General features: G+C 34.9%; 3 protein-coding genes across 6 annotated transcripts in view; 2 read left to right on the top strand and 1 right to left on the bottom strand.

Annotated features, from left to right (window-relative positions):
* The window catches only part of LOC137397043 (uncharacterized), a 237,801-nt gene extending 210,090 nt beyond the window's left edge, over positions 1-27,711 (bottom strand). For 2 of the 4 annotated variants that reach the window (XM_068083325.1, XM_068083323.1), the window contains exons 1-6: positions 27,528-27,711; positions 19,706-19,819; positions 17,896-18,087; positions 15,065-15,146; positions 14,785-14,891; positions 10,903-11,013 (exon numbers count right to left, since the gene is read on the bottom strand). In XM_068083325.1, the coding sequence (XP_067939426.1) occupies positions 10,903-11,013; positions 14,785-14,891; positions 15,065-15,146; positions 17,896-18,087; positions 19,706-19,819; positions 27,528-27,693 (772 nt within the window). In that variant the 5' untranslated portion in view covers positions 27,694-27,711. Of the gene's footprint in view, positions 1-10,902; positions 11,014-14,780; positions 14,892-15,064; positions 15,147-17,895; positions 18,088-19,705; positions 19,820-27,527 lie in introns of all 4 variants that reach the window. The other 2 variants (XM_068083324.1, XM_068083326.1) reach the window with 2 other exon arrangements.
* A 14,530-nt stretch (positions 27,712-42,241) lies between these two features.
* LOC137396244 (vam6/Vps39-like protein) lies at positions 42,242-92,554 on the top strand. Its single transcript, XM_068082428.1, has 20 exons — positions 42,242-42,392; positions 53,296-53,358; positions 54,155-54,372; positions 55,134-55,353; positions 57,460-57,598; positions 58,239-58,397; positions 59,848-59,968; positions 60,365-60,506; positions 64,738-64,880; positions 66,669-66,824; positions 67,598-67,739; positions 70,044-70,210; positions 70,730-70,837; positions 73,430-73,547; positions 74,171-74,299; positions 76,295-76,443; positions 76,924-77,082; positions 81,601-81,735; positions 88,341-88,432; positions 92,085-92,554. Exons 1-20 carry the CDS (start codon positions 42,320-42,322, stop codon positions 92,146-92,148), a joined length of 2,697 nt encoding a protein of 898 aa, XP_067938529.1. The 5' UTR covers positions 42,242-42,319; the 3' UTR covers positions 92,149-92,554.
* Positions 92,555-121,459: 28,905 nt separating this feature from the next.
* Positions 121,460-127,322, top strand: LOC137396620 (pancreatic secretory granule membrane major glycoprotein GP2-like). The gene is made up of 3 exons (XM_068082939.1): positions 121,460-121,736; positions 125,938-126,171; positions 127,105-127,322. The coding sequence occupies exons 1-3, from the start codon at positions 121,460-121,462 to the stop codon at positions 127,320-127,322; spliced, it is 729 nt and encodes a 242-aa protein (XP_067939040.1).
* The last annotated feature ends 16,857 nt before the right edge of the window (positions 127,323-144,179 follow it).

Raw genomic sequence — 144,179 nt, 5'->3', positions numbered from 1 at the left:
GTGTCTTACATGATATTATTAATTAGGAATCTGAATTATTTACAATTTTCTAAAGTTTTTGGTAGATTTGTTCCAATTTCAATTATATCCTAGTGGAAAAGCTCCTCAAATTTGGACAAATTCTTTAAATCAAGAATTATAAATAAATAATCGTGAATTAATTAATAATCAAGAAAATGCTAATTACTAAAATATTGAATTCGAATCTGGTTAATTTGCATTTTGTTAATATCATTTCTAGATTTCAATTTTATGAAACAACCCGATCTTTGTAAAACAGAATTCGGAGTTTGAGACATTATATACTTTCAGCAACCAGGAGGAAGACGCAAAGCGCATGCATAGGCAGCCAAAATGTTTAAAAGGACTAATTAAATAACTAACTAACCTACATGAACTTAAGTTTAATTATTTAAAAAACTAACAGACACACACAATGACAAAATTAGATTTTTTAATACACATGTGTAGATGATACAATACAGCATATAGAAATAAATATTTAACAAAGTTAAATAATTTATTTCAAACCTCTTTCCACAATTTTAATAACCGACATAGTAGGAATAAGGAATAAACAATCTATGGTGTCAGAGAGAGAGGGAAGAGGGGGAAGAGGGGGCAAGAGGAGGGAAGAGGGAGGGAAAAGAGGGCAAAGAGGGGGGAAGAGCAGGGAAGAGGGGAGAGAGGGAGAAAAGGGGAAGATTGGCTATTGCGTTCAAGTTGCAGTATTGCGTGTTTCTACTCTGTCGGTCTTTTTGCAACTATTAACAGACTTAATAGACGTCATAATCACACTTTCGATTGATATGAGCATTCAAACGGCAAACAAGTTTTATCCATTTTAATCTTGAAACATTGTAACAGTCAAATTACCTCAAACATCACAAACAATTGCTAATAATATAAAAATACCGACACTTTTAAATAAAATCAACTGAAATTACCTGTAAGTTTATCTTTAATGAGTAACATGTGGTCACAACTCCCTACAACCACTTTTAGCTAGAGCTAGAAATAACACTGTATAATACGTCATGTAAATGATCAACTTTTTGAGGTATTATTAAGTAAAGTTTCTTTCTGTGTCGCTATTTTTGCAGTTGTCAGTTATGCACGATCAGTTTTTGCCTATAGATGTAGCTAAAAGACTTCAGCTCACATTTCTAATTTAAGGCTGCCAGCATAAAACATGAAACTGAAATTCCGTTTTAAACAGAATGATAGTCATGTAAGCTAGCAAGGATCATAAGCTATCAAGGTTCATAAGCTAGCAAGGTTCATAAGCTAGCAAGGTTCATAAGCTAGCAAGGTTCATAAGCTAGCAAGGTTCATAAGCTAGCAAGGTTCATAAGCTAACAAGGTTCATAAGCTAGCAAGGTTCATAAGCTAACAAGGTTCATAAGCTAGCAAGGTTCATAAGCTAGCAAGGTTCATAAGCTAATAAAGTTCATAGGCTAGCATATTTCGTAAGCTAGCAAAGTCCATAAGCTAGAAAAAATTATTTTATATTATTCCAAAAGACACATTCAAATGATAGCTTCTTATGCGATGATTTTTTTGCGAACAGGTTTTAAAAGGTCTTTTTTTCACTACATTTCACAAAACTTTTATCGGTTATTGTTGCAAAAAAACTCAATTTGTTCGTTTATTTTTTGTGATGATCATTTTATTCAATATGATGATAGTTTCTAAAGGGCTTATTTTGTTTTACCTGGAAGCTAAATATGAATGGCTAAAACAGCATCTTTCATAGTTCTGTACAAACTATATATTCTCAAAACTCTGATGGTTTACTGAATAACTAAATTGTTTAAGTTTTACATATATAATTTTACTTATATTGGATATAGACATTTGGTACATTAATAACATTCACTGAAATGAATTCTGAGATCTTTAATGCTGAACAAACAAAGCCGAATGGTTATTTTTCTCATCCAATTCATATCTTATCTTTGTGTAGACAATTCGTTTAGATGTAGTTATCACTTCAGACGAGCCTGTATTTTGCATGATGCAATTTTTCTTCCCAACTTCCAGCCACAGCTTCAGATAGACAGATGGATGAACGCAGTCCTTATGAATGTAGAGATATATTCATTGTAGTCGTTTTACTATCCTGTTTCTATTTCAACTTATTAGGGAACAAAATATTTTTAACGTGTGTAATTTTCTTCTTCAATGAACGTTTGCATTCTAAATATAAAGTTTGACAGAATTTATTTAAAGTGTCGATTTACAAGCATAAACTGTTTTTTTTATAGTTTTAGCTCATAAGTTACCTAGAAGTATAGATGGTACATAACCTTCAATTTCAAGTATTTAAAATTGCTCTCTACAGTTACATTAACATGACGCGTTTCATTTGCTTAAACAAAAAAGTCAAGCCTGGTTCTATTGTGTGCTTCTTTCATTTTATTTTTCTTTTATGCTAAGGCTGGTGGATACAATTCATGATGATGCTTGCTTGAAAGTGTAGTTTCTTGCCCTTTTAATGACTTTGCATCAAGTTTATGCTGATCGCTAAAATGAAAACATGAAACCTTCTATATATAAACCAATAGTTTGTAATATCAAAAATGTTTAAATGAAGCAAATAGTGTTATAAACATAAAAACTTGTTGATTTAATAATAAAAGTTACTAAAAATAGTAGACACAAGATATTTGTTGATGATAAATCAGACTATCACAGTTGGGTGAGAGTTATCCTATTTTTAGAAACGGCCATACTGGGGCGGTGGGTAGTTTGGCATGCTCTGTGCCGGATGTGAGATGAGCATTTCTGAGTGGTATGACGGCAGTAGATTTTGGGGCTGCGTGGTTGATCTGTGTTGCTGACTGTAATAATTCCTTGTAACATTATTATCATTTTGGATATTGTTGCTTGTGCTTATATGGCTCATAACCTCAGGGTCCTCTACGTCAAGCAAGTCAAAAGGAGGTGCAGACGGAGTCGTGTCCACTTGGGAAACATTTGTATTCTCATCGCGGTGAGAGCTGTCAACGGTTTGATTATGTCTAGGTCGCTCGAGCCTCGGATATAAGGAGATATACCTGGGGGGTGTTGAGTCATTGTAGGGACTGCGAGGGACTAAGGTTCTACATGCAGTTCGCAAGGCTGCTCTGCGTGAAGCAGCAAGTGCACGATTCTCTCTAAAATATTTATGTGAAACATATGTTCAGAATGAACATGACTTTACATTGTAAATATCAACATAGTTACTGATAGACTTCAGCAGATTAAAAAAAGTCTGACTGAACAAATAAGATATAACTTGTAGAGTCTGTTCTGTTTCGGTATACTATAGCTAAACTCTATCAAAGAATATGTTTTGAAATTCTTCAATACGAAATACCAAAAAACTTTTTTTAAATTGAGTATTAAAGTTCAGTGTGACTGATTAATCATTTAAAAGTATTTCAAAAATACTCAAAACAAAATTCTGTTCTTTTATATTGTCAACTTATCTTACTTTGTCTTTATTTACTTACATTTTTTTATAGATAGTTACTTTATGTTACTGAATCAATAAAAAATATGTTTCGACTGTTTATATGAGTTGTTGTTATATAAAAAACAAAAACTTTAAAAAAATCTCTGATTTAATTTGGCAAATTTGATTTAATAAAATCAGAGTTCGCTGATTTTTACCTAATATGCCAAAAACTTCTAATTTATTTTTAACTTCATTGAAAAATATTACTTCCTTAATTCAAAAATATTTTAATGCTAATTTTCTTATAATAAAACTATGCTATAGAGATACTAACATAAGGCGTTGAGTTGTATGGTTGCATAGATGTTAACAACAGGCATTAAGTTATGTGGTTATATAGATGTTAACAACAAGTGTTAAGTTATGTGGTTATATAGATGTTAACAACAGGCGTTAATTTATGTGGTTATATAGATGTTAACAACAGGCGTTAAGTTATGTGATTACATAGATGTTAACAACAGGCGTTAAGTTATGTGGTTATATAGATGGTAACAACAGACATTTAGATTAATAAAACCAAGATGCTAGATTTTATCTCTTTTATTTGTTCCCATTTCAGCATATTTTGGGAATTTGGCGCCTTTGAATAAATATAAATAAAGAAATTTAGAAATAGGTATTAGTTGGCTCAAAACTGGAAAAAGAAAAATCTTGTTTTTTCTAAATCAAGTAATTGATATTTCTAAAAAACTAAAAAATTAATACAAAATGAAAGATTATTTTAATTTGTATAATCTTTTAACCTGATAATGAAACATATGAAAAGCTTAGCTACCTACATGGTAAGTTGTTCTCTGTTAATTATGTTGCTAATGATCTTTCATAGTGTTAATTATCAAAAAAGTTCACCAAAACTGTTTATGTTATTTAATAATAATTCAAAAACGACAAGTTAAAGTATAATGAAAACACTATAATAATTCACTATTGGTGATAAAGACAAACCTCGACAAATGAGCTTAATGCATTTTGGAAATGAGATCGTATGTCAATTTAGTTGCATCTCAAGGCACTATTATCCATATAAAATAACTGAACCGAAATTACTCAACTGCTATATTAAAAAAACACCTAAACAAGATATTACAGGGAAAATACGTGCATTAATTACCATAATTTAGTACCTACGCTAACAAAGTAACAAGTACCTATTTGATTAACTTTTAACACACACTTGAAGTTGATTTTTAAGTTTTTAGTAAACTTACTTTAATTTTGTCGGCCCATTTTTTATTATCTGTTTCTGGTTTCGTGCTTTTCTCCTCATACCATAACTTATAGTCGACCTTTTAAATTCCTCTTTAAAACTGATTCAAACAAAAAGACCAAGCGATGCTGCCTTCGAAAGTTGCATCTCATATGATTGGCCATATAGTGAGGATTGTGCACTAGCTCATATCTCAAAGATTACTTGTATGTCAAGAAATAAACTTGCTCGAAGTTTATCTAGTATATATACTAGATATATATTATATATACAAAATATATGCATGTATATTTACACAATGTAAATACATATATACAATGTGTATATAAAAATATATAAACATAGTGCATGTATACGTATATACTAAATGTATGTATATATATACACAATGTATATACATGTATAAAATGTATATAGGCCTCTACATGTATATACATACATGTATAAAATGTATATAGGCCCCTACATGTAAACACATATATATATTTCTCAAAGTATGTATGTGGATATGTTGGTATGTTGGTACGCATTCCGGCTATAGATCTTAAAACCTTAGCATAAAGATTCCATACCGAATAAGATTCGATATCAGAATCTGTCGTGCTCCAGTCGCACACTCTACCCACTAGACAACAGAAATTGAATTGCTAGCTTGCCAATATGAGTCATTATATGAGAGCAAAAACCTAACGGCTTTGGGTGCGACAGGGTCATAGCATAACGTCATGAGAAGCTGTTTGCTCGCATCATTAAAGGTACTGACTAATAGCGCGGAGGCTATTAGCGAGCAACTCTCACTACTTATCGTTGTTTATGAGACAGATTATTATGGATATATTATATATATATATTTATTTACATGTATATAATATATTATATATGTAAAACACATAATATAATATATATCATATTGATCACAGTGTTGATTATGTGTAACTCTGAGCCACTCATGCTCTTTTAACTAAGGAGTCTTACTATCATACCTTTGATGTGCTCTCTGTTTCTTGATCCATTTATTTAGTGCAACTGAGCAGGTTATTCCAATTAAAAGGACTACCAATCCAACAATCGAGAGAAATATCAAAGTAGCTTGTGCTATAAAGACGAGAAACAGTTTTAGCGGACACTTCATATTTCAAATTGATTTGCATTTATTGGTCCGTCAGCTTTCATTAGACGAGAACCTTTAGTTAAAAACAAACTGCAAGTTTTTATATAACTCTACTCTGAGCTAGTTTAAAAATAACCCAAGAATTAAACTTTTAAAAAGCTTCATTAAGATAAACAGTCAGTTTTGAGAAACTTATAAGATATACAAAATGTTCTTTCATGTTAGTTTTAAGTTTATTGAATCATACCATTAAGCAAAGGTTAATAATCAGAGAAGATTATTAATTAAACTAGTAAATCTCACTTCACAGTATGGAGCCATAACCATTACACCACAACAGCTCTGTGGTTTGCAAACTAGTATACTGCATGTAATTTGAGCTATATATAGTCTTGCTTCATTAAAATTAGAACACATCTTACTTGAGTCATCGATCTTCTTTTTTGAAGGCTTTGATCTTAACCCGCTGAATGCTACCTTTCTGATAATTGATCTTGACCCGCTGGTTGCTACCTTTCTGAAAAATGCTCTTGACTTGCTGGTTGATGCTTTTGTGATAGTTGTTGATCCCATGGTGGCAGAAACTGTTCTGGTTGCTAAAAATATATAATAATTTGTTGGAAGTAGATGTAATAGTTAAAAAAACTAATATTTTATTTTTACTGCTACTAAACTGATATTTGTCTCTATGTTAGTAATTGGTGTTACCAACACGGTTGAGTAATAACAGAAATTGATGACAATTAAATTCAATTATTAACTATTTGGTAGTTTACAATTGCCATAACAATTTAAACCAAGTAATTTTAGGTTTGTTAACATGCTTTAGTAATTGAATTGGCAAATAACTTCATGTTTAAGTGCAATTAAGCAATTAATTAATAAATTTATTAGTAATTTAATCAAATTACCAATAAAATTGAATTAAAAATTATTTTAACAAAAAATTAAATTTCAAAACAAAGCATTAAAATCTCTAATAAATCTGTTAATTATTACATGAAGTGTATAATAAAATTATGTTAGATAAGCTTTTCTGATCTTTATTTTACCAGGTACTTTAGATTTGCTGTAATATTCATGTATCTGAAAGGCAAACTCGTGGCACAGGTTTAATTGATAGTACAAGTTTGCTATAATTAACTATAATTTGCCATTAAATTATAGTTTAAGAAATATTACAAAATTCCCTTCTCCAGTCTGATTAATGTTATATCTTATGGTAACAGTAAATTCATTTCCAGGAAATCAAAATATTTCCTCAGCAAATAATTTTCAATTTTTATATCCGAGTAGGTTTTTTTAGATGTATTTTAAGTACAAGTGTATTTTCAACAATGTTTTGCTATATATAATGAACAAAATGAAAAGGGTTGGCACAGAAAAGGTGCTATAGTAAAAATCTATTTGTAAGAAATTTGAAGATAACACGAAAATGGTTAGCTATCGTGCAATTTTTATAGTAAACTAATGATTTTTACTAGAAGAAACTTTCCCATAGTTTTATTGTCAGACTACAAAAGAAATGCTTTGTTTTGTAGGCAAAAAACCAAATTTGAATTTTTATTTAACTTTAGAAAACTAAGTTATGTTTGTACTTAAAATAATACGGTTTAGATTAAATTACCAATTAAACCATTATTCACATAGTAATCTCAAGGAAAGAGATAAAAACAGAAATTCTAGTTAGACAGAAATTTTTAAACATATTATATAAAAAACCTTCAGAGAATAATGAGTGAAAACATTTTCCAATATAATTGTATTTTTAGCAATAACAAAAAAACTGACTGGCTCTATCAACTTTGTTCAAAGGTGATTATTTTTATTTTAAAAAGGCACCAATTTTCTTGTCAAAGAACATTTTTACTACCTTAAACAGTTACTGGGTCTTTCAAATTGTGAAATTGAAAAATTGTCATGCTATAAACCTGTATAAATCCCAAATCAAATGAGGCTGATTTTAATCAGCAAATAACAAATATTATAGCGTTTATCATAGTATTTCTTTATCTGAAAACTGAATTAAACAGTATTTAGCTGCTCAAAAAATTGTAGAAAGTGAATAATAATAACTATATTTTTTTTAATTTCAATCGTAACAAAATATATTTTTATACAGTCTAATTTTCTGAAGCTAGACTCACCAGGACAGCTGTTAACATTGAGTGGAACATCGTAAAACTGGGTGCTATTCCCCACTGCTTTGCAGAGCTCCCTGGCCCTCACACACTGAGCTATTATGTATTGAATGCAATATCCTGGCATCAATATTGTTGAGTTAGTGTTGAGGTAGTAATACTTTCCTGAAATGGTTAACAAATTCAAATAATTTTCTAATCATAATCATGCATTCTTGAAATCACTAACAAACTAGACTTTAACCAATGTTATAATGTATAAAACAGTACTCTGAATGTTTGTACATTCAAAAAGAAAAGAAAAAGCAAAACATACAGAAGGCAAAATTGACTAGGAAAAAACCTGAAAGGAACAAGCGTATAAGAAACTAAAGGGGAATGACTTACAGAAAAAACTCTATCATATTTATGCCTTTCTATAATTTTTTTGTAACCATTGAAGATGGAGTAATTGAAATGATGTTTCTCTTTAATGATATGCAAACTGCTCAGTCTTTTTCATGTTATCTGACATCTACTAAATTATTTGATAGTGGCACCTGGTGATGGCATCATACCAATGCCAGTATTATACTGTACTTCTAACTGTGCACAATGAGCGACCATCCGATGTAATAACTATGTGCACAATTAAACTTTGATATAGAAATATGGTAGAATGCTTGGCTACAAGTTATTTGCACCATCTGTACCACTCGATCACCTTTCCACATCTAAGAATAGCTATGCCCATAGTTGGTACACATGACAATCTTTCACGGTACACTTTACTGTAAGCTTTCTATAGACAATGGTAACTACATGTAGTTAAAAGCCATTCTATCTATATGTAACATTTTTAGCTACAAAAAGTAACTATGCTTGTTTAAGATGAGCTCATTTGTTCTCTAAACTTGTTTTTAAGTGGCAAAGCATGACAGGTTTCTTCTTTGCATCAACAGAAAGTTTTATTCAAGATTTCGAGATGAACATTTGTGGATATTTTTAGTGGTTTTTGTTCGATAATAATTTTTAGTAAATTAATGTGCTTCATATTTACAGCCTGTTTTCTGTGTTCAGTTATCCAAATATTCTACAATCATAGCAACTATTCCAGCACAATCCAGCCAATGCTCCAAAAAGTAGAATGCATGATGATTCAACTTTCTTTACTTTTATTTGCATCATAATATTTAAAAAAGAGCTTATTATAATAGCTCCTTTAAACTAGAAGATATAAATAAAGCAACTCAACAAATGTATAGGAGTTTAGAACAAAATTATAATAACAAGGAGTTCATAAATAATATAAAATTTATATAAAATAAAGAGTTTATGACAAAGTTTGTTTAGATGCAACTCAATTTTGCAGTCTCATATATTTTTGTGATCCCATACTTTGATCGGGAATATCCAAAGCATCACCTGCTCATTATTTGCTTCCTAATGAGTATTTGATATTTTGGTTGATTGGTTTGGAGATTGACAGATAAATTGATTCAGTTGTTAGTTTATTGATTATTTGATTCAGTGACTGGCTTACTATGTAACATATCGGTTAATCAATCTATCAAATAATTGGTTGATTTTTATTGAATAATTAAGCAATTAGGTTATTGGCTGATTTATTGCACAATTGGTTACTCATTAGGTGATCAATCAGTTTATGGAGAATTTTTTGTCTTTTCTTTATAGTATCTGGTGAAATTCCACGGTATGCAAGTTTGTATACATCGCTAACACTTGCCATAAGTATTATGTAGAGTAATCTCTCAAATGAACTGTATTTACTAAAGCCCTTTATCGTTTGACAGATTTAGATCTAAAATGTTCAATTAAGGAATCACTAGCTTTTTTATCAACTTGCCCTGAGAATTTGCAGTGCATTCAAATAAATGAAAACGTTTTTACAACTTAATGATTTGGACTAGTTGACTTAACAACTATCGACTGCATGTAGCCATCAGTGACCATTTACCCTAAATTAACACATTGGTGAATAGCAAAAGATTGATGCCAGCTGTTGCTACTGATTAGCTGTTTTTTTTTGTTCACATTATTACCTCTACTGAAGTTTTTACTGACATACATGTAGCTTTCTAACAGTTTACCATTTACCCTAAATGTTTTGAAAAACAACAGAATTATTACATCACTAAATTTAATTTAGTTGAAAACTCTTCATTGCAGTTGTTATTAATGAAAAAGTGGGTTTTGCTTCAACGAAATGTTGTTGTCTCTATATTAATATTTAGCCATTGCTGTTATAAAATCTGGTACCTAGCGAAAACAGAAATATCTTTAATTTCATTAACCATGTTGGTTTTTTCCATAGATGCTATGAAACTGGGAATAGAATGTGTTCCTTACCTCAACCGTAAACCTAGTTCTCAACCCTTTTAAAACAAGAAACGAGTCACAACAACAAAGCTACACATCAAAGGACATCGTATAAGCTTGTTATCTACTGTAAAATTCTATTTGCGTCAGTCATTTGCAGTTAAATGAAGCAAAAACAGTTTATAATGCCAAAAGTGGGCAAATCAAATATATTTTTATTCACATGACTTTCAGCAATCCATCAAACTTTTATAAATGTCACAATCTTTTGTTAACAAGATAAAGGAACTAAGGCTTTTGGTTCGCTTTTTCTAACCCTACATTTTGATTTATTATTTGTTCATAATTACTCCTTTTTGCTTTTTTTTGCTTGCTCTGTCAGCTTTGTTACCATGGCAACTATTTTAGACTACAATCTTGTTTCACCACTAAACTTTATCCAACTGTGTACAAAGTATACAGTAGAAAATATATATCAAAACTCACAAACATCACAGAATTGTTGTTCTTTTGAAAACTTGGTGAATTTAGACAAATTTTATAAATGTTAAAGCGTTAAATTTTGAACAAAAAAATTTTCATGTTAAAAGCTAAAAAGTTGAAACTGATGATATCTTACCCTCTCTATTCCAGGACATAACTTGCCAGTAAGTCAGAGATGATCTAGTTAGTTGCTGACACGTCGTGCTGAGCTGCCTAAAATTTATGTATATCATTGGGATGCTGCTGCCTAAAATAAAGAACAAAGACACATTTGGTTCAAAATTTTCGCTCATGAACTCGCATATACACAAGAAGGCAACATTTTTGTGCTTTTAAAAAAAGTAGCTAGAGTATTAAGAGAACAGGTAAACAGGCGTTAGCATATGTTAGCAGGCGTTAGCATATGTTAGCAGGCGTTAGCATATGTTAGCAGGCGTTAGCAAGTGTTAGCATTTGAGCATTTGTTAGCAGGTGTTCACAAATGTTAGCAAATGCTAGCTTGTCTAGCAAATGTTAGCAGGTGTTATCAGGTGCCAACAAGTTTTAGCAGGCGTTAAATATTGTTAACATCTGTTTTCAAATGCTATCAGATTTTTGCAAGTGTTAACAGGTATTAGCAGGTGTCAGTAGGTGCGAGTTGTTAAAAAGCATTTGTGGGTGTTAGCAAGTTTTAGGGGTTTGTAAATTGTATGTGTGCAAACATTGCAGTCTCACTCAGTTTCACTACCTTTACATTTCAAAATGCTTCGATGTTTTGGCCAGATAATATTTTAATATAATATTATATATATATAATATATATACATATAATATCTTCAGTATATATATATAAAATACATAATATGTTTGTTGTTTATAGCTTTTTGTTTGTGCTGTGTGTGCTATCAATTCAGTTTCAAGCCCACGGTTTAAAAAAATATTATGGTTAGACAATATTTCAGAAGTTATTGGCCAGTATTTTTTAAATTTTTTCTTGAAAAACAGCAGCATAAAACTTAAAATATTTTTTTTTTTTAAGTAGCCAATTCTATAACTGTAACCGAAATCAACTTACATAAGTTTTTTGTTTCTAATGTGTATTGTTATTGCATACTGGTTTGCTGTTAGGTTACTAACTGAACCAGGTTGTATCAGTCAGCCTAACCCTTCGTCTGATCACGCCTTGGTCTACACAAGGCTCTACTGTCAATAGTCAAACTTCTGCAGCACTTAAAATATAGATAACTTAAATGCAACTACCATTCAAACAAAACTGCTACGATCTAAACCAAAAAATCCTTTTATAATTAAAATTTGATGTAAAAGCAAATATTGCCAATTTAGTTTGTTGCTTTTAAAAGGCTACTACAATAACGGATATTCTTAAAAAGTGTTTAGTTCTATGGTTAGCCTAATAGCGGCTTTTTGCTTTTTTAATACTATCAAACTTGAAAAGCAAGTAAAGTTTTAGACGATAGTTTTAGTTAAAGAAGCAATTGAATTAAATATTTTAATCATGGACTACTACAACATTCCTTTCTTAACCGTCATTAATTTATTGGCTAAATACAATCCCAAAATCAGACCCAAAACGTTTCTTTTCTTTACTACTACTACTTTTCATTCCCAAAATCATACAAACACTTTTTATCACTTACTACTACTAATATTGAATTACTAGCACCCTGGCATTCTATTGTGTTGTGAGAGATTATCAGGTGTGCAGATAAAGCACAGAGAATAGCTATATGCACATGTATTCATGTGAAGCTGCTTGTAGTTGTTTGATTCACGGGTTAAGGTACAATCTCCCGTGCCAATTTTTTAAAAGTTTTGGCCAAATTCACGAAATATGCAAAAAACATGAAAATATTTAGCCAAAACTCATAGGTTGTCAAAGCCATGTGTGCATACCAAAATTGTTGACAAAGTGCTTTCAATTGGCCAAACAACCTATTAGCAAACACGATTTTAGGAGCTTGTAGTCTAAGACACATAGCGGCAAACAAGAAAAATAACTATGCAAGACAACATAATAAATACGAAGCAATTGATTATATTGCGCAAAATATGGCACCTTTTTTAATCATTTGCATCATATATGCGGTGTTAAATTGTTGAATTGAATTTCTCTTGCACCTACAATAAGTTGCACACATAATGGGTGATTAGCAGTAGGTGACCCTTGACCAACAACCAATTGAAAATTACAAAATTGCATGAGTGATATCATGGGTCCTTTTGTTATCATTTAGTTATCTGATTACGTAATTCATCATGAGTTAGTTCTTCACCATGTTTGCAAGTATGAATTGACATGGATCTTCACAACTGCTGAAAATGGATCCGATGTGGTCAATAAAAAGCCACTCATGATGCTAAAAGTTGTGATCATCGGTGTCAAAGTTCAACATAGTCAACAGGTCTACAAGTATAACAAGTCAATCCCATCATCGCTAGCAACAATTATAGTGTTGAGTGCTATCCTCCAAATGACATTATAGCAGTCAATCGCTGCGGTCAATTGAACAGCTAATTGTCGATTTGAGCAATAATATGCATTGTCCTTTATCATCATCGTATGACCAACAGAATTTTGATGGTAGAACTTTGATATTATGCGTTCTGCAGAGACGTTTATCAAATAAAGTGATAAACTTTAGTTTTTTCTTATTAATGCAGAGTGTGACAAGAACCTATTTTTGGGTGGAATTGTGCTGCCAATTTCCGATGCAAGTGGCTTAGAGGGTAAAAGTGTACACAAGAGTTGATCATAGATATAGAAGAACACCAAGTGTACCGAAAGCTTGAAGCTTACAAACATAAAATCACGTTGACAAGAAAAGAATATTTGTGATATAGACAGATATCAAGGAGAGTGATGGAAACGATTTATTGTTTCAAAATAATCAGTAATTAAAAGCCATAAATGTCATACCAACTCTAAGATGGAGTAAACTTTTATCTATGTATTATAGGCCTACATCTAAAAAGGTATTGCAAAGATTAGTTGAGTCAGCTTTAAAAATGCATCTTAAATTGGAGAAAAAATATTATGCGCCTTTTGTCTAGTTTATTTTGTAACTTACGTTCCCGTAAAAAGATGATATTTCAGAATAGAAAGAATGTGTCATTATCAGAAAATTTGTTGTTTACTAAAGAGATTTAAACCTGAAGCTTTAGTAGTTAGTTCTATAAACTTATAATAGAAAGTCATTCATTTTTTATCCTATGTGATTATAAGCAAAGAATTTACAAAACAGAGATTAGTTTATGATCCTATGTAGCTCTGAATAAAAATATACAAAAACAAAAAATCTTTAATGATTTGATGTTCTTCCAAGAAAAGGGCATACCAAGAAAAGAGATTATTTTGCAGCCCAATGTAATTCTTAATGAATGATAAACACTTTTAAGGATGAATCATCGTTTTTAATAGCTCGTTTGATTTAACACTGTTTATGCCAAGTTTAATTGAGCATGACTTATTATACGAAGTGTAGGATTTAAGGTTTGCGTCAGGCTTATGTAAAATTGACCAACTTCAACCTTATTGGGGGGCAATAACTTCTACTCTGTGAAGAACAGTTTACGAAATTAAACTCAGTTTGGAAAAGCTCAAGTGTTATATTTTATCGTAAAGTGTTATGTTTTATTGTTATGTTTAGTATTTTATAAAAGTGACTTGTTTTTTATTGTCCTGTATTGTTGCTTGGTAGACTAAGAAGAAGTATTTAACTGTCAATCACATAAAACATTAATTGCTCTTTGACGATTGTAAAAAATTAAAATGGAATCATTGTTAAAGTATTAGCTGTAGCTCTCTGCCACTTCTCTATCACGAGTGCAAAATGATAGTTGCTCTAAAACAAATGTATCACAGAGAGCTCTTAAAATATTTTGTTGATATTCAAAATCGAAACATTTTCTGCTGTTTTTGGTACTAAAGCTGTTTCCTGTACTTTCCTTTGTTGCATTCACTGGTTAAAAGTTCTGTTTAATAAATATTACTTTTCACTTTAATATAAATTACACATACCATTGGCTTTAGCTTCAGGAAATCGGTATTGTACTCGCAATCCTGTACATTCCCATCTATTCTGGTATGTGAATGAGATAGCCATTTCAGTGTCATCAGCTGTAGTACTTGCAAAAGAATGCACAAAATATTCATCAAACAAGTTTTGAAAGCATATTATATAATTAAAATCAACTAATTCAACTACCAGGAGAATAATACTGAAGAAAAAAGATAAAGCACATTATTGAACTTGTCCAAATGGAGAAGTGATTTTACACAGAATAATCTATCAACTCACGTGGTGGAAACGGTGGTAGAAGTGTCAGTAGTAGTGGTTTTAGCGGTTGTAGTGGTGATTGTAGCTGTAGAGGTTGTGGTACCTGCAGTGGAGGCACAGAGAGTAGATAATAAAAGCAGATCTGTAAGTTACAATGTTTGACAAAAGAGAAAGAACTAGTTTTGTCTGCGTTATATTTACCGCTTTAATTAAGCTTATGTGCCATGTGCTTTCGATGAGTAACTGACTAACAGAATTTTGCATAGTGGTGAGGTTGGCTGGTAACCACGCTGGAGGCAGGACCATTGTGTTTTGGAGAACAGTGATGGTTAGAGACCTGATGGTAGACTTTGGTGAGATACAGACATTTGACTTACGGTCACTCGCTACATTTTTTGTCTAGAAACCTGTTATTACATAAAATGTCAGATTTTTAAAAAAAGTTTGAGTATGTAATAAAAAAGAGTGGTTCCAAATAAAATTGTGTTTTTAGTTTTAGTAACTTTTAGAAAAAACTTTGCTTGGTTGGTCACATTAGCACTGCTCATCATTCTAAACAGATTCTAGTGATGTCTTTTTTTACGTTTAGTAGCTGAATCATTGTGCAAATTTTCAAAACAGTCTCTCTGACATGTTTTCTTCAGCTAATATATTACTGCCGATGTGCCTTGCTTTCTTCAGTTTGACCAGGGAGAAAAATCATCTAATGCAGAACCAAAATACCGCTTGAGACATTTACCATCATATTCTGGCTTTTAGCCTAACTCATTAAATCATTGTAACTTGGTTCAGACGGCCATTAGTAAAAAATTACAATTGCCAGATACCTGATAGTATTAATTCAATATTCTCTAGTAATAAACTTAGTCATGAAAGATTTGACACAGGTTTAGTGTGAGTCAAAATTGCTGTTCACCAAAGATCACATAACTAAAAAAAGCCTAGTTCCCTTTTACGCCGCAAGCACTGGACGCTGCACCGCAGGCTATCAGCAGTAAAATTTGAACCTACACGCTGAGTACCGCCGGTAGTTGCCGGCGATCAACACAAGAGTTTTGCGCTGTGTAAGTTTTGCAAAGAGCCGTTGGCAAAACTTTCCCAAAATGCACTGTACAAGTGAAGGTCAGCATTGCCATAGCGAGCGAACACTTGTTATGTGATTATTAGCGATGCAGCTTTATGTGAACAGAAGCTACATGTACCTAGCCTAGCATCACAAGTGTTTCGCTGCGCAAGATTACCCCTAGAGTCTCCCAATCGATATAGGAACTAAGTTTTAGAATAATATAACAGTCACCTAAACATGAAATACACACTGTGATGAAGTCACTCTTAAACTATCAGAAGGTCTTGCAACTGATATAGGATCAGGGCTTAAGCACACAGTGTGCAAGTCATGTAGACATACAATACGATATGCAGACAGTGATGTAATGATACAATTTAATTTAGAGAACAGACTTGATAATAGAAAACATTACACTTAGTAAAATATACTCTAACAAGTGTCAATATCAGGTAATGTGTAGGAATTTGTGTACATTGGAAGATAACCAAAAAAAACCTTAAACATGTTAATTATTTTAAACAAACAGCTAAATATATTAGTGTTATAACGTAAGTGCATACAAGTTACACGAAATTACTTTTCAGAATGGAAACATACGTTACAGCAGGAATAAATTAAGCGCATCCTTTAACTTTTTCATTCACAATACTGAATACCGAAGCGCTTCTAAAACAAGGAAGCAAGAAGTGTCACATGAGAGTCATTAGTTTGGCTATGTTCACATTGCGAGAGCTTAATGATTCAGAACATCTGCTATATCGAAGTCTTGGTTAGCACGTGTATCAATATGTTTTGGTAAGCGTTCTGGTAACTGTTTAGCAACCTCACATGATTTGGCACTCAGTGAGCCATTCAAGATGTTTGGTGACTGTACGTCCCTTAATGGATGGTTGGTTGAAGCATTAATTAATTTGAGATATCATCAGATTGATTGGCGTGGTCATGAATTAAGCATTTACAGTATTTACATCAACGACTATTGCTAGTGTGTACTTTCTACAAACTTCGACAAAACCGATTAACTGTTCATCAGTAACCACTCTTCATTGATGTTAGGGCTCAAGTCACTGTGAGGGCATTTGAACTCAGGTCAAGTTACAATGCTACCAAAACCTTTGAATAAATGTGTATATACGTGTGTATATAAATTTATTTGTATATATACATGTATATATGCATAAGAAAATAATAAGAAAATATGTCTGATAAGAAAATATGTCAGCTTTGTAATGATTAAAACCTTGAAGAAACTTTAGCAATCCTATACTAACCATTCACAGTTTTTGAGCATAAATGTTTTGGCGCAGAAGTTGCATGAAAAATTAACTAGTCACAGCACAACAGTTGATCCATTTACGATAAAATTTGGAAGGGTTAATAAAAACTGCACCTCGCATAATATTATTTAGTTGCAAGTGATGAGTTGACTTGGTTTAAAATAGGTTTGTGCGGTCCAAATACTTTCTTTCAAGCTAACTCTGTTCAGAACTTGGGTTCTAGAAAAGCAATGCAGTTTTTCATCTCTCTAGCTACTGTGAACTAACTGTGTTTACATATTGACCTATTTTAAGGTAATTAAAGTATGTCAGTTTTCAAATTCAGTGCTATTATCAGAGTTTAAAAAATCAGTTTTTCATGAATATTTATTCTGAGTTAGCAAGAAATTATAAAACTTTGAGGCTTTCTATTTCATGATGTTTCTATCATCAAGTCTAAATGTCTGCCGCATTTTAGTAAAAATTGGTTAGTAATAACCAAAGATTGATATGTCATACATACTTACTAGAATCAAAGCTTTCTCTACCAGCCAAAAGCTCTTGATCAGTGGCGTAGATGATAGTGTTTGGAACCTGGTATTTTCTATTTCCAAGATAGAAACTTCTACAACCACCTTCTGTGCATAAAGTTGTCTTATAGGCGATACATTGTCCTGGTGTCATTGTCCGTGTCTGAATATCAAGGTAATAGTATTTACCTACAAAGTTAATTGCATTAAATTAATTAAAATTGATAGACCAAATTCTAGAAAACTATATAATAACTAGCTTGTGAGCATAAAGCCAAAAAACTTATATTCATCGGGTCTCATGGTGTAGTTAAACAGGAAGTGATAGTAAAAAATAAGCTATACCAAAATTATGTCCTTAAAATATAATAACTTTCTTTAGAAAAGAAGCTTTTCAATTTGAAATTTCACATTTTTCCCTATCTCTGTAGTAAGCTAGAAACCTAGTAACTAGTACCATATATTTGTATTCATCTAGTAACATAGTTACTAGTAACATATCTCTGTAGTCATCTAGTAACATAGTAACTAGTTACATATCTCTGTATTCAGCTAGTAATATAGTTACTAGTATCATAGATCTGTAGTCAGCTACTAACATAGTAACTAGTAACATATCACTGTAGTCAACTATTAACATAGTGACTAGTAACATATCTCTGTAGTCATCTAGTAACATAATAACTTATAACATATCTCTGTAGTCAACTAGTAACATAGCAACTAGCAACATATCTCTGTAGTCAGCTACTAATATAGTAACTAGCAACATATATCTGTAGTCAGCTAGTAACATAGTAACTAGTAATCTGTCTCTGTAGTCCGCCAGTAATATGGTTACTAGTAACATATCGCTGTAGTCAGCTAGTAACATAGTAGCTGGTAACCTATTAGTAGCTATGGTAACAGGTAATGTAACAATAAAAATGTATGTTACTGATTAGTGTTTTATTAAATTAGTTTTCAATTGCATGTATATTATAATATTTAATTATTAGTACGAATGCATATTTTTATATAATGTGCTTATTATTGCTCTATATATTTACTTGAAGTTATTATCTTTGCATGTTGGCTATAAAACTAATCAAATAATATGCAGTGTATTCTTATGCAAGTATTAGCTTTAACATACAAGGGTTTCTACATATGAACTATATATTCCTGTACAATCTGATATATTGAAGTTTGAATGCACCATTTTGGAAGATCAAATTTGTGAAAACCTTCTATTGTTGTATTTAACCAGCAGCAGCAGAAATGAAAGGCGTATGTTGGTATGTTATAGCAAAATATTTAGGTGAAAGCAGAATTTGGTTGCTGGTTAACGGTTAGGGTTTGATATTTACAGATTGGTTGGGAAAACTATAAATTTTTCTTTTTTTTTACGAAGCTAAAACATTAGTATGTTAAGAACTTTCTAAAAAATATTTATTTGAAAAAATATAGATACCCAACAAACTGGTCCAAAAAACCCATATGCATGCAAATTAATGCAGTTTTGTCATTACGTAAGTCACTGTTAAAAGTGAGTTAGTGTTCCAATATCAGCTTCTAGAAAATTATGTAACGCAATGCCACAACTTTCCTTAGATGTTACAATCGCAGCCAATTACAGCTGTAGTTTGAAAGACACCAAAAAGCCATCAACCCCTTTTTATACTGGTTTTATAAACCAAAGGAATAGTACCAAGAAAAGGCATACTTTCGTATGTTGTAGCAAAACAGAGGGCTAAGCAAGGATTGACCACAAGCCAAAAATTACTTCAAGTTGTTACAAAGGTCAACAACATGCAGATAGACCTACCTTGACTACTCCACATCATGTTATGCCAGGGATCCTCTGGCAGTGTTCCTAGTGATTGGTTGCAGGTAGTATTAAACTGTGAAAACTTTATAATTGCTGTTGTCTGTCCATCTGCTAAAAAGTTACAAAATCTCTAGACTATACAAAGTTTATATACATAGTAGCCAGTGTTTGGCTTATTAGCTTTTTCAAAATTAAATCTATGTTAAATATGTTGATATGAAACATGTTAACCATCATCAGCATTTTAGTAATCCAACAGCAAGTTCTGTATAACATTGGTGTCAGCAAATAATTTTTAACTAACTACAGAAAAATAGATATCCCAATTCAAGCTGTTTTCACAAAAGAAAGCTTTATACACACTTACATATTGACTTTATGAAAGTATTTGCTATAAGTTGTATAAACTTCAAATCAATTACTGACAATATGTAACAGGTAGTAGCTAAGATTTGATGAAAACATTCAATGGATGTTTTGTTGTCCACTAACAGAAGATGGTTACTATCATCCAGTAATAGTTAATATATAACAATAAATAGTTAGCACATAACTATTATTAGCTAACATATAGCAGTTAAAAGTTAACATATAATTGTAAAAATCTAGCATATAACTGTTAATAGTTAACATATAACATTTAAGAGTTAACATATAAAAATAAATAGCTAAAAATATCACTTGCATTTTTTATACGTTTGAGGTAGTCTGACTGCGAGGATGTTTCAAAATTAAAATTGAAAAAAGACTGATTGTAGTGGAAATACTCAGATCACGCAAGCATGCAATTATTGCGTCTATAGTAACACTGCAACTTGAAAGCAACAGCTGATATGAACTAATGTGACTATGAACACAAGGACGATTAGGGGTGATAAAACAGCCAACCACAATTGCTTGATGGTTGATAGTTAAAGTCACACTAGGACGATAGGTGGTGGTATAAAAGGCAATCAGCCACAATTATTCCTGTGCCAAATATCACGAGTAAATAATCACAATAAATCCTGTACCAGGAGGAAAACCATTTCTGCTGAAGACCTCCAGCAGTAAAGCTTAATGAAGAGGATAACAATTAGTAGTTAACATATATAAATAGTTATTAACAACTGAGAGGTCAAATGCTACAGCAAACAGTTAACGTTTGATAATGGATAGTTAGCATATAATAGTTAATAAATAACAAATAACAACTATAGTTAGCATATAATAAATAATAGTTAACACACAGCAGATAATATTTAACATACAATACTGAAATGTTAACATATGACTGTTAATAGTTAGCATATAACAGTCGCTAGTCATTAGCTAAAGCTAAAAGTTAATAGATGTTAGTTGATAGTTAGCTAACAATCAATAAGAAATAGCATGCAACTCTGCATTGTCATTAATTAGCATCTTACACAGCAAGTTGAACTGATTAATTTGACCATTCAGCAGCAATCCAAACATTCACCAAAATTACATGTAGGACAAGCCGTGTTTTCCCTCTTTTGTGAGTTTTGCATTTTTGCACAACCAAGTGCCAGTAGATAGACCACAGCTCATAACAATCACAAATCTAAATACTATTACTAGCTAGACACAGTTTTGTATTTACTAGTATTCTAGCAGTCTCATGCACTGCAGGGATCATAACATGTAATCAATATGTGCACAAGTTTTTATAATTAAAAAAATAAAAGGGATTGAGTGGGCAGATTGCAGCGTATTTTGCTGGGAATCTGAGCATTTGGGTTTAATTTCACTATAATATAAATAAAAAGATCTTTTTAGTATATCATCAACCCATTTATACACTTTATGTAACCTTCCTCCCTTATGAATACTAGTACCATGGCAGTTACACTGACAGTACTTTGTAGTGAGAGATTGTCAGGTGCACAGAAAATCAATCAGAGAGAATATGTGCCGACTTTATAACACTAGAAGACGGATGATTAGTCCAAGTGTTAGAGTGTCAAGCAAGCTCTGTATATTCCAAGTACAATGTATATTAAAAGTCCAAAAAGTCTACATCGCTTCTATCTTCTGAATTATTTTCATTCTAATCAGACAAAATTCCACTAACGATCACAGGTTCAAATAATCTTTTCTTTTACCGTTTTGAAAGTCGAGCCAATGTTGACTGGTTCTTCAAACTTTTATTCTTTTACAAGGAGGCCCGATCTGTCAAGCTTTTTGTTTCATATTGTATATCATCGACTGATATCTTGTTGGTGATATTTAAAACTTACTAGTGTTCATATACTTTGTTTACCATTACTAGGCGACACCTTTATAAACGTTTACCGAAAGCGACATAAATGTTGTTTCCCCATTCAACCGGTAAACGAAATTTTGGTCATTTCCCCAGCCAAAGGGTTAATGAATACTAATATGGCAGTACTCTGTTGTGAGAAATTGTCAGGTGCACAGAGAATAAAGCAGAGAGAAAATGTGCCGGTTCTATAATACAAAAAGGTGAATGATTCGGTCGGCTTTCACACTTGCAGACACTCTGCAAGCGTAAATCCATATTTTAGTAAGTTATCAGAACTATTTCAAAATGTGCAGTGTTTTCAGAACTGTAAATGTATACCCATGGTTTGTATCTCCTTCAGGTTGAAATACATGTAGTACTCGTATTCCAGATTGATCTCGCGTGGTTCAAATATGTGAAATGAATTAATCCTTCAGCAGCTGACTTAGTAAACAGCAAGATTAAAGGCAAAATATCAAGTTCAAATAATCCTAATAAATCCTGTACCAGGAGGAAAACTATTTGTGCCGAAGACCTCTAACAGTAAATCTTAATGAAGTAGATAACAAATAGTAGTTAGCGCATATAAATAGTTATTAACCACTGAGAGGTCAAATGCTACAGCAAACAGTTATCATTTACTAATCGATAGTTAACATATCATAGTTAATAGTTAGCATACAACAATTGATAATTAGCATATAATTATTAATAGTTAACATATAATTTCTAATAGTTAACATATAACAGTTAATAGTTAACGTACAATACTAAACAGTTTCCATATAACTGTTGTGAAATCAAATGTTGTTAACATTTGTTGTGAAATCTTTTCACACACTGCACTCAAAGGAGCTTATGTAACTTTGATGTTACAGCAAATTACTAGCACGCTACTAGGCTTTGGAGGTGCTCAGACAGTAACAGTAGGATTTGTAGTTATACCGCACCCTCAAGCGAAATTGCGAAGTAGTCGATAGTGACGCCAGATGCCTACTAGGACTTAGTGATAGTATACGATTAGGACTTGTAACACTTAGTCAGGAGGTATTCGAAATAGAGCAAAAGCCGCAGGCTCCAGCCAAGCTACTAGAAGACTATCCAGAGTTATTTGATGGCAAACTAGGTACACTGCCATGTAACTACAAGATAACGATAGATCCGGAAGTAGCACCAGTCATTTGACCTGTCCGCTCTGTACCAGCGCCTCTACGTGACAAAGTAGAAGCAGCTCTAAACCGACTAGAGGATCGTGGGTTTATCACCAAGGTAACCGAACCTACCGACTGGGTATCCGCACTCGTAGTAACAGCCAAGAAGGACAGCAACGACGTACGTATCTGTATCGACCCGGGTGACTTGAACAAGGCTATCAAACGACCTCATCACCCACTTAAGACAATTGAACAGGTAGCAGCAAACATACCTGGAGCTAAGCATTTTACGGTAGTTGACGCGAAAGAAGCTTTCTACCATATACCACTAGAAGAGAGCTCGTCATACCTTACCATGTTTGGTACACCGTTTGGCAGATACCGATATCTGCGTATGCCGATGAGACTCTGCTCATCCTCAGACATATATCAGCGCGCTATAGAACAGCTGCTGACCGACTATCCGTGCCAAATAATAATGGATGACATTCTTATAGCTGGTAAGACTGAGGATGAACATGACTCCAACGTCAGGAGAGTAATGACACGACTGCAGGAGATAAACCTCAAACTGTCGCCGCGTAAATGCAAGTACAAGACGACAGAAGTCCGATATGTAGGGCACGTACTAACTGATCAGGAACTGAAACCTGACCCTGCTAAGGTCAAGGCAATCACCGACATGCCAAGCCCAACTAATGTAGAAGAACTACAGAGATTCATGGGCATGGTCAAGTATCTCGCCAAGTTTATACCGCACCTGAGTGAGAAGACCGCCGTACTAAATGACCTACTCCGTAAAGACACAGCGTGGACCTGGGAGTCACAGCAGGCACAAGTGCTGAAAGCCATAAAAGATGAGATCGCTAATGCAATGACTCTTACCTACTACGACGTCAATAAGCCAGTAACACTTACCTGTGATGCCTCGCAATCTGGGCTGGGGGCAGCCTGTCTTCAGGACCACAGAGTCGTCAGTTTCGCTTCTCGAGCTATGACGGATACCGAGAAACGCTACTCTCAAATAGAAAAAGAACTGCTGGCCGTAAGATTCGCCTGCAACTGATTCAGAGACTATGTATTCAGAGACTTTACCGTAGAAACCGACCATCAGCCGCTCGTATCGATTATGAGTAAGCCCTTATCCGCAGCGCCTAAGAGACTTCAGAGTATGTTACTACAGCTGAAGCCATATCGTCTAAACATCATATACAAGAAGGGCAAGACACTATACCTCGCTGATACAATGTCTCGCGCCTATCTATCGGACAATGACAATAACGAACACATAGACTTTGACGTACTCGCCGTAACACCGATAACCGACCAGAAGTATCTCGCGCTACAGCAAGCCACAACCAGTGATCCCGTACTCAGTAAGATAAGTGAACTCATACTGGCTGGATGGCCCAGAAAGAAGGCCAGTGTAGCCGAAGATATCAAGCCGTATTTTGCATTTCGTGATGGACTCGCTGTTGAGAATGGTGTAGTCTACAGAGGTGAGCGTGCTATTGTACCTCAATCGCTTAAAGACGACTATATCCAGCAGCTCCATCGAGGACATATTGGCATCAAAGCAACCAAGCGACGTGCCAACGACATTGCGTTCTGGCCAGGCATGAGTAGTGACATCGACAAAGCACTAGCTCTCTGCAGTATATGCCAGACATCCAGAAATCACCAGCCGAGAGAACCGTTACTATCATATCCTGTATCGTCACAGCCGTGGAGCATCGTAGCCACTGACATGTTCTACTGAAGATCGATTACATATTTGGTGACTGTAGACTCATACTCAGGCTGGTATGAAATCGACACCCTTCGTGATACCTCTGCAGCGACTGTGATTAAGAAACTGAAAGCCCATTTCGCAAGATTTGGTAGAACAGTGACTCTAATATCAGATTGTGGTCAGCCGCACAGCTCAGAGGAGTTCAGAAAGTTCATGCGAGCGTGGAATATCGAACACCTAAGATCTAGCCCCTACCACGCATCCAGCAATGGTCTGGCAGAGAAATCTGTTCAGACAGCCAAACGCCTGCTTGAGAAGATGTCAAAGAGGGTGGAGACATCTACATGGCTCTACTTAACCAACGCAACACGCCGAGAAAGGATATGGGCTCGCCAGCTCAAAGAAACATATCTCGCCGAACTCGCACACCGATACCGACAGCCGAGACGCTCCTACGACCCACAATCATGGACTCTGAGGCAGTACAACATAAGCTGTCACAAGAGCGTGCTCGTCAGAAATCATACGCTGATCACTCTGCTGTTACACTCCCGACACTCACACCAGGTGATACCGTGCGTATGCAGACCGACAAAGGCTTCTGTGACACCACCGCCACTATTCTCGGAACAGCCAACCCCCGATCGTATGTTGTGCAGCAGAACGGCAAAACATACAGACGTAACCATCGCCACCTGCTACACGTACCGACTCCTGGTCTCGCTGATACTGTGGTTCCGCCACCACCTACTATGTCTACCACCTCAGATGACAAGCCAGGTGACCCGCCAGCTCGCTCGACACCCGCCGACTCCGCCGCCGCAACTGACACTCCTGTGACAGTGACTAGATCAGAGCGTGCAGTTGTTAAACCAGTTCGATATCGCGACTAGGGGAAAGATGTAACATTCTATGTATATTCTATGCATCCGCGCCTTCTAACTCTACTAATCACGTGGCTCTAATTATAATATTATGAGTTGGCTTTATCAGCTTTGTATTATACTGTGTGTTAGCTTTATCAGCTTTGCTTTATCAGCTTTGTTTATAACTACGTGTCTTGTACTGAAACTTTCTCTTCTGGTTTAGACCTGCGAACAATAAACTGCGTTTTAATTCTCCAAGCAATATTCCTTACTTGAGCAACTTAGAACCAACATATTACACCGTTATAAAATGCGTAATAAAGAGTTTGTACTTGAAAGTAGATGCATAGACCCAAAAAAGGCAGTGGAGGACAACGATAAACAAGTTTGAGTTGAAAGTATGGAATTCTCAATCACATAGATCAATAGCATCACTATAATATGAATAAAAACATCTTTCTACAGTTTTGTCAAGGCATATATAAACTTTTTGTAACTTTCCTCGTTTATGAATACTAGTAACCTGCCAGTCACACTGACAGTACTCTGTAGTGAGAGATTGTCAGGTGCGCAGAGAGTAGAGCAGAGAGAAAATGTGCCAATTCTATAAGGTTTACTAGAAGTTTATAAGAATTTTACTAGAAGGTGTTAGGTGTCCAGGTGTACTCAACTATGCAGCAATTCTTTATTCCAACTTTCATCCATTACATTGTTCTGATGCACAGATAGATGGAAACAGCCTTACTATAGTAAAGATTCAACTATATAGTCTTTGTGGTGGTGGTTGGTGAACACCATGAGACTATCATAATATGATTGTTTTACTGTTAGACTTAATCCAAGTATGTAAATCTCAGTGTTTGTATTTGTTTTCTTTTGTTATATTGCGTATCTAATTATTGAATTTACAATCTAGCAATAAAAAATCTAAGCTGCACTGGCTTTGCTCTAGAGACTCCAGATCTGTAGACAGCGAACTCAATAATGAAGCTGCATGGAATGCAATGGGTTTAATTAAATAGTCGTTACATCACCTAAAGCTCTTGTTTGGGGTTAATAACTAGCACTGTTGACAGTATGAGTAATAATGGTTAGGCTGGCCTAAAATGTGATTGGTTTAGTAAAGATTTTACTAAAACAATTTTCACTCACTCAACATCTTGCTTTCCAGGTGAGTTATTAAAATTCATTTGGTAATTATTCTATTAATTGTGCAATGACCGGCATTGGACTAGTTCAAACATAAACTCACCTGTACATGACATAACAAAATTGCATGTTAACCAATATCTCTTGAAAAAAACTAGCATAATTCATGTTAGAAGTTCAGTTATCTGAAAGTTTTTTATAATTCTATGTGACCCAGCATTTTTAACTCATTTCTTTTATTGCAGGAGGCAGAGTTATCTTTTTTTTAAACATTTTCTGGCCAGGCTACTTTACGTAAAGCCTTTCAGGCAGCTATCAGCAAATTATGTTCTAGAGGAGTCTGTGGTAGCAAAATTTTTAATAGCCTAAAATTTCTAATCATCACTTTTTTCAACAAATTTTTACTGTCAAAAATTTTTTTTGAACTGTTTATTTTCTAAAATTACAGTTTTGCGATGTTTGCATGCTGATTGAATTTCCGGTTTACTTGGCCTGATCATCAAGATTAATAGAGAATCTTACATTATAGATAATATTGATGATACAAGAGCAAACTGATTTCATCAGTTTGATGTCTCCTCAAGACCCTTTTTGAATTTAAGTACATATTTCAGTAAGTTACGAGAATGAATTCAAAATATGCAGTTTTTCATAATTTTCAATGTATACTCACTGTTTGTATCATCTTCAGGTTGAAATAGTACTCGTATTCCAGATCGGTCAAGGTGGTTCATGTATGTGAAGTGAATTAATCCTTCAGCAGCCGTTTTAGTAAACAGCAAAATGAATGGCAGAATGAATTTTAATGAAGCTGACATGTTTTGGCTGAAGTAAAACATCCCCTGACACAGCTGCTATGTTTCTGCAGAAGCCATAGAACTTCTAACACAACCTAGCACAGTCGTCATATTTCTGCAGCGCAAAGTTAAAGGTGCTGGTCGTTATTAGGTACCACACTTGAACTGAAAAAGCAAATGATCAATGCAGAAAATTAATAAAATTTACCTACTAGAAGAAATCTGCAATAAAGGTAAATATATCTTAGTGCTGAATTTAAACCATAAAAAATAATTCATAGTTTTAATTAAAAATCCCAAGGTTTAGCTGTAATAAAAAGTATTCTAAAAACATAGACATTATTAGGTTTTAGGTATTGATGACATGTATATTTATGTACAAAAAAAGATATTAAAACTTCAAACAAACAATTTACACTGAGGAATTAAGTTGACTTGACTTTTGCAATGGTTTTCAAGTTTACAAGTTTTTCGTTAGTAGGATCACTCAAACTATTCTAATCATAGAGTAGCGATTTGTTGCTAGGCAACAAGAGATTTGTTTAACAGATTCCACAAAAAGGGAATTGTTAATGAGTCCTAGCAAAGGAAGCAGAACCAGTAAAAAATGTTTCAAATTTCTGTGCATGAATCTGTCGTGCTAAAAATAGAAGAAAATTGAAATAGCCACTAAATAGTGGTTATTAGCATGAAGGAAGTTGTCCTCAATGTGCTGTTACATCAGCGTTAAAATTGCAAAAATATGGGATATAGCCAAATAGAGTTATATGTGAGAACTGAACTTTTATTGTTGTTGTAGAAATAAGGAAAAGAGATAAAAGAAGGAGCAAATGGGATATTGTTGTGTCCTTGTTCCTAGTACAGTACCTTTTCTGTAATGATGGACTAAAAGGAAACTGTGTATTACATAATATTATTAATTAAGAATCTGAATTATTTACAATTTTCTAAATTTTTTTGTAGATTTGTTATGATATCAACCATATTATAGTTAAACAGTTCCTAATATTAGAAAAACTCTTGAACCAAGAAAATGTGTATTACTAAACTATTGCATCTGCTTTATTTGCATTTCTTTAAGTTTGTTTTTAGATTTCAATTATAGGAAACAATCAAATCTTAGCAAAACAGGGTTATGTTTCTGTAAAGAAAACCTTCAGATGAAGACACAAGGTGTTTTGACCTTAAAAGATGTGTGCCAAAACATTTGCATTTGTTTAGGTGAACTCAGAAGAGCAGAAAAAGAACTGAACACTGAAGTATCCTTTCAGTGTCACTTACCTGTTTTAGTTGTTTTTTTTCTGTTAAATACCTAACTTTATAGTTTTTTATACAACCATGGTTTATTAGTCTAAATTGACCGACTGCAAACAGCAGGTTGTGGTTCCATTCCTAAAAAAAGCCATGGCTCGTGGCAGGAATTGCATTCAGATTTAAATTGCTCTTTGCAGCTGGATATATCTCCAGTTAATGAGGTTATTTTGCCAGTAGATTCAGACATGATCAACCAAGATCACAGAGCCCTTGTTTGTGCAACAATGTTTTTAAAACAAGCAGTCTCTGCTCGTGGTAAGCTAAGCAGACACCATATTTGATCTTTAAGGAATTGCTCACCCATCCTTATCAGATTTAATAACTTCATGTTAAAAGCACCAGTACCTTGACAATCTAGTGTGTCATAAGAGATTGTTAGGTATACCAATAGCTATATGTGCAAGCATTGTGAGACAACAAAAAGCTGGTGGGTAGGTGCAGTGGTTAGGGTGGTGTTCTCCATTTTATGTATGAGGATCTTTCACCGCATCTTTTTATCTTTTTGACAGAAAAAACATCATTTTCATGATGCCAATAAAATGTCATACATACATCAACCTCTAACCCTGGCTTTTAAGCAGGTAAATAACAATATTGTAAGGCTTTTATCAGCATGTGCTATGTGTACACATAGTAATTGCTGCTTTTTAGTTTTCTACAGCTAACATCTGAAAAATCTTCCATTTGCTTGTTATTGTTCATTCTGCACTTAGGAAGCCTCATGTGATAAACTTTAACAGAGGTATGCTTTATTAGCCCACCTGATAAACACATGTTGTTAGTGTTGGCATATTGTTACAGGACATGCCAACAATAACAACACATTGCTGCCTGAAATGTTATTATTTTTAATCAGATAGCTTGCAAGTCGGTTCTTAAAAAGCGGGTTTTCAGCAACTCAATGGAATTTCGAAACAGTATGCACTTAGCAACCAAAAGGAAAACACGGAGCATAGGCATAGGCAGCCAAAAGTTTCTAAAAATGACTAACCAATTAAAGGACTAATTAACATAAATTAACTTAAATTTAGCTAAATATAATTTATTTAAAAAAACTAACCAACACGTGCACACACACAATGACAAAGTTATATTTATCAAAATACATGTGTAGATGATACAATACAGCATATAAAAAAATAAATCGGCAAAATTAAATGCTGTATTTCAAACATTTTTCTACAATTCTACAATAAACAGTTTATGTTACAAAAAGACTTATAGATCCATCGACTTTTAACTGTCTAGGATAGATCAAACCAATTCCAGTCCTTGATCGGCACTAAAATTAAATAGCTATTGGCGTCATGAAAATGAGATAGCCAGCAAACTACACTAGTTGTGCCGCTTTTTGGCTAAGTGATGTGTTTATTAGTAGCAATGAGATGACTGTCTCAGCTAAAGCTACATACTAGAGCTCAAATTACATACTACTCAAATTAACACGCTTGGTTGAGTAAGCTTTAAGACTCAACTCACAAATGATTTGAGTTGGATTGATTCTCAGGCATATCTTGCCAGGGAAAATTGAACTAAATCAGCTCTTTCTGTCACCATAGAGGAGTAGACTCGATTCTCTATTTTCAATAAACAAAATGACTGGAGTCCACATGCACCAATGTTTCCCTTCATTATTAGTACCTGTATGATTATTACTTTGTTGACAGGCAGTGATATATGTACAGTGAACCAATCCGTTGTTTGATAGGCATTAAAACAAATACGTATGTTAGTGCAGTCCAATGTTGTCAGCTGCAAACGTTTCCACAAGCCCTCAATATTATTGAGTCTATTCAATTGGTCAATAATATGTACTACACATTAACATAGTATTGTATTACAGCTTGGTGCACAGGCTATACTATAGCCTGTGCACTGTTGATAAGTTTGTTTATGTTTTTATCATGTTAAAATTAAGCCAGGCATACACATGTTAGTCATTCATAGTTATATGTTTATTTTTATGCCTTTAATGTCATGTTTATATGTATTGTTTTGTATAATTTATGAATACTGCTTGATTCTTTCTTTATAGAAGGCTTTACAATGACTTAGTTTATTACATATACAGAAGCATAAATCGCAGATTACAGAGTTAGCAGATTGACCCAAAAATTTGCCACATTAATTTAAAACATTGACTTCTCATTTGTTGTTTAAAAAAAAACAAACCACTCAGTTTTTCCTTTAGTGAGAAATCGTGGCATAAAATAGCGGTTTGGGATGGATGAAAAAAATTGTACATGGTGGCTTAGCCTTTTTTCTGCTAGTGAAGTTCTTCAAGAATGAACCGGAAATATTTTTGGCAACAATATGCCTATATTAGAATATGTGAGAATATTTGCGCTTTAGTCAAGCTGCATAAACAATAGCATTTTTGCAGCCGGTTCTATTGAAATGCAGAAAATATTATACTTTACTTCTGTTTGTCAAACGCCTTTTTGCAATGCAAAAATGTTTTTAGTGCGAAGTCAAGTCATTGACTGTGGTTTATTGTTATTATGATATATTGCCATAATATGTACTACACATTAACATAGTATTGTACTACAGCTTGGTGCACAGGCTATACTATTGCCATGTGTAATTTTAGTAGGAATAGATAAAGAACTGAATTTTTTGAATTGGTCGGATTTGATCAAACGGATTCAGTAAAGTTAGGATAGCTAAAGATATAAAAATTGATTTGTTGTCTGAATTGAATGAAACCTCAAAGTCCTATAAATTGAGAAGCAAAACTTAAATCTCCTTCAACATAAAGAGCAAAACCGGAGTGTCTTCTAACTCCATAGACAAAACCTAAATGTCCTCTAACCAAAGTTAGGCTGTCAAGCTCAGGTCAAAGCCCTAACACTCTCCTATTACTTTCTGCGTTACTAACCCTATTACCTTTCACTGAGTTGTCATTTCTTGCTGACAACTATCACAGTTATTTAATCTAACTCTCTTTTTGTGACTTATTTCGAATGATGCAATATCATTATAATGTTACCGAATACCTTTAATATCCTGATACGTTTAATATCCTAATACCTTAAATATCCTGATAATTTTAATACCCCGATAGCTTTAATATTCTAATACCTTTAATGTTTTTCTACATGTGTTTATTAATAGAACTATTCTGTGTTTTGGATTATAGTGCTTAATTTTGCATTGCTTTAGAGCCTTATACAAGACAAATTAGTTGCTAGTAGCAACCAAGTTTCAAGCTGGTTCAGTCAGATATGTGCCACTTTAATAGGTAATAGAGATAAACATTCAACCCTTTTGCTAAAGTAGTAGCAAGAAAATGAGATTGAGTTAGGTGGACATTATAAGTACATTAAGGCAAGTTAATCATTGAAATTTATTACTCCTTGTGGTGTTCAGGAGAAGTGATTAGAGACTTCTGGTATGTATGAGTGCAGAGTAGTTGAGGGCATCTCGGGGAGTGTGACACGTGTGTGGGAGAAGCACTTCTCCCAAAGTTACAGGAAATTGAATTAATCATGTATGATAAAACAGCAATGAGCGGTTGTACATGTTTTGATGAACATTAGCAACAATTTCTAACTTTTATTTATTATTTGTAAGTTTTGTAGTTGAACAGGTTCTTATTGCTTTGATGGATTTACTCTATCCAAGGTATTTTTACAGACTAATGAGTGTCTGAAAAACTTATTCTTTCTTTCGTCTTTTTGCTGTACCCGTAAAAAATAAATCAAGTTAAATGTTGGGAGTTTTGATGTTGACTTTGCTGCTTGTATTTTGGTAGCAGGGTGATTCACTCTACCCTTGTATAATTTCTGCAGACTTGTGACCCACCAGAAAACTTGTTCTTTGTTCTGCCATCTTGAAAAAGGTGGAGGCGGCTATTTTTTTGATAAATTATCAAAAAATCTATAGAATATTTGTTCCTGATGCCAAGCTTGCCTGCTAGCAACTTCTTAGAGTTGAAGTAAGGTTTTCTTTTTTCACGAGCTAGTAATTCCCATTTTAGATACCTCTTTAAAGTTTGACTTGCAAAAAAATTCATACAACAGTTATATGGTATCAAAATATTACTTTGCTTGGTCTTAAAGGTCTTACTCTGCTGTGTTGTAGTTGCAAAATATGTGGAAATGTGATTACAAAATTTTAAAAGCTTAAAAGCAAACAGTTAATCGCCGCCATCACAAAACCGCTGTAGATTGGAATCAATTTATTTCTTTAATGTAATCCGAAAATTTGGTTACTGTTTTGACACGTGATTTTATCACGAGAATTGAAAGGCCAATATGCTCAATAAAAAAGTTATCGTAGCATTAGTTTATGATAAACACTTTGGGGTTTTACTGAAAAGCCCGCATTAAATATAGATGCTCGCCATTTTACAGTTTTGTTTCGGCTTGGTCTAATCATCTAGTCGGAATCTGATCATGGGACCCATACTTCCTGCCAAACATCGCGAAAAATCTCTGCAGCATTCGTTTACTATCACAAGTGACCAGCAGGCTCGTCATGTTCATCAGAGGATGATATGCACTCCTTCGAGCTAAGGTTGAAAAAATTAAACAATCTTTTATAGTGGGTTTTGAGATATCAGTGCTCAAAATGACAGCATTACAATGATGATGAAATAGACGCGTGAGGACAATAGTCAGGGTTTTGTTGAATGTGACAAGTATAATTGTAAAAATATTTCGACAAATTAGGTTGCAAGAAAGTGTAAACAGAAGCCATCTTGTTCAACTACGTCCCATTTTAGCTGTTTTGGAAAGGGATTGTAACCTACGGCGTTTTCGTGATGGCTGCGATTACCTGTTCGTTTTTTAGCTTTTAAGAACTTGTAATCACGTTTCCACACATTTTGCATCTACAACACAGCAGAGTAAGACATGGTGAATCTTTCGATACCAAATAACAGGAATGTGAATTTTGTTGCAAGTCAACCTTCAAGGGGCAAAACCTGAGAGTCCTCTAACTTAAAGGGTCAAACCTGGATGTCTTCTAACCAAAACTAGACTGTCAAGCTCAGGTCAACACTTTATCACTCTTCTATTGCTTTCCTTTTCATTATTCTCTTCACTTTTCATTGAGTTGTCATTCCTTGCTGACAACTATCATAGTTCTTCAATGTAACTCTCTTTTTGTGACTCACTTAGAATCATGCAATATCATTGTAATGTTACCCAATACCTTTAATATCCTGATACCTTTAATATCCTGATACCTTTAATATCCTGATACCTTTAATATCCCGATAGCTTTAATAACCTGATACCTTTAATATCCTGATACCTTTAATATCCTGATACCTTTAATATCCTGATACCTTTAATATCCCGATAGCTTTAATAACCTGATACCTTTAATATCCTGATACCTTTAATATCCTGATACCTTTAATATCCTGATACCTTTAATATCCTGATACGTTTAATATTCTGATACCTTTTATACATGATAATTTTAATACCCAGATAGCTTTAAAGTTCTAATAAGCTTAATATCTTTCTATATTTGCTTCTTAATGGAAATATTCAGCATTGTGGGTTATGGTAAATCTTAATTTTGCATAGCTTTAAAACCTTATACAAGACAATTTCGTTTCTAGTAGCAACAAAGTTTCAAGCTGGTTCAGTCAGAATTATGCCACTTTAATAGGTAGTAGAGATAAACATTTAACACCTTTGGCTAACGGAGCAGCAAGAAAATGAGATTGAGTTAGGTCGGTCATTAAAAGTACATTAAGGCAAGTTAATCATTGAGATTTATGACTCTTTGTAGTGTTCAGGAGAAGTGATTAGAGGCTTTTGGTATGTATAAATGCAGAGTGGTTGATGGCATCTCGGGGGTTGTGACACGTGTATGGGAGAAGCGCTTTTCCCAAAGTTACAGGAAATTGAACTGCATGCTAAATTACAGAACAGCAGCGAGCCGGTTGTACGTTCTATGATGAACATTTCCAAAGTTTATCACCTTTATTAGTAGAAAAGGTTTCAAGTCAAACATTATAAGTTCTGTGAGTGAACAATTTTTTAGTGCCTTGGTAGATTTACTCTACCAGAAGTTGTTTACAGACTAATGAGTTTCCGGGAAACATATTCCTCTCCCTCTTTGCATAGGAAATGATTCAAGTGAGACATGGGCGTTGCTGTTGAGCATGCTACTAGTATTTTGATAGATCCATGCTATCCACAGATAATTTCTACAGACTGGTGACTCTCTGGACAACTTGTTCTTTGTTTTGCCATTGTGAACAAACGTGGAAGCGGCTACTTTTGTGGTAACTCACCACTAAATTCATAGAATAGCTGTTTCTGATGCCAAGCTTGTCTGCTAGCAACTTCGTAAAGTGGAGTAAGGTTTTCTTTTTTCAAGGGCTAGTAACTCTCATTTTAGCTTCCACTTTTTGCTTTGAGCTTCAATAACATGAGTTATGGACTGCAATGGAATATTGTCATATTTCATATTGCAATTGGAATATATTGTGGAAAGGCTACAAAATGGTACAAAATATCTAGCATATTGATGAATAGCAATGAATTGACCTTGCTTAAAATAGAGAGAGACAAAACGAGATATACTGTACACAATTTTCTACCTAGCACGTCTTGTAAGAGCAAAACTTTTTGTATGAGGAACGAACACAAAGGCTCATTCAAAAAATGGACACACACAGTTCATTTAATTTTGCATACAAGCATAGAAATTTAGTAGTTGCCATGCAACTCTATTATCTTGATCAATAATACCTCCTCAGAGCTAGCATAAAGATTTGTTCACTCTCATCATCACCTAGTAGTATTTGCTATTTTATTTTAAAATAAGATTTAATACTCAACACCAATTTTTACTAATGTGGAGCTTACAAAACAATTTAAAAATAGTACTTTTTAAAGAAAGATCAACGTAAAGTTTTTTTAACATAGCTTTTAATTTTAGGTACTTTTAGTACTCTTAAACCTTTTTAAACTCTTAAAATAATGGATTAAACTGTAACCGAGACTATGCCCATGACTAGCCCAGCATCAGCCTCAGCTTACTTTTTGTTTTTGCTCAGGATGCGTTTGTTGCTGAATAGAAGGCGTGACCTACGAATAAATAGAGAATGAGCATGAATGAGTATCAAATTTATTTTTCTGCTATCTGTTGCTATAACAAAACTCGAGTGAAGCTTTATACATGCCAATATTAACAAAAACAAACAACCACGAGAGTAGCACAGCAATGTAAATCCTTTGTAATTATGATGATTGAGATCCATATTATATATAAATATATATGCAAATATATATTTAAACGTAGATGTACACATAATGTACATGCTTGTGTGTATGTGTGTATGCGTGTGTGCATGTGTGGGTTTGTGTGCACATGTATCTGTGTGTCCATGTGCATGCGTGTATGTGAGTGTGTGTGCATGTGTGTGTGTAAGCGCATATGTGTGTGCGCGTAAGTGTGTACATTTTTATGTGTATGCGTGCGTGTGCGTGTGCGTGCGTGTAAGTGTGTGTGTGTGTGCGTGCGTGCATGCGTGTCCCAAAGAAAAACAAAGAGATGAGCCTATTTGCAAACCTACCAGTTTTGAACTGAAGTATTTGGAGAGATAAGTTTCTGATATTATAGAAAGAAGACAAATTGTCTGTGTTGGCAGAAGTGAGATAGTTCAGCAAGATAAACGCCAACCCTAAGTTTTGGCAAATTGAGCTGGATGAAGGGTTTTGTCATCTGACCGTGTTCAGTGCACTATTTGGGCAATACTGGTGTAACTAGTTAGAGTTGTATGCATAATTGACAACATTTTAGTAGTTGGCAGGGCAGTAGTAGAGTATGATGAGAGACTGAATTAGAAAAAGCGTGAATGTTGTAAAACAAAACTTACATTTCCGGAGCCCATAGGTGGAAAAGAGGGAGCAGAAGCAGACCCTGGAAAAACACAATAACCAGACACATTAGACTGCTGGCAAAGAAGGAAAAACTAAACAGTTTTTTTGGTAAATGATCAACTACTTGCACAAGTTCAGTCAAGATTTGGCTGTTTTCCAATGGCCATTTAGGAAGTTGTTAAAAGAAAGGTTTGAGTGGCTGTGAAACGTACCCAAAGAAACCAGAAAATTGAAAAGAAGATATGCTTGACATTGATGCTAGTATGCTACTAGCATGCTACTAGTATTTTGATAGATCCATGCTATCCACAGATAATTTCTACAGACTGGTGACTCTCTGGACAACTTGTTCTTTGTTTTGCCATTGTGAACAAACGTGGAAGCGGCTACTTTTGTGGTAACTCACCACTAAATTCATAGAATAGCTGTTTCTGATGCCAAGCTTGTCTGCTAGCAACTTCGTAAAGTGGAGTAAGGTTTTCTTTTTTCAAGGGCTAGTAACTCTCATTTTAGCTTCCACTTTTTGCTTTGAGCTTCAATAACATGAGTTATGGACTGCAATGGAATATTGTCATATTTCATATTGCAATTGGAATATATTGTGGAAAGGCTACAAAATGGTACAAAATATCTAGCATATTGATGAATAGCAATGAATTGACCTTGCTTAAAATAGAGAGAGACAAAACGAGATATACTGTACACAATTTTCTACCTAGCACGTCTTGTAAGAGCAAAACTTTTTGTATGAGGAACGAACACAAAGGCTCATTCAAAAAATGGACACACACAGTTCATTTAATTTTGCATACAAGCATAGAAATTTAGTAGTTGCCATGCAACTCTATTATCTTGATCAATAATACCTCCTCAGAGCTAGCATAAAGATTTGTTCACTCTCATCATCACCTAGTAGTATTTGCTATTTTATTTTAAAATAAGATTTAATACTCAACACCAATTTTTACTAATGTGGAGCTTACAAAACAATTTAAAAATAGTACTTTTTAAAGAAAGATCAACGTAAAGTTTTTTTAACATAGCTTTTAATTTTAGGTACTTTTAGTACTCTTAAACCTTTTTAAACTCTTAAAATAATGGATTAAACTGTAACCGAGACTATGCCCATGACTAGCCCAGCATCAGCCTCAGCTTACTTTTTGTTTTTGCTCAGGATGCGTTTGTTGCTGAATAGAAGGCGTGACCTACGAATAAATAGAGAATGAGCATGAATGAGTATCAAATTTATTTTTCTGCTATCTGTTGCTATAACAAAACTCGAGTGAAGCTTTATACATGCCAATATTAACAAAAACAAACAACCACGAGAGTAGCACAGCAATGTAAATCCTTTGTAATTATGATGATTGAGATCCATATTATATATAAATATATATGCAAATATATATTTAAACGTAGATGTACACATAATGTACATGCTTGTGTGTATGTGTGTATGCGTGTGTGCATGTGTGGGTTTGTGTGCACATGTATCTGTGTGTCCATGTGCATGCGTGTATGTGAGTGTGTGTGCATGTGTGTGTGTAAGCGCATATGTGTGTGCGCGTAAGTGTGTACATTTTTATGTGTATGCGTGCGTGTGCGTGTGCGTGCGTGTAAGTGTGTGTGTGTGTGCGTGCGTGCATGCGTGTCCCAAAGAAAAACAAAGAGATGAGCCTATTTGCAAACCTACCAGTTTTGAACTGAAGTATTTGGAGAGATAAGTTTCTGATATTATAGAAAGAAGACAAATTGTCTGTGTTGGCAGAAGTGAGATAGTTCAGCAAGATAAACGTCAACCCTAAGTTTTGGCAAATTGAGCTGGATGAAGGGTTTTGTCATCTGACCGTGTTCAGTGCACTATTTGGGCAATACTGGTGTAACTAGTTAGAGTTGTATGCATAATTGACAACATTTTAGTAGTTGGCAGGGCAGTAGTAGAGTATGATGAGAGACTGAATTAGAAAAAGCGTGAATGTTGTAAAACAAAACTTACATTTCCGGAGCCCATAGGTGGAAAAGAGGGAGCAGAAGCAGACCCTGGAAAAACACAATAACCAGACACATTAGACTGCTGGCAAAGAAGGAAAAACTAAACAGTTTTTTTGGTAAATGATCAACTACTTGCACAAGTTCAGTCAAGATTTGGCTGTTTTCCAATGGCCATTTAGGAAGTTGTTAAAAGAAAGGTTTGAGTGGCTGTGAAACGTACCCAAAGAAACCAGAAAATTGAAAAGAAGATATGCTTGACATTGATGCTAGCGAAGTAAGGCACAAGAGCACAGCATCCAGTCATGGCTGATTTTAGTAGCTAGGCAATAATAGAGGTAGCAATTTTGCAAAAGACATGAGAAGGACTGTGACAGCCGGTAGCTCTTGCAATTCAAGAGCTAACAGAGGCAGAGAGGAGTTACACACTACACACAAATTGAAAAAGAAGTCCTGACCATCATTTGGGCGTGCGAGTCTTTCAATTTTTACCTTGTAGGCATGATGCAGGAAATCGAGACATTCAGCAAACCGCTGATATAGTTTTTAAGAACTTCTGAATTGCCAGAGATGCTGCAAAGGGTCAACTGGTTCAAGCTCAGATTGATAAGGTACATCTTTAGGATTCAACACACACCAGAAAGCTACCTGGAAAAAACACATGGAGCTGTGCTGTAGGAGGAATAAGATGAAGTAGATACTGAAACAGCAATTAGTAAAAAAATGAGGAAGTTCTGTCTGAATAGACATTGAGGAAGAAATAGAGGGAATTTTTGTGCAAGAAAATAAGTACGAGAAAGAGATGCTGAAGTATTACTCCGGAAAAAGTGGGATGAATCTACTGATGAATCATCAGTGCGCTTAGGAACGAAATTGCGCTTAGGAACAAAATTTTGTGAATGTGCACTAAGTAGTGATATGATGCTTGAGAAGAGCATTATAAATTCTTTAGTAGCCCGACATGAAAAACGCGTAACGGAGCATGTGGAGAGATATAAAGTATGTGTGAAAAACTAAAAATTGAATAAGCACGGCATCCAATTCACCAAACTACCAGGGTGTAGACATCGCTATTACTTCCGATGTCTAGAAGTTTTTCAGCAACCAAACAAGATAGCAGAAGCAGTAGTATAGTGAATAAAAGAAGCATTTGCAAGTTTTTCGCACCACTAAGAGTCTGAATTAGTCTGAACTAAAAGGCAATATGTCTTGTTTTGTGGGAATAAAGGTTTAAACTGTTTTTAGGAAGTGGGAAGTGTAGTTAAATTGCTGAAGCGAAATCTCAGTAGTTCGCACTATCTAGAAAGCACCTGTCTAGCAAAAGAGAACCAGATGAGCAGTAAAGCAGATGTGAGTTAGAGAAGCAGATATGAATATGGCGGTGATGATGCACAGGAACACGACATTTGAGAGTGGTCTCTCATCTGCCCAATTATTTTAGAGAAATTATCTCTCTCCAAAAGTAATTGGGCTGGTAAAAAACAAATTCCAGTAGATGCCACAAAATATGTAGTATGATGAGATCTATTGTACTGTAGACGATTTTATAACTTGTAAATTCCAAGTAACAAAAAGATTATGGAAGATTTTTGCTTCGTACTACGTAACAAATTCTATATAATGTGGAGTGTCAAGTGAGGGCAACTAGTCAAAGTCGATTTGAATGGTAGTATATCTCACCACACGTGTGAGAGAGAAAAAACAACAGACGTATAGTGTTACGAGTAGCCTATTTAAATATTACACATATACAATTACGTATAATACCTATATAGATATATAGGTATATACTTGGTATTTAACAAGTATACAACTTCTTTGACATTTTAGTTTCTCTTGATCGATCGTCGGATGTGTCGACAAAACAGAAAATATGTCGATGCGCAATTATAAATAAATACTTAAAGGTGATCGATTGGAGAAGGCATTACAGCATCAGTTTTCCAATCTGAATGCCACAAGTTGAGAGAATCAATGAAAATTATATTTTATCCTAATTTTGACCCATTAATAAAAATAGATGACGAACAGGTAAACAATGCTACTTTTTGAATAAAAGTATATTTTTGTTTTGCTTTATTGTAGACAGAAAATATTTGTATTTAATTTTACTTTCCAGAATAGACTAGAAATAGACTAGAAAAGTAAACAAATAGCTGTAAATGAACATTGAATATGCGCATTTGCATCCACTTTTTGTAAAATTACTGCAATTGTTGTGGAAGTCAGCGCTGACTAGCCATTTGCAAGTGGGTTCTGTGTACAAGTTGTCTTATACCGAATGAGTTATAGCTCTCATGCACAACTGTACATGTATTTGTTGCAAGCAAGGCGTCTGGTGAATAATGGTTCTTTATTTACACACGCTCTATAAGCATGAAAAGATATAACAATTAGAGACAATTCACTTGATTACAATCAAGTGTAATGCTGAAATGAATTACAAATAATAAATACTCAAACAGTTACACCGGTAGATGTAAGAATGTTAAGCTGCACAAAAGTAGGTTAATGTTATCACGCTGTTCCTAATGCAGATTAAAAACGTAATTCTCAGTTTTTAGTTCTGTCGTTTGTAGTCTGTATCACTTGCTTTGTAGTCTGTATCACTTGCTTTGTGCTCTGTGCTCTGTGCTCTGTGCTTTTTGTTCTATCTTCTCTGTTGCGTACCCTTAGGCCTACCTCTCCTGCTTAACACTAGAGCATCTTTGCTTATATAGCAAGAACTGAGTGTTAATATATGGGCTTTCTTGGCAGGTTGGCTTTTGGGCTAATCCGAGAATAGTTGAACACTTATGATAATTAGACAAAGCTCAGCTCAGAAAATCCATCGCACAATCATAACCTGTAAACCAGTGAAATTGATTAGATAAAAGAGACAAGTTGCCAATGCAAACTCATAGTACTACAGTTGCAATACAGCCCATAAATGTAAAATTTAAGCCTAATTTTTTTTTCTTGTATGGCCAAAGGAGTGATTTTGGAAAGATCTTTGAGTGGATTAGGCATTTACATGTATTTTACTGTTCGTATAACGTAAAATCCTTATAACGTAAACGTCCCTGAAACAGATTATTCACGTTGTAGGAATGTCTACTGTACTTAGAGTCGTATCTTTCCGTCATAATACATGCGTACCCGCATACATGTACATACCTAACTAATTATGTTTATGCGATACAAACATTTGCTTGGGGAATTAGGAGTTGTCTTCTCAATGATTTTTACGCTCAGAAAATGAGCTCGAAAATAGACATGTGAACGGTTGTACAATAAACCTTTGATCTGGCGCTTCGGTTGTTCGATGAAGAACGCTTTAAGAGAGATTTTAGTCCGATATATACAACAGCACGCGAATTTATCGATAAATATTTTTAGCTACTTCATTTATCGTTGCAAATGTTAGGTTGACATTTCACAGTTGTCCCGTGACTACGTGCCATCATTTCTGGTAACAAGATTTGAAGAATTGTTTTGCTATTGAGAAATGGGTTAATTTATAAGACTCCGCCATGCACGGCGCTTATGAAGCGGGCCCAATAATCGAAAAGCTTCCATATCCTATTGAAAGCATTTCTGCATACGGTAAAGCCATTTATATATTTAAAACGCGTAGCAATTATGTTTTAATAATTTAAACCTGTTCGCAAGCTGCCAGTTGCTTTTTAGTATGTTTAGTACCTAGTCTCAGCTAACATCTTATATGCGATGTTTGGCTGCATTGTTTGATGTTCCAGATGCTAATGTTCCCGAATTAGTTGTTTTGTAATGGGCAACCGATATATTTTACTTTTACTAAATAGTGTCATGGGTGGACGTGAAGAAATTATGTGATCATACCTGCCAACTCTCACGCATCGGGCGTGAGACTCACGCAATCACAAAAAAATGAAAATGCGTGAGATTTTTGCCCCAAGTTCCATAATTTTATATATACTGTCATTGATACATCAATTGCCCCAAAACCAAATCTCACGCATTGCCCTACTCTTGGGTTGGCAGGTCTGTATGTGATGCATAACTAACCCGAATCTACACAAAACATCAGTGCTGAATTCGCTTTGTCATTTCATTCTATTTGGACCATGTTCAGTTGGTGTACTTTTGCTTTGAGACGTGATGACTAATTTGATTATTAGGCTACTGGTTCAGGTACAAGTGGAGGTGTTAAACTGCTTGTAAGCAATACTGATATTTACTAGTAGAAGGTACTTCTTCATTCTATAAGTTCAACAATTCGAATACACAACTAACTGTTGCCTTATTTACTTAGTTGGAGTTAGCCTTATTTCGTATCAATTATGCATAGACATCAATATGGTTTATGTGTATTGCCGCTTTCTATGCTGGAGATAACCTGAAAGTTATGGGTAATAAAGGACGCTTCCGGTTTCTACTTGCTACTCTAAAACGTTAATATATTCAGTACTAATGACAATCCGATAATTGCTTATGGTTAGGGTCACATCTAACGAATACAACATGGTGGCAACATTGTAACTAATGCCTTAGTTATTATGGGGGGAATCTTACCGCCATCACTGCTTAATCTTCGATCTAATGACTTGTCTTTGGAATGGCGTCGCTGGAAGAGGGCGTTCACTGACTATCTGCTAGCAATAAACTTGGTTGATGCTTCAGAGGATGCAGAGAGACGTAAATTGGCATTTAGGCATCTGGGGGGTGAAGATGTTCGTTAACCTTTTGGTCAGATGGAGTTCATGGCTTTGGTTGATAGGGAACATCAACCTACTGAAATTGAGGAGGGTAAAGCAGGTCGGAAATTAAATGATGTTCTGGCCAAGTTTCAGGAATACTGTAACCCTAGATCTAGTATTGTGGTCAGCAGATTTGAATTTCGTAAATGTGAGCAAGATGGTACAGCTATAGATGTTTACTTGATGAAACTGAGACGCCTGGCAGAGGGGTGCGAATTTGGTAATCAACGAGATTCACTTATCGGAGATAAACTTCTTTTTGGTCTGAATGATACCAAGGTGAGAGAAAGGCTTATGCGAGAATCCGATAGAACCTTAACCTTAGATTATGTTATCAAGGCTGTAAGAGTAAATGAGGTCTCCAAAGCTGGAACTACCGCAATGAAATCAGGCACACCTGAGTGGGCCTGGCACGTTGTCTGTGCCAGGCCCACTTATGACAGTTAAAGTAATAGATCGGCCTTTGGGGATAGTATCAAATGTTCCAAGTGTGGAAAAATGCATGGAGAAAGTAAATGTCCAAAATACAACTGGAACAAAATACAATAAATGTAATCTTAGGAATCATTGGGCTAGTGTGTGTCATTCTAAAAGTAAGCAAACTGTTCACGAGCTGCAGGACACACATTCAGAGGGCAGTTCTAATGATACAGCTGAGATTTACTTTGGGAAGATTTCTCAGGTTGATAATGTGAAAACACGTTTTTGGTTAACCAATATCAAAGTCCATACTGATACAAAAAGGAGTCAGTTAATCAGGTTCAAATTAGACACTGGAGCCTCACTCAGTGTTTGTTGATCTAGGCACTGTGTTGATAGTCTCAACAAAACTACTAAGAAATTGTATGGACCTGGTCATACACCACTACATTGCTTAGGGGTGATGTCATGCAAGATGAGTGCTAGAAAAGAGACTATTTCTGAAGAAATTTATGTAATAGATAAGCAAACGACACCATTACTAAGTAGAAAAGCTTGTGAAAGTCTAAAGCTGGTATCTGTAGACCTTTGTCGGTGTGAGATTGGATCTGTGGAAGTAGATAGCCGTCTGTTTCGTGGACTGAGGAAGGTAGACCGAGAGTATAGTATTAGTTTAAAGTCCAATTCTATTCATTTTACCATTCATGTCCCCCGACCTATCGCCTTTCCCCTCAGAGCTAAAGCTGATGAAGCAATAGAGAAAATTCTGGTTGACAAAGTTATAGCCCCTATAGAAGAACCTACCCCCTGGGTAGCACCAATGGTCGTAGTACCTAAGCCTAATCAAGAGTGGGTGACAATATGTACTGACTACACTGCTTTGAATAAACATATGCTTCAGGAAGTACATCCGATGTCTACAGTAGAAGATAGCTTAGTTAATTTGGAACGGGGCACTGTGTTCTCGAAAATCGATGCAAACAGCGGATTTTGGAAAATCCCACTGTTCAATGAGTCTAGTAAGCTTACCACATTTCTTACACATAAAGGCAGGTTCCTTATTTACGACTTCCTCAAGGCCTGAACAGTTCCCCGAAAATATTTCAAGCAGAGATGAACAGAATTTTGTCTGGGATTGAGGGTGTAATTATACACATGGATGATGTGCTGGTCTTTGGGAAAGACAAAAAAGACCATGATAATAGATTACAAGAAGTGCTTAGGCGAATTTTAGAATCTGGCATGACACTTAATAAGTCTAAGTGTCAGTTTGGGGTGCCACGGGTTCAATTTCTTGGTCATATAATTGATAAGACAGGAATTCATGCTGGTCCCAGGCTCCAAGGAATCATGGACTTTCTCACCCCTAAAACAGTTACAGAGGTTAGAAGTTTTCTAGGTCTAGCAAATCAGTTCGCAAAATTTTCTAGTAAGTTAGCTGAAGTAAGTAAGCCCCTGAAAGATCTTCATGCAGACGTTGCGAAAGGAGGATGGTATTGGGGAGATAGTCACACCATGGCTTTTCAAAATGTGAAAGCCCTGTTTAAAGAACCACCGGTACTTGCTACGTATAGCTCTAGAAGGCAGATTTTTGTGACAATGGATGCCTCTAATCATGGGGTAAGGGCAACACTCAATCAGATTCGAGAGGATGGAACAAGAAGGCTAGTTGCTACGGCCAGCCGATCTCTTAGTGAAACTGAGCAGCGGTATGCTGCTATAGAGAAAGAAGCTCTCGGAGTTTGCTGGGCTATGGAGAAATTCTCTAAGTATATTCTGGGCATGAAACAGGTAACCATTGAAACGGATCACAAGCCCCTCATTACACTATTTGGAGATAAGTTCTTAGATAGATTCCCCACACGCATTCAGGGTTTCAAGCTTAGACTTCAGAGGTATGACTATGTAATAACTCACATCAATGAAAAGCATAACATATCTGCAGATGCTTTATTGAGACACCTGCACTAAACCAGATTTATTAGACACATCTATAGTTGAAGAGATAGAACAGTACAGTGCTGAAATAGTTCATCTCAATGGATTAGATCGACGTTTAGAAGCCATGCGTAAGGGACAACAAAATGATGAGGTGTTGCGTAAGGTCATATCATATGTAGAAGAAGGTTGGCCATCCTATCTTTCTTCTGTTGACACAGTTCTAAAGCCTTACTTTGATCAACAAGCCTTTTTAAGCACCAACAAAGGATTCCTAATGTTTGGAATACGCATTGTTATACCCCTTGCCCAGAGGTTGGATGTGCTAGCAGACTTGCATCATGGCCATCTCGGTATCAGCAAGTCTGTCTAGAGCCAGAAACTGTGTCTGGTGGCCCAACTTGTCAAAAGCTATTGAGACTATGATAAATCAATGTCGAAGTGTAGAGAAGAAGCCGCTAAGCTTATCGAACCTCTTAAGCGCACAGCTACATCGGAAAGACCTTGGCAGGTGTTAGGTTCTGATCTCTTTCATTATAAAGGCCAGGTGTATTTGATGTTAGTGGACTACTCAAGGTTTCCTGAGGTAGCTTTGCTGGGAAATGATAGTTACTCAAAACGTGTCATAGCACCACATATGAAGAGCATGTTCTCCAGACACGGTGTTCCCGAGTGCCTTATCTCTGATAATGGCCCCCAATATTCGTCTACAGACTTTACCCTGTTTGGTAAGGACTATGGTTTTACACATGTGACTAGTAGTCCTCATTACCCTAGAAGTAACGGAGCCGCTGAACGAGCTATACAAACTATAAAGCGTATGTTTAAGAAAGAGGATGACCCTTATATTGCTATGTTAGCTTATAGATCTTCTCCACAACAAGGACATTACTCTCCAGCTGAGCTGCTAATAGGGAGAAAACTACCTACGACAGTTGTTACTCGTCCAGAAACTCTGAAACCTTCACTGCCTGACCATGATGCCTTCAAAGCTAGCAATGATGCTTATAAGTTACGCATGAAGGACAATCATGACAACATTAAAGTGAGACCGTAGAGACCTCTTGAAAGGGGCAGTATAGTTCAAATTCGTGACAATAGACATGAGGGTGTAGTACAAAACCCTACCAACGACTGTATGAGGTCAGTGTCTGTGCAGCGTGACAACGGTCGAGTTTTAACACGTAACCGATTTGCTATTATACCCTTATCTAATGCTGAGCCTTGTACTGTTACACGTTCTGGTTGTCAATCTAAACCGCCTAGATATCTAACTGGTTATCAGTGTACCTAGGCTGTTTTGAGTGTATACAACCAATTGGTTGTATGATTCAATGTAACACTTTTATACGTACTGTTCACTATGTTATGAACCTTTTACGCTAACTGTTAAGTTATAACTCAGTGTGTTAAATATTGAGTATAATGTAAGATGCCAAATGTTTCATTTGGTTCAGAGTTTTCTGTTTGTTTCTGATAAATCTTTGGTTTTCTTGGTTTGCGCTACTTGTATTGATGGTATCGATATAATATTTTATTACCACTGTTGTTCAGGAGCTTTAGTTTGAGCCGAGTATATAACTGATAGGGAGATGTTGCATTATTTACTTAGTTTGAGTTAGCCTTACTTCGTATCAATTATGCATAGACATCGATATTGTTTATGTGTATTGCCGTTTTCTATGCTGGAGATAACCTGAGAGTTAAGGGTAATAAAGGTCTCTTCCAGTTTCTACTTGCTACTCTAAAACGTTAATATATTCAGTACTAATGACAATCCAATAATAGTTTATGATTAGTGTCGCATCTAACGAATACAACACTAACAAAATTCTAAACAATAATATACCTAAATGACAAAAGGTTTAAACAGCCTATAAAAGTTACAGCCTTACTCGAATGGTCGTCCATGTCTGCTTGCTCGGTCCGTACGGCTGCAAGTTTCAATAGTCACACGAGAGTCATGGCAGTTCTTATATATAGTGGCTTGGTAGTTAAAATAAGGAATTAGAAAATGATCAACTGATGATGGAGAAGAAGGTTTCATAGGCAGGAAAATGATAGAAATACCAGAAACAGGGAAGAGAGAGCGAGGCTCCCAAAGCAGATTAACGCGCCTAATCGGGCAGAGGGAGCCACAGCAGGTCCTTGAGAAAGAGATCGATTGGTAGACTGATGCTGAGTCGTTGGAGCTGTTTTTTATAGATCTATGTCTCTGTTAGCCTGTGAGAAGGTGTTTAGGCGGTCAGGCTCTGTTTTTTTATGTTGCAGGGGGTTAGCAATTGAATGAACTTGTCTTAGGTTTTTCATGGAAGTGTAATGATTGGAAATGATGACTAACTCCAATTTTTTTGGTTGTGTCTGGTACAGGTCTAATGTATTTTTATGGTTTTCTGGCATGTCAATAGATGTCTCTTTCCTCATGGGCTACTTCCACAGAAGGTTTCTAAGCTGTTTGTAAATGAGTATATATGACTGTATTTATTGCTGGTCCTCTAATGTATTAGGTGTCATTTTTATTATAATATTGCGTATGTCTCTGGTGTTTAGACATTTCTCCATTATGCTATCTGCTTTTGCTAATACTTCTATATTTTAAACAATTGCTTACATCTCTTTGTTCATATGATAGCACTTCCATTTATACTACAAGTTATCATGAGCTACAAGTCGAATTTAATATATAGACACAATGCTGCATATAGTCATCTTTGGTTTTCTTGACAGTTTTAGGATCACTAGCAATAACATTTAAATAGCTAGCGAGTTTTATGTTCAGCGACTATGCAGTCGATCAAATCAACAAGCTGAACAAGGGTTAAATATAGTTGGTAATCCGAGTAAATATTTTTTAAGCTAACGTAGTACTGTGTGTAAAAAGTCTGATTAGAAACCTTCCTACAAACTGCAGAGTTCTTTGTGGAGAGCTAAAGGCTCGTGTTACCATCTGAGTGCAATATCATATAATAATGACGGTGTTGAAAGCAATAAAATGAAACACTTCTAATGTTAGTTTGATTTTTCATCACTAACCGCTGATTGAATAGTCCCAACACAGATGAAAACCTAGCCAGTTTTGACAAACTGTCGTTTTTGCGGAGTTGTTGCCCCGTCGAGCGGGCGAGCAACACAACAGCTTGTCACAAGACGTACTGCACCTGATGCATCAGCTGCACTGAAAGGGAGTTGTTCTCTTCCGTTTATGCGGCTTGGCTGCGATGTTATGGTGGTCGCTCCATCAGTAATCATAACGGATTTCGCGCAAAAATTTATGTAGAGAAAATAAGATTACAACGTTTAACCAGCGATAAACTTTAACCTGCGGTAAACTTTAGCAGAACTTGGGAACTTAACCAACAACAGCGACTAAACATGTCATTATTTGTGCGCTCAGTCAGTTTTATTTCTAATTTTGTATCAGTCAGTTTTATTTGTTCTTATAGATTTTATTTTCAATTTATTTTATTGTTAAATTTTACTAACGTTCACCACAAAGACTGGTCTTTGGTTAAACGTTATAATCTTATTTTTCCTACATAATTTTTTGCGCGAAATCTGTTATGATTACCAATGGAGCGACCACCATAACATCGCAGCCAAGCCGCATAGACGGAAGAGAACAACTCCCTTTCAGTGCAGCTGATGCATCAGGTGCAGTACGTCTTGTGACAAGCTGTTGTGTTGCTCGCCCGCTCGACGGGGGAACAACTCCGCAAAAACAACAGTTTGTCAAGACAGGCTAATGAAAACCCCATTAGTATATTAAAAGAGTACCATTATTATGAGGTAGTTTGGCTTGTTTTAATAATGACTAGTTGGTATTTTGGCATGTTTTTTTAACCATTTGGTAGCCAATTTCATTTTTGGAGTTCCCTTTTGCAAAAAAGGAGTTTGGAAAAAATGGAACTTTTACGTTTACTATTTTGGTCATCCTTCAAAAAGCTATTAAAATTCCCCACAAAACGTTGCTAATAATGACCAGATTACATCAATATCCATGTATTTTTTCATTTTTATTGTCGTCATGTTCACCGTAGATTTTGTGATGAGTGTGCCTAGGAACTGCGATTGTTTGAACCGTCATAACTACACTCGGATTCAAAGTCACTAATGTCCAAATCCGACCCATTGTCTTCCGATTCACTCATGAGATGGCGAATCTCAAAAATGGTTAAAGAATTATCTGAAGAGTTTCAAACATTTGGCTAAACTATTGGAATGCTCTTCAAGAGCTGCGTACATTCATCAGGAGCTGCCATTATTACAGAGCTTCAAAGTCCATTTACTAATACCAAAGTTTTTCAGTTTTTTGTTCAAAATTTTGAAAGCAACAGAATCAAAATAAGCAATAATTCTGTCACTTTTATATTTCTTACCTTTTTCAACTCGATCTGATACCGCAATGTATTTCTTTATCTGCCCATCGGAGAGTGCAAAATATACCGTGAAACCTGTATTTGAATGCCATCTCTATTTGAGCACCACTCTGGAAAATGGGTTGATAAATGAAGCCCCGAGTTTTAATTGAACGCCACTTCTATTTGAACGGATTAACTTTTTCTTCCAAAAACTTTCACAATTGGTTTGAAAAATACAATGCCACTCTTTATTTAAACGTCACCTCTTATAAATTGCCACTATAGATGATGGGTTGAAAATAGAGCACCATGACATTCAAATGAAGGTTTTCTGGTAGATGGCATGAATGTTGCTTCACTTGTCTAAGTGTTGTCATGCCAAGCTGTACATTTGTGAATTAACTGTTAGAGCATAATCTTTCTAGATTCTATAACATAAGCTGCTAGACTTCTTCGAATAAGTGATTTCCATGAAGTATCCACAAGTTGAACCTGTTATTTGAATTATATATATTGTTTCATTAATAGTTTAAAAGTCAGTGTTTGAGAGCTGTGCATGATCACAGTGTTTTAATGTCAGGTTATCTTACCAGGCTTTAAATCAGATGACTGATGATGACTTCGAATTCGTTTGTCAATATTTTAAAATGTCTATAGACAAAAACTAACAGACTTCGGTTGGAAATCTTCAAACAAATATTTTTGGTTTAAAATGGTCACTTTTCGTTTCACAAAAGTAGCTTTTTCAAACAATAAATTTTGAATTCTCAACTTTTCAATTCATTAAATTTTAACTCAAATTTAATAGCAATAAGTCTAGGATTATTCGTGATAGCTCACAAGCACTATGTTTACATGCTGCGCAGTGGTTTTCAGCAAATTAGCCAGATAAGAGAAATTATATAAACAGGATTGCTGGATGGATACATGGAATCGATCATGGATACCGAACGTCAGAAAAGGTCTTTTTATGCTTTGGTCATCATTATACTTTTGTTTGCAATACACTTTCACAATGTTTTACAAACCTTAACACAATTTTTGAAAATAATATATTTTTAATACATGTATATATATTTAAGTAATAGATTATTTAAATGTTACTTTAGGACTTGCCACCTATTTTTCGAAAAGTGTTGGTATCGATAACAAAGTCCAGGAAAGTAATCACTTCATCATCCTCGTAGAAGCAGACCATAATTAAATTTAAGTGAAAAAATATCGGAAGAATAGCAAAAACAAGATAAGCAGGATAACTTTTGTACTAGTTTATGGCGCTCGAAGAATCTGTCTCCGCGGCATGAGGGCTATATGCGCAGCGACTGCGCAATTGCTGTTTCCTTGCTGCGAATTTGCACTGGCTTCGTGCGGATCAGTGCGCAAAGATTTCAGTGCGAAGACGCCGTTTCCATGATTCGGAGAAAGCGCAACTCCGAAGTACTGCGCATCATGGAAACATAGTGGAAGATTCCAGTATTCTGAACTTTGGCAACAAAACCGTGAAAACCTAATAGCTAACAGAAATGGAAATATTGTCTTGCCAAACGAAGTTAAGTTTTCAATGTTATTCTAACGGGTAATTTTAAAGATGTTGACCGTATTATAATCTGTGCTAAGATTGTTTGAATATTAAGCTAAGATTCATTAGGCTATTTTAGCTTGAGTTATTATTTTTTAAGAGATGTGCTCATTTCTTAGGTGTAACTAAACCACTTAATGAAATTCAGTCCATTCTGAGTTCGAATCCCAGCTGAAAGACTATTGTGTGTATCTGCTTAGACATGCATTTTGGCTGGACCTCTTAGTTTGGTAAAAAATTTTGGGTTTGAATTTGCTGATATGCAGGAATATCCGGTACGTGTTTAGCATTTTGATAGCCTTTAAAATAAGAGTGACTGCTGGAGTGCTATTCTATAACATTTACTGCATTCTTCAACTTATTTGTATTTGCGTCACAGTGATATGCAGCATTCTTTTCAACTTTTTGACTGTTTATGTATTTTTCAGACTAGTATCAAAGCATCAGCAAACAGTATGATTTCTGAAAAACTCATTAGTTTTTAATATGCTCCGCATGTTAATGCAAGCTTAAATTAACTCGTAAAAACTTCTTCTAAAATTCAATGATTGTTTATTGCAGTTAATTTAATGTTCTTAAGACTGCTTAAAAATTTAATAAGTTGGTTTATTTTCTGAGATGCTATGCTTGCATTGTATATTTGCAATGATTGCAGTATTCTATGGGTAAAACATTTGTAGTACAAGTATCATCGAAGGAATCTTATTCCTTTAATGAAAGGAAATTTATCTCTGAAAATTCTATGCTAAACTAGGGTATTTGTGGGGGCCCATGTGTGCGTATTGTTTTTAATGACATGCCATAGATATGGTAATCACTAGCGGCTAGAGAAATACCTAATAATGAATCCAAGTATAGCATTTATAGCGTTCAGTGCGCATCTGATATATCGATTATTGTATTCTCCGTAAAACTATCAGTTTGGAATGGTTTATCACAAACATACCATTCCGCTAAAAACTATCTCCTGTTGTGTTGTCTCGCTTTTTGTTCGTAATCCTTTGCCCGATTCATCGGTGTCATTTCTTTTTCAACTTGTTAACCTTTTGTAACATTAGAGTCTGAATGCCTTATATGTAAGCGTAGCCACCACCCATACTTCTTAGAATGGAAAACTCACAGTTATTTCAAGCATTTGGAAATCTTTGCAATGACAGACCCAATCAAAGCAGCATAACAAAGAAGCAATGGTCTGCAGACTGCAAGCTTCTAAAGTTATTGACAAAGTTTTACACTTATTTGGTTGTAAGCGTAGCTGTGAATTTTTTTAACATTTCTTGGCACCCACAGCTTATCATAAAGCCTGGTAGAGTAAAGACTTTCAATGCAGCCTTATCTGAAAGCTAGCTAATTGATGAAGTGGCACCTAAAAGGTCACTGAGTTTCGCTGACGGGATAAAGCACTTTTGATAAGTGGTTCACCCCTTTTTCTGGCCTGTAAAAATGAAACTGTAGTTGATATGGTATTGTTGTAGACGACAAGCTGATTGTCGGCACAAAGAATGGATTCGCTTTAGTCTACCACATCGAATCCAAAGGTACAGTTGTAATTTTCTTGGAGTTATGTATTCATATCTGAGCTTACGGGTCGATTTACATAATAAATCCTGCCGACTAAGGATTTTAAAGCGCTACAAAATGGGTCTTTACATTTACCCATTTTATAATCTAACCATCTTGTGATGACTGGACATACGTCGAAGAGGAATACCTACTTTCAGAGCGTTAAATCTGCCCATTTGTATATGTGTTGTTTTCTCATAGCTAACACAGTCTTAACGGTTCAATAAAAGCGTGTCACTTTTATATATATATCATGTTTTTATTATGGTTTCCAGTCTTTTTTCAATGTATTTTCTCGTTGGAGCGCGGTCTCCAAATGGCTTTCTCTGGTAGTTGCAAAAAAGTTGTTGAGTAATTGAATCATATTCCAGCCAGCGAAACTGAGCTTTTGCTATCTTGCGTTAACTCAAGTAAATAACCATCCGAGTTTTCAAAGATCACATACTACCCTTTACTGTTTTGGTTGGTCTTTTAACGATGTAGATCTAAAATCCAACGACTACGTTTGCTCTATTAAACTCGTTGGCGTGCTACGTGTCCTTTTAAATCGTAATTTTTAAATTTAGAAAATGAAATTTTGTTTATTGTCGAATATTTAAATAATAGCAATGGCGACCAAGCAAAGCATAGGTTGGTGTCAATACAGCAGACCACCAGAATCTTTTACGAGTAAAGCTTGACACGCAGGGTTATTCCATCCAGCACTACTACAGTATGAGTCACTATGCGTGTTGGTGTCATCTCTCTTATCAAATATCATTTTGGGCTCAGGTAGTTCAGCATGCGAGGTTTCTCTTGACCATGCCTACAAGACTTTCTCAAAGAAGCCAGTATTGCAACTGGAGGCGATACCAGAGTTGGACATTCTGGTTAGCCTTAGTGACAACGCTGTTGCCATCCACGAGTTGGGTTCTCTCAAACTTTTGACTGACGCTACTCAGTCTCTCAATCAAACCCGAGGTGCTAATGTATTCGCTATTCATGTTCAGGTACGTCTGCTAGTTGTTACAGGTTTCTCTATACTGATGTAGTTTTGTTTTTCAACTAAAATAGGTACCTGCAGGTTTGAAATTGTGTGGCTCTTATTGGTAGTCTTACTGAAGAACTAGTCCTCAACTATCCGTGATGAAAAAGCATATGTATATAGTAATCCCTCAGTGCTTTGCGGTTCAGTACTTTGCGGTGCAACAATGTTCGCTAGAAAATTAAAGAAAGTCAATTACAAAAACCAAAAAATTAAAATACATAAATATTCATACATAAAGTACGTTTACAAACGCATGACTTCTTTCTCAAAGCGAACCCAGTTAATCACAGGTACGACAACTCAGACCAGATAACATCTGAACTACACCGGATTACTTAATAGCATTTTGTGGCTTACCTTAAACTGAAAGCCAATCAAGCTAACATCAATTTACTTAGTATGTGTTCGTAGGACATAAATATAATGTTTTGAAAGCCGTTGAAGTGTTTTGGTGGTAAAATTTGGCTCATATATATAGTTTAAAATGCTAGATTCCATTGCGGGGATGTTCATATTCTGCATGGGATGCCGGTCTCCATTAATCGTAAAAAGTCAGTGATTACTGTCGAGTCGCTGAAAATGAAGAAACAACAGATTTTTTTCGTATAATATATCATAAAATCTAAAGATTTGTGGCAGAAATCTTACACCTGTCGATGTAGTCAAGGATGCAGTACATGGAAAGGAACTGACATGTAGTTGCGCTGTGACGATTGATTGCAGGTGCTCACAAATATACACGGCGATAAGCAGTGTACGTTGAAGCTCTGTGTGGCTGTTAGAAAACGACTTTATCTCTATTATTGGAAGAATTCCACACAAATATTTCATGAGCTTCGTCCTGGTGCCGATATTGCCCTTCCTGACATACCTAAGGTGCTATGCTGGTGCAGGAACTCTATCTGTGTAGGATTCAAGCGTGAATACTACATGTACGAGGTAGGTACTTACTGCTAAATGTATTCTAAACAAGAGTTAAAAAATTGTTTGTCAAGGAAATCCACACTTCCTGTTATTGTTTTATTTTTCAAGGTTGACTAAACCTATCTGAAATGTGTTTGTAACTTGAATACAGTGAAACTCGGATAACTCGCCCTCGGATATCTCGAACACATGGGTAACTCGAACGGATTTGTTTGGTCCGTTCCCACGCAATGGTAAATTGCTTTAGATAACTCGACCTTAACTTTGTTAACTCGAACAGTTTTTTTGCCCAACGGCTACCGAGACGGTTGTTATCGCTTTAGAATATCACTTTATTCCAAGCCATAGAGATAAACAACAACTTTTAGTAGTTCTTAGGCGTCATTATTACTACTATCGGCAAAATATTTTCGTTAACGACTTTTCTAAAAGTTTGCAAAAAATCAAATTTTACCAAACATCCGCTTGGGGATAGCTCTCCGCAAGCAAGGAGAAGCGAAGTAACCTTCAGATAAACTTTAAGAAAAATCGGCAAAACTGGTTTTTGTTAAAACGCTCAAAAGAAAAATATGTCTTTTTTCTGAGAGTTTCAACCGCGATCAGGGTTTGCCTATTTTAATTTGAAAACGTCCTGGCAGTCACATCACCTAAAACAAAGAAACAAATCTCAAGTAATAAAAGGAAAATATTTATACTTTCTGATAAAAATTGTTAAAACATTACATGAGAGGTCCCTTAACTTGCAATAAGCAATCAATGCTTTTGGTTTATATATAGTTTGTATATGTGCTGATAAATACAATAATACATGCACTTGTGACAGTGTTCTCATAACTTGAACACTTTGATAACTCGAACACTTTCTCTCGGTCCCGTGAAGGTCGAGTTAGCCGAGTTTCACTGTATATCATTGAGATCTGTGTTAGTAAATTGAATATGGCATTGATGTCTGTGTTTGTATTTAGAATATGTCATTGAGATCTAAGTTTGTAACTTAAATCCGTCATGGAGATCGGTGTTCGTAATTTAAATCAGTCATGGATATCTGTGTTTGCAGCTTTACTCCGTATGTCATCGAGATTTGTGTTTGTAAGTTGAATCAATCATCACGACGTTTGTTTGGAAATTAAATCAGTCATCATGATTTGTGTTTGTGAGTTGAATATGGCATAGAGGTCTATGTTTGTAACTGGAATGTCATTGAGATCTTTGTTTGTAACATGAACATTTCATTCTGAACTGTGTTTGTAACTTAAATCAGTCATCGAGATCTGTGTTGGTAACTTGAATATGTCATTGAGACCTATGTTTGTGACTTGAATACGTCATTGAGACCTGTGTGTGTAACATGAATATGTCATTAGTATCTGTGTTGGTAACTTGAATATGTCATTGAGACCTATGTTTGTGACTTGAATACGTCATTGAGACCTGTGTGTGTAACATGAATATGTCATTAGTATCTGTGTTGGTAACTTGAATATGTCATTGAGAGCTGTTTTTATAATCTGGCCGAGTTGTCGAATTTGAAATTATTAATCTGCATACAAAGCTTGTTAACCAAGAATATCTGTTTATATGAACTCGGGCAGAACCTCGGTTCAAATCTTTCAATCGTTTACAACATCGCTGTTTTTCAGTTTGTTTTTTTCAGAGCAATGAAATGAAATAAAATAAATTTAAACATGATTTTGATTTCATACCAAAAACTTATCACTGAAAACCTTTTAAATAAAAATCACCTTAAAAATTAGTCACCATCATCATAATGCTAAATTATTGAGTAGGTTAACAACTAAGACAACTTATCACAACTACTCTGTCTGCAGTTTGTTAGTTCGAGCAACTTTGCTTTCAACTAGAATTGCTAGTCATTAGCTTCATTACATTGAAACATCTCAGAGGTGATGCTTTTAATGAGATTAATTAATTTAATGGGATTTAATGAGTAATTAAAGCAGTATTGTATTTTCTGTGTCAAAGATAAAAGCCAGCAATTACAGAGGTTATATTGGGAACATAACTCCTGAAATAAACCAAGATCTCCCGTGCTGCAGTTTACTTTGCTCATTTCAGTTCATCCAGGGAGTCAGTCATTCTTATATTGAACTTTGCCTTCAGGTAGACCCACCAAATATCAGTGAAGTATTCCCTACGGGCAGGAACCAAGAGCCCCTGATGGCAAGTGTCGGGGGAGACAGGCTAGCCCTGAACAAGGATAACATCAGCGTTCTTATTGACCACAAGAAACAGCCAACGCAGAAGTAGGTCTCAGTCTATGCTTTTTACTATATTTCTCTTCATCAACTCACTTATTATTGGTCAGTTTTATATTATTAAAATGTCAGTTTTAGGTTTTGTGAGAAACATGCTGTAGTTCTCTTAAAGATGAACATGCACAACATTCTAGTATATTGTATCAAAAATTATCGATATTTTTCTATCATTTACGATTGTTTTTGATGCTTGAGGTGATTTGACTGCCAGGATATTTCAAGATTAAAATTAACAAAACATGAGAGCGATTAATAAAGCATTCAGAAGAAAATAGGTGTGAAATGACATCACTAGTCGCCATAGTTGATATCAGCTATTGCATTTAAGCTGAAGCGTTTCGAGTCCCTATTCTGTCAGTCTCTTCGAACTATAGATGTCATAATCACACTTTCAATTGATCTGACTGTTTTAACCGCTATAAAATTCTATCAATGTTAACCTTGAAGCATCCTGACAGTCAGATCACCTCTAACATCAACAATGTTTCCCAATATTAGAAAAATACCGATTATGTTTTAAGAAAATTCACTAAAACTTTTGTGCAAGTTTATCTTTAATCAACTCACTTATCATTGGTCAGTATTATATTATGGAAGGCAGATGTCACCTGTTGTCACTTGTCAACAGGTACGGTATCAACTGGTCAGAGGCGCCTGTAGCTATGGTATATCGAGCCCCCTACCTCATCGGAGTCTTGCCCCGCTATGTGGAGGTGAGGACTATTGAACCAAAACATATGATACAGACCATTGCTCTGGATAAACCTCGTATTCTCACTCATACCAGGTAGGAAAGAAGTGGCATAGAGAAGACAAATCTTGATAAATCTTTGCTCTGAATAAATTTCATATAGATTGTTGGAGCATGGCTTCATCATCCACTGTATGGAAGGTTTGATGAAGGTGCTGCGTTAAGTTGGGAAAATTTATGAAATGATAGTTATTTTAACATAGTTTGCTCAATTTTTGTTAATTTTATTGAAATATAATATTTCAGTCATTGATATTGCTTTAAAATTTCTACTCGAGTTTGAAATGTGTTTGTGTATCGCAGCATTTTAAGAACTTTGAATTGATATAAATTGTGTGTCTGTACTTTCAAAACACGGATCATCCACAGCACTTATCCTCTCAGACCATTTGTAATCAAGTATGTCCCTACTAACAGTGGAATCATGGAATCGGCACAATTAGCGAATTTGATGATGCAGAAATTTGTGTGTTGGCAGGCGTCTGCCGCAAGTGACAATTCCTGACATCTTATTTAGCCTCATCTGTCGCCCCTTAACTTCTACATTAGTGTTGGTATCATGAAAACGATTAGCATGAAGTCAATGCTAGTCAAATTTAATCTTTACAGACAAGCTTTTAATTCGTTTTACCCACTTATGTTTGTTGGATGAAATATATCCATAGGAAAACACTTCTATGGCTGATTTAAGGTTCTGAAAATCTATGATATGATAACTCCTAGACAGATACTGAAGGAAATCACACAGCAATATAACAAATACATGATATAAAACAGGTTTGAAACAAGGAAAACATGAAAATGTAAAAAATTAGAGGTGTTTGTTGTTAACTACAGAAAGTGTAAGCTTGGCAATGTGAGAGACAAAGGAATAGCTCGCAAGTAAAGATGGTGATAGAGATCATTTGTCTAACACAAGTTGGGATAGGTGAAATTTAAAATGAACTTTACCTTGTTTTACAAACATTTTTTTTCAGTTTAAAAAAAATCCGAACAGTGTTTCTTGTTAGTTGATACAGTTAGTTCGTTTGCTGATAGCCATACATGTACGTATCGCATCACACGTATGTATTGCATCACATGTATGTATCGCATCACATGTATGTATCGCATCACGTGTATGTATCGCATCACGTGTATGTATCGCATCACATGTATGTATCGCATCACGTGCATATATCGCATCACGTGTATGTATCGCATCAAGTGTATGTATCGCATCATGTGTATGTATCGCATCACATGTATATATCGCATCACGTGTATGTATCGCATCACGTGTATGTATCACATCACATGTATGTATCGCATCACGTGTATGTATCGCATCACGTGTATGTATCGTATCACGTGTATGTATCGTATCACATGTATGTATTGCATCACGTGTTGGAGCTTTTGTATGCTAAATACGTAATAGGATTGTTTTTTGTTTCTTATCGCAAATGTTCATGGAAATCTCATGATCTGTATGTTGTACTTGTAGGGACGGGTCATTATATATAGCCTCAGTTCAAGGAGTCTGGAGACTGGCCTATTTACCTGTCTCTATGCAAATTGATCAGCTGATTAGCAACAAGGAGTTTGAGCTAGCCTTGCTTCTCTCTGTAAGTCTCCATGTCTATTATTACTCCCCGCTATGTATATAATTACTCCTCTCTCTATGACTATTATTACTCCTCTCTCTATGTCTGTTATTACTGCTCTCTCTATATGTCTATTATTACTCCTCTCTCTATGTCTATTATTACTCATTTCTCTATGTCTGTTATTACTCCTCTCTCTATGTCTGTTATTACTCCTCTCTCTACGTCTATTATTACTCCACTCTCTCTAGATCTACCCATGACAGCTACAACTGATGAAGCAACAAGTAGCGAGGATTAACTGTGTTCTTCTTTGACTCAATCATCTACCACTTACATCTGGTGTGCATGCTAGTAGAGATGGTCTCATTGTTTGTTTGTTAATGATCAACTGCCTCATTCCTTCTATTTATCCAGGACACAGACAGCATGGAGAACGATGACAGCCGCCATGAGAACTCTCGCCGGTTGCACACTATAAAAAATTTACACGCTTTTGAGCTTTTCTCTCAAAAACGCTACGAAGATTCTATACGTATATTCTCAGACCTCAAGACTGGTCAGTACTTTTAGAATTTATATATAATGTTATATGTATATTAGGTGTATTATATTTTATACAAACCTGGGCAGTACCTATAGAATTTATATATAATGTTATATGTATATTAAGTGTATTATATTTTATACAAGACTGGTTAGTACTTATAGAATTTATATATAATGTTATATGTATATTAAGTGTATTATATTTTATACAAGACTGGTCAGTACTTATAGAATTTATATATGTTATATGTATATTAGGTGTATTATATTGTATACAAACCTGGGCAGTACCTATCGAATTTATATATAATGTTACATGTATATTAAGTGTATTATATTTTATACAAGACTGGTTAGTACTTATAGAATTTATATATAATGTTATATGTATATTAAGTGTATTATATTTTATACAAGACTGGTCAGTACTTATAGAATTTTTATATGTTATATGTATATTAGGTGTATTATATTGTATACAAACCTGGGCAGTACCTATCGAATTTATATATAATGTTACATGTATATTAGGTGTATTATATTTTATACAAGACTGGTTAGTACTTATAGAATTTATATATAATGTTATATGTATATTAAGTGTATTATATTTTATACAAGACTGGTCAGTACTTATAGAATTTATATATGTTATATGTATATTAGGTGTATTATATTGTATACAAACCTGGGCAGTACCTATCGAATTTATATATAATGTTACATGTATATTAAGTGTATTATATTTTATACAAGACTGGTCAGTACTTATAAAATTTATATATAATGTTATATGTATATTAAGTGTATTATATTTTATACAAGACTGGTCAGTACTTATAGAATTTATATATAATGTTATATGTATATTAAGTGTATTATATTTTATACAAGACTGGTCAGTACTTATAGAATTTATATATGTTATATGTATATTAGGTGTATTATATTGTATACAAACCTGGGCAGTACCTATCGATTTTATATATAATGTTACATGTACATTAAGTGTATTATATTTTATACAAGACTGGTTAGTACTTATAGAATTTATATATAATGCTATATGTATATTAGGTGTATTATGTTGTATACAAGACTGGTCAGTACTTATAGAATTTATATATAATGTTATATGTATATTAGGTGTATAATATTTTATACAAGACTGGTCAGTACTTATAGAAGTTTATTCACCGATTCATAGCATTTGTGTGTAGTTTACAAGTAAATAGCTACTTTATAAAAATCATTGATTAAAGGTGCAGCCACACTTAACGAATTATTCGTTCATTCTGATCGAAATCACGAAATGAACAGAATTGTCTGAGCTGTGCATGCACACCGAATTCGTCGACGAAACGCTTTTAATTGGCTAAACCATTTTTTAGCAAGGACGATTCTAGCAGCTTTTGCAATGTATATAGTCCGAGGCAAATAACGCGACACGCAAAAAAATATTACGACAATTTGTCATAGTAAATACGATGCATCTAACTTGATTGCGCCAAAGATGGCAACTCTTTCTACTACGGGACTTTTTTTGCTAAAAATAAAGTATTATTATTAAAAAATAAACTAATTGTAAACATGTGGTCCAAACAATAAAGAACCAACAATAACCCAATTTAAGCAGCTGCATCGTATGTACTATGTTGAATTGTACTCATACTTTTATTGTGTGTCGTGGTACGGGTCTTGGACTATACCAATCGCAAAAGCTGCTAGAATCGTGCTCGCTAAAATAAAATTTTGTTTAGTCAATTGAAAGCGTTTCGTCGACGAACTCGGGCTGCATGCACAGCTCAGATAATTCTGTGATATTCGGCCGAATATATCTGTGAATTTCGTGAATTCTGTCAGATTGAACAAATAATTCGTTATGCGTGGCCGTACCTTAATGAGTAACATTTATTTAGAAAATACGGTGTATCTTAAATTTTGTTATTCTAAATTGTTGCCCGTTCCTCCTGATACTGTTATCCCAGTCTTTTACTCTATTTAACTGAATACAGTTCACCCTCAGGATACGATTACCTTGATGTACGATTTTTTCACCTCACTAAACAAATCTTATTTTACCATGCGAATTCAACCAAGTTTTCACCCGAGTTTAAATTTGCCAGTCGGTGTACTTATTACGTGCATACATCAAAATATCAAAGATGCCGAAATGCTGTTCGCCGAAAAACGCCTTTTCACAAGGCTTTAAAGAAACAAGACGACCGATTTTCCTTGGTACAGCAACTTTCGTATGTAAAATTTTGAAGGTTGACTTGCAACAAAATTCACATTACAGTTATTTGGTATCAAACGATTCACCCTGTCTTACTCTGTTGTATTGTAGGTGCAAAATATGTGGAAATGTGATTACAAGCTCCTAAAAGCTCAAAAATGAAAAGCCGCCGTAGATTGGAATCTCTTTATTTATCTGACGTAGTCATTACAGTTTGGTTGTCATCTTGTCACGTGATGTTCTCACGTGAATTGAAAGGCCAATAAAAGCTCAATATAAAACTTATCGTAGCACTAGTTTATGACAAACACTTCGGGTTTTACCGAAGACCCGTATCAAATATAGATGCTCGCTACTTTACAGTTTTGTTTCGGCATTATTCAATCGTCAAGTCGTAATCTGATCACGTGGTCCAATACTTCGCAAATAATTTTTGCAGCACTTTTGATTATCACAGGTAAGCAACAGGCTCGTCATGATTATCAGACAATGATATGCACTCCTTCGAGCTAAGGTTAGAACGTTTGACGATTTTTTACGGTAAGTTATAAGATATCAGTGCTAAAAGTGACAGCATTACAAAGACGATAAAACAGACGCGTAAGAACAATAGACATGGTTTTATTGAATGCGGGAAATATATTTGCGAAAATATTTCGACGAATGAGGTGGCATGAAAGTGTAAACAGAAACCATCCTGTAACAACTACGTCTCGTTTGAGACGTTTTGGAACGCGAATCCAAACTACGGCGGTCTCATATGGCTGCGATTAACTGTTTGTTTTTGAGCTTTTACGAGCTTGAAATCACATTTCCACATATTTGGCACCTACAACACAGCAGAGTAAGACATGGTGAATCTTTTGCTACCAAATAACTGTAATGTGAATTTTGTTGCCAGTCAACCTTTAAATACTTCCCTTTGATACTAGTAGCAAAGTTGGAGTCGCGATCTCTTCAAACAGAAGGTCAGACAACTTGTTTTAACTTGCTAACAACAATCCATTTCATTACGAAAACTGCATCGTTCGAACTTTTTAGCTGAATTTGGTTGAAAAAAAGTTTTAAACGGGCCTGCTAGAAGTTATAGTTAAGGTGAAGACTGAAACTGGTAAGTGGTGAAATTTAAGTGAAAACAAAGTTGAAAATAAAATAGTTGATATACATACTAAACGTAAGCTTCAAGTGTCTGTGTTTAGTAAGCTAAACTTATTTGAGGTGAATACAAAGTTCATGCTAAATGTAAATCTGTCTTGAAGGTAAGAACTCCCTACAGTACATTATAATGTTACATTTTATTGCTGATCATAACTACTAAATACAATAAAGTTCCTGTAGGCAACTATACTTACTAAAATTAACACACTATTTTGTTACTAGTTTTTAATATGTATAGCACTTATATAAAATTTTGACGATTTCTACCAGAGGATGTTTGCATTATATAATTACTATGGTTTCTATACCCCTACATGCGATTTTTTCACCATATGATGCCAACCCCGGAACGGATCAAATTTGTATCCTCAGGGTGCACTGTAGGACAATCATTGCTGAACTTTGACAATATAGTGCAATCAGTAAGGTAGCTCTCTGTTTTAACCTTCGCTCATCATTAAAAAAGTATTGAAAGCTTGTGGCTTTGTTTGATCATGTGGGATATTTTATAGCAAATATACTTACATATATACCAGATTTTATATTTTGTATATAATATTTATCTATTATAACTATAATATTATTTAATATTATGTTATAACAATATGTTATAATATAATATTAATATATTATATGTAATAGAGTTCTTTAATACTATATATAATCATAATATCATATAATCCAGTTATAACATAAAATTAGTATAATTTTATATAATAACATTTTAATAATAGTCTAATATTTGATCTAAAATATTTTATAGTAAATAGACTTAATATGTAGGCTCATTACAAAAATTTGGCTCCTGATTAGTCTCTGCTATAAAACTGCTTGCTTTATGTTGCAGATCCAAGTCATGTGATTGGTTTATACCCGGATCTGTTACCCAGAGATTTTAGAGTCAATATAAAATATCCAAGACATTTACCAGACCTGACAGGCGCAGATAGAGAGCAAGCCCTGGCAGCTCTTATAGATTACCTTACATTGGTCAGTTTCTCTTTCATCGCTCTTCAGTGTCTATGCTGTTACTAGCTGATGTTACAAACAGTCTCCCTACAAGCCTGGCTCTGGCAATGCATCACAAGCATCAAATGTGGATATTTTCTGTGGCTAAACAAAATAGATAAATTGATACCAAAAAATAGTTGAAAAATAGATTAACCAATCAGAATTGGCTTCAGTTGTGAAGACCATGGTATCCTTGCTGGATTTTCTATTACTGTTGGGATATCTGTATTGTGATGTGTATTATCATAGATTCTTTACAGTAATCATGTTTGCGCATCTATTTGCATTGTAATATTTGTTCAAAAAAACATTCACAATGAAAACAGTTAGGAACAAAAATACTGTAAGTTCATGTCATATATTAGACTATAGAATTAAAGATTTTAATATATTTTATTAATGACCAACTTTTTAATCAGTGTCAATTTATACTAGTAGCTCAGATATTTCTGTTAAAGTTGTCTGACCTTCTGTTTAAAGAGATCGCGACTCCAACTTTGCTGCTAGTTTCAAAGGGAAGTATTTAAAGGTTGATTTGCAGCAAAATTCACATTACAGTTATTTGGTGTCAAAAGGTTCACCGTGTTTTACTCTGCTGTGTTATATGTGTTATAAAGTTAACTTACTAAACACAGACTTAAGGCTAAGGTTTAGTATGTATTTTACTAAACTTCAACTTTCTCTTAGGCTAAAAATTTATCACCTATATGTTTCCGATTTTCTTTTCACTATAACTTATAGGTAATATCGCTGAACTGAGATAGGGAGTAAGCGAGCATCATATTTATTCTAGGCGTTGTCAGAGAGATTTCGGCGTTATCAGCACACCGACTGCCAAATTTTAATTTCGAGAAATACTTTGATATCGTATTGCGCGAAAAGTCACAAGAATTTTTGCCTTCATATGGCAAAGACGAAACAAAGTTGTGTTCCACATCGTAAGGCCAAAATATCGTATTACAGGGGCATTGCAACCCTAGGGCGCACTGTATTAATTAATAATAAAGAACGCCCATCTAGCGTGTGTATTCGAGAAAAGGAAATGCAGTATGATAGTAAGAGCGAAGGGTCTGATAAGAGAGAATGGCTTAGGCTTGGGTTATGCACACTTGTTAGTAAACTTGCGATTTGAATGTCGCCAGTTCAAATTCAGTATGATGGTGATTTTTTGTTGCTAAAACTACCGCGAACACCAGACAGACTAACGACAAACGATAGGCAGACACTGATATTTGTATATATAGATGTAGTTATGTTTATATACATGTATATATACATGTATATAATCATCAGAATTGTATCCCGTTGTCCATAAAAGTGCTCGAAGTTTCCTGAGCTGATCTATAAAATAGATAATGAAAGACCAGTGTAAAATTCGATAAAAACTGTATTACTCAAAGTTTCATGCACAGGCAATCGTTTTTATCAAATTTTACACTGCTCTTGTATTATCTATTTTATATACATGTATATATGTATGTATAAATACATGTATATATACATGTATATGTATACATGTATATAAATTGGTCTTCACAGTTTTTCTTTTCATTGTAACAGAAAATAACTCTCAAGTATTGGTGTAAGTAGTTAAACGAGCTTCCGATTTTCCCTCTTCTTTTTCACTTTCTGTTTATGGTGCTACCCATATATAGCAGTTGTGTCATCTGACCTCACACCAAAATGTCTTAGCCATTTAGAAGTTGTTCTCTCCTGTCACTGTCAGGCTGTGAAGATAGTTAGTCACTCTCTATGTGATTCTTGTAGAAAAGGATGGAGCTGCTGAAGCAGGACAAGAGTGTTAAGACAGTTGATGTGACTCCACTGATGACTGTCTCCAAAGACATGTCAAACTCGATTGTTAAAACACGCAAGCAGCTCTCCCAGATCATAGACACAACACTGCTCAAGTGCTACCTCGAGGTCAGTTTGGAAATCAATGGGTTGTTGTTATCATTGATTGTCTGGCTTTTCTGCTGTCCACTTGTTGAGCAAAGAAGCTTCAACTGTTGGCTAATAATTTATCTCCATTTCTCGTACATTGCTTAACTCTTCCGCTACCGCATTATATTCCAACCGAACGATTATTCTACCCAAATCAGCTTTATTAGTGTTTAAGCAATATCTCAAGGATAAAAACATATATTGTTTTACTGCAAAATTCATTTTATTCAGAAAAAAAATCTACAAGATAAGTATAAAATTGTTTAGTGAACCTCACTCTCGCAATTTTTCTGATGCTTTCCTTGCATTGAACAAACGCGGTATGTTTGTTATTGCCATGAAGATAACGATCTGGTTTTGCCGTTTTGAAAAATAATTAGACATGGAATTGTTGTGCCTAAATATTTTCTATTGGTTGCACGTGATTGACAACAAAGTTGTTTCGTTAGAGACCAAATTTGATTAGTTTAGCTAATGCATAGGCTTTGTAATGAAAAGAAAAGTGAAACCCTATTTATAGGACGATACATCAGCTTACGGTCTGTACATCTTTTACCGCGAAAGCCGATACATTGGCTTGCGGTCAGTACTTATATTACCGCGAGGTAATATATACTGTATTACCGTTACTTATATTACCGTACTTATATTACTCCTACAGGGCAATATTTTTCCTTAATTTGTCTCTGCCTCGCTGTATAGTTGAAGTATTTTGTGAGAAGATTGTCAAACATGAGTTGTTTGCTGAGCAGATAAATGATGCCCTGGTTGCGCCACTCCTTCGTCTGAAAGACAATAACTGTCATGTGGAGGAGAGTGAGAAGGTCTTGAAGAAAAGTGACAAACTGGATGAGCTCATTATTCTATACGAGACCAGACAACAACACACCAAAGGTTTGTAGGTCAGAGGGCTTGTTTTGATTTTTATTTATTACGATTTGGACAACTTAAACCATAACTGTCACGAACAACTTTTATCGTATTTACTAGGTAAATCAGACACGCTGATTCCGATTTTGTAATCAAAATAAAGATTAGGCCACTAACTTTCAGAGTAATGAAGGATTTTTTATAGCGTTTTAATATCGGTCTCGAAAACAACACGATTGGCATAACAAGCTCCGCCCATAAATACATGACGTAACCTAGCTTTTTAGGAACAGAAGTTACGAAGGTATGTTTAGACCGATTTAGAATAATAGAGATGGGTGTTTTAAAATCCATTAATATCTAAATTCAGCCTTAAAAATAATACCAGTCTTTTCAGAAAGGTAGATAAGCTATTTAGCATTGCATATTTAAAAAGCGCGATAACAACGCTAGCTTGTGATAAAACCGCGCTTTTTGAGCTAATTTTTTTCGGCGTCCAGCCCATTTAAACGTCATGTAGCAAGCTGCGAGCAATTTTAAATAGTTTATATCCCTTTCATAAAAAACTGAAATTATTTTACAGGCTGGATTTAGATAATAATGGGTTTTAAGACACCCATCTCTATTATTCTAAATCGGACTAAACATTCCAAACTTCCATTTCTGAAAAAGCTAGGTTTCGTCACATATTTATGGGCGGAGCTTGTAATGCCGATTGTGTTGTTTTCGAAACGGACATTGAAACGCTTTAAAAAAGCCTAAATGACTTTGAAGGTTAGTGGACTAGTCTTTATTTTGAGTACAAAATCGGAATCAGCGTGTCTGATTTACCTAGTAAATACGATAAAAGTTGTTCGTGACAGTTATGGTTTAAGGCTGGTACACACTGTGTCAGAATTGTCCTCTCGGTGATTATCTGCTAACTATGCGCGCCGTAGAAAGATGGCATCGCCAAGACAACCAGGATATGTCAGAAAACATGGCAACTGTCAAACTTCTCTGCTATTTTGTCATGCATTCACAACAGTCTATGCTATGTTTATCACGTTGACGGTGGTGATTGACTGTCGCCGATTGCTTAATCTGTGTTTCTTTTTGTGATAGTTGCTGCGGGACTAGCATCTTATCATTTCAACGACCGCATTTTATAATGAGACCACAATGCGACAGGCTATTTGAAGATGTAAGTGCAGATGGGTTTGTGATAGTTTAAACATTGTTGCCATAGATGACCACCAATGTATTGTGGGATTACTTATCGGTCTAAACTACAGATAGCCAATGAATAATCACCGAGAGGACAACTTCGACATACTGTGATACAGTGTGTCCACCTACTGTATGGTAATAATTTATGGTATGGTAAACCCATATGTCATATGCTCAGCTTTTACGGTATGGTTAACCCCTACATACTGCGGGGTATACTGTGGGTGTATCCCTGCATACTGCGATACAGTGTGTACCACACACTATCGCAGTATGTCGAAGTTATCTTTTCATATACATTGCAGTTTTGGATTCCCTAAACTGATCAAGGTTCATGTGAGCCATTTGAATTCTAATAATGTGTCCGTCACAATGTTTAAAGAAATACCGTAGTTCACCGTGATTGTGTTACACAATTGTATTTAATAATTCAGTCAGGTATGGTGCATTGACAACTAATAAGTGTATGCATGGCACTGCATTAAAAAAAGTCATGGCTTATGATCTGAATAGATAATTTGATTTTTAGACTGCGATGCCATAACACTTGATTTCTAACCCATGTTTTTGGCGCACGATAAACATTTAATGGAATTCCATCCCCTGGTCATTGATAAAAGTTTTTTAATGTGGTAGAACAACTCCAATGTTATGGTTACTGAAGCTAATCAACAATGCTTATTGTGTGGGGAATCTAAAAACAGCCTTTGTCATAATAAGAATGAGGGAGGTTCTATTCAGGCCTGGAGGATAGGAGAGTGTAGATGCATTCTCCTTACTCACACCTCTTAAATTCACATTTCAGTGAATTCAATGTAAAAAATGACACATTTCAGTAAATTCACTAAAAAAAATTTATGAAATCCTCATCCATTTTTTACGTTGAAGTCACTAAAATGTGTATATTTCGTATGTTAGAATCTCATTAATAGCGATCAAATTTTTAGCCATTTTCATAGTCTTTTACGTTGAGGTAATTCCAAGGTCACCAAACGGCTATGGCAATGTGTCAAAGATTTCCTTTCGATGAATCCTCAGTTTGATGACGGGACTCATTTGATTTCCTGGTCTTTTAGCATCTGGACGTTGCTAGAATTATATAAACTTATTTTTTGGTAGCACTAAAAATGTTGATGGAGCAGTCTCAGAAAAAGCAGGCGCCTGATGTATTGAAGGGTGTTGAGAGGACTATTGGCTATCTGCAGAGGCTAGGCAAGGAGCATGTCGATACAATACTTGAGTACGCTGATTGGGTTATCAAAGCTGACCCCAGAATGGGATTATGTGTGAGTTGTCCTCTCTTTATTTTCATCTGTTTCTGAATATCCTCGATTTTATCTCCATCTATTCGACCGAAATCATGACGATGATCTCATGGTTCGTAGTTCCCTACGGGGAAGACACGAATGTTGTTTGATAGAATCCTGTCGGATATTCCTAGCTGTTTTGTAAGCGCCCTCATGATTCTTAAAAACATGAGCAGATAGCCAATCAGTGTTGAGCATTTGTCACCTATGGTTACTGCCAAAAGATAAGAAAAGAAATTTTCAGCAACTGAATAGAAAAGATTAGCTCTCTTTACAGCTTTTGAGTAAGTTAAGTTTTCTATAAAAAAACATGTTGTTATAATAAAAGCTTCTAGTAAGTTATATTAAATAATTTCTCAAAAGCTCTCCAAATGTATTCATTTTATATTGGTGAATACTATCTACTTTTAATCATGCCATTCTCATTTCATCTGTGTTTTATTGTGTTTGTTTTGGAACAATTGATTTCTCTTCTACGCAAAATTAGTTTTTTCACAGATATTCACTGATGAGCTGCTGGAGAAGAAGCAGAGACTTCCTGTTGGAAAAGTTGTAGCTTTTTTAGGGAAGCAGGTAGATGGAACAAAGCTAGTCATCTCTTACCTGGTAAGTCTTGCATATTCTCTCACCTGCTCATCGTGTCATCTGCTCATCGTATCATCTGTTCATCATGCCATCTGTTCATCATGCCATCTGTTCATCATGCCATCTGTTCATCATGCCATCTGCTCATCATGTCCGCTCATCGTGTCCGCTCATCGTGTCCGCTCATCGTGTCACCTGCTCATCGTGTCACCTGCTCATCGTGTCACCTGTTCATCGTGTCACCTGCTCATCGTGTCACCTGCTCATCGTGTCACCTGCTCATCGTGTCACCTGCTCATCGTGTCACCTGCTCATCGTGTCACCTGCTCATCGTGTCACCTGCTCATCGTGTCACCTGCTCATCGTGTCACCTGCTCATCGTGTCACCTGCTCATCGTGTCACCTGCTCATCGTGTCACCTGCTCATCGTGTCACCTGCTCATCGTGTCACCTGCTCATCGTGTCACCTGCTCATCGTGTCACCTGCTCATCGTGTCACCTGCTCATCGTGTCACCTGCTCATCGTGTCACCTGCTCATCGTGTCACCTGCTCATCGTGTCACCTGCTCATCGTGTCACCTGCTCATCGTGTCACCTGCTCATCGTGTCACCTGCTCATCGTGTCACCTGCTCATCGTGTCACCTGCTCATCGTGTCACCTGCTAATCGTGTCACCTGCTCATCGTGTCACCTGCTCATCGTGTCACCTGCTCATCGTGTCACCTGCTCATCGTGTCACCTGCTCATCGTGTCACCTGCTCATCGTGTCACCTGCTCATCGTGTCACCTGCTCATCGTGTCACCTGCTCATCGTGTCACCTGCTCATCGTGTCACCTGCTCATCGTGTCACCTGCTCATCGTGTCACCTGCTCATCGTGTCACCTGCTCATCGTGTCACCTGCTCATCGTGTCTCCTGCTCATCGTGTCACCTGCTCATCGTGTCACCTGCTCATCGTGTCACCTGCTCATCGTGTCACCTGCTCATCGTGTCACCTGCTCATCGTGTCACCTGCTCATCGTGTCACTTGCTCATCGTGTCACTTGCTCATCGTGTCACTTGCTCATCGGGTCATCTGCTCATCGTGTCATCTGCTCATCGTGTCATCTGCTCATCGTGTCATCTGCTCATCGTGTCATCTGCTCATCGTGTCATCTGCTCATCGTGTCATCTGCTCATCGTGTCATCTGCTCATCGTGTCATCTGCTCATCGTGTCATCTGCTCATCGTGTCATCTGGTATTGAGGTCAATAAGCAAATTTGTCATTTGAGTGGCTTTGCATAAGGAAAAGATGCCACTAGTTCTCTTTATTAATTCTTGCTTGGTAGTCCTAGCATTAATAGCATCTATGATCATATGTATACTTGAAATAAATTTGTCATTGATCTATTAGCATTCAGCACGATTTTGTGTTTTTCTTTGCTTATGAAGCCTTAAATTGATTTCAATGCGATTATTTCTGGCCTTTCAGGAAATTATTTTATCAATAAAAATAAAGTGTATTCACACCGTTTAAAAATTATTTTGTTCTGAGCTGAATGATTTTGATTTGATGTTGACAAGAGGGTCATAACATTTTATATTATGTCATACTGTTGATCAAAGACTTCCAAAGTTTATTTTTAGAACTTTTTGATTGTACTCACAACAGAGATGATAAAACAACAATATTAAAATTTAAAGAGAATAAAAAACACTTTATGTTGCTTAAGAAATTGTCATTTCATATTCTATGTTTTGCTTAAACTAATAATGTCAGTTTTTTGTCACACAGTATGTTCCAACGATGCCACTTATGCATTGTTATTACTGCTTAAGCGGTGAACATTCAAAAGCCCGTCATCTTAAGAAGCTAAATTAAATAGTTCATTTTTATCTTGACACGCTCTGTAGACTCGGTTCTGTGAAATAATAAAGCATGACTGTTTTAGCAGAGCACATTAGACCCGTGTTGTAGAGCAGGTTGAAACCAAAGAAATTCATCCTGAAAGGAAGCTTCACGGTTTAATAAGTTTTTACAGTTTATAATATTTAAAGATCATCGGGTACAAAGTTGGATGAACGGTATTACCGTATTTTTATTACCGTACTTTTTGGACTATTAGCCGCTACTTTTTTTTAATGATTTGAGCTATGCGGCTTATATAAGGGTGCCTCTATTCTGTGGCCTTTTCTTTCACCGCTAGGGCGCATTAACCAGAATCTCTGATTAGTGCGCCTCTAGTGGTGAAAGAAAAAACGAAACAATGCCTAACGATACTGTTTTGTTAGGCACTAGGTTAAGAAGCGTCGGTTAATTTGAAACAGTGTCGTTTGGCACTGTTCCGTTTTAAACAGCAAAGTTGCGGCCGTGTTAAAAAGCACCGTCCTGAGTTCTGCGGCCTATACAAAGGTGGGGCCTATGTATTGTTTTATTATCGGTTTTTTGGGAAATAAATCAGATGCGGCTTATATAAGGGCGCGGTTTATAGTCCGAAAAGTACGGTAAATTAACTTCCTTCCATGAGAGCATAACTTCAAACTAAAAGTGAGTTGTCTGCCGCCTACTAAAACAAGAGCAATATCTTTAAGGGTATCCTCAAAACATCTTATGGTTTCCTCTGTGTTTGCAGGAGCACGTGATAAGCGTCTGGGGGGAGACAAATTCTGATCATCATGACAAATTGGTCATGTGCTACAAGGATGTGATAACTCCCCTCCTTAAAGAATACATTACCAGCCTTCCAGAAGGTATGTTTCTGATCTACATCTCTCTATTGTAGATTCATGTTTTTGTTGACACCTCTAGGGAATGATGTGATTTCATGTTAGATTTTGTTAACACTTTCAAGTCTAACCTTCTATACCCAAGCGAACCTTCTGATCCTAGATTGTATTGACAACTTTCAATTGACTGTGAGCACATAGGATAGCACAAGTCCTGGTGAACCATATCATATTGAAGTCCTGAGTTTGTGGAACTCTATGAAAAAAGATCGAAGTCAAATATAAAAAGTAGTTTTTTGTTCACTCTTTGTCTATTTTTGATCCTTCATTACCACGAATTGCAAACAGTGTGTCCTTAGAGACTAATGTTCTCTCAGCAGCCATTGTTTATTTCTCGATCATTTAGGATTTCTCTTTGGTATTTTGCCGATATCTCACAAACTAATAGTCCAATTAATTTTAATCTTTGGACTTATGCTGAAAATTTATACCGCACAAAGTGACTAAAGTTTTGTAGTCAATTCTATGTATTAGGTACTTGAACAAGCCTGTGTACAATTGTAATGTATTATATGTGTTGTTTTAATAAAGCTGTCTATCATGGTAAGGTACGAACATAATTGATATCTCCTTGTTGTCCTATTCAGGTCAGATACCTGCAAGTGCAGGTACAGAAGATGGAGACTTGGGCTATTATAGAGCTGAGTTAGTCAAGTTTCTCTCCAGTTCAACACACTACAGACCCGAGCGTCTCATTAAGATATTTCCTTATGACTGTAAGTATCTCTCTCTTTAACTGTAAGTATCTCTCTTTTACCGTAAGTATCTCTCTCTTTGACTGTAAGTATCTCTCTCTCTTTGACTGTAAGTATCTCTCTCTCTTTGACTGTAAGTATCTCTCTCTTTAACCGTAAGTATCTCTCTCTTTGACTGTAAGTATCTCTCTCTTTGACTGTAAGTATTTCTCTTTGACTGTAAGTATCTCTCTCTCTTTGACTGTAAGTATCTCTCTCTCTTTGACTGTAAGTATCTCTCTCTTTAACCGTAAGTATCTCTCTCTTTGACTGTAAGTATCTCTCTCTTTGACTGTAAGTATTTCTCTTTGACTGTAAGTATCTCTCTCTCTCTTTGACTGTAAGTATCTCTCTCTCTTTGACTGTAAGTATCTCTCTCTTTAACCGTAAGTATCTCTCTCTTTGACTGTAAGTATCTTTCTCTTTGACTGTAAGTATTTCTCTTTGACTGTAAGTATCTCTCTCTCTTTGACTGTAAGTATCTCTCTCTCTTTGACTGTAAGTATCTCTCTCTTTGACTGTAAGTATCTCTCTCTCTCTTTGACTGTAAGTATCTCTCTCTCTTTGACTGTAAGTATCTCTCTCTCTCTTTGACTGTAAGTATCTCTCTCTTTGACTGTAAGTATCTCTCTCTCTTTGACTGTAAGTATCTCTCTCTCTTTGACTGTAAGTATCTCTCTCTTTAACCGTAAGTATCTCTCTCTTTGACTGTAAGTATCTCTTTGACTGTAAGTATTTCTCTTTGACTGTAAGTATCTCTCTCTCTTTGACTGTAAGTATCTCTCTCTCTTTGACTGTAAGTATCTCTCTCTTTAACCGTAAGTATCTCTCTCTTTGACTGTAAGTATCTTTCTCTTTGACTGTAAGTATTTCTCTTTGACTGTAAGTATCTCTCTCTCTTTGACTGTAAGTATCTCTCTCTCTCTCTTTGACTGTAAGTATCTCTCTCTCTTTGACTGTAAGTATCTCTCTCTTTAACCGTAAGTATCTCTCTCTTTGACTGTAAGTATCTCTCTCTTTGACTGTAAGTATCTCTTTCTCCCTCTTTGACTGTAAGTGTCTCTCTCTCTCTCTTCAACTGTAAGTATTTCTCTCTGTTTGACTGTGAGTATCTCTCTCTTTGACTGTAAGTATCTCTTTGACCCTTTAGTAGGTCAGAGACTTGGGAGTTTTAAGAGGTGCTTTAGGTCTATTATCTTCTTACAGTAAGTCCTCTTGCCTTTTGTTTTTCGGTGGAAGAACAAATAGCAATAAAATGTGCTTTTAAAAGGCGAAACTAAGGTCAGCGTGAGATGCAAATGTGTTGTTCGTCGGCTCAACGCGAACAGATGATTGTTTCTTTTTGATTAAGAGGAAAAGCGATACACTAATTATACAACTACTCAACAATCAAAAACTTTTTGTACTAAGCTTGCAAAATCTGCTTCTTTTCTGCAACCTTTTGCTTTGATAGATTTATACGATATACATGTATATCGTATAAATCCGATATAAATGTATAAGGTCGGTTTATATTTGGAGATATACAGTATATTGTTTGTTCAGTTCCATAGATTTTTTCGGTAGCAACCATGACATAATAATTGCAGTCAATTCTCTTGAAAAAAAAGCAATGCAATTTCACACATTATTTTCTTGTGCACACTAACGACATCTTCACCTGTTGTTGTTGTTGTTGATCACCCACATACATAGCATTTACATAACATACCCGTTTCCTATTTAAAGCATTTTATAATATGCTAATGCAGTGGTTAGAGTACTAAATGTCAAATGTACATGTAAACCAATAACAATCTAGCATTACAGATATTGTTTCACTGTTGTGTCCGCTGTAATTTATTTGAATATCATGTCGCTTCTCATTGATGCCTGTTATCATTACAAATGTCAGATATTTTTCTGGGTCTGTACTCCTAAATGCCTTTTGTTACCTAGACTGAGGCTATGGTTCGCTAAGGTCTTCCCTTTTTCCAGACTACTACGAGGAACGCGCAATTTTGCTGGGACGGTGTGGGCACCATCGACAAGCGCTCTTCATTTATGTGCACCTGCTGCAGCGTGTCGACTTGGCAGAAGATTACTGCAGACAGTATTATGATAAGAATGTCGCTGGTCGCTGTGATGTGAGTAGACGACTCTCTAACACTAATTTATCTGCTAGCTTTCTACATAGACTTTATGTAGATAGTGATCACTCTATGTGTTGCATAAGTTTATGATTGGCTTTGGTTTTATTTTTTAAATCTATATGCACTTGTTGGTTTTTATGTCATACTCTAAGTATTGTACTATAATAATCGCACAATGAGGTATGCTTATCAGTTCACCATGACAAGCATCCTGCTCTTAAAAAACCGCTGTATGATATGGACATAATACATAAAACATTGTGTTATATATATATATATATGTATATACCTCTATATATGGAATTTACGTTATAGGAGGTATATATTATAGGAGCATCTACTGTATATGCAATATATATCCTATATATGACATTTTAGGGTTTTACTATGAGCAGTATTGCGCTTCTTCACCACTCCAATGTCCTGCATTACTTTATGATATGCATGGCACGGATTACATCTTTACCACTCTAGGTTTATATCCACCTTCTCGGCTACTACCTGAGGCCTGCTGAATCTTTGATAGACGCAAAGGAACTCTACGGAACTCGCACTATACAGAATATGACAGCCAACACTGAGTCAGCGATAAAGCTGCTAAAGCTTCACTCTAATAAACTTGACAGCAGAAAGGTTGGTTGTACTCTGATTATAGATTGTATGACAGCAGAAAGGTTGGCTGTACTTTAATTATAGATTGTATGACAGCAGGGGGCTAGGATTGGTTTTAGTCACTGAAACGAATTAAAAGTATGTGCAGATTTGAAAAGGAATTTTTAGGTGTACATAGTTGTCCGTGGTTCTGTCATGTGGCTTCAGCTTTTTTAATCGGCTTTCAGATATAATCGTGTACGCGTGCAGCTTTTAGATGACTTTCTTAGTTGTAAATACGAGTTTTTATTGTAATTTTAATGGTATTTTTAATTTCTGTTTATACTCATGCACAAATCAAGTTTTTGGGAGATGATTTTAAGGTAAGATTTTTTGGGGTTGACTTATACATGAATAATTTTTACGGACATGTTGCTGCTGAGTCAAAATTTTATACGCGGGGATATAGAAAACATGTGAGTTTAGTGTCAGTTATTTGTGTTTAGATACTGTATATATATAATACTCATGCACAAGTCGAGTTTCTGGGAGACAATTTTATGGTAAAATATTAGAGTCGACTTATGTTTGTGGACATGTTGCTGCCGAGTCAAATAAAATGTGAAAAGAAAACTCCATTATTATACATTTAATAAACACACCACCGCCTTAAACCTTAACAAATACTCATAATAATCATATGCTGCTTCATCCTATAGGTGTTCAAGTTACTTCATAGAATTACCAGTGAATTATGACAGTGAAAATACAATATATAATACAATATATAATACAATATATAATACAATATATAATACAACATATAATACAATATTTAATACAGTATGTAATACAATATATAATACAATATATAATACAGTATATAATACAATATATAATACAATATATAATACAATATATAATACAGTATATAATACAATATATAATACAATATATAATACAGTATATAATACAATATATAATACAATATATAATACAGTATATAATACAATATATAATACAATATATAATACAGTATATATTACAATATATAATACAATATATAATACAATATATAATACAGTATATAATACAATATATAATACAATATATAATACAATATATAATACATTATATAATACAATATATAATACAGTATATAATACAATATATAATACAATATATAATACAGTATATAATACAATATATAATACAATATATAATACAGTATATAATACAATATATAATACAATATATAATACAGTATATAATACAATATATAATACAATATATAATACAATATATAATACAGTATATAATACAATATATAATACAATATATAATACAATATATAATACATTATATAATACAATATATAATACAGTATATAATACAATATATAATACAATATATAATACAGTATATAATACAATATATAATACAATATATAATACAGTATATATTACCCGTAGACAAGCTACCAACGTCACACTCAATCATAGCAAGCAGCAGTCATTTTTCTTTCATCAGCCGGTATGGAATTCAACGAGTGACACGCTGTTTTACAATTGTAAATTCTGAATATACCTTGCTCTATAAACAGTCGTTTTTGTTTGTTTACTGGCGACGGTGTAGCAAACATGTGATTGAGAACAGACGATGCTCAACTCGAGTTGTAGTCATAATATAAATAATACCGTAAGCAAGTCATCTCAAGCCTCGTTTAAAACATTTCAAAAAACTATTATTTATCAAATACTTTATATATAATATTAATTATAAAATGTAGTATTTTTTAAATTTTGAAAATTTGAAAGTTACCTTTTTCTGGAAGCTTTGACTTTCTATTTATTTATTTTTTATACTCTTTATTTATTTTAAGCTAAGGTTGCTTTCTATTCAATTTAATAATTCCGGAATATTCTGGAATAACGAGGTCGATAATGCATGAGTAATACTTATAATAATGCAGTTTTTGTTTAGAAACACCTATCGACTTATACATGAGATCGACTTATACATGAGTATTACTACTTTCTCCACTGTATAATATATCTTGCCTTTGTTTAAGTAATCTTCGATGGGTTGCATTAGCGATCGTTATCCTAAATCCGTCTCAAACCTCATTTGAGTGCATCTTGATGCCTCTAGATAAATCCTACCTCCACAACTTCATGTACTTGCCTGAGAAGCAAGTTTACATTTTATCTCACTACTGATGTGTATAAATAAATCGCTACAAAAATAAATCATCAGAAAGTTATAGCTTCAATCCATCGTTTTTTTTTTACGTCATCAAGTCGTTTGCACATGCGCTCGTTCACGAAAAAGCCGCCATTTTTGTAGAAAACGATCGTTTTTCTTTTATTTACTAGTACTTTTAGATGTTGTTTTGATACTATAATAAGAAAATTGCAAACAAAAACATTGTTTTCAAATTATCATTGCAAAAGCTTCGTGTTTTTAACGATAAAATTGTCTATAAAGATGGCCAAAAACGATAAAATGACGTCACGAAAAAACGAAGGATACAGTGATCCCTTTTTTGATGTTGACTGACTTTTTGATTGTTCAAAAGTCGAGTTGTATGAAATAAAAACTTATTTCTAAAGTATGAGCTAGAGAACGCTTAAACTGCTTTTTAAATCTATTGCGTGAATTATTTATATAATAATTAGATAAATTGAAGTTATCTTGATTGACTTTCAGTTTGTATTTCAACTTCAGTCTCAAGTTTTAAACTAGAGAATGCATTTGCGCTTGAGCTTGAACTTGGACAGGTCTGACTACTCGTTCATGTGAATAACTGGGTCACTGTGGGAAGGAAGTCACATTTTTGTAGATATGAGAGAGAGGGAATAACTCTCGGTTATCACAATATATACAGTCAAACATGGATAACTCGGCCACGGATAGCTCGAAAACATGGTTAATTCGAACAGTTTCTTTGGTCCGTTCCCACGTAATGATAAATTGCTATAGATAACTCGAACTCAACACTGTTAATTCGAACTGTTTTTTTGCCCAACGGCTACCGAAACGGTTGTTATCGCTTTAGAAAATCACTTTATTCAAAGCCATAGAGGTAAACCTCATCTTTTCGTAATTCATAAGCGTTGTTATTACCACCATCGGCAAAATAATTTTGTCAACGACTTTTCTAAAGGTTTGGTCAAATTTGATTTATACTGCTATACGATTAATAGTACGGGCTTGCCGGGTCACGCGCGCAAGGATATTCGCCACGCACATACAAAACAAAAACAGCATGTTGTTTTGTATGTGCGTGGCGAAAATCCTTGAGTGCGTGACCCGGCTAGCCCGTGACGAATAGTTTTCCGACGGTGATTCCGTGTTGAATCAACGTCGGAATGTTGAATGTTTAAAACGTCTTAAAATTGTGTTTATTAAACGTATACGTTGTCTTAGCTAAAAAAACTATTCATCGTTTGACCTAAACACAGAATACGTGTGTACATTCAATAAGTATCCATTCAAAAAGCGTGAGTGATATACAATGTACCGTTAAACCTCGTAAAACTTTTAATTGAACTGCCTCGGAGTGTTGCTCTTAACGAATCCCAGGTAAAGTAAGGGATTTTTCTTTGGTAACTTTTTCTTGAAGTTGCATAAACTTCAAGAAAAGTCGGCAAAATTGATTGTGGGTAAAACGCTCAAAAGAAAAAGATGTCTTTTCTTTTGAGCATTTCAACAACGATCAAGTTTTGCCAATGTCAATCTAAAAAAACATCCTGGCAATAACATCACCTCAAACAACAAACCAATCTCAAGTGATAGAAAAATCTCTATACTTTTTGATAAAAACGTTTTAAACTTTACATTAGAAGCATTTAATTTGAAACAAGCCATTTGTGCTTTTGATTTATATTATAGTTTGCATATGTACATGTATCTACTAATAAATAAGTAAATACATGGACTTGTGACAGTGCTCTGATAACTTGAACGCTCTGATAATTCGAACACTTTTGCTCGGTCCCGTGAAGTTCGAGTTATCCATGTTTGACTGTACATGTACTTCATGGACAGCTTCAACGACGAACCTGATGATGTATTGCTATATGTATACAAATGAAGGCAGTTTCATTTTGAAGGGGTATCACAAACGCTAAAAATATGTCCAAAGGTTAAAAGGAATAATTTTTATCAATAGTAATAAAAGTCACTGTTAATTTTTTATTAATAAATTTTGTTAATGAATTTTTCTTAAAATGTCGGCTAAAAACTGAAACCGGAGAAAGTAAAGAAGTGAATCGGCAGGACAAGACTGTGTATATACGCGAATATTTAGTATATATGTATATATATGTACGTACATATATATAATATATATATATTCTTTGCACCATCGGCAGGTTTTAACAATTAAACAATTCCCTAATCAGATCTTGTGGTTTTGCTAATTTGTTTCTTTGAAGATAACTATTGCCTCTTTTCTATTCAGCATGTCATGACGGCAAAAAGAGCTTAATCCTCTAAGCTCCTCTAAGTCTGTCCACGTCACTACTTTGTGTTTCAAAATAAGCCAATCCTTTGTAGGTGTTGGAGCTGCTGCCCGCTGACTTCTCACTCTATGAAATGCTGCCATATTTAGAGAAGATAATAGAGAACGGCGAGAGCCAGAAGAGGGAGAATATGGTGCTGCGAAACTTGCTCAGCTCTGAAAAACTTGTTGTAAGTATTTCCCTGTCACCACTTGATCTTTCTATTACCATTAATGGCAAGACAACTTCTGTTTCCTATTTAGAAGTTTTACAACGCTTTCAGGGATCTTAGTAATTACTACAGTGGCTATTTAATCTGCCATCTTAAACTTTTCTTTGCGGTTTCAACGGCGTGTCCATTAACTCTTTCGTTCCCAGAAGCACCACACGGTTACTTAACAGAAGTTGCTAAAAGGCTGATTATGGTTGTTATTAAACTGTTCACATGCGGCTGCTGATACCTGGTGGTACAAATCTGTCATTCTGTGAAGTACTTCCAATTTAAACCTTCATAGGCCTACATGGTTATGTTTACAGTGTTTTCTTGCATGTATGAACAATTTTGGAATGCTTTTACATTTTTACATCAGTTTTTGTTATGCACACCTGATTATAATATCTGAAATAGCAACATAATTGTGCTTAAATTGGACAAATGACTGTAATTAATCTTAAAATATTATGGTTGCTATTACATCTAGGAAGTATTATCGTTTCGAATCAATTGTTACAACTCTCTCTCTTGTGATATAGCTGTTTTCAATCTCATGCATTAGCGGCTGGTTCGATTGCAAATTTTTATACATTTCTTAAATATGTTAGAATACTGCAGCATCGATGTTACGTAGTAGAAGCAGTATTATTATTTCTGTGATTCATTTGAGCACAGCAATGTTTCTTCTTTGTGGCAGCAGAGCAAGAGATGTTGTTGAATTTCTGGCAGCAGAGAAGTCGACTATGATTGCTATGAAGTGAATTCCTTTCCTGATTCATTTTTTTCACTCCAAAGTGTTCAAAGGATCAAGTGTACATATATAATATATAATTATGATATAATGTTTGGGTTGCTTGCCATGTTCTTCCACTTATTAGTGGAAAGTTTTTACGCTAGTTACTAGGGTTGTTCGATAGTCGATTGCGATAGTTGATAGTTGTCTTCTCAATGTGAATATGGTTGCCTATTTTTAGCCAATCGAAACATCCGAAACTAATATATCGTTACCGAATAATAAAAAATAGTATAACCCGATAGTTATCGCCCTCGGATAGCTCGCACGCATGGTTAACTCGAATGGTTTCTTTGGTCCGTTCCCACGTAATGATAAATTGCCTTAGATCACTCGACCTCAACTTTGTTAACTCGAACAGTTTTTTGCCCAACGACTACCGAGACGGTTGTTATCGCTTTAGAATATCACTTTTTTCAAAGCCATAGAGATAAACCTCAACTTTTAGTACGTAATTCTCAGGCGTCATTATTACCATCATCGACAAAATATTTTCGTTAATAACTTTCTAAAGGTTTGCAAAAATCAGATTTTGCCAAATACAGTCAAACATGGATAACTCGAACTTCAAGGGACCGAGCAAAAGTGTTCGAATTATCAGAGCATTCAAGTTATCAGAGCACTGTCACAAGTCCATGTATTTACTTATTTATTAGTAGATACATGTACATATGCAAACTATAATATAAATCAAAAGCACAAATGGCTTGTTTCGAATTAAATGCTTCTAATGTAAAGTTTAAAACGTTTTTATCAAAAAGTATAGAGATTTTTCTATCACTTGAGATTGGTTTGTTGTTTGAGGTGATGTTATTGCCAGGACGTTTTTTTAGATTGACATTGGCAAAACTTGATCGTTGTTGAAATGCTCAAAAGAAAAGACATCTTTTTCTTTTGAGCGTTTTACCCACGATCAATTTTGCCGAGTTTTCTTGAAGTTTATGCAACTTCAAGAAAAAGTTACCAAAGAAAAATCCCTTACTTTACCTGGGATTCGTTAAGAGCAACACTCCGAGGCAGTTCAATTAAAAGTTTTACGAGGTTTAACGGTACATTGTATATCACTCACGCTTTTTGAATGGATAGTTATTGAATGTACACACATATTCTGTGTTTAGGTCAAACGATGAATAGTTTTTTAGCTATGACAACGTATACGTTTAACCCTTTCTTGCATGAATATAGTTGCCATTGAGCTAGAGGAGAATAAGCAAGCAAAAACTGCACATTTACACACAAAATACACAAAACATTTATTATTTTACTTCCACCCCATCTTATACATAGGTAAAAATTAATGTCCTCATATGGGGACGCCATGCATTTATGAAACAATGCGCTTTGTCCTCATATGAGGACAAACAACAGTTAGTTGGTTGCATTATAGGCTGTAATCAGACAAAGTCACTTGGTATGATATGCTCCAAAGCATTCTGGGCAGAGAGCTTTTTTGCAAATTCTGCACAAGTATCTTGTTTTGCTGTGGCAGGTTGGAGCAACACATCGGCTTGCATATTTCATAGCTGACTTTTCTGGCCAGTGTCCAGCATCAAGGTTGTATCTAAAGTGATTCAACCAGTGATGTGAAAATTGTGAGCTTTTAAGGTGTAGGATTATAGCAATATGTACATGTTGACTAAATAAACATTTTTACAAGTAAAAATTTTAAAATAAATGAGTAAACTATTACTTTTACTAAAATTATTAGTAAACTCAAGACTATTCAGTAATTGAAAATTTCATAATGATCCCTTTGCTTACCTGATCTCATCTGGTACCCTTGTTCTGATGTTTGTTAGACAAGGAGGGTGTACATATGAGCTTGATGGCCTCCCTTTTCTTTGATTTGACATTGTCCAGCCTTGTGTAATTAGCGCTTGTGCCACAGAGCTGCGGAACTCAAGCAAGTCAACGCTGTCTCCATGTTCCCAGCGATGGATCAGCCATCCATTCACAATTGTGACATTTACAAAGTGAAAAAACAGACGTAAATACCAACGCTTGTGCTTCAGGCTGTGCCTGTAACATGAAATCAGAAAATCTGTTAAATCTACTCCTCCCATATGTTTGTTATAGACTTCAATAGCACGAGGCCTGATAACATCTACATGCTTCTTTGCTTTTTTGTCCCATCGTTGTACTACGCTGGTTGGTTGCATGCCAACAAATGAGCTTGCAGTGTAGACAAAATTGTTATCATTCCACTTCACAATGGTGATGTTGTCTTTGTTGGTAGCATAGGTAGCACTTCCTCTTGTTCTCATACCTTTATCACAAATCAAAACCTCATCTGCGCCGCATAGCCGGTTTTTGCGGAGAGTACCAACAGCATATATCTTCTTCTTCTTTAGCTCACTCAACAGCTCCAGCGTTGTAAACAAGTTGTCAAAGTAAACCTTATGGTTCTTGCCAGCCAAACGGTCTGATAACCGCATCACAACATCTGGGCTCAGTCCTAGGACTTTTTCAGGTCTATTACCGCTTGCTCCTTGATACAATTCAAAGTCATAAACGTAGCCTGACACACCTGATCTCACCCATATTTTGTAACCCCATTTCTTTGGTTTACTCTTGATATATTGCTTTAGACTACTCTGGCCAGTGAAAGGAACCATCTGCTCATCAATACTATGACATTCTTCAGCATCTACACTTGTAAGAAACCTTTTCCGAAGAGCTTCCATCACAGGGCGCAGCTTCCATACTTTATCAGTAGAGTTTGCATCATGCTTTTCATTATCTACAAAGTGAAGGTGACGGCGTATGGCTTCAAATCTATTGACACTCATTGCATCAGCAATCAATCCACATCGAGTTCCTTGGTTGCTGGACCAATACATCCGTAATCTTGGATATCTTATGTAGGTGATCACAATGTTTATCCCCAAAAAAACCATAAGTTCCCCTCTTGTAAGATTGAATGCAGAGTTGATGTTTACCTGCGAGGCGTACAGATTTGTGTTATACACAATGTCATCTAGCAAGTCATTGTCAAAAAAATGCTTGAATATATTGACTGGTGTTTCAGTATTTGCAAGGTTTACTTGACGTTTACCAGTAAAGACAGGTTCGTTATGCGCATAGTCGTTGTCATTGTTGATTGTCCAACTAGTTGATGCTTTGATAATGGTTGATGGTATTGCTTCGTTTCGACCAAATGTTGAAGGTGTAGAGTTAGCAACTGGTGGTGTCTTACACATTTGCTCCTGTGAAGCTGCAGCTGAAGTAGATGCTGAAGAACCAGAAGTCGACCCAACGGCCACTTTTCTTCTCTTCTGTGGCAAAGGAGTTGTTGCGACGGCTGAAGTAGAAGGTTGAGAAGGCGGAGAACAGACAGAACTCAAACTGCTGTTGCCATAGAATTTTTCACTGCTCAAACTAAAAGTGTTTTTGGAGTATTCCCAGTCAGAGTCATCGCTAACCTGTTCCTCTGGAGCATTCACATTGTAGTCTGCGTCAAAATCACTGCAGTCACCTGATGATGAAATGTAGCCATCTTCAGAGTCTGAGCATAAAATAGCCTGCAGTGCCTCAGAGGCTGCTTTTCTGGAGCGCTGACTACTCATAGTTGAGAGATGCAGAAACTTCAGCAAGACTAAAACAATGTAGACAGTGTTATTATCAAAAAAATTTCTAGTGAAGACTTTATGCATAGTGAAATTTTCATTCAGTTATTGCATGATGTCCTCAAATGAGGACAATTCATTTAAGCCACTTTGAAAGTTTTACAAGCTTGTGAACAACATTGTTATGTTTCAATCATTTACCTGAAAGACTGATCAAGCTCAGAAAAAAAAGACACTTTTCTAATAAGAAGAGGAACTGAAGAAATAGCAAAAGAATCACTGATAATTAGCAAACTCACCTTGTGCACAGCTGCCTGACTTCAGATTTCCCTCCAGACCTTGACCTACTTCTTATGACCTCAATAACAGTACAACAGGAGAGAACAATTTGTAGAATATTAATTGAATGATACAAGGAAAAACAACTTCTAATTTTTAAGTTTAAAAATTGGATGTAGTATTTTGTCCTCATATGAGGACGTCATGCAAGAAAGGGTTAATAAAAACAATTTTAAGACGTTTTAAACATTCAACATTCCGACGTTGATTCAACACGGAATCAACGTCGGAAAACTATTCGTCACGGGCTAGCCGGGTCACGCACTCAAGGATTTTCGCCACGCACATACAAAACAACATGCTGTTTTTGTTTTGTAAGTGCGTGGCGAAAATCCTTGCGCGCGTGACCCGGCAAGCCCATGCTATTAATCGTATAGCAGTATAAATCAAATTTGACCAAACCTTTAGAAAAGTCGTTGACAAAATTATTTTGCCGATGGTGGTAATAACAACGCTTATGAATTACAAAAAGATGAGGTTTACCTCTATGGCTTTGAATAAAGTGATTTTCTAAAGCGATAACAACCGTTTCGGTAGCCGTTGGGCAAAAAAACAGTTCGAATTAACAGTGTTGAGTTCGAGTTATCTATAGCAATTTATCATTACGTGGGAACGGACCAAAGAAACCGTTCGAATTAACCATGTTTTCGAGCTATCCGTGGCCGAGTTATCCATGTTTGACTGTATCCGTTTAGCGATGGTCCCCTGAAAGCTATGTAAAGTGAGCTAACCTTCGAATAAAAATCGGCAAACTTGATCTTGGTTAAAATGCTCAAAAAAAAGATGTATTTTCTTCTGAGCATTTCAACAGCGATCAAGTTTTGCCAATTTTAATCTGAAAATGTCCTGGCAATAACATCACCTAAAACAGCAAACCAATCTCCAAGTGACAAAAAAGTCAATGCTTTCTGGTGATTTTTTTAAAACTTTACCCTAAAAGCCTTTTAATTTGCAACAAGCCATGTAGGCGTTTGATTTATATATAGTTTGTATATGTACATTTATCTACTAATAAGTGCATGGACTTGTGACAGTGCTCTGATAACTCGAACACCTTTTCTTATTCCTTCCCACAATCCTCGATCTTTTCAGGCACGATAATACGATAGTTTTACCAACTGCCAAGTCACGTGATAAATATCGGTATAAAAGAATAAGTATCGGGATAAATAATAATTTGATACTATCGGTGAGACAACTCCAACGATAGCCGATAAGACCTTTTCAAACAACAAATGCCATCCCTACTTGTTACCCTACTAGTTACCTGTTGGCTATTACTCGCTCTCCTTGCACGCGCTTTGTGTTAAATGTACTGTTTTTAGACACGTTAGAAATAGTTTTCAAGGAGTGTTTTAGTCATATAGATGTTCATTTTGACTACAGTAATCCCACTACTTTGCAGCTCAGCTTTCACATCTCCAATGCTTCACGGGGTAAAAGATTTTTCGTAAAGATTAATGACAAAAATTTAAAAAAAACTTAAGGACATAAATCTATCTTATACTCTTGCCCGATGAGATCCCTTCAGGAACATCATTGGGTAGCAGTTGTCGCAGTTCAGTTTTCCTGCTGCATTTTGTGAAGTGTAAAAGTACAGTGTTTGTGGTATTGTGTTTGCTAAATGTCCTTGACCCTCAAAAACATCTAAAAAAAACATAATAAAAAAGGAAACTGCTGACAATTAATGAATAAGTGACTTTATTAGACTGTTTCTAGTTATCAGATTCTAAGGTTTCGTGAAGAGTGCGGTACAGATTAGGGAGATATCGCTGTTTGGAGCTGCACTAACCAGCCTTGTGTGAAAATATCTGTTATTTGAAACAACATGAATTCAAAGAGCAAAATGATGAATTGACTACTTACTTACTTATGAATTGCAGGTGGAAAGAGCACGAATTTTGCAAGAGAGAACAAAGTTCACCGTAACAGAGAGAAGTCTTTGCTCTGTCTGTCAGAATAAGATCAGCACTAGGTAGGTCAAACCATCTTTAGTGCTAACGTGTAATCTTTTGTTTTAATATACTGTAGACACTTTATAGTGTAACTATTTATGTTACACAAACAGTAAAATACATGTAAATTGTTCTAAGATCTTCCCAAACTCACCCCTCAAGGCTGGTTCACATTATATTGGCGTTTATTCCTCAATACTTCGGTGATTGTTGATGATAACGAAGTTCACACTATCACAAACCCATCGGCTTTTGCATCATTGACGTAGTGCTCTCATTTTTCTTTTTAAATTTTTGCGAAGAAACTTCTTTGTTTTTGCATGACTGAAATCAAATATTAGTACCACAGCAACGGCCATAAACGGAAATAAATCACACTATCGGCGGCCGAGAATTACCATCGCCGAAATGGTTCAAAGTTGAAAGGAGGTCGTCGATGCTCGGTGAAATATCGGGAAAGTTTGACAGCTGCAAACTTCCCCGACATTTCCGCTTTGCTTCGTCGACGCCATCGGTTTGCAGTTCATGTTATCGATGATGAACGCCAAAAGGAAGACTCGTACCTACGGCATAATAGCGTGAACGAGGCTTTAGTCCCCTCAAAAAAGGAAAAAACTAACCGTCACTTTTTAATTTAATGCATCTGTACAGTAACCGTGGTATTATTGGTTTGCATCGACAACTTTTCTTTTTCTCATGACTTTCCCTCAGTTTAGGGTTTTTGCTTACAATAATTTTTTCATTAGGTCAAGGGGAGTGACACCTTTAATGTCAATTTAAATACTTTTTTAACTCTTTGCTACCCAGCATGGTGTAATCTTAGAAGAAACAAGAGAAATAACGTCGCATACGTCTAAGGTGAAGTAAACCAAATGTCGATAAAAGATCGGTTTCAGTGAGACTTGAACTTATGGCAATCAGCTTGGTAGACCGACATCTAACACTTGCACCTATTGACTGCCCTTAAGTATTCCTGAATACTTGTGCACCTACTTACTCGTATTATTTGTGTTTTATCAACACATCTGACGATCTCTCATGACACATTAGACTGCAAGGGTGTTAGTATATATAATAGAGATACCCTTAAGGCGTGGTCACACGAGCACCGAACCGGCGTAGTATCGGTTCGGAGGCTGGTTCGGTTCGTGGCACATGTCACATGGCATCCGAAGTCACTTCGCTTCCTAGATGCCATATGTATAGAGACAGCACACTCTTTCATTAGTAGTTTTATGTATTTGAGTTGAATATTTATAGTGTAAACAAAAAACTTTGAGGAACAACTATTAATTATAATTACACAGCAGATTTATCAGAAGATCGTTCAGTTGCTCAAAATAAATCACTCGATACAAAGATTTTGCCAACCCTTTCCATCAACATAATTATTTTTTATTTATTTTTTTTATTAACATATGAATGTTTTTCTATGCTGAGTACATAAACAAAAACAGTCTTTATCATAGTACTGTTGTTTTACATAAATAAATCAGTCAACGATACTTCATCGGGATGAATATGACACATTACTTATATTCTACACGAAAGAAAATCGCAACCATTCTCTTAAATTTATGCAAAACATAAGTGCAACATCTTACATTTATGCAACACAATCACAAGTCCGGGTGAACCTTGTCATAAATTGCTTCATGTTGTTTATTTATCGAAATAAAAGTATCGTCTCATTTATTTTTTAACTTTACTCAGACGCACGTAAGGAAAAATGTGACGCGTGCTCGCTAGAATTCTAGAATTTTAACCAGCCAATAAGAGCAAGTGTTCGGCCACGAAATTTCGAGCAGGACCGAAATGGTTTTTTTCGGCCAGAAATGTCTTCGGCCGAACTTTTTACAGCTGAAAGCGTTGTCGTTTTGCGTCATTTAGTTCGGTTCAGCGCTTGTCCCTCTTTATGCTTCCTTTTTTCCCCAAGTGGGCAAGAGAGAAAATGATATGGCACTCTCGTTATTCAAATCAAATTTGAGAACTCGCACCGATTTGATATTTTACGTTATAGGGAATTTCTTATATAATACGAAGCAAAACTTTACATAAATTTTTTTACAATAACTGGAATTTACATAAAAGGAGGTTCATGTTATAGAGGTGTCGACTGAAATTATATATATCATTGAAGCAGTTGTTTTATATAAAGCCGTGTAAACAACTAACATTTGAAAAATAAACAATATACGAAAAACTGAATTCTAATAATAATAAATTTAAAATGTTTATAATGTTATCATAGAGAGACTATATGGAAGAGTAGCTTAAGTAATACATTGCCTCATAGGTAGAGAAGATAAACATGGGGAAACACAACTCCCTGTAACTTAACTAGCTAAAGTCTAAACTAAAGTGTCTGATATACTTTTTTACATTTAATAAGCAGTTTTTGCCTGTCAATTCTTTTTCTTTTACAAAACTGAGTTATTTCGAAAATCTTTGCTCATCTTTTCGTGAGAATGCCGCTGTCAGATAAAATATTTCTCAAATATTATAAGACGAAATATTAGTATGTAAAAAAAGTGATAGGGCGTTTAACTGTATAGATATTTATGGAGGCTGAAAAAACACATACAGCATTGTGCAAAGGTAGGGAGCCTCCTACTATAATTTAGTATTTCAAATGATATATAATCAGTTGTAATTTTATATTCATATTTTTATAATTTTGTAATTATGTATATTACAAAGTATATTATATAATATGTATACAAAATATATTAATATATATATAATATGTATAAGTATAATATATATATATATATATATATATATATATGTTACAGTCATTATGTGCAAAAGCATAGGACCGTCAAATGCATTACATAATGAGCTCAGACTTTGTCGGCCATTTTCACTATCACCCGTGAGCATGTCAAAGTTGGATGATTTATCAATATTATTACTGCCAAAAGTAAAAATTATCACTTTCAGTGGTATTATTGTTCAATAGAAATCACCCACTCTGTAGATCTAAAGTTAGTGCAACCTCCGGAGGTGCAGTGTATCTCACAAAACTATTCATTGCTAAGAAAAAGTTGTAATAAAAATGAAGTTTTCAGAAAGTGAAACTACGCTCAAATTGTAAACATATTTTATTGGCTCAACACATGCTGAAATTTGTTTCCTTTTGTTAAAGTAAGGATATCATGAGCTAATTAATTAACTACTTAGTAGTCAGAAAGGTTTTGTACGAAACCTCATGCAGCACCTGGCCATCCCAAATGCTTTGCCGAGCCATACTACGGGGCTCGTGGTAGCGAAAGAGTTGAGCATATTTTTGGACACGCAGTCGTAACTCCGAGTTGTCATTATGCCAGAAATACCTATTCTCGAAAAGTAAAATTTTGTATCACATCACCTAGCTTTGTTGTATTTTCATCCGGGTTGCATGTTGCGTTTCACATGAGCACGTGACCCCTTTTACCAAATACTCTCATGCCCGCCTTGATATCTGGTGAATAGTACAAAAGGTTACTCTTTGTTAAGAATTTTATCAATCGCGGTTTTGCTTCTACTACATGTTGGGAGAAGTCTAAGCTAGCATTAGCTGTTAAGTTTGGCTCACTAGTCATTCCATCTTAGACATCAGATAGAGGAATTTTTATGTCTAATTAATTTCATTGAAGGCACTTAAGTTCTGCTTCGTGTCATCTGTTACAGCTCCTTCGTGAGACAACCCTCCGGTGACCTCGCCCACATTGGCTGTCTGAAGGAATCTACCTAAATATACTCAATGTTTTCTAAAACCAAAATTTCCCACTCTTCTTACGGGGTGAATGCGTGACGTTGTGCAAGACTCATTCCATTGGCCTAGTCAGCTGACGTTTTACATCCTTTTCAGTGGCACAATTTTGATTCTTTCATTATTTTCTTTATACAGTATATTATAATATATTATAATAATAATTGGCTTAAACAGTGCACATATTCTGTGATTTAATGTTTTTGAGTTTTCGTTGCAAGTATGTACACATTCGGACTTTTCTCTGCCCTCCAGGCTTGTAAAAAAGGATTTTAGTTTGTTTCATACGCGTACACTTCAAACTATACCTTGTAGATAGTTCCTTTTTGTTACCAAATGCTCATTGTATTGTTAGTTACAGCCAATATATATTTACTAGATTTCAAAATTTCCATTCCCGTAGATGCCAGTTACTTAATTATCTAACAGCATATTATATTTTGTGTGTTACAACCGCCCTTAAAAATGTTCAGTTGGAGTTGTCTTTTCTCTCGCATGGTTTTGAAACCTTAAAATATTGCATAGTTTTTTGAGGTTTTCAGTGGCTTACATTGCTATCTAACCTTGGCAGCTCTCTAATCGCTTTGATCGCTGGAACCACGCATGTCTGCAGCTGTCAAAACTCTTGCAACTTCATTTTGGTATGTCAAATTCTAAGTGTTACTCTTGTAAACATGCCATTCGCTAGAGGCAGCCTTTGTTTGCAGCAAGAAGTTATTATCCTGCCTTGAAGGTTTGCCAACAAAAGACCAACATTTATTTGTTATAGTAGATCACAAAATAGGACATTGAAACTATTTATTGTTAAAACCCTTATATAAAGCTTCTAAAAATAGTATTTTCATCACTACCGATTGAAGTATGTTTTTCTAGAAGTTTTTAGATTTGGGAAATTAACTTAATATAAAGTTATTTTTTATACGCATGCTTTAATAGATGCATTAACTGATATACCCTAGGACACTTATATTTCGCTAGTATTTAGTTTCGTGAGTAGCTCACAGAGTAAAATTTCGCTGCAACTTAATTTCGTAGCTCTGATGAGTGCGATAATATAGTGATGTGAATATAAATGCAGTGGAACAAAGATAATTAGATTCCTCAGGTTCAGTTCACTGATAAGAAAAAAAATTCAATTTGGTACTAGTTTGTAATTGTGAAGCGCAGGTAGAATGGTGTGAGCGAGGTCGATAATGCTATTTGATCGCTTGCTGCCATTTGTTTCTTGGACTATCAATGAACAAAGCTATTTAATTTCGCGTTTTCGCTCGTTCGTTATGATAGTTTAGTTTCGCACATGAAATTTTTGTGAGAGGATGACTCCGCGAAAACGCGTAAGTTTGGTGAGGCGATTACATAAGTGTCCTAGGGTAGATACATCTATTAAACTGTCTGCCACAGCAGGTTGTGTGATACGACTCTTGATTCGTAAGCCTTCATAGTTGATGAATGAGATATAACTCATGCATATTTGATTCAATGAATTACGTGGATTTTCATTGTACAGATTACAGTTTCCATTGTAATTCTTCCTATCTGAAATCAGCTTCATCGAAATTTGTTTCACAGATTCGAAATGTCTCACAAATTCATTGTTCAATTTTTATTTGAAATTTGTTTATTACTCAGATTCATCGTTATTTAAAGGTGAATCTTGAATCAATGTTATATTGTCAGAAAAGATGATAAGGCTTTCGTATCCATATCGTGCTTTGTGTAGCAGTAGGAGTGTTTTAAATTTGCCAAATTTTACTCAATCGAAAAGTTCTGTACATGCAATTACGAGATGACTAAAATGTTGGCCAAGGTGGTGCTCGAACCCTTAACATCCGGCGTAGGAAACCGATGCTCTAACCACCTGAGCTAATCAGCCACTTTCTGAAGCCTCAAAACTTGTGTTGATACGAGAAAACAGATTTGTTGGTGTGGGTCTTGAACTCCCAACGTTTTCCTAGTTGTACTTACATTCTCACCAACTGAGCTAGCATACCACCTTTTCAAGGCTTGAAATATTTATGCCTTTCAAAGTATAAAGATTGCTTTGCGACTAAAGCAAACAGATTAACAGACAGATGAATGGAAAATGGTCAATAATAATATAGATTTCTATATATTCCTATTTTATTATATTATTTTTATTATGTTTAGTATCAAAAAGTTAGTAAGATATCAATAACAGGTTATTTTATATGCAGTAATATCTGAAAGAGTCAAAAACTGAGAACACGTTATCACAGGTGTAGCAGCTAGTGAGTCAATGATCTGCGCATTGGTTTTTGGGCGTTGACCTCTTTCGGCAATGTAATCAAACTGGTTTTTCTGTGAAGTACTTTTTGTGACGCTTCTGTGGGAATATATAGTCCTGTAAGAGAATCACAGTGGTGCTGAGCACGTTTAATCCTCACTCTCGTCCCATAATTCATAGCGAGCTCTCTTTGTATTTTGCGAGCCTCGTATTGTTCGACAAGGACAGTTGTAAATTTCGGTTTCTGTTTGGTCGGTTTTTTAGGGTAGAGTTTTGGTAGTTTGTGAAACTCGGCGATGAGATCGCTTACGTTCCGAGGACTATCAAAGTCTGGTTTTGGCGTTTTTGGTCGCATGACAGGAAGCTTTGATTGATCTGCTTTATTTTGGCGAATGTTTGAAAGGATTGCACCGAATCCTTTCTTCTTGCTGAGAATGCTAAGTACACCTACTGCCTTGTTGACATCTGGCAGCTGCTTCTGTCCCGTGACAAGTTCCAGTTTTGTGTTGCAAACTTCGATTCTTCTTTGGAGATTTTCTTCTCGTTTTGTCAGCTCGGCTCTGATAGCTGTAAAAAATAAGGTTTCTATAATTTGTAGGATTTGTCATTCATTTGCTTCGGTAAGTACCATGGTTAAGGTAGATGTCTACCACAATATAACTACATGGAGGTGACAAATATTAAGTTTCAGAAAATCGCTATCTAGTGTTCAAATAAATATTGCATATATCGACAGTTCATTGTATCGATGCCGACCAGTTTCTTTTACCATGTTCAAATATCATTTCTCATAAAACATGTTATTTAGAGCTCTGTTTTAACTCAGTGCATGTAATATCCTCATAAAAGAAACCATTTTTTGTTCTTGTTTGTATATCAGAAGTCGTACTGAATACTGATAATAATAATGTAGACATCGTCTCGACATTCCTATCTGACTGTGATATCATAAATAATACAATCAGTATTACTCTAAAAGTATTTGCTTTCAAACTCCCTCAAGAATAAGAATTTCAAATCTCATTTTACCTTGACTATAGCAGAGTGCACAAACACTTGTGTCAACAGCACTGTCATTATCTATGTTAATAAATTTCTCAATCATATTTTGTCATTGCTTGTCCGTTATTACGCGTAAACGCTATGCATTGTAGCATTTTTTGGCCTATTTCATTCCAACACGACATTTGCCAACATTGAAGTTGGCCAATTGAAACAGGAATTTAATTTGGCCAACATTTTTTGGCCAATTTCAATTCCTGTGTGCCGCATATGCAGGAAGCATATGCGGCACACAGGAATATCATTATTGCATGATGCATATGCTTCATGCCTTCTCCCAGGTCTCCAATGAGATTTGGTTTCGCAAATCCATCTGGTACCTGTGAACCAGCCTCTCAAACACCAACCTACAGCTATGTGATTAAAAATGAACGAAACCTCTGGCATCGCAGGGCGTGCTGCTAGTAACATATAATTATTATACCAATCAATAACTAATAATAATCATATGACAACTACTTTAAAAACAATAACAGGACTACTACTACCAGCTCTCTACATAAAGGTAACTCTAATCTACTTTAAGAGTAAGTGCAGTCTATTACTTACATGATAGATTCTCGTCTGAAGCGCATAAAATCAAAGTGTTATCAGTTTATGAGTATATGTAAGTAAATAAATGCCTTTAACATCAACTTTGTTGACAGTCTTCAGTGTAAACAGTATCAATCTAACTACATTGCATACATATATTATTTATATTACATTGTTATGTAATTCTAACGTGTTACATAATTTATGTAACATTATACATTGTTATATGAAAAGAGGAGTTTTAACACAGTTGGAATAAACATCTACCTGATTACGGTTTTCAGACAACGCAATGCTATATGATCGAGCAATTTGTATAAACTTTCCTTTACGGCTACAAAGGCACCTAAAGATATTATACAAGAACTAGGGGTTACTCACTACTGGTGACTAAAGCTACTGCGATGTGAAGGTCACAATTATAACCTAGACTCGGTGTGTGTGTGTGTGTTTTTAAGTGAGGAAGCGATAGACTAGAAACTACTGATAACATTTTCTTTACGCTAATCAATAACTGATAATAAGAGGCTAATACTCTAAGAACCAAAAAGATGACTACTACTACAAACATTCTATGAGAAGGTGGAGCTAAGTCGTTTTAAGCAACTCATAGACCTTGACTTACATGATACATCCTCATCTGAAGAGTATAATATCAGTTGTATGGGTTCATTTAAGGTGCACAATAGTGGAGTGCGCAAAAACTTGTGTCAACAGCATGATGCACAAGTTTGAATCAATCCTTAAGAAATCTGCGTCATGGAAACGGCAAAAATGTGCATGTTAAGCAATGTTTGCTATTCGTAATTCTTTATCGAACGTTTCATGCATGCGATGGTGGACACGGCACTTGCAAATTATAAGAAAAGAAATATTATGTAGGCTATTCCATTATAAACATTTTTACACTTCACTTGTTTTTATTTAGATTTTTGCAGTTCCGAATGCGTTAGTCTTCGGAAGCCTGCTAAGCGTAACAAGACTGTCGCTACTATTACCTATATTAATAGGTAAGTTTAGTTATTGTGTGCCAGTTTTCTGTGTAAAACTATATGCATTTCCATATTTTTTCGTCGATATCAACTAAACTTCATACGTATCTGCTCTGTGCCTCCCATCAGGTTGCTAAAGATATTTGGTTTTAAAACTCTGTTTGGTTCCTGAGAACCGACATCCTAACGTGCAACTATCAGATTGAAAATAAAAGGAATTTCTGGCACGATAAGATTGCTGACTATTAATGTCAGGTTTTAGAATTTTGACTTTAACAACAGGAAGCCATAACTGATCTGTTTTATTTTGGCAGATGTTTAAAACGTTGTACCAAACTTTGTAGTTTTGCCAATAATATTAAACTTGAGTTTTGTACAGGAAGAACGCTTTCAATTTTTGCCAATTTATGAGAGATTTGCCATTAGTATTGAATTTATTAGCCACAAGTGGCGTTTTATCAAGAGGAATAAACAACTTAAGCCAATAACAAACCAAAAAACATTCCATAGGACAATGACAACACATCACGTAGGCCAATCACAACACACAACACATCACATAGGCCAATCACAACACACAACACATCACATAGGCCAATAAAAGCACTCAACACATCACTGCCTGATGCGCTTTTATAAGTCAATTTATTGCTAATTTTTGTAATCACGATAGTTTTTATAAATTATGTATTTAGATAGATAATTGCAGCAAAATCAGTTCTAAATCTAACCTGCTTGTGTTGTGGTATGCAGGTGCATATCATGCGTAATTGCATAAATGCAGAAAAGGATTTAATATATCAAAATCCAATTTATTATATCGAATTCAATTTAATAACTTAAATATATTTATTATATTGAACATTTATATATTGAATTTATTTTGCCATTTATACATTTATACTGATTATTACACAATTATTATAATTACTATTTTATATATAATATATTTACCTTTTTGAATATTTTTGTAAACGGTAATTCAACTTATTTGAATTTAATAATTTTTCAATTATTCAATATATTGAAAGCTATATATTTCAATATATTTTTAGTAATTTTAAAATTTAATACATTGAATTTAATATATTTCAAAATCTTACTCAAATATTTATAATATATGATTTAACATTTTGATTTTAATATTTTGAGTTTAATTTGTTAAATGTATTAGATCAATATAATTTTTTAATTTAATTAAATATTTAAGATAATTAAGCTAACAGTAGCTGACAAAACCTTCTTACACCATTGGTCCAATCATGTGCAAATTAGTCCTAATCACTACTTTCAAGCTGTCTCCATCTAGTTTTAAACATTTGCAAACGATAGCAAACACAGTGATCCAACTCACAGTAAGCATGCACTCGTACCTGCTTCATTTCCCTTGCGGGTTGTTTGCGGATGATTTTTTAGTTCACGAACTTTCTTCAGTTCCTCCTCCACCTTTTTTCTCTCATCCTTTAGCTGATTGGTTATTGCATTCACCGTGTCTGTGAGGCTTTTTGTTTTTGATTGTACGTCCTGCGCAAAACATCACAGCAGCCATTATACTAATTCCATCAGGAACTCGCTCAGGACGAAGAGTGATTATGTCATGTCATTCATTAGAAAGAACCTGGTCTCCTGACAAATGGTATTTGAACTGATGTAACAGTGATTTAGCTCTGAGTGTCCTTGTTTCTGGTACAAAGTCAGACACAAACATTTGCGTCAATATATTTGAACGAGGGAGAGTATACCCAGATCATTGAGGTCTCCATTACCTAACAGTTTTAATGTGGATTATGCAATTATTAATATCTGCGTGTGCTTCCTCAAAAATCTTTACTATAATAATTGCCGTGCTTGTCTGTCTATTCAAAACCATGCTAAGAGTGTGAGGGAAAAATTGCACCAGAAAGGAACTGAACTCAAGTGTCCAAGTTCTGCAAACAGGCACGTTAACCACCTTGCCACATTAGGGAATAAGTGTGCAGATAGTTATTACACAACATGATTTTTCAATCCATACTACGCCAGCATAGTAGTTTCAATAACTGAAATAATTCTTTTAAAAGATACTGTACTAGATGCCTCTAATAAAAGCTACAATGAATGCGAGCAAGTGTATACATGTAGCAATATATGTATATGTACATGTATCAATACTACATATGTATGCAGCAATGTTTCTATTATATTATTGTATCAAAAAAGACAAATATTGCTGTATTTGTAAATTTGGAAGAAAATATTTAACGCCTTTAAATTAATAATAGTGGTCGAACAAGCTGCAATGATTGCGAGCAGATGTATGCATGTAGCAATATATATATGTACATATAAAAGTATACTTATATACATGTAGCTATGGACATATGTACATACCTATATATGTAGCAACACTACATATATAGGTATGCATCAACGTTTTTTATTATATCAAAACTGTAAAGTATTGTTGTATTTTTCAATTTGGAAGAAAATATTTAATGCATTCAAATTAACGATATTGTCGGTCTAACAGTCTGAATGTTGCGAGATCGAACCTTGCTTATAGCAATCTTTTATCTCAGCCCCTTACCGTAGCTTTTGTTTAGCAATATTGGTTTGTATTGCCTAGAAAGTTTCAATAACTAAAATAATATTTTTAAAGACATACCGTAATATGCTATGTAGGCTACATGAGTTGACTGAATGATGGTTAATGCCACATGTACATGTAGTAAAATTTCAGCCATATCAGTGCCATAGGAGTCAATTTAGAAATACGAAGTCTAGTATTAACCTTTTCAAACCAGTGGTCACTTCTGCTCACAGAATACGCTTAAGTTGGTGGTAATAATTCGAGCGTGTCATACTGTAGTCACTGATCCTTATTTTAGGACTACTTAAAATTAAACATCTTGTTTACTATCAATTCAAAGATTAAGGATTTATCAAATGAGTTATGCAATATACACATTGATAAAAAGCCAAGGATGCTCTACGCATAAACATCATTAAATATCAACTAATATTTTTCTTTTATTTCTGCTTCTGGTGTAACATTCTGTAAGGCGTTATGAAGAAATCCAATGAAATTTAAGTTTATATTTGTTTACAAAATTGGAAAAATTTAACACGGATTCTGAGCATGCGTATGCATGTCACTATAATTTTATACATGTAAGTTGGTAACCTTCGGATTACTAGCAGCTTCTAAATATTTAGTCGGCCAGTTGTTATTGTCACTCACAGGATAGAATAAAATGGGTGCCCAATTTTTTTATAGTATATCTCTTAAGAGTACTTATGGTGGCAGACAGAGTGTCTACAGAACTAGTTTACCAAATATGCATAATTTGTACCACCTGGGATAATAAAGCAATGAGTTTATGATAAGAATGAAGAAGCGCCCTCACAACCTTTCGGTGACATCATCATTACAATTTTCCTTGTTGAAGAAAAGGCCAGAATAGCTTGTTTTGTGAAAACGAGTAGGTTTTGTGTAGCATTCCACAATCTGGCAAAGGTATTTTTTTATCTTTTTGGCCTGAGTATTCTGAGAACTGCACTCAAGTTTGTTCGTTTTTTGTCACAATAACACATTCTATTGCAGATAAAATTATTCTAGAATTAGCATCGACTAGATCTTTTTACGCTTGTATATTTAATTAAATAAAAGTTATTAAGAGTCGCCTACTTTTACTACACAATTAATTTGCTACGGTACTGTCTTAAAAATAAAAAGTGTCACAAATACTTTTTTATTTTTGTTTTGGTTCAACTTGCTTACATATTATAAGAACCACATATGCTAACTCCTCCATGTTGCTCTAAACTGAAAAAAACTTATTGGCTTCAATTTGCTATCATATAGTTTTGCTTCAGGCATCGAGTTGGTAGCAGTGATAATATATAGACAGCAACATTTCAGTCTCATTTCATAAAGAAAGGCAAATACAAATGCAAAATTAAAATTTTGTAGCTGCTTTTAAATTTCTTTAATATTATTAATTTTTTTTGGGCAGTTTAGAATATATAACTTTTTTTTATCGTCATTTTAGTCATTATCAAGTAAAATGTGTTTTATTAAGTGCTGGAAAACAGCATTAGTTATATTACTTTATTGGCCATAATTTCATTTCAAATAGAAATGTTTTTTTCAAATTATGCCATACACCACTAAATCACATGAAAACACCAAATCAAAAGTAAAAAGGCAATAGTTAGCCACTAAAATCACATAAATGGTTTGACAAATAGTGTTTAAAGCCCTTTCTCTGCTAAATATAGAACAAATAGGAGGTAAAATATTGTTATTAGGTGGGTATTAAATGTCTACTTATTATATAAATAAGATAAAGATAGAATACATTAGGTGAAAGACGAATCCAAAGAAAAGAGAAAGACAAACTTGGAGATACCTTTACGCAAGTAATAGCAAGAGATAGCAAGTAACCTTTTTTGATATTTATACTTTCCCTTGTTAATGTTCCACTTCTGAGTGAACTAAACTTATCTTTGACCCAAATATATAACAGTAAATATAATGGTAAAGTAATATATAATAGTAAAATAATATTTAACAGCATGTATTTGACACTTTGTATCAGAAGCGCAGACAACACTTACTAGCAGTCCACCTTCTATGTTTGCTCTCTCCATGTCTATGTTGCTTACGGAAGCTTTATACTCCCTAGAATATAGTTTTAACTTTTTTTCTAATTCCTTCTTGTCTCTCAATGCTTTATTGTAACTCTCCATTCTTCCACCTTCTCAGGTTGTCATTCTGCAAATGCATCATCTCATAACAGGACCATAGGAATTGTTAATCATTTATCAGATATGTGACGTAACAGAAGATGAAATGCTCCCACTGGGCCAATGAGTTCCATTTCAACGACAGCATTCACAAATACGAACATGCTTATAGGTTAGTTCTATTGTGTGACTGAGTAAATTGAAATGGATGACCTTATTTAAAAATGAACTGCTGCTATTAAAGATCATGAACAGAGACAAAAATAAATCATCGTCGATCAGCTTCAAAAGAACTTGATTATTCGCTGGCTATTTTCACTAGAAGCAATCAAATTATTGTCAATACGAATACAGTTTTGCCTCTATGACGACCAAAACAAGCTCATTATAAAAGTGTTGATTAGTTTATAAACACTTTGTTGAAAATCTTTGACCTGTTAGAACTATCTACTATATATTATTGTATATATATATTATATATATGAAATATATATATATTTTTTTTTGTTATATAAAGAAGCAAAGTTGTAAATTGTAATTTGACCCATTTTTGGTGAAGCTATTGTCTGTAAATGTATAAATACATAAGAAGTCAAAAAATTAGGTAGTCAACTCTTATTAGTAATAAGGGTTATCTCCCTTGCCAGCTCTGAGACGCACTGATGAGGCCTACATAAATAGCCGAAAAACTACTATCTCTAGCAGGCAAAGTTGTAAGTTGTGGGTCGTATATACATAACATATATACCGGTATGTATACATACCATATATATATATATGGTATATATACATATATTATATATACTAGCAGAATGCTAATCGTTGCATGGGTACGAAAAACAGCTTATAAACAGTGGTAGGTAATGTAGTTGCCAAAGACTAATTTGAGTAAGTATACACATTGCTAAACTTACTAATAAGAGCCGTGAGAGCATGCTTTAGTGATGTTGCATGTAATGCGGAGTTACTTTGCCTATTTTAACCCAAATAATGACTATTTGCCCATGGAATTCATTGTATCCTGTGTGGCTTAGTGGGTTAGCTAGTGACCTTATGAGTGGTAAGATTTGAGATCTAATCTTCTGTGTTACGGATTTTTCATGGTCAGACTTTTGCTATAACTGGACATAGAGTAGTCCAAAATACAAAAATACAAACACTGAGAGATATGTATATACATTTAAAATATATATTTATAAAAACAACTTAACTTTATTTAAATATGGCATTTTTATTTAAACATGCATTTTAAATATTTCACATTTAGTTAAATTTCTGTGTGAACTGTAATAGTTGAAGTACGCTGTCTACACTACGGAGGAATATAGTATTCATTTATAAATGAAATGATAAATATAGCTACTATAAATATATAATACTGCTAATAAAAGTCACAAATAATTTATAAAATCTCAAATCTATCACGTATAGTGAATATAACATTCATACTAGTGTTTGTAGCCTATAACATTACGTAAATCACATCGTAACACTCAAATAGAGATCTGGTAGTACATAGTATAAAGATTATACATTACTTCGAATGTTCTATCAGGCCTTGAGTCTAAAAAATATTTAACGATAAATGAAGAGAGGTTTAATGAAGATATACACTATGTTTCCATGATGCGCAGTGCTTCGGAGTTGCGCTCTCCGAAGTCGAGGGGATCGGGCGTTTCCATGCTGCGCAGTGATGATTATCATTTCCAGCAAAACAGTCGGATAAGAGAAAGTGTATAAATATGAACGCCACGCGCCGCGCTTGCGCACAGCAATCATGCAGACCGAACGCCAGAAACGTCTTTTTTATGCTTTTCTCGTAATTACACTTTTATTTACAATACACCTTCACAATGTATTACTAATTTTAACACAATTTTTACAAAGTAATACGCGACAGGACGCCATACTGCTAGAAGCTACTTCTAGAAGGACAAGAAGACAAAATAGAAAGAGAAAGTTACCTGTTGAATGGAAATCTGTTCAGTGTGTAAGTCTGTTTAGTTGTCATTCATTAGTAGTATGTTAGTTGCTTTTATTTTAATTTCTGTATGACATTTATTTTTTCAAACAATATTCACAATACATATAACAATAAAATTTATAAAAAAAAATAATTGGAAATACAGTGCTAAAACATAAATATCCTAAAATATTAGTGTTAACACATCATACTATTCTGTCATTTCTACTCATCGTCTCCTCTCTCCCACAGGTGACACCCTCTTGGTATGATAATGTTTTGCCTAAGTCAAGGCCAGGTGTGTGGCTGCAGCATTTCAGAATGCCAGAAACCATTGTGGATGAGATTTGTGAGCTAGTACGTGACGATATGTCTCCTCAAGAAAGATGTGTACGGGAACCTGTTCCACTGAAGAAGAGGTAATGCCATTCATTTATTATGTCATGTAGGAATTGTGGCATACGGAAAACATGCCATATAGGAATAATGGTACATTTTTCAATATGTCTTGTAAAACTTTTTGGTTAATTGTGGCAATATTCTCTTATTCACAGGGTGTGCATAGCAATCTTCAAACTGGCTTCATGCTGTGAATATAGCAAAGTTGCAACAGTGTTCGGGGTCAGTAAGACTACAGTCCATCGATGCTTGTATGCTTTCTGCCATGCCATGTCAAGAAAAAAACATCAGTTCATCACCTGGTACTCAGATGTAGAAGCAGGGGAGATTGCTGATATCATCGAAGCTAATTACAAATACCCACAAGCCATAGGGGCTGTCGATGGAACACACTTTGAGATCATACCACCTGCTGATGGCATGGCTGATTTTCTATGTAGGAAAATGTACCCAAGTGTTGTCATGCAAGCGGTAGTTGATATTCAGTATCTGTTTAGAGACGTTTATGCCAACACCCCAGGCAGTGCTCACGATGCCGCCGTTTTTAGAAGATCAAGGCTGAGTACGTTAGTGATGCAAAATATGCCAAAACGGGATAAAATTGTTCATGGAGAGAGTCTTCCACTCCACATCCTTGGTGACCCTGCATACCCTATATCTAGACAAATCATTAAAGGTTTCACAGGGGCCAACTTGTCACCCGAAAAGGAGTCATTTAATGTTTACCACAGCAAAGCACGCATGTGTGTCGAGATTGCGTTTGGAAGACTCAAAGCACGCTGGAGAATGCTGCGGAAGTGTATTGATGTCAAGTATAAGTTGGTGCCCAAGCTTATTACTACATGCTGTATATTGCATAACATGCTGGAAACTAGAAAAGTTGTGATTCCCCGCCACCTTCTCAACAGACTAGCAGATGAACCAGCTGAACGTGAACAGCCGCCACCTGTGTTCAATCATGAGCAAACTAGAGATGCAGTTGAGATCCGTGATACTATCAAAGAGTTCCTTGCTCACACCCAGCCATTACTCCGTCCCTTTCACATGTAAAACCACATTTGAATTTGTTACATTAATTTTGTGAGTGAGTTGAACTAATTGTGTTACTGTATTCAATATTTATGTAAAATCTTTACAGAGTAGAAAATAATAATGTAAATAACAATTTCAACTGAACATACATAAACTGTCTCCAATAATTATGTGAAGTCTTTACGTAGTTCAAAGTACTAGTCTAACGTGGGCACATTGTACCCTGACAATTCATTACTGGCCAATGAGGTAGGTAGCCTTTCAGGATTGGTTGCAGTGTGGGGTGCACGGGGGGAAATATTGTGGCGGTGGGGTGGTATGGTTGAAGCGAATGCATTATTTGACGAATGGGTGGTGTGAGGAAATGTATTACTGATGGTGTGGGGTGGGCTGGCGAAAGTATCATTAGGAGGTTGCGAAAAAGGGACAGAGCCCTGGAGGTGGTTTGGCATGGCATAAGGTGTGGAGGGTTGATGCATGATCTGTTGCATAATAGTAGAAATTCCATTCAACATTGTCATTGAACTTTTTTCGATAATGGCAGCAACAGCCTTTAGGTCGTCTTGTCTTTGCTCTGTTAAGATCCTCTTCAAATCATGCATGTCCTCATCATCTCTCGGCCTCTTTCTCCTGTTGGTCGAAGAAGATGAACATGCTGACACAGCAGATCTGGGCCTCTCCTGATCAGAGTCAACATCTGTTAAAATTAGATATTTTTAAATAAATTTATAAAATTTTTATTAATATGTCTTGTATTGTCGACCCAGATACCCTAGGTTAGGACCACCCCACTCAAATGCAACACCTTCCTTACACAATTCAACAGCAGCTAGCAGGTCTGGTTTTACATGAAATCAAGTTCTGTTCAATTATTTTTAAGATCAATCACATAGTATGTAAATAGCATGCTTCACAAACCTTGGGTATTTTCTGCCTGCTCCTCCGCATCGATCTCATTAGCTATGGGTCTATGACCCATAACCTCCTGAAGCTTTAGGTAAAAGCGCCACGAGGGTGCTGGTGCTCCTGGATAACGGAAATGACAAATGTATCAGCGTGAGTATGAGCAGTTGTGTATGGTATATCGCAAAGATAAAATAACATATTGATAAAATGTTACTATTGTACATTACATGTTTTATTGCTATTAGAAAACAATTATTTTTAACAAAAATAATGATAATACATCGTGTAATACATAATAGGTAAGTCAATCACCGACTATCTGCAAAATATAATTAATTTTACGTGATAGGGAAGAGTATCTGGTGCTTTGTTTGACCAACTTTTACTTACCTGACTTTGATGCTTCAGCCTTGTAGCGTAGATATTTCGACTTCAATGATTTCCATTTAATACGCCACTGAGTCCCTGTCTTTGGACTCCACGACTTCCCTTCACCGTCCGCAGCTCGCTCAGCCACCTTTGCAGCCAGCATATCGAATATTTTAATATTACTTTGGGATTTGCCATCTATCTTTTGAAAAGTGTTGGTATCAATAATAAAGTCCAAAAAAGTAATCACTTCATCATCCTCATAAGTGCAAACCATATTTAATTGAAAGAAGAGCAGAAGAATAGAAAAGTACAATATACGCGAGAAAGCCTTCGTGCGCGGTTATGGCGCTCGATGAATCTGCCTCCACAACAAGAGAGCCATGCGCAGCCACTGCGCAATAGCTGTTTCCTTGCTGCGAATTTGCACTGGCTTCGCACTGATCAGTGCGCAGTGATTTCAGTGCGAAGGCGCTGTTTCCATGATTCGGAGAGGGCCCAACTCCGAAGCACTGCGCATCATGGAAACATAGTGATACTATTGTTGTGGTCATCACTATGGTCTCTGAACTGTAGTTTTTATTTTACAGAAAACCAATTAATGGCTCTAAAACAAACTGTTATGCCAATAAACAAATTTAAACTAAATTAAACATCCACAGCAGTTCATGTACCAATAAGCAGAGATTTATAATAGTTCACACAAATTATGTCTTCATCTAAAGCGTTATCACTTAGCAATGAAAAATGTTCAAAGTCGGCCAAAATTGGCTGATGTTAACATAAAACTTAATATCACCGATCTTTATAAAAGCTAAAAACATATTAATTATCATTAAACAAATCTGGTAGTTTAAATGAAGCATCCAGCTCACATTCACCTCTTACCTTCCTTGAAAATCTAGTTGTAGCGATAAATAGCCCATCAATAATGGCCACCAATCTCGGTGTGTTAGTCTTTCGTGCAAGAGATAATAGCTAATTGTCTGAATTGAAAGAGATATTGACGATGCGAGCTGCATTGTTGTGATAAAAAAGAGAAGCTAACTACAGAGGGAGGGTATGAGGTGCCGCTTATAAAAATCTATAGTTTTCGTGTATACGGCACAAGAGACGATTGAGAGGCAATTATATAACGTATTGATTTTGCGCTAATGTGTTTGGGATCCCTAGGCAACATTGGATACAGTTGTTTTTCAATAAGGGGAACTATTGAACTTAGGTGAGAAAATTATTGGCATTTCATCTTGAGTTTTTCATATTTAATAACCTATTAAATAGCAGTCAACCCATTATTCAAATCGCGTAACTTTATATTCTATCATTAGCAGTTGTGCTCTCATGATCATTGCTGCATTTATGTCTATGACTTGAATAATACAACTGCTAACCAAGAAGTTCATGAACTAATAATGGATATTATTTGTTAAGGCTCCGCAGTTATGGTATAGAATAAAATAATATAACTGCTTTATAACCAAAATTCGGGTTAAGGTATATATCACTTTTTATTAACATTGAAATGAAAAACATGAGAAACATGAAAAAAGGAAAAATCAATTGACAATCAATAACAGAAACCAAAAATTATTGATGTACATGTAGTTGAACAATTGTGTTCTAAAAGCTAGTAATTTTATATTATTGCAGGGTATAGCGAATTGAAGGTGGAAGTGACCGAAAGTTAAACACTCTTAATGTTTGTTTTTCTATAAGTTTAGAGGCTGTCAGAAGTTTGGTGTTTCACCTAGATGCTGATCCAGATAAGATTGATAGCAACTTTGATAGCATCAGTACCTGATAGCTGAGAGAACCTGGATAACTGGATCGTTTCATTGGCAAGAAACACTGTTTGCATTTCAAAAGATTATGTAAAACCCAGTCATTCTGATCATTTTTGTATGACCAGCAAAATATAGAATTTAAAAGATAGAGTTCAGAGTTTCACAGCAAATCTGTCAGTATAAGCAAGCATTGAGATGCAGTTATTTTATACTATGCTTTGTGAAAGGAAAATCAATATGCATGACTTGCAATTTTAGCCGTTGATGCTTCTACCCGGGGTGTCAGTCATGCCTATATAATTGATCTCGCAGCAGCCATTTTAAACTTTTATGTTCTCAGTCTATGAACCTACATTCACATCATATAAAAATCAATAGATTTATGACACATAGCTGAGACAAATGGAGACAGACATGGTGCATCACAACAAATATGCACATGATAAAATCCTAACAATTTATGTAAATCAAATAGTAGGAGAAATGTAAATCAAATACCCTACTAAACAGAGGAAAGTTGATTTTGGAATTAGCCCTGCCTGATGCAACAATTGACCTATTTGCAGGCCTGTATTCCCTGGTTGCAAGTCGGGGCGGCAACTGTTAGGCGACTAGTTATGAACATCTGGGGGTTTGGAGCGGGCAGTGTAAGCCCCCTCAACAGATTTCTTTTATGTAGGGCCTAAACCATGCCTCTCACATAAAGTTTTAAAAAGTTTTATCGGAAAGTATAAATATTTTTCTATTATTTGAGATTTTTTTGTTTCAGGGGATGTGACTGCCAAGACGTTTTCAGATTAAAATAGGCTAAACTTGGCCGCAGCTAACACGCTCAGAAAAAAAGACCTGTTTTTCTTTTGAGCGTTTCAACAAAGATCAATTTTGCCAATTTTATGTCCATCTGGAGGTTTCCACACTTTCGATGGACCAACGCCAAGCGGATGTTTGGTAAAACTTGAACCTTTTGCAAACCTTTATAAAAGTTGTTAACAAGAATATTTTACCAATGATGATAATCATGACGCGTAAAAACTACTAAAAGTTGATGTTTATGTCTATGGCTTGGGGTGAAGTGATATTTCTGGGGACATCAATCAATGCAGTGAGCACCGTGTGTTGAAAGAAAATAAGACACATGCACTGACACTCGCAGTACAACACAAGCAGCATGGCTCTGGAAAGGTTTGGATTCACCACTGACACCTCTTCAATAACTTGTAATTTTTTGAGATTTGTTTTGTTTTAAGTGATGTGACTGACGAGACGTTTTTAAATTAAAATTGGCAAAACATGACCGCAGTTAAAACGATCAGAAAAAGACATCTTTTTCTTTTGAGCCTTTTAACAAAGATCAATTTTGCGGATTTTATTTTAAGTTCATTCAGAGGCTTTTACGCTTTCGATGGGACATGGCCAAGCGGGTGTTTGATAAAACTTGAACCTTTTTGCAAACCTTTATAAAAGTTGTTAACAAGAATATTTTACCAATGATGATAATCATGACGCGTAAAAACTACTAAAAGTTGATGTTTATGTCTATGGCTTGGAGTGAAGTGATATTTCGCGGCGATAAAAACCGTCTCCGTAGCTGTTGGGCAATTAACTGTTCGAGTTAATGATGTTGAGGTCGAGTTATCTAAAGCAATTTATCATTGTGTGGGAACGAACCAAACAAATCCGTTCGAGTTAACCATGTGTTTGAGACAAAATTTTACATTTTATTTCGATTGTGAGTTATCCTAGTTTGGCTGTACATGTACTTATCCGCCGAAAATTCCTAAAAAGTTGGGGCGGCTCAGCCGGCCAGCCGCCCCAGAAAATACGGGCCTGCCTATTCGTAGTTCAACTAACTGAGAAGATGAAGAAACAGTTAATAAACTAGATCATACCAGTTTAGGAAAATATCATAGCTGTCTGCTGATGACACTTGGTAACTTTTAGAGCTAATTCATAGAACTTCTCTGACTATCGTGGGCTCATATCATAGATTTACATTATAGTGTCATATCATAGACTCATATCATAGACTCATACCATATAATCAAATCACGGACATATATCATAGTCTTATATCATAGGCATATATCAGACTCATATCATGGAGTCATATCACAGACTCATATCATAGACCTATATCATAGACTCACATCATAGACTCTTATCATAGATCCGTTTTATAGACTCATATTATGAACTCATATCATAGACTCATATAATAGACTTGTATCATACACTCATACCATAGACTTATGTGATAGGGTTAAACCATGAACTCATATCATAGGCTAAGATGTTTAGAACCTGATGCTAAATTCTGTTTGAACAGTAAAGAAAACGTTGAAAACCAAAATGGTATACTTTTAGTCATTATGGCTGGTCTCTGATGAAAGTCAGTTCTGTGGTGCTATTCTAGCTCACACAGTAGACTAAAGCCATAGAGTAAACTAGAGTCATAGAGTAAACTAGAGCCATTGTTCTACTGTACTTTTGAAGCTATTCTGATATGCAACTGGCTCTGTTTAGTACTGGTGTGCCTTTTCCCACAACCAAACGAGCGGGAGCGAAGTTTGAGAGGTTTTATGATAAATGTATGTGCACACAACTTACGAAAATTATTCATTAACAACGTCGCGAACCCTTGTTCCAAAATCTCATCAACAAATTTAACCATCGTTTTGTAGAGTCGTTAAAGTATAATAACGATACAAAACACATATAAGCCTATTTAAATATGTTACCAAGTCTTTGTAAATTGTTGACATTGTCTTAAAAATTACCCATCTGATCGGATTATACACAAATAGACAAATTAATTTGGCCGAAATTCGTCACAAAACGCTTGACAAGCTTGGTTTAATAAAAGTTAAGACCGGCGAACGAAACGCCGAGCGACAGAGAATAGAATCATTAAGTCGTGCGAATTTCACGAAAAGATGACGTGCACATTTCACCAGTCTATAGCATTGTCGAATTGCCGAAGGCTTCTGTAATTAATGTAGAAGTACAGAAATAATTTCTTTCTTGCTGATTTCAAAGTAACTGACATTTTGGAAACTTTTGAGTACTTTGGTATTCTAACTGATGTCCAAAGCAATGAAAGTAAAGGAAATGACGATGATATTTTTTTCTAACGATTCTTATGAGATTATTACAGTATTTAATTATAAGTTTAGATGACTATTGAAGTGTAATAGTCACACTAACAACATCGATGATGGGTAATATGTTACTGCTATTCTTTTTTGTACATAGTTTTGTTAAATAGATTTTTTTTAAATCTATATAAATATCACAACTTCTTGATATTGTTAGCTATGATGTTTTGAAATGTAAAAAAAATTGTGCATTGGTTTTATATTATTGCTGTATTAATAATATTGGTTATTCTAATAATATCAGTGCATTTTACTTCTAATATTGGCCAATATTGCATTTCTCCTATTGCAGGGGGAAAAATATAAACATATAATCTTTTCCTTTCATTATTGCTGTTTGTTGTAGATAATAACATCCACACCCAGTACATTACAGCTACCATTGCAGTTATCCTATTGCACTGCAGTGCCATTTGACTGCTAATATTGCATTTCTCAACCATCAGTACCCTTTCTTTTTTCCAATATCACTTTGGTTGTGGGCTGTATGACAGTGGAATTTCTAGTTAATATTCACCTGTCTATCAGCGCTGAAAAATGTGAAAACCCTTACTGCTCTCCATTAGCCAATTGAGAACTTTTCAGGTCATGCTATGTGCTAAAATGTTTAATGTTACATTTAAGAGTTGTCTTCACTATTCATTTCAATTTGCAATACTTTTCAAACAGTTTTTAATTTGTTGATATTTACATAGATATTTTGGGTCAGCTGGCAAAAATTGTCTGCATAACTAAAAACTAGGTCACTAATTGACTACTGCCTTGTTTCTATTTTGTTTTCAGATTTTTCTTTCCATACATCATGCCCGCCGTTGCAAGGGTAATAAAATAATTACTCAATGAATTTGAGTTACTTACCTTGCAAGCTAGTAAGGATAAGCTTACCTTTACTAAAACAATTGCAGTGATTGCAGACAGTTTAATATTCGTTCCATTACAGGTAACTGTCAACAGTGCTAGTTTATGACCCCAGATCTCAAAGCGCGATTATTTAAACTGATGTAAGTTCATAACAATCATTTATTGCTTGGTATCATATTCTAAGCGTGTCAGGGTGGTCTAATGGTAGCGCCTTTGACTCGTCAATCATGGGGTTGGCTGTTGGAGTCCTGTTTAATGCCAATCTAACAAAAAGCTCACCGTAAGCTTTCAACCCTAAATTGCTGAGTCTTCCAGATCTAGACCATAACTTGGAGGCCCCGTGTATTACACTGACAACGTGGGCACATTAAAGATCCACCTCTCTCCTTTGCGCATTAGGCAAGTGAAATGGCTATCTGACTCGGTCAGACTGGATGTGTTGCAAAGGCACTCCTTCAGGTTAATCTGACAGTTCCAAAAGTAGTAGATACTGAGAACTGGGTCACCTCTTCCCTACCATACTGCCTGACCCAAGCATGCAATGCTAAAATGCAAGTCATTGTCAGTACCCGACCGACAGCCATATCATATTCTAATGTTTAATCTTGGTGCTTGTAGATCTTGAGGAAGCTACAATCAGTCACATCTAGATCTATAAAGTTCGGCAAACAAGGTCCCAAAATCATAACCATCACCATTCAAACTCTTTCTTGCTAGATTTTAATCGCCATACTGGTCACAGGGCTATCAAAAAGATTTTAACTCTATGGAGGATAGCAGCTCTCCTTGATCACAATGTCTGAAATATTCTGTATGACCCCAGCCTATTCACTAAATCTATTTAAAATTAGTATCTAACCTATACAGTAACAATAAAATGCATTGGTAATATAATAATTTGTCCACTGATGTAGATAGATACATCAGTGGACAAATTTGATGAATTGTTAATTTTAAGAGTATACTAGCAATATCACCAGGACATTTTTCACTTTTAGTTGAAGTGAAAAATTAAATTTAAAATTAATTTTATTCCTTGTAATTAAACAAAGCAGGTCTTAAGAAGCATATCGAGCCTTGAAGACGAGTATTTTTAGCAACCTGGACGAAGTCATGGAGCATACACGAGGGAAGTTTGGTTGAAACCAGCCAAAAGTGTCGAGCCGCAGACTAACAGACATACACAATGACAAAGTAAGATTTAATAATATGGGTTTTTATGAGAAGCCATGATTGGGTTTCTTCTCATTTCACAGTTCCCAAAATAAACCAGTACATCTGCAGATAGCTATCATATTTGAACCTTTCAAACTTCAACTTCCTGTGCCTTCATGCACATTTATTACATTAACTTAGTTGAAAATAAATGTATAGACAAACTTTTTCTATGTCCAGTTTTCTTTACAAGGCCGCTATGCTAGCAACCGATTGAAAAAGAGTATTGATTGAAATGTCACAGATATAGTTTATTGAAAATGAACTTACACAATATTTTGCTACATTTTATCAAAAAGTACCGGTATTTTTAATCATTTACAATTATTTTTGACGTTTGAGGTGATCGGACTGACTGGACATATCTGGATTAAAGGCGACAAAACCTGATCATCGTTAAACGCTACAAAGATAAATACATGCGAAATAGTGTCCTTAGCTGTTCTCATAGCTATAGTTGATATCCACTATCGCGTTCATGTTACAGCATTACATGTCGCTATTCTGTTGGTCTCTTTGCAACTATAGACATCATAATCGCACTTTCACTTGATCGGAATATTTGAATGACTAAAGTTGATCATTTTCTAAACATCCTGCTAGTCAAACCACCTCAAATATCAAAAACAGTCGCAAATGAATAGAAAGATACTTTCTAATAACAACTGCAATTGTCTAGAGGCTAAGTTCATTTTTAAATAGCTGGCAAACTTCTATAGAAAGGAGCTCCTTATCTACAAAGAGCTTTAATTCCTTATTTCCATTTAGTTATAGTACTTTTAAACAGTTCAACTTTATGGAAGATAACAGCTCTTCTTGATCACAATGCCTGAAATATTCTGTATGATCCAAGCCTATGCACTAGATCTATTTAAAATTAGTATCTAACCTATATAATAACAATATAATGCGTAGGTTATATAATCATAATAAATAACCTATGCAGTTCCAATTAGTCTGCCAACTTTCTTATGAGTCAACTTTTATATTTTTATTCTTGATGACTCATTTTTCCCGTTAATATCAACGTCAGCAGAGCTGCCGTTAATAGCGTGCTTGGTACAACGCCTTTTTATTCTTTGGTTTATTGATTGTGCTACACGTAATAACCTAGGCGGAAAACAATGACACAGCGAAATTGCAACTGAAAAGGGTGGATGAAGTTTTATTAGGTGTTGATATTTTTTAGATCGGTTTGGTGATCACCAAATGGACTAGCTAAACTAAGCAACGCGAATGCACACTGAATGAAAGTTCAACATACATTTGAATTCTTTATGCGGAAGATATGGGAGCTACATGCGAAGTCTCCAGATTTTAATAAAAGATTGCTTTGCATTGGATTTGAACTTACGGCATTCACCTTCATACACCGACACTCTAACTTCATTACCACTCAGCTGTTTTCTGGGACATGAGAATAACTGCGCAGCTACGTAGTATCTGTGCTATATCAGTACACCAGCCAATTTCTCATTGCACACTAGATTGTCATGAGGTAGTTTAGAATAGCAACAAATTGTTTGCATTGGTTCGAGTGCCGATAGGAGAATCTATAAGAATTTGAAAAAGTTGATAAGCTGCTGAAAGTCAATTAAAAGCTTTTAACTTTGGCGCAAAAGTATTATTATTTTTTTCATTATTGCGACAGTCCCAGGACACTAAATAGGACCCGTACACGTAGATTAGTGAAGAATAATCTGCCATAGGCAGATCCTTCGTGTTATGATCCTCTTCAGTTACTTGGATTAGAAATTTCATGAGTTGTCGTGAAAAACGTACTGAAATGATATCCTGTTGCCTGCCTCAGATTCTCTGCCAGGGTTGTCTCCCTTAGCACAGGAGAAATTTAAGATCATGTTTTTCTGACTAAGATAACAAAAAGCATCGGAAAAATTATTTAATAAGGTTCTTTAATAACAGCTAATTATGGCGGCTTTCCAATCCCTACTATTGTTGCCATGGCTACTAATAACCGCAAAACATGTCAGAGATATCTCATTATGACTGCACTAATGTACGCACACACATGGAGCAGTCGTGGTTCAGTAGTTAGTGCGCTGGCATATAATGAGCAGGTCAGTGGTTCAAATCACAGAAGGACCATTAGGGGTGTTAGAAAGGGCATCCAACCACAACTGCTCCTGTGCTAAATCTGGTCGTGTCATTGGTGATTAAATCGATGCTCCAGAGAAGATGAGGAAGGTGCCAGCGACCCTGCAAGGCTATAAAACCTCTAAAAAGTGGAAGAGCTCTTCTGCAAGCCAATGACTAGCTGGCAGAAAATTAAACAGCAGGATAACAAAGAAAGCAAAAGACAGAGTAATGAAAAACAGTTATGTAATAGCACTGCTGCGAACGGAAGGCACCAGACCCTGATAGTATAAAGTGATAATGATAGGAGTATGTGTAGCTGTAGTGGGTAACTCTTACGTCTGAGAACTGACAGGTAAGTGGTTCAACCCCACTATTGTATGTCAGAAATTTTTCCGGTCTGAATCTACACTAAATTTTAGCAGATTTCATCGGAAAGTATCAGTATTTTTCTATCAATTGCGATTGTTTTTGATGTTTGAGGTGATCTAACTGCCAGGATGTTTTAAGATTAAAATCGACAAAAATGACTGCAGTTACAGCACTCATATCAAAGGAAAGTGGGATTATGACACCTTCAGTTGCACAGAGGCTGACAGAGAAGAAGGCCGAGAGACTGGCTGATAGAGAAGCTTATCCCTGCAACTTTAATGCATAAGCCGGTATCAACTATCGGAATGATAACAACTAGTTATGTAATCTCGCTTGTACTTTCTTTTGGGGTGTTTTAACAGCGATCAAGTTTCTGTCAATCAGGAAACATCTTGGCATCACTTCAAGCATCACAAACAACTGCAAATGATAAAAAGTACCAATCATTTCTGATATAATCGATTACGATTTTGTGTAGAATATATGCAAAGGTTAAAAATATATCTTCGAGCACATTTCTATTATCACAACTAACTAGATATTCATTAAAACATTCATTGACTGTGTAAAGACGTGTTATATTTTCACTTACCTCACCGATGGTGCTGCTCTGCGTCAGGAACCAGCCGCCCAAATGACCAGTTGTGGTTCCAATTAGAACAAGCTTCTGACACTAAAATAGCATTCATGGTTTCAAATCAACTACAATTTTGTGTAGATTCAAAGTGGCTCTAGTATGTTTACTTATCTAAAGCAAACTTATCTATTTTGTATTTTAATCTACCCCTAATCTCCGTCAACCCACCCCTAGTTTCCATATATCTACCCCTAGTTCCACCACTAACTAAACTGAATTGAATCAATTGCATTCATTAAATCACTCAATGATTATCCAATTCAAATACATTCAACACCTTTCAAAAGCCTCTTTTGTTAAAGCATACTTACTAGCTCTATGGTAATACGAACGATGAACAGCTCCCACAATAACAATACGTGTACAAATACGTACTTGATACTCATAAGCGCTTAAAGATAGAACAAACCAAAGTCTCAGCAGTAACAAGCAGTCATTCATACAACAACTACAAGAAAAAGTGCTTTGATACAAAGTAAGTCATACTAAGCTATCGTGTTGGCGTTCTGGTAGAGGTTTCCTGAGTTTTCTATTGCTGGACCTGTTTTCAATTCAACCATTCAACTATGTTTTCAACCAACCAAGCTTCAGACATCTTTAGAACCTTCTCAATGCTATTTTATGGCAAAGAAAGCAAGTATTAAACCTTTTTCACCACAAAGCACGCTTTGCGCTGAGTTTGTACTGCATGTGAGTCTCAGGTGATCAAAGACCTGTCAGAAATATGGTGGTTTTAATGGTTAGTTGAGTGGTTATATGAGCAGTTTAGCAACCCTGACATCCCGTAGCGGGGTTGAACCCCTGAACTGCTACATTTCTGTACCAATTATTTACCATTAGACCACTGCTGCTTTTCAGGCATACCTGGAATATTGTTTATTTTCAAATTGTTTGGTTTTGCGCCGAAGTACAGTAAATTAAATTTTTCAGCTATTTGCTGCAACAGAAGCTAGCTAGTTGCTTGAGGCTTATTCGGAATAAGGTCAAAGTTGAAGTTTTAAATTTGAATGCTATCTTTCTATTGTCGAAGATAAATATGTTGTTTTAGTAGTTTTTCAGATAAGTATAGGCTAGAAATAGCCATAAGCTCAATGCTGCTCAGCATTACTTGCATTTTAATCAGACAGCATGCGACATACCGGAAAACTTGTATTTGAATGCCACCTTTTATTGGAGTGTTACCTCCAATAAAGCGCAACTCTAAGAGAAGGGTTGAAAAACAGAGCACTATGGCGTCAAAATAAAAGTCTTACAGTACATGTAAATTTTTAACACAGAATGCTTTTACATCAGCAATCCATTGATTGACTGCAATTGTCCCGAAAGCTCTAATCAGGTGGATGTTTATGAGACTGGTTCTCAAAAACAACATAAAGTTTTAAAACCAAATATTTTGGTGACCTTGCAAGAATTATGAAGCATATAGCAAAATTAAGCGCATAGCAAACACACTACACAAAGACGCTATGACATAGCTGGATTTATTTACGGGATAAAAATAAAATAAAATTGCTGAAAAAAGAGTGAAATATGTTTGATGGATTTCATGACTTGGACTTTAAATTGCTGAAAAACGAGTAAAATATGTTTGATGGATTTTATGACTTGGACTTGATAAAATGATTTGTGTAGCAAATTCTGCATTTATAAGGGTATCAGCTAACTCAGTGTTTTTATAGAGGCCAGTATACCTGACAGCCCTGTGCACCGTGAGAGATCATAATAAGTAATCAATATATGGATAATTAATTCATGAATTGGCAAGGTTGCCAAATGGTGTAGTGGTTAAAGTCTGTGAATATTGAGTGTAGTCCCCAAGTTCAATTCCTGCTTGAGGTACTTTTTTCTTAACGCTTTTAGCATAGCTTCAGACACAGACAGGCGACGATCTTATTATATATGTAGTAAAGGTTTAGGGAATTTAAAATATCGTGATTCTCATCGTTTTGTTCTTACATGTAGATGCCAACTAATCCTCAGCTGTACGAGAGCAGCAAGGTACGTACAGCCTGCGAAATATAAAAAGTTTTGTTTGTACAATAGGTTTGTGCAGAGAACAAACTGTCATGCATTATACAATAATCTATCTAAAGATCAGCCATGGGCTAGTAGTCTAGAATGCCTTACTTACTAATAACAGGTTACGGTTCAATTCCCAAAAAAGGTGGTCACATAAATGACATCCATCTTTAAATTGCTCTGTGCAACTGGGCATCTCTCCAGTCCTTGCCTCTGCCATTTCCAGCCAAGACTACAAAAACATTGTTTGAGCAACGATGCTCTTGAAAGCACGCACAGCCTCTGCTTGCAGAAAGCTAAAGACTCATCCACACTCTAGTGCCATAGGTCGGTGTTAATAACACAATACCTCGGTAATCACACTATCACAAACTCGTCCTCATTCACATCAGCGCGACGCCACAGCATTTTTATTAAACAATGTGATGGCATAAACGATAAAATATGAATCCTGTGAAGACTATCATAAAAAATGGCCGTCACAATTCGCGGACAAGCAATTACCATCACCGAAATGATACAGATTGTACAGTTGGTCAGGCTGTGCAATGTGCTTGCTAATTTGCTTGGCAAATAAATCATCAGGAAAGTTTGACAGATTCATACTTTCCAGACAGATCTGCGTTGCTTCGATGATGCCTTCGGTTTTACGGTGCACATAATTTATGAACAATTGGGGAGAGGACAACTCTGAAATACAGATATATAGTGTAAACCAGCTTCAAGCAAATATCAAATTCAATCTTTGAGGGATTGCTCATACACTAGTGCCGTAGGTCGGTGTTAGTCACACGTTACGTTCTGTGGTCCTGTTGCCGCCATCATTTTGTCATCAACGGCGATGAAAATGACGCTGACGGCATAGCATTCAACGCCACAGCATAGCATACCACGCCACAACATTTTATCTTGTAAAACAGATGTTACATATCTGTTTCACTACATATTTCAACTCTCATATTTAGCTTCCCCTTTCAACCACTTTCTGTTTCATTTCATGATCTTCCTCAAAATTTATTTTAAGAACATATTAGATGTTTTAAAATTTTTATCTTAGATTTGATTGTATTGTGCAAAAGTATATAAATAACTTTATTTAAAAGCCTCAAGTATGTGTACAGCTAAATTCATAAAAAATTAACAAATTGAAGGGGTTTTTTGTTGTTAAGTAACTATAGAAACAGGTGAATCTAGCAACGTATATTCTTGGCAAGAGATAAGAGAGGTAGTAAAGCAAATAATTCAACCAGGTGGCATAACTTACTTTCACTTAATTCACTTGGAATTATTTTAATTTTTGTGTTTTTTATGTATTTTAGATTTTTTCTACAAATTTAGCTACATTTACTTTCATATGCACATTGATTGTTTTAGACATATTCTTTTGAGTGTTATTTTGATTGTTGACAGAAATATTTTTTGAATTTGGCATCTAGTGCCAAAATATTCTCAAGTAAAAGTGACTGTATATTGAGGTTGAGCTTTTATTGGAAAACATCATTTGGTTTCTGTATGATAAGATTTAGTTCAGCATCTTGTTGTCAGTGGTTTTCAATTTTGAAATGTGATATAGATTTGCCTTGAAGATGAAAGATTCAGCTAAGCTGTTTTTTTGAACTTGATTTTTAAAAACTTTGACAACAAAAAAGGCATTAATTGATGCTAGAAAGTAAAAGAAGGCCTATTTTTGGAGCTTCAGTAATTTAGTATTGATGGGAGGAAGAGGTTTTTCCCAAAATCCAATTTTGCCGCAGAGGAAAAACATGCTAATTATTGAACTGCTTTTCTGTCTGCTGCCTAAATAAACAGATTGGAACCATAATGACCTTACAGATTGGAACCATAATGACCTTACAGATTGGAACCATAATGACCTTACAGATTGGAACCATAATGACCTTACAGATTGGAACCATAATGACCTTACAGATTGGAACCATAATGACCTTACAGATTGGAACCATAATGACCTTACAGATTGGAACCATAATGACCTTACAGATTGGAACCATAATGACCTTACAGATTGGAACCATAATGACCTTACAGATTGGAACCATAATGACCTTACAGATTGGAACCATAATGACCTTACAGATTGGAACCATAATGACCTTACAGATTGGAACCATAATGACCTTACAGATTGGAACCATAATGACCTTAAAGTGACTTCAAATTGAGACTGAAAATATACTTGCTTGTAACGGTGAAACTGTTAATTGATTCATCTACAGTTTCAGAATAATTGAGATTTATATACGGTAAACTCTCATGCATAAGCTGCCATCATGTATAGGCCCCACCCGACCTTTAATGGCTGTTTTTTAATTACAAATATACAGCATGTATACAGCGTTTAAAAGCCGCACCCTTCTATTTATTTAACATATTAACTTAGCCTCATGAGTCATTTAGCAAATCCACTGTTTATGTCTGTTGTCACAAACACGCACACATTGACTGACGAGATAACAATCGATCAATGAGTGTTCTTTTTCATCCTTTGTGGGGAAGGGCGATAGGTGAAGGGTGTTGAGGAAGAGAGGGTGTTAGAGCAGTTTAGAAGAGTAGGGAGAATGTACTATGCTTTTAGCAAATTACTCTACAGTAAACGAGTACCAAAGCAGCAAGAAAATTGTGTAACAAATGCCAGTGAGGAGAGTGAAATACAATGCCTTGTGTAAATTTGAAGTTGTTAAGGTAGCTTTGGAAACTATCACCCAAAACGCTGCTACAATTTTTGCATTAACAAAAAGCAGCCAAAGACATAGAGTTCAGTGCCCTACAAGAATTATAAAACTAAAACAAAGAAGAAGGGGCAACAACAATTGTACAAGTATTTGTACTTTCTAAAATGAAATTGTTTCGCTATACCTTGTATTTTTGTGTCTATCATACACAAATTTTGCTGCTTCAGTAGAAAATGACATCAACTCTCAAATCGGAGGTCTATCAGCAGCCGACGCCTACCTTGAGTGACCAAAAGTACGATACTACAGATATCATCGATCAATCAAATCATGAATACACCGTCATCTCATTGCCTCGACACAACGAACTACCGGATTTACCACTACCAACAACACCAGCCCCTGGATCTCCACTAAATCAAATTAAAAACCTCAAACGACTTTTGGCAGCAGTTTTGGTAGGAGTCATCATCTGTTCTCTTCTTTCAGCAGCTGCTGTTGGAATATTAGGTAAGTTCTATTCTAAAAAGCAGCCCTGGATAATTAGCAGTCTATCTGAATGTAGTTTTAAATCTTGGAGTTACCGAGTACATTAATACTTCAGAAAACAGCACTTCTAAAAGGTCACCATTGTCAGACTAAAACACGACATGTGATAGTCACACTCCAAAATGCAAAAATCTTTAGCTTCTGTCTGCAAAATGAACATTGTGTCGAAAATTGCTGCTTCTTTGACTGTGCTAACTCTGATAGCCTTGATTCTTATTGGTCGAGAGATGAACTCAGACAAACCTAGATACTATCAAGAATGTTAGCTTTAAATGTGAAGACTAAAACTCAGGATAGTGAGTTTCTCAGACAGCGAATTAAACTGTACATGACACTTACTTTTGTCTTAGATATTATCACTAGTATCACTATTATTATTATTATCACTATGTTTTCATGGCGCTGCTAATCTGTGAGTTTGCAACATTAGCCAAACTCAACCCTCAAAAAACCTGCATACTAAGTGAGTTTTTTACTCGCCAATTTTTATTGAAAGTTTCACACCTACGAATTATAGAAACCTCTCGTAAATGATGTGCAAGAAAACGCTGTCCAAGCTATTTCATTAAAAATTTTTTCCACACTTCAGTTATTTTTATTTTTATTTGACAAGACAGGAGTGTGTCACTATGACCTTTGATATGGAATTCCTTGTCTTTTTTAACAAAGCACCTGCCATTTAACTGCAACATGCAAATGTCTATAGTGTCAGCTGAAAAGGAGATTTTGTTATAATGTACTCATAGCTCAATGGCATTCTGGGTTATGCCTCAACAAGTGGACAGCTTTGGGCAGAAAAAGACAGTTGTTATACGCTATTACTTTCTAGTTTTTTAGACAATTTTTTTTGACGATCGCAAGCCATTTGTATTCACAATCAAGATCGGATGGTCGGATTTCTAATAAAAAAAATAACAACACTTTTTTATCGGAGGAAGAACAAGTTACATTGCTTCAAACAGCGTTGTTTAGCCTTCATTTGAAGATTGACTTCATGTGATTTGCCTAAAATTTAATAGTAGACTGCACCATTTCAGATTTTTATAATTAACAGTATACGTTGGTACCATAAGAGTTTTGCGTAGTAATCGTAAAAAGCTAGCTTAACGTCAAAAAGTGGCATTCAACGAAACGATAGAAACAGCGATTCTCATCAGAAAATTGACACTAGATTGTGAGTGCTTGAGCGGTGACAGTGCAAGTCAAGTGAGTGTGAGATGAAGGGATGTGGCAGATGCTTGTGCTGTCAATAATATATATTGATTAAAGCTTCAGCAAGAGTGTTTAGAAGATGAAAAGTTCGTTTATAGTTCTGGCTGATGTACCTGCTACCTTTTTCTTTTCTTCAATATAGCTTGTAGTTAGTTCATCAATATTTTTATATATAGAAGCCTCAGTGTTTGTTTGTCTGTCTGTCCATGTGTCCAGTAATAACTGCGATGTTTTACAAATGAAAAAATTACTGCGCAATGAATTTTGGTTTGGAATATATTAGTTCTGCAGACGGGCAATTATCCAATACACTACAGTACAAATGGCTAAGCTATGGAATAATTTATATGTGTACTTATTACATTACACATTCCACTCTTTTATAGTTTCACGCTAAATATTTCAGCTAGAATTATGCGACAAATGTTAAACAAAAAATGCTTAAACTCATGTAGCCAACCAGGCTATTGCAGTCAGTATAGAGCTTTAGCAGGCACTGCAGCCGGTACGGTATGAATTACACAGACATAGACACAGCACAAAGAAATAAACACAGTACACAGAAGTAAGCAAACACCTTCATTTAAAAGGTAGAATGGTAGATGTTGCATATGTTTATTAAAGTAAATTTTCTGTACAAAAGCCTTTTTATTACTCATGCAACGCAGGGCCTTTAACTAGCATACCATGAAGATAGTTTCAAGATATTTATAAATTCATTCAATAAAATCTGAACCAAATAACTGTCCTAGATTTTCTATAAACGTGGGACATGCTTCTCTTGTCATATTTTTGAAAAGCACTTTGTTGTAAGCTGAACTTTTTAATGACAAGTCAAATTAGCATTTTGGGAGGCAAGAGCTTTTATTTAAATGAAAAAACTGGTTATACTTTCAATGACGCACTTTTGTTAAATATGGCATCTGAACATAAGGGCCACGTTTTCAACTAATATCTAGCGTAAACCACATTTAGACAGTATATCTTTAGCTTCCACCATCATATGCAAAGCAACATGGTCTACTGAAACATCCTATCAGGAAGCATGCAAACATAAACAAAGGTATCAAAAGACTGTTTCATTAATGCAAATAGAATTATACTAATTCTATCACTAAACTATTGTAACAGTTGAAAAATGAGTTAATGCAAATTTTTTGTAGATTTCATCAAAAAGTATTGCTGTTTTTAATGATTGAAGTGATCTGATTGCCAGGATGTTTCAAGATTAAAATCGACAAAACTTGATCTCTGTTCTAAAGCACAAAAGAAAAAATACATGCGAAATAGCGTGATTAGTTGCTATCATGGCTATAGCTATATAGCTATACCAGCTATATAGCTATATAGCTGGTATAGCTGGTATAGCTGGTATAGATATACCATAGCTATACCAGCTATACCAGCTATATAGCTATATAGCTATACCAGCTATATTGCTATATAGCTATACCAGCTATATAGATATATAGCCATATAGCTGGTATAGCTATATAGCTAGATAGCTGGTATAGCTGGTATAGCTATATAGCTATATAGCTAGATAGCTAGATAGCTGGTATAGCTGGTATAGCTATGGTATAGCTGATATCGGCCATTGCGTTCAAGTTGCAGCGTTGCGTGCCTCTTTCCTGTTGGTTTCTTTGTAACGTCATAATTTCTTGCGCTTGATCTGAGTGTTTTGGCCATTTTAGGCAATCAAGTTTTATCAATTTTAATTTTGAAATATCCTCGCAATCAGATCACCTCAAACATTAAAAACTTTTGCAAATGATAGAAAAATATTGATACTTTCTGTTGACTGTACTAAAAGGTTGTCGCAAGTTCTTCTTTATGGCTGGCTCACACATTGACAAGTAGTTTGTGAGATGTTTTCATTACACAATGCATTCACGGTAGCGATGAGTTACTGATCTCGCAGCAACTATCATGAAAGGAAATATGGATTAAGCAATAGGTGACAGCTATCATGAATTCTCAGTGAAATACCAAGAATTTTTGACAGCTGCAATGTTTCTCGATAAATCTAACAGTCTTTTTCTTCTGAGCATTTCGACTGAGACCAGGTTTTGTCTATTTTAATCTTGAAACATCCTGGTTTTCACATTACTTAACACAACAAACAAAATTTCAAGTGATAAAAAAATGCCTATAATTTCTAATAAGATCTTTTAAAATTGGACCTTGTTGACCCTTTAAATAGTCTATGCATACAGAAAGTTGTGGTTGTATCCAGAACTAAACAAGCAGCTTCATAATCTGATTTAGTATTTTTACGCCAAAGCGTTAATTGTATGATCAGTAAATACCAAATTGAAAAATGCCTCGCTAGTTGACCAAATTCGTAAAATTTGCTTTCAATTTGAAACAGATTGCAAGTAACTTTTTTGGTAGTTGGTGAGAATATTTTTAAAGAGTTTTCTTCTCTTTATTGAACATTCCTAAACATGCATACTTTGGGAAACAACCTGACTTGTCTCAGTCTATTTGCATTGTGGTAACGTTTTCCAACTTTTGAAAGACACAATTACAGTGAATGCAAAACTAATGCAAGGGCCTTGTGGTCAGCAGTACCAGTCCTGTAAGCAGCAGACAGGAGTTCAATCTCTGAAAAAGGCCACCAGTGGTGACAAAAAGACAACTAAAGTTAAATTCAGCATTCATTGCCATTCGACTCAAACAGGTCTAGGCTAGATACGGAGTTATTGTCTGTGCAGCATTGCTTAAACAATGCATAGCCTCTGCTCACAGAAAACTAAGCAAATACTTCACTTGATTTTAAAGGATTTGCGAACGCAAAATCAAGTGGGTTGTTTGCTTAGACTGATTTGCTAACTATCAATTGCACAATAAATGTAACCTGACTTGCTCACACATGATAGCTGTAACCTCTTTATGTCTTGCCAATGACAAACTGCAGTCAATATCTCATGTGGAATCTCTTTTGTAGTCGATCAGACAACTCATTTCTATCAATCCAACCCAGTGTTAACACCAACGCAGTGTAGAAATGCTATTAACTTTACTGAAGCTTGGAGAAGAGATTATGCTGGCAGTGGAATCACTCCAAGAAATAATATTCCAAATTGTGACTCCATCAGATTGAGTCTAGCTGGTCAGCCATGGTTTAGGTTTACGGGAGATGCTGGCAGCCGTCTCCTTAATACCTGCCCCTTCTCTAACGGTAAGTAATGACCAGAAGGATTTTAATATTTGCAAACATATTTTTAAAATTTACTAGCATTTTTTATGATTATTTTACAGTTTTTTTCCATTTGCTCGAGATGCTTTCTTCTTATAAGTTACTGATCAGAGACTGTCTTCCAGAACAATTATAGACAGAAATTTTATTTCATTATAATAATTAATAGACAACTATTGCTACACTAAGTAGCACTGGTCTGGTGGTCTAGTGGTCTGAAGCGCCTGAACTGAAATAAACAGGTTTGGGTTCAACTCCCAGCAAAGGTATGGGTAGTGAAAAAAATGCTATCCAACCTTATATCTATGCAGCTGGACATGATGCTGAGGTTCCCTTGTTGCTTGGACTTATGTTCAGCAGCAACCACAGAGTTTTTGTTTGCACAACAACGTTGTTGAAAACACAGCCTCTGCTTGCAGTAATGGCTAAGCAGGCACCCTACTTAAGATTCAAAGGTTGTTGTTGAATAGCACTAGCGACCTAGTAATCAAGTGTGATGTGTGTTCATTAAGAAGTTTGAAATTTGAAAATCACATTTTTATTCGAACTTCGCAAAATTTTGAAATTTTGGCAGGCGCTGTTCAAGCAGTCAACTAAAACATTTCATTTATATACTTTGTCTGCACCAGGCTTTTTTAGTTGTAATAATGGCTGATTTAAAGGCAGCTTTCCAGATCCTGTCAAATAGAAAGGAAATGAAATCTCATCAACTTTTTGGAATCATTAAATTTTGGCTTCTGATAGGTTATAAAGAAATTGCATTTTTTCAACAACCAAGATTTCATCTATTTTCAAATGATATTTGCGATATTTGCGCTAGCAGTTATATTTTTCAATTTTTTGGTTTGCATTATAGAGAGTTGTAACCTCTTAAAAAAGCATTTACTACTTTTCAATGCATTATTATGTTTATAGGGAGTTGTGGCACCCACGTGGCATTGTGGACTGATGCAAATATGCCTGATGAAGTTGGATCATTGGTTGTTCTGGATATCTATGGCTCATGGGCAGGCAACTGCAAAGATTATATTTCAACCATATATGCTATGCGCTGTTCTCAAGAGAGAAATGACCTTATTTACAAATATGATGGAGATGATAGCTGTGCCAGAGGTTTCTGTGGGATGCCATGAGTTTTTTAATATATAAAAGTTCAAAAATAATTTAAAACAGCAACTATTTATTTACATATTTGTCTGCAATTTTTACATCTTTTACATGTATTTAAATTTAAATTTACTTTTTAAATTTAAATAAATTTAAATTTACATCTTTTATTTAAAGCTCCAGAAAGTTTTCTAAGCCTTTTCGGTTGACATTGATACTTTTCCCCAGTATTTTTATCACCTGAACTGATTTTTTGTTTAAACAATAAAATTACCAAATGTAAGCATCCAGATATTTACTTTGAAATAAGCTGCCATAAGAATGGATGAGGAGCAGAAGCGATGTATCAAAAGCCAAGCAAGACTTAGTATAGCTTATAGCAAAAGTTGTCTCCTCTCATTGGTAATTCTTATTGATGCATGCACTGATAGTTTTTAACAGATTTTCTTATAGGAGTTTGTTGGTTCAACTTAATTGAGGCTGCCTGGTGCTTTTTGAACCACCTCACTACCTAATCTAACATTGATTGCTGCCATTAGCCCTGCGCCGATCAGATGATGTAAGAGTCAGCTGACAAGGTCAGCTGGTCTGTCTTTGTCTCATATATATATATATATAATAGCTATATATATAGCTATATATATATGCTATATAATAGCATATATATATATATATATATATATATATATATATATATATATATATATATATATATATATATATATATATATATATATATATATATATATATATATATATATATATATATATATATATATATATATATATATATACATATATATATATAGATATATTCATATATATATGTATATATACATATATATATGTACATATATGTATACTTATATATATATATGTACATATATATATATATACTTATATATATACATTGTATATGTATATAGTACACATATTATACTATATGGATATAGTATATATGTACACTATATACTATCCATATGTATACTATATATATAGGTTATATATATATATATATGTGCTTTTGCATACAGTCACATGAGCTTCAGATCATTTTAGTTTTACCTGACGAATGGTAACAGCTTTGAAACTTTAAGTAGTAAACAGTTCTTCAAGTTTTCAGTTCTTAATATACTTTATGTATATATAGATATAAATATAATATATATATAAATATCATATACATAATATACACATACATATGCATGTACATCTTAATCATGATATGTAGTTTGCAAGTTAAAATGGCAAATGTTGTTATGTATTAATTACAAATAAATGTTCTGCCGAAAAAACTTTTTTTACCCGGGCAACGCCGGGTACCACAGCTAGCATATATATACAGATATATATACATATATATTTTCAAATATACATATATATGATGATTTTTGAATCTTATCTACATGTATATAAGTATTTTTTAAATATGAAGGTATTCTCTACGTACAAACCCAATGCTTATCATGATGTGCTGACCGATCACCGGGACCAGGTATCAAAGCGAGAAAACTGCCCACACTGAGGTGGCCAACGGACGTACTGAACTGAGCCCTAACACAACATGGCCATTGTTAGTGCTTCTGCCCAGTTGAGGGTTGGCTGCTGAGTCAGTTCTACAGCTGAATGGCGGAAATAAGACAAAGCCAAAGACAATATAAGACTTGGCAGAAGCAGCCAACAGCAGAGCACCTAAAAGTCTCACTTTGTCCAGTTAATTATTTAGTACGCAAGTAAATGAACTCTATCAGTTCTATTACAATAAATACATGCTATTAGCCTTTAAGCAAGCCTAAATCTTTTTACATGTACATAGTTCATATTTTAATGAATCCGACATGGATATCTTTGCAAGAATGGTAGAGGAACTTGCATGAAGCTCTTGCTCAACAGCTTCATGTCTCTTTAGCTTTTTATCACATTAAAGGGTTAGAAGTTTAGCACACACATATATTTGATGAAAACGGAAGCATTGTCAAACATGGTTGTGTTTTGTTAAAATTGAGAACTTATTTTGCAAAAGATGAACAAAACATGTCGTTAGAAAGATCAGCAATTTTTGGCGTTAAGGTGCAAAATTTTTCAGTTCAATTAACTCCTTCAAATTTATGTCCTTCTAGCGGCGAACACCAAGCTGTAGAAGTTCCAAAGCCAACCAAAGTATTCTGTTTTGTATAATGCAATGTTGAATTTAAGCGTATTCAGTTGAATACAGCTGCAATTATCTTCAAGAGTTCTCAAATATGTGTCAAGCAGTTAGCATAATTACATCATTATTTTCATCAAAATTATAAACACTCATGTAACACTGGCTTGCAATATAACTGTAACATTAAGGTTTGACATCCTTTTACTTTTAAATAAATGTCCTAGCAACGTTACTGAAACATTATTTTGTTACCGAAATTAACAGTTTAAATTTGAATAACGAGTGACCTCTCGGCCATATGTTGTGATAGCTTATGAATGTACTTTTCACAGGTTTACCTGTAACTAGCTTGTTTTACCATACAAAAATTTCATCATCTCTGTTAAAAGATGCTTTCGAGTGTATTTGGTTTTGCAACTTGTTTAGAAAAGGAGAAAGACACTAATTATTTGATGAGTTTCTTAAAAATACAAAGTAAAACTGAATCACTATACAGAAGAATATTTTGGTGGCAGTTACTAGTAATAATCTAACTAACACAAAAGAGCTACTGTGTAGTGAACAAAAACTCCGCTGTGGTACTAATTTGATTCATAGCTTCTATATTTAATGTGAGTAAATATCACTTGAAGAAGTACGCATCGTTAGTTTCACTCTTGTAGCTTTTCTTTGTTATGAAATGGAGGGTTCTAAACCCAGTACCAGTTTGTGATTTTTAATATAAACATTGGAAATCTTTGTCATAACAGCATGAAGCCCTTTGAAGTTTATTTGTTGATGCATCAGCGAGGTATTACCTTGGAAATAATCATGAGGTTGGTGTTTGACTGAACAGAGATAATGTTAGTCAGTTTTTAAACAACTATGAAATGCCAGTCTTTCGAATACGATTGGAGTTTTAGTTTTAATGTAAATTATAGTTGAGATTTTAATTTGATTGCTAGCCAATGTACAACATTGGTTTAAAACTAGCCAATTCTTAAAAAACTTACTCTGTTAAACCCACACATTCTGAAATGAGTAGAAAATGTTTAATCGATACATTTCAATTTACCTAAAACCAAAAAATGCAGAACTTGAAAATTAAAAAAAATCTGAAGTAGTAATACAATATGAAATATATTTATAATATGAAATATAATATAAATAACAGAACTAAATATGGCTCAAAGCAATTTGGTAGGTAATTCAATAAATCAACACTGCTGACAAAATCAGCCATAAAGATGTCAATATATGACAGCCATTACAAACTCAATCAGTTGAAGCAGAATAACAAACCTCCAATTTTCTATGATCCTGACAAAAATGCTGTTTAAAAAGTAACAAATAGAAGTTTAAAAGTGCCATATGTGAAACTAACTAAAATACTTGTGAAATTGAAGCATCACCATCCATCAATTTGCATGTCTCGTACTGATTTAGTTAAACTGGATCAGTAAATGGTGGCTGAAAGCTCAATGTGCAGATATTTTCATAGAGGCTATCATATCGTTTACCTGCATTTACAGCATCAAATATTCTGTTTAACTAAAATGATAAGTGCTTTGGTCTCAAAGTCCTAAAAAACGTACTATCATCCCTGTTGAGTAGTTCGCTATATAATCATCTAATCATGATTTCAACACTTTCACAACAGCCAAAATGGCTTTTAACTTGCTAAAAATAACACTTTATTCAGTAACAAAGTTTGTACCTTGAACATCGCTGTAGGAAAGCTGACATATCTTACCATCATTTTGTAGTGGACCCTAAAAATGTCTAATGTAAAAGGTATTTTATGTATAATGGATTTTGAGGCATGTTACTCTATTCATTTTAACGCTAGTTTAGATAATGCCAATGGAAGCTACCAGCAGCTACAGTAGTAGTTAAATTTTGGGCAGGAAGCCAAGATAAAAAACAAGTTGGCTAAAATTGGGTGCACTCAGCATGACAAAGCTGATACAGTCAGATACTGTGAGAGGGGCTAGACTTTTCAGCAATATAAAGGCAAGCCGAACTTCTACGCAGTGCACAGGAAACAAGTGATAGCAGGAGAGACACATGATCTTATGCTATTACATATAAATTGTCGATTGTTGTATACTGCAATCGAAGGATAATTTTATTATATATGTACATGTATATAATAAATTATGGTAAAATATTTTTAATAAATTAAAAGTATATATAATAAAAGATGAAAATAGAAAAAAAGAAAAATGGTCGTAAAAATACAAAAGAAAATGTTAAAGTTCACGCAATGTCACAACAAACAATAACATATTTTATTATTATCACTTACAAGTTTTTGTTCATGAAGTAACATCTCATAAGTGATATCAAAGATCAAGGCAAGCCGAACATCCATGCAGTGCACAGGAAACAAGTGATAGCAGGAGAGACACATAAATTTAGGCCACTACACATAAGTTGTCGATTGCTATATACTTTAATTGTAAGATAAATTCATTGTATATATTGGCAAAAGTTGTTCTTTTCTTTACATGGACAGGGCTAGTCCGAAACCCTAAAAACTCTTACGTGCAGATATTTCTTGAATGTAGAATATTCAAGGTCGCTGAGGTTATAAGTAGCTCTAAATAATTAAACAAGTGACCTGTATAGGTTGAGGAATGTGAACTGTTTAAGATCCAATGATCGGTATGATAGTCCAGAAAACTCATAACTATACCAAAACCTTTTTTCTGGCTGAGATTGGTTGTTATACTTTTAATAATCAAATTGGTAAAAACTAGAATGATGGTAAAGGTTTTAGTGTTTCCGCTTCTTATTTAAAAAACTAAACAGAAAGGTAAATATACTAACATAAATTTTGTTTGATAGTTGTAATTTTAGTATGAACGGCTAATGGTAAAAGATGAAAATAGAAAAAAGAAAAAAGGTTCATAAAAATACAAAAGTAAATGTTAAAGTTTACGCAATGTCACAACAAATAATAACATATTTTATATTATTATCACTTACGAGTTTTTGTTTATGCAGTAACATCTCATAAGTGATATCAAAGATTTTTGAAAATGCAAAAAAACATCAAGCAGCATTCATAAAAATATCAGCTGATTTTTTACAGTAATAAAAGCTTTTAGTTAGCAAAATTTAGTATCTTCTCATTTTCTGCAAGCTATATGTTATAAGAATATTCATGAACAAACACATAACAGCATAACGAATCAAAAGTTATTGATTTTAAGTGACACCAAGTGAAAATAACATTTTAAAACAATTGTGAAGTCTATGAAATATTTCCATTTGGTTTTAAAAGTGTTAATAGGTGCTTGGGAGTCAATAGAACACAAATTATTACTGCTTAGTGTAATACTTGATACTACAAAACCAAATGAAAAATATTGATCTTCTCTTAAAATGAAATTGAACCTAGGTTTTGTGTTATTGGAAACCATGAATGATATTTTAGTGTCAGAAACTTGTTCTAATTGGAAACACAACTGGTCATTTGGGCCGCTGGTTCCTGACGCAGAACAGCACCATCGGTGAGGTAAGCGAAAATATAACACGGCTTTACACAGTCAACATATTAATGAATTCTTAGTTAATTGTGATAATGAAAATATGTTTGAAGATATATATTTAACCTCTGCATATATTATGTTCTCAGCAGTAGGCTCAGAGATGCCAAAGATCTTTTCATTTTTAATCTGATAGCCCAAAGGTGGGTGTTTAATGAAGCTGGTTTTCGGAAACCAAATTGAACTTTTAAACACCAATATTTTCACTATTACCTCTGGACTAATTTTAAAGAATGCAAAATTGAGAAGGACCACTTAATTTTGTAACTCAGAGAATTTTGCACTAGTTTGGTCATTCCAAGACCAAACACGAGCATAGCGATTGTGTGGGAGATTTAGATGTATGATAAATGCACATGTGCATACATCTCCCAAAAAATTATCCGTTAACGGGGTGACAAAACCCTTGTACCGGAATAGCGTCAAAAAATTTAACCATTTCTGTGTAGAGTCGTTTAAGTATAATAATGATGCAACACACATTTAAACCTAAACAGAAAAGTAAACATACTAACATAAACTTTGTTTGATAGTTGTAATTTTAGGTTGAACAGCTATTAGTAAAAAAATGAAATCGGAAAAAAGGAAAAATGTTCGTAAAAATACAAAAGTAAATGTTAAAGTTCACGCAATGTCACAACAAACAATAACATATTTTATATTATTATCACTTACGAGATTTTGTTTATGCAGTAACATCTCATAAGTGATATCAAAGGTTTCTGAAAATGCAAAAAACATCAAGCAGCATTCATAAAAATTCAGCTGACTTTGTACACTAATAAAAGCATTCAGTTAGCAAAATTTTGTATCTTCTCATTTTCTGCAAGCTATATTATAAGAATATTCATGAACAAACATAGAACAGCATAACCAATCAAAAGTTATTGATTCTAAGTGACACCAAGTGAAAATAACATGTTAAAACAATTGTGAAGCCTATAGAATATTTTCATCTGGTTTGAAAAGTGTTAATAGGTACTTGAGATTTAAAAAGAGACAAATTATTACTGCTTAGTGTAATACTTGACAATACAGAAGAAAAATACAGAACTAAATGAAAAATATAGATTTTCTTTTAAAGTGAAATTGAACTTAGGTTTTGTGTTATTTTAGTGTCAGAAACTTGTTCTAATTGGAGTCATTTGGGCGGCTGGTTCCTGACGGTATTATAGATACATTTCATATTGCATTACTATTTCAAGTTTTTAAAGAAAAAAATTCTTAAATTCCGAATATTTGGGTATTAGGTAAATCTTTATATATACATATATATATATATACATATATATATATATATATATATATATATATAAACACGTATATATATATTGTATATATATACAGTCAAACATGGATAACTCGAACTTCACGAAATCGAGCGAAAGTGTGAGTTATCAGAGCGTTCAAGTTATCAGAGCACTGTCACAAGTCCATGTATCTACTTATTTATTAGTAGATACATATACAAAATATAATATAAATCAAAAGCATACACGGCTTGTTTCAGATTAAATGCCTCTAATGTCAAGTTTAAAACTTTTTTATCAAATAGTATAGAGATTTTTCTATCACTTGAGATTGGTTTGTTGCTTGAGGTGATGTTATTGCCAGGACGTTTTTAGATTAAAATTGGCAAAACTTGATTGTTGTTGAAATGCTCAGAAGAAAAGACATCTTTTTCTCTTGAGTGTTTTTACCAAGATCGATTTTGCCGATTTTTCTTTAAGTTTATGCGAAGGTTTCCTCACTTTTCCTTGCTTCCGAACGACCCATCGCTAAGCCGATGTTTGGTGAAAATCAAATTTCACCCAACCTTAAGAAAAGTCGTTGACAAAAATATTTTGCCGATGGTGGTAATAACGACGCCTATGACTTACGAAAAGTCAAGGTTTACCTCTATGGCTTAGAAAAAAAGTGATTTTCTAAAGCGATAACAGCCGTCTTGGTAGCCGTTGGGCAAAAAACTGTTTGAGTTAACAGAGTTGAGGTCGAGTTATTTAAAGCACGTTATCATTACGTGGGAGCGGATCAAAGAAACCGTTTGAGTTAACCATGTGTTCGAGCTATCCGAGGGTGAGTTATCCATGTTTGACTGTATATATACATGTACATGTATATTTCACAGCAGCTTGCCATTTTGCTTTTAATATTGCATGTCTCCTATTGCAGGGAGAGATATAAACATATAATCTTTTCATTCCATTATTGCTGTTTGTTGTACATAATCACACCCGGTACATTACAGCTACCATTACAGCTACTATTGCAGTTATCCTAATGCACTGCAGTGCCATTCGACTGCTAATATTGTATTTCTCAACTGGCAGTACCATTTCTTTTTCCAATATCACTTTGGTCGGGGGCTGTATGACAGGGGAATTTCTAGATTTCCATCCCAATGATGTTATATTATTATATATATTACATACTAGATATTCCCCTGTCGTTCAGCCCATGACCAAAGCTATAATGGAAAAAGAAAGAGTACTGCTGGTTGAAAAATGCAATATTAGCAGTCAAATGGCACTGCAGTGCAATAGGATAACTGTAATGGTAGCTGCAATGGTAGCTGTAATGTACTGGGTGTTATGATGTACAACAATAGCTGGGGGGCTGTTTATCATTGGTCATAGCAACCAATCAATATCAACAAGCTGTGATATGCATGTAGATTTCTGTATTTTTATTTAAAGAATTAAGCTTAATTTAAAAGTGTAAACATATTTTAGCTGGTTGTCATAGAAATAGATGTATATCTATAAGAAAATGTAGGCCTATTACTTAATTTTGCGGATATTAAAAATGGCTTGGCAGTACCGCGATACTGAGCACAGCTGTAGTACTATCAACAAAATCTTTAAAAAATAATAACAGCAACATATTGCACACCATCGGTCACTATATACTTTGATCTTGTAAATTCGAATGATTATTCATATAACTAAATCTTATAAAATCGAATAATTATTCTTACAATTAAATATTGTAATAATTTTATAGGTTATATTGTAAGAATTGTTAGAAAAATATCATCATCATTTCGTTTACTTTCACTGCTTTGGACATCAGTTGGAATACCAAAGTACTCATTAAAAGGGTCCAAAATGCCGGAGTCCTGTAGAATCGGCAAAAAAAACGATAACTTTTCAGTACTTTTACGTTAATTACAGAAACCTTTGGAATTTAGACAATGTTACAGACTGGTGAAATGTGCACATTTTTTTCTTGAAATGCACACGACCTAATAGTTCTACTATTTGTCACATGACCTTATTGGTGTTTCATTGGCCGATCTTAATTTTGATTAGAAAAAGCTTGGCAAGTTTTTATCATGATTTTTGGCCAAATTAATCTGTCTATTTATGTATAATCCGATCAAATGGGTTAGTTTTAGGATGTTGCAGTAACTTTTCAAAGACTTTTTAACATATTTAAATAGGTTTATATGTGTTTTGTATAATTATTATACTTTAACAACTCTACAGAAAAATGGTTAAATTTGTTGAAGAAATTTTGGTACAAGGGTTTGGTGATGGCCGTTGTCGGATAATTTTTTGGGAATTGTGTGCAAATGTGTATAATTTTTCGAGAGTTGTGTGCACATTTGCATTTATCATAAATCTCCCAATGAATCACTTTGCTCGTGTTTGGTTGTTGGGCAATTGTGAAGTCTGTGAAATGTTTCCATTTGGTTTTAAAAGTGTTGATAGGTGCTTGAGAGTTGATAGGACCCAAATTATTACTGCTTAGTGTAAAACTTGACACTACAAAACCCAATGAAAAATATAGATTTTCTCTTAAAATGAAGTTGAACCTAGGTTTTGTGTTATTGAAAACCATGAATGTTGTTTTAGTGTCAGAAGCTTGTTCTAATTAGAATCACAACTGGTCATTTGGGCGGCTGGTTCCTGACGCAGAGCAGCACCATCGGTGAGGTAAGTGAAAATATAGCATGGCTTTACACATTCAGCGTTTTAATGAATTCTTAGTTAGTCGTGATAATAGAAATATATGTGAAGATATATCCTTAACCTCTGCATATATTATGTTCCCAGCAGTAGGCTCAGTGAGGCACAGAGATATTTCACTTTTAATCTGATAGCCCGTAGGTGGGTCTTTAACGAAGCAGGTTTTCGGAAACCAAATAGAACTTTTAAACACCAATATTTTCATACGCAATATAATGCAAGAACATGCAAGTTCGTATAAAATTGGTCACGAAATGTGAAAATGTATTGTAAATAATCTCGAGTGACCAATTTACTTCTTCAGACTAGCAAGAACCAAGCATCTCAAGTTTGTAAATAACAACTATATTTATGTGATAAAAAGTTACAGCGAAAGTGTTTGCAATAGAAGTGGCATGCATATTGAAACTCCTGCAGTAAATGGTCAGCTTTGTGCTTGTGGTTCTTTATGTATATGAGTGGCCCACTTCTCTGACTCAAAGACTAACTAGTCCTTCTTCATCTTCTGTTTGACTACCAGTCAGTTTGGTTCAGTCGTTGTCGGTCTTCCAGTTCGGCTAAGCTGGTCTTGTGTTCTCTCAGTCTGGCCAAACTGAGCCAATTGTCGTTTGGTCTACCTGAGCCGAGTTACCGGTGGACTGTTTTCCTTTTGCTCTTCCAGCTAAGCCAGGGCCAGAAACTGGTCAGGCTAGCAGCTGCCACACACTCCTTTCCGTTAAACTTTGTGGGTAGCTCTAAACTTATGTTTGATGGCAATATTATAAAAGCCCGTAGATAATGTTTTGGGTTCTTGTACTCTGAGCAGTGTGTTTCATGCTGTAGTATTTTCTGGTCGGTTTCATTCAGTTCCGGGTTGGCTGCCCTATTGGGCATAGCCTACGCAGGCTTGTTCAAATAATCTTTACCCCGCTATAGTTGCCTGCCCCTTCTCTGTTGGCATTTATCCATTACATGGCTGATAGGCAGGCAGCCCGAGATCTGCTGAAGATAGCTGAAATTTGCTTCCGTGCAGAATGATGGAAGTGTATCTGGCTAGGGCAGCTGGGTTATGTGGGCTCGCACCTGTCCTCTTTTTATGCCATTCCTGTTACCTTTCTAGGAACACTTAGCGGAAGTAAAACGGTTCACTGAGGTTGAATTGGCTCATGTCTGTCTTCTTTTTTATGCCAACATAATGTTCTTTTTTTGGAACACTTAGTGAAAGTAAAAAAGGTACACTGAGCCATTTGCTGGCCGGTAAACGATCCTCAACTTTAGAGGATGTTTCCATCAGTGAGTCGATTGATGTGGTACACCACGAGTTTGTATTTGCAACTCTTGTGTTCACCTTGATGATGAGTGGCCTGGTTGGGTGACATGTGTTGCCACATGCAAGGGAACACAAAAGTAGTGAAAAGCCAAAAGATTAGGCAATTTCCATAAAAAAAGCTGATCATATACCTAAAGATCTAACACTTATTTCTCTGCTCCATAAGTGTGGCGGTAATTTAAACTTCGTAGATAGATCTAAACTTATGCTTCGTGGCAATATTAAAAAGGCCCGCAGATGATGTTGTGGGCTCTGGTACTCTGAGCAGTGGGTTTCATGCTGTAGTAGTTCCTGGTCTGTTTGATTCAATCCCAAGTTGGCTGCCGTATTGGGTGTGGCTTGCGGCGGCTTGTCCAAATGATAATGATATGATATATGCCTGCCTTTTCTCTGTTGGCATTCATCCATTACATGGCTGATGGGCAAGCAGCCCGAGGTCTGCTGGAGGTGGCTGAATTTTGGTTTCATGCAGCACGATAGGACTGCTTCTGGCTACGGCAGCTCAAGTTGAATGGGCTCATGTCATTTGCACAAGCAATCCGCGCAAATGATGAATCTGTTCTTGCACTGTGAAAGTGAGCATAAAACCTTAAATCTCCAAAAGATGACATCTGAACACAATTGTTATATTAGCAAATATTAGATAGAAAGTGCGAGAATATGCACTATCTTCAATCATTAAATTTTGCAATGGTTCTTGGGGTGCAGTAATGACTGGCATTTTGACTTTTCCATTATCACAACACATGCCTGGAGCTTTGGCTTTCCATTTGAGTGCTTGACAATGGTGAGAAATTTTATTCATGTTTCCTATCAAAAAGAAAATCACTCACCTAGTTTAAGGAGCAGTCATACAAAATGCTGCATTAAACCTTTTTTGTCAAGATTTACATCTTCTTGCAGCAATCCTTTCTTGATTACATGCTTGCTGTTTGTCAGTTTCCAGAGATCTTACAGTTGCAGTCCTCTCTCGATCACACGCTTGTTTTAGTGCTTGTGGTTTGTCAGTTTCCAGAGATCTTACAGTTGCAGTCCTCTCTCGATCACACGCTTGTCTTCGTTCATGTTGTTCGTCAGTTGCCAAATATCTTACAGTTGCGGTCCTCTCTTGGTGAGGCGCTTGTCTTCGTGCATGTTGTTCTTCAGTCTCCAGAGATCTTAAAGTTGCGGTCCTCTCTCGATCACACGCTTGTCTTCGTTCATGTTGTTCGTCAGTTGCCAAATATCTTACAGTTGCAGTCCTCTCTCGATGAGGCGCTTGTCTTCGTTCATGTTGTTTGTCAGTTGCCAAAGATCTTACAGTTGCGGTCCTCTCTCGATCACATGCTTGTCTTAGTGCTCGTTGTTCGTCAGTTGCCAAAGATCTTACAGTTGCGATCATCTTTCAATGACGCACGTGCACGTCTTCGTGCACGTTGTTTTTTAGTCTGTGGTACTTGAAGTTGTGCTCTTCTTTCTCTAGCCTTTGCTAAGCGTTTGTTTCTTTGCTGTTCAGTTTCCAAGGCTTAAGCAGCCACTTTCCTCAGCCTGTCTTTTCTAAGTCTTTCTTCTCTTTCCTCTGATGAATCATTGCAGGTTCTTTTTTTCGGAGAAATTAGACAATGTGTAACTTTTGAGAATACTTGTATTTAACAAGTTAATTAAAACAATAGGACAGAAAATGGTATTATTTTGTGGTCTTAATCTTATTAAAACTGTGTCTGCCAAAAAAGATTGAATGAAAAAATAATATTAATAATAAAGATTGGAAACTAACTAAGCAATAATAACAGTGTTGGAAAATGAATAAAGTTTAAAGTTCAAACACAATACTAAAATTATGTTAAAAAAATGCAAGTTGAATTAATAATGAAAGAAAATTTAAAACTTATATTATAAACATTAAAAATAATTTTATAGATGTAAAAGAGATTGTAAATCTAGATATATATTTCTCAAGGTATGTAAATTTATGTAAATATAAGAGAGCGAGGAATAACTGATAATAATAACTAATACTTAATAATAAATATTGGAAACTAACTAAGTAATTATAACAGTGCTGGAAAAGTTTACACTTCAAACCGGATACTCAAATTATGTTTAAAATGCAATTTGAGTAAATAGTGATAATGAAACAAACTTTTAAACTTACATGTATATTATAAACATCAAAAGTAATGTAAACTTACGTTATGTAATACTTTTAATCTTACAGAACAAATCTCACAGCAATCTCACAGATGTTTGCTGTAATATATGAAAATATTTATGAAGTACCAATCGGTGAGGTTTGGAAGGAAAGATGTGTAAGCTAATACACCAAGGGAGCAATGATAGAAAATTTTGTGAAAAGTGTGTTTAATGAACTTACTCATCTATGTACGAAATGTCGATGCAATATATATATTTTGGTTACGTATATAATCAGCACAAAAATCGCCAAATTTCAAGTTTGAGATTAATCATTAGTTTTAACGAAAAAAAACGAAGAAGCATCACGTTGCATATATTTAGGTCCCAAAATATTTCTGAACAGAAGCACCGGGAACGCAAGGCTAAAATAATTAGCACACGCATGGTGTATTTGTTATATGAAAACATATCTCATCACAATGGTGTTCTAGCTCCGTCGTAGAGGGCCTGCCGATGAAACTTGTTGATATGAAGTTCGTTGCAAGTTCTAATCCATCAGAATGCGGAATTCTACTTTCAAGATTTTAATATCTGTAACTGGAATGCAGACAGACGACAGACATACTTTGAGAACTATGTATACTATATATATATTTACCTAATACCCGAACATTCAGAATTTAAGAACTTTTTCGTTAAAAACTTTAAATAATAATACATTATGAAATATATCTATAATATGAATGATAATATAAACAACATGATTTAAAATGGCTCAAAGCAATTAGGTAGGTAATTCAATGAATTAGCAGTCAGATACTGTGAGAGGGGCTAGACTTTTCAGCTATGTAAAGGCCAGCCGATCATCCGTGCAGTGCACAGGAGACAAGTGATAGCAGGAGAGACACATGCATTAATGCTATTACATATATATTGTTGATTGTTATATACTGCAATCAAAGGATAAATTTATTATATATACTGGCAAAAGCTGGTCTTTTCTTTTCATGGAAAGGGTTAGTCCAAAGCACTTCAGACTCTATGTGTAGATATTTCTTGAGGGTAGAATATTCCAGGTCGCTGAATATATGAATAGGTTGAGGAAAATCAGTAGTTTAAGATCCAATGATCGGTATGATAGTTCAGTAAACTCCTGACTATACCAATAATTTTCTCTGGCTAAAACCAAATTAAGCATTGTTTAATGTGACTGTCAGCAATAATAAATTGGTTCTTACACTTGAGATAATCAAGTTTGTGTAAACTAGAATGATGGTAAAAGTTCTAGTGTTTCTGCCTTCTATTTAAAAAACTAAACAGAAAGGTAAATATACTAACATAAGCTTTGTTTGACAGTTGTAATTTTAGGTTGAACAGCTAATGGTAAAAGATGAAAATAGAAAAAAGGAAAAATGTTCGTAAAAATACAAAAGTAAATGTTAAAGTCTACGCAATGTCGAAACAAACAATAACATATTTTATTATTATCACTTACGGGTTTTTGTTTATGCAGTAACATCTCATAAGTGATATCAAAAATTTTTAAAAATGCAAAAAAATATCAGGCAGCATTCATAAAAAATCAACTGACTTTTTACTAATAAAATATTTGATTAGCAAAATTTAAAACCTTCTCATTTTCTTCAAGCTACATCTATGTTATAAGAATATTCATGAACAAACATATAACAGTAGGACAGCATAACTAGTCAAGAATTATCGGTTTTAAGTGACACTAACTGAAGATAACAATTTAAAACAATTGTGAAGACTATGAAATATTTCCATTTGGTTTAAAAAGTGTTAATAGGTGTTTGAGAGTCGATAAGACACAAATTATCACCGCTTAGTGTAATACTTGACACTACAAAACCAAATGAAAAATATAGATTTTCTCTTAAAATGAAATTGAACCTAGGTTTTGTGTTATTGGAAACCATGAATGTTATTTTAGTGTCAGAAGCTTGTTCTAATTGGAAACACAACTGGTCATTTGGGCGGCTGGTTCCTGACGCAGAGCAACACCATCGGTGAGGTAAGTGAAAATATAATTTGTCTTTACACAGTCAACGTTTTAATGAATATCTAGTTAGTTGTGATAATGAAAATATATTTGAAGATATATATTTAACCTCTGCATATATGATGTTCCCAGCAGTAGGCTCAGTGATGCCAAAGACCTTTTTATTTTTAATCTGAGAGCCCAAAGGTGGGTGTTTAACGAAGCTGGTTTTTGGAAACCCAATTGAACTTTTAAACACCAATATTTTCACTATTACCTCTGGACTAGTTTTAAAGAATGCAAAACTAAGAAGGACCACTTAATTTTGTAAGTCAGAGAATTTTGCACTAGTTTGGTCATCCCACGACCTAACACGAGCATAGCGATTGTGTGGGAGATTTATGATAAATGCATATGTGCACACATCTCCCAAAAAATTATCCGTTAACGGGGTGACCAAACCCTTGTACCGGAATATCGTCAAAAAATTTAGCCATTTCTGTGTAGAGTCGTTTAAGTATAATAATGATGCAAAACACATTTAAACCTAAACAGAAAAGTAAAAACACTAACATAAACTTCGTTTGATAGTTGTAATTTTAGGTTGAACAGCTATTAGTAAAAATGAAAACAGAAAAAAGGAAAAATGTTCATAAAAATACAAAAGAAAATGTTAAAGTTTACACAGTGTCACAACAAACAATAACGTATTTTATTATTATCACTTACGAGTTTTTGTTTATGCAGTAACATCTCATAAGTGATATCAAAGATTTCTGAAAATGCAAGAAACATCAAGCAGCATTGATCAGCAAAAATCAACTGACTTTGAACACAAATAAAAGCATTCAGTTAGCAAAATTTTGTATCTTTTCATTTTCTGCAAGCTATGTTATAAGAATATTCATGAACAAACACATAACAGCATAACGAATCAAAAGTTATTGATTTTAAGTGACACCAAGTGAAAATAACATGTTAAAACAATTGTGAAGTCTATAGAATATTTTCATCTGGTTTGAAAAGTTTTAATAGGTGCTTGAGATTCAAAAAGACACAAATTATTACTGCTTAGTGTAATAATTGACAATTCAAAACCAGAAGAAAAATACAGATTTTCTCTTAAAATAAAATTGAACCTATTATTAATTTAACCTATTATATAATTATTATACTTTAACAACTCTACAGAAAAATGGTTAAATTTGTTGAAGAAATTTTGGTACAAGGGTTTGGTGATGGCCGTTGTCGGATAATTTTTTGGGAATTGTGTGCAAATGTGTATAATTTTTCGAGAGTTGTGTGCACATTTGCATTTATCATAAATCTCCCAATGAATCACTTTGCTCGTGTTTGGTTGTTGGGCAATTGTGAAGTCTGTGAAATGTTTCCATTTGGTTTTAAAAGTGTTGATAGGTGCTTGAGAGTTGATAGGACCCAAATTATTACTGCTTAGTGTAAAACTTGACACTACAAAACCCAATGAAAAATATAGATTTTCTCTTAAAATGAAGTTGAACCTAGGTTTTGTGTTATTGAAAACCATGAATGTTGTTTTAGTGTCAGAAGCTTGTTCTAATTAGAATCACAACTGGTCATTTGGGCGGCTGGTTCCTGACGCAGAGCAGCACCATCGGTGAGGTAAGTGAAAATATAGCATGGCTTTACACATTCAGCGTTTTAATGAATTCTTAGTTAGTCGTGATAATAGAAATATATGTGAAGATATATCCTTAACCTCTGCATATATTATGTTCCCAGCAGTAGGCTCAGTGAGGCACAGAGATATTTCACTTTTAATCTG

This window comes from Watersipora subatra, chromosome 5 (genome assembly GCF_963576615.1).
Source record: "Watersipora subatra chromosome 5, tzWatSuba1.1, whole genome shotgun sequence".
Classification (NCBI taxonomy): Eukaryota; Metazoa; Bryozoa; class Gymnolaemata; order Cheilostomatida; family Watersiporidae; genus Watersipora; species Watersipora subatra.
This window is presented reverse-complemented; position numbering and strand designations above follow the sequence as displayed.

Excerpts from the sequence above, each read along its gene's own strand:
- LOC137396244 (XM_068082428.1), top strand. The coding sequence starts at position 42,320 with ATGCACGGCGCTTATGAAGCGGGCCCAATAATCGAAAAGCTTCCATAT. Across the intron at positions 55,354-57,459 it reads ATACTACATGTACGAGGTAG|ACCCACCAAATATCAGTGAA; the intron begins GTACTTACTGCT and ends GCCTTCAGGTAG. Across the intron at positions 66,825-67,597 it reads TGCTCAAGTGCTACCTCGAG|ATAAATGATGCCCTGGTTGC; the intron begins GTCAGTTTGGAA and ends TTTGCTGAGCAG.
- LOC137396620 (XM_068082939.1), top strand. The coding sequence starts at position 121,460 with ATGACATCAACTCTCAAATCGGAGGTCTATCAGCAGCCGACGCCTACC. Across the intron at positions 121,737-125,937 it reads AGCTGCTGTTGGAATATTAG|TCGATCAGACAACTCATTTC; the intron begins GTAAGTTCTATT and ends TCTCTTTTGTAG. Across the intron at positions 126,172-127,104 it reads TACCTGCCCCTTCTCTAACG|GGAGTTGTGGCACCCACGTG; the intron begins GTAAGTAATGAC and ends TTATGTTTATAG.